Source organism: Acinonyx jubatus, chromosome A1 (genome assembly GCF_027475565.1).
Source record: "Acinonyx jubatus isolate Ajub_Pintada_27869175 chromosome A1, VMU_Ajub_asm_v1.0, whole genome shotgun sequence".
Taxonomy (NCBI): domain Eukaryota; kingdom Metazoa; phylum Chordata; class Mammalia; order Carnivora; family Felidae; genus Acinonyx; species Acinonyx jubatus.
The window spans coordinates 153,465,243-153,593,383 of record NC_069380.1 but is presented as its reverse complement, the minus strand read 5'-3'; the positions used below and the strand labels follow the sequence as shown (position 1 = coordinate 153,593,383).

General features: G+C 35.8%; 1 long non-coding RNA gene across 2 annotated transcripts; it reads left to right on the top strand.

Annotated features, from left to right (window-relative positions):
* Positions 1-15,376: 15,376 nt before the first annotated feature.
* LOC106968807 (uncharacterized) lies at positions 15,377-110,163 on the top strand. Of its 2 annotated transcripts, XR_008299720.1 has the most exons (8): positions 15,377-31,323; positions 39,050-39,162; positions 40,666-40,777; positions 41,793-41,904; positions 49,174-49,304; positions 58,529-58,664; positions 98,818-98,997; positions 109,583-110,163. It is a non-coding gene; the product is annotated as an uncharacterized LOC106968807 (long non-coding RNA). The 2 variants fall into 2 exon arrangements; XR_008299718.1 differs by lacking the exon at positions 15,377-31,323 and having other exon boundaries at positions 36,980-39,162.
* Positions 110,164-128,141: the final 17,978 nt, after the last annotated feature.

Genomic DNA, 128,141 nt, shown 5'->3' with positions numbered 1-128,141 from the left:
ATATTCTTTCGTAAAAAATTCTGGGTGTGTTCATGAGGGTGTTTCTGGATGAGATTAATATTTGACTTGGTAGATGAGTAAAGAAGATTGCCCTTCCCGTATGGATGAGCCTCATCTAATCTGTTGAAAGTTTGTATAGAACTGAAACATTTAGCTTTTCTTGGGTTTCAAGCCAGCTGGCTTTCAGACAGGAACTATACTATTGGTTCACCTAGTTCTCAGGCCTTTGGGCTTGGATTGGAACTACACCATCAGCTGTCCTGGGCCTCCAGCTTGTTTACTGAAGCTCTTGAGACGTGTCAGCATTCATAATTTCATGAACCAATATGTATATATCCATCCTATTGGTTTTAGTTCTGTTTCTCTGGATATCCCTGAAGAATACAATTGATAATTTAAAAATGTTCCATTTTCCATGTAATTTAGAAGTTATACACTCTGTTTCTGTTCATTTATTGGTTACTCTAGAATGAATAATAAGCATAATTTTCATAGTCTAAAGTTAATCAGTACCTTTTACCTCCTTTTGGATAATACAAAAACTTTACAACACTTTAACCCCATTTATCCCCCCACCTGACACATTGTTATTGTGCTTTGTATATTTTTTAACCCTTGAGACTTGTTACTATTTTTTATATGTTATATTTATGTACAAATATTCACATATTTAGCACTTTATTTGCTGTTAATTCTTCCATGTTAGATCTTCTATCTGGAATATGTTTCTGCTACTAGTAGTTTATTCTTGGGCATTTCTTCTAGAAAGTGTTGATGACAAACTCTGTTTTTATTGTTCTGACAAAGTCTTTTTATTTTATTCTTTAACCATATTTTGCTGGGTGTAAAATTCAGGATTAGCAGCAATTTTTGTCATCATATTTAAGATCTCATTCCACTGTTTTCTGGTTTTCGCTGTTGTTTTTGTGATGTCAATTATTGATCTGACCTTCACATGTGTATATATGTATGTATATATGGATATATATGTGTGTGTGTGTGTGTATAGCTTTGAAGATATATTTTGTATATTATAAATTCACCTATTTCAAGTATATAATTCAGTGATTTTTAAAAATAAATTCAGCAATTTTGTGCAGCCATCATCGATTAGTTTTAGAACATTTCTGTCACCCTAATAAGGAACCTCATGTCCATTACCTGTTAATCCCCATTCCCTCTCCCTGACCCCAAATGGCACTAATCTATTTTCTGTCTCTGTAGATTTGCCTTTTCTTGAAATTTTGTATAAATCAAGTCACACAATATGTGATCTCTTGTGTTGGCATTCTTTCACTTAGCATATTTTTGAGTTTCGTGTATGTTGAAGCATGTATTAGTAATTTGTTCTTTCTATTGAATAGTATTCCACTATATACATATACCACATTTTGTCTCTCTTTTCATCACTTGATGGACATTTAAGTTTTTTTCAGATTTTGACTGTGAATATGAATAATGCTGCTAAAAGAATTCATGTGTAAATCTTTGTATATGTTTTCATTTCTTTTGGGTAAATACCTAAGAGTAGAATTACCCAGTCATTTGGCAAATTTCTTTCTTTCTTTCTTTTTTAAGTTTATTTATTTTTGAGAGAGAGAGACAGAGTGTGAGCAGGGGAGGCTTAGAGAGAGGGAGACACGGAATCCGAAGGCGGCTCCAGGCTCTGAGCTGTCAGCACAGAGCCTGACGCGGGGTTCGAACTCTCGAACTGTAAGATCATGACCTGAGCCGAAGTCGAATGCTTAACCAGGTGAGCCACACATAGGCATCCCTTGGCAAATTTATTTCCAACTTTTTATATGAGACTGTCAAACTATTGCCTAAAGTGTTTGCATTCCCACTTGCAAAGTGTAAGGATTCTTGTTTCCCCACATTATCATCTATTATTTAAAGTAATCTCTACACCTAACATGGGGCTTGAACTCATGACCCCAAGATCAAGAGTCTCTACTGACTGAGCCCACCAGTTGCCCCTATTATCATCTATTAAAAAAAATATTATAACCATCCTAGTGGGTGTGAAATTGCTTCTTGTAGTTTTAATTTGCATTTCCTACACTAATGGTATTGAATATCTTTTCATATGCTTATTATTCATTCATATATATTCTTTGGTGAAATGCTTTTTTTTTTGAAAATTTTACTCAGTTTTTAGATTGGTGTTTTTCTTATATACAAAGAGTTCTTTGACTGTTTTGTATACAAGTCCCTTATAAGATATAAATTTTGCAATATTTTCTCCCACTCTGTTGCTTGTCTTTTAATTTTCAATGGCGTCTTTTGAAGTACAAAAGACTTGAATTTTGGTGAGGTCTATTTTATCAAAAATCTTTTTGTTATATCTAAGAAATTTTTGCCTAGCCCAGGGTCTTAAAGATAATCACATGTGTTTTCTTTTAAAAATTTGTTTTAGCTCTAACAATCAAATTTCTGATTTATTTTCTGTTAATTTTTATATGAATATTCAGTTTTCCTAGTACCATTCATTAAAAAGGCTATCCTTTCCCTCTGTGACTTTCTTTTATACCTTTGTTGCAAGTCAGTTGACTATAAATACAGGTGTTTATTTCTGTACTCAGTTTATTCTACTGATCTACATGTCTTTTTTTTTTAAGTTTATTTATTTATTTTGAGAGAGAAAGAGTGTGTGTGTGTATGTGCACAAGTGTGGGAGGGGCAGAGAGAGAGGGAGAGAGAGAGAATCCCAAGCAGTCTCTACATTGTCAGTGCAGAGCCTGATTCAGGGCTTGATCTCATGACCATGAGATCATGACATGAGCTGAAATCAAGAGTTGGACGTTTAACGGACTGAACCACCCAGGTGCCTCTACATGTCTGTCCTTTGCCAGTACAACATCATGTTGATAACAACTGAAGTAGCTTTATATTAAGTTTTGAAATTGGGAAGTATAAGTTGTCCAGCTTTGCTTGTCTTTCTTTTTTTAAATTTAATTTAATTTTAGAGAGGGAGTGTGAGTAGGGGAGAGGGGCAGAGGGAGAGGGAGAGAGAGAGAATCTCAAGCAGGCTCCCCACTCAGGGTGGAGCCCAATGTGGGGCTTGGTCCCACGACCCTGGGATCACGACCTGAGCCAAAATCAAGAGTTGCATGCTCAACTGACTGAGCCACCCAGGTGCCTCAGCTTTATTTTCCTTTGTCAAAATTGTTTTGGTATTCTGTATAAATTCTATGTAAATTTTGCAATTTTATGTAATTTGCAATTCTATATAAATCTTAGGATTATCTTTACCAATTTTTTACAGAAGGCTGCCAAAGTTCTGGTAGGAATTGTGTTGAATATATGAATCAACCTGGGGAGAATTGCCATTGTAACAATATTTAACTTTGTGCTTCATAAACCTGGCATCTGACCTTCTTTTGAAGGTAACCTTCTTTTTTTTTCTCCCACTGTGGTTGTTTTTAAGGTCCTGTTCTTTTCTTTTAGACTTAAATAGTTTTTTTGTGATGTCTTTAAGTGTGGATTTACTTTTATTTATATTGCCTGGGAACTTTTGGTTTCTTGATTATGTGGATTGGTGTCTTTGATCAGTTCTGGAAAATTTTTGATTTCTTCAAGTACTGTTTTCATAAATCTAAAATACCGTCAATTGAAAGATGTACCATTTATTTATGCACCACTAAAAGAGACAAAAATGTTACTAATGCATTAATAGTATTATGTGATGCACGAATGGTCATACTGACCCTCGTTGCTTAGAAATTTGTCATTTTCCCAAAGGATTTGGCAAACATTTCTTCATTTGCATTACTTTATGCATGATCTTTTACCTGTATCTCTGTAAGAAAGCATAGCACAATTTCATATTCTTGTATTTTTCTTTCTTAGGTCCTATAAGTAATTAGTTGCTGCTTTTTCAATATGTTCAGGTCAGTTCAGACTGCTATAACAAATCCCATAAACTGGTTGGGTGACTTAAATGACAAACATTTATTCCTCACAGTTCTGAAGTCTGGGAAGTGCAAGATCAAGGTGCTGACAGATTCAGTGTCTGGTGAGGCTCTGTTCCTGATTTGTAGATGGCTACCTACTTGCTGTATCCTCACGTGGTGGGGAGAGAGATCATCTCTCTCATGTCTTGTAAGGGCACTAATCCCATTCATGAGTTTCACTCCCAAGACCTAATTACCTCCCAAAGGCTCTACCTCTAAATACCATTAAATTGGGATTAGGACTTAAACGCATGAACTTTGAGGGGACACAATTATTTAGCTCATAGTACAAGAATATAATGACTAATCATTTCTGGCCGTTGTTTCAGTTATGAATATTTGTTTCACTAATGTCAGGCTTCGTGTTTGTGTATACACTTTAGCTTCTAAACAACTTTTCTGAAGTATATTGTATATCACAGTAACTTCTTAATGGCAAATCATAGTTTTGTTTGTTTTTGCTTTTTGGGTTTTTTTTGGTGCCAAAACCAGGAAAAAGCATAGTTTTAAAAAATTTACTCTTATATAGTGTACAACATGATAATTTAATGTACCTATACATTGTGAAACGATTACCACAGCAAAGTTAATTAACATATCTATCACTCCACATAGTTACCTTTGTGTGTGTGTGTGTGTGTGTGTGTGTGTGTGTGTGTGTGGTTGAGAACACCTAAGGTCTACTCTCTTAACAAATCTCATGTATACAATGCAGTATAATTAACTATTATGCTGTATAATTAGATCTTCAGAATTTATAACCGAAAGTTCATACCCTATAATTAACATCTTCCCATTTCCGCCTGCCCCCCAACCCTGACAACCACTGTTCTACTCTCTAGCCTATGAGTTTGACTTTTTTAGATTCTGCATAAAAATGAGATCATATGGTATTTGTCTTTCTCTGCCTGACTTAATTCACTTAGCACAATGTCCTCCAAGTTTATCCACATTATTGCAAATGACAGGGTTTCCTTCCTTTTTTTTCTTCTTTTAAATGTTTATGTACTCATTTTTGAGAGAGACGGGGAGAGAACACAAACAGAAGAGGGGCAGAGAGAGAGGAGACAGAGAATCCCAAGCAGGTCCTGTGCTGTCGGCACAGAACCCCCCTCAGGGCTCTCGAACTCATGAACCATGAGACTATGAGCTGAAATCAAGAGTTGGATGCTCAACTAACTGAGCCACCCCAGTGTTCCTCCTTCCTTTTTTTGTTGGCTAAATAATATTCCTTTTTAAAAATCCACGATGGACACTTAGGTTGTTGCCATATCTTAGCTATTGTGAATAATGCTATAGTGAACATGGGGATGCAGATAGCTCTTTGAGATGATCTTATTTTCTTTGGATATGTACACAGATGTAGGATTGCTGGATCATAAGGTAGTTCTGTTTTCTTTCTTCCTTCCTCCCTTTCTTTCTTTCTTTCCTTCCTTCCTTCCCTTTTTTTTTTTTTTTGGATAAACTCTACCCCCAATATCCAGAGTCACATGCTTTACTGACTGAGCCAGCCAGACATCCCACAGTTTGTAGTTCCAATTTTGATTCTTGAGAAACCTCCATACTTTTTCCATACCTCTATCAATTTATATTTCAACGTATATTCCCTTTTCTCATCTTTTTGATAACAGCCATCCTAACAGGTATGAGATGATATCTCCTTATGGTTTTGATTTGCTTTTCCCAATTAGTGATGTTGAGTATTTTTATATAACTGTTGGCCATTTGTAAGTCTTCTTTGAAAAAATGTCTATTCAGATCCTTTACCCATTTTTTAACCAAGTTATTTGTTTTTATGCTGTTGAGTTGTATTATTTATATTTTCTGGGTGTTAATATTTTGTCAGAGAGGTGATTTGCAAATATTTAATTTATGAATGCAGTCATTTTAATTTCTAGGAATTCCATTTGATTCTTTTCCTAATTTGCTTTTTCACTTCTTGTAGTTTCTTACACCTGCAGATATTTTTAAGCATGCCATTCATTTTTTAATGTAGTAAGCATAGTTTTATAATTTGTCTCTGATAATTCGAATATTTAAAGTCTTAATGGGTCTCTTGCATTTGTTTTTTATTTGTGTAGGTTTTTGTCTCCTTGTGTTTTGTGTCCTTGTATTATCTTTCGCATTGCCCTTGAAATATTATTTGGAGAATCCTGGAGGCTTAGAATAAAGCTACTTTTCTATAGAGAGGATTTGCATTTACTTTTGCCAAAGAACCTAGGACCATTTTAACCAAAAATCACAGCTTGAGTTTTCCTATCATTTAAGGTAATGAGAACCTGGTGAGCAAATCCCCATAAAGGCTAACCTTTGGCCAAAGATTTTTAGTAATGGTAGGCTGGGAGTTTTATGGTTTCAGGCCTTACATTTAAGTCTTTAATCCATTTCATTTTCATTTTTGTTAGTGATGTAAGGTAGCAGTCTAGTTCCATTTTTTTGCATGTGGCTATCTGGTTTTCCCGGCACTGTTTACTGAAGAGTCTATTCTTTCCCCTTTGTATATTCTTGGCTTCTTTGTTGCAGATTAGTTGACCATATATACGTGTGGGTTTATTTCTGGGCTCTTTATTCTGTTCTGTTCATCTATAAGTCTGTTTTAATGCTTTTACCACACTGTTTTGGTTACCATAACTTTGTAATATAGTTTGAAATCAGGTTGCAAATGCCTGCAGCTTTGTTCTTTCTCAAGATTGCTTTAGTTATTTGAGGTCTTTTGTAGTTTCATATAAATTCTAGCATTGTTCATTGATTGATTGGTTGCCATTGGGATTCAAGGTCTTTCATGGTTTCATACAAATTTTAGGATTGTTTGTTGATTGATTGTTTACTGTTCGGATTTTGATAGGGGTTGCATTGAATCTGTAGATTGTTTTGGGATAATATGAACATTTTAACAGTATTAACTCTTCCAGGGCATGAGCTTGAATATCTTTCCATTTATTTGTGTCTTCTTTAATTTCTCTCATCTGTGTCTTAAAGTTTTCAGTGTATAGGTCTTTCACCTCCTTGGTTAAATTTATTTCTAGGTATTTTATTCTTTTTATTGTAATTTTAAAGTGATTGTTTTCTTAATTTCTTTTTCTGATAGTTTGTTGTTAAGTGTATGCAACAGATTTTTGTATGTTGATTTTGACCCTGTAACTTTACTGAACTTGCTGATTAGTTCTAACAGATTTTGGCAGAGACTTAGGGTTTTCATATAAAATCATGTTGTCTATGAATAGGGAAAGTTTTACTTCTTCCCTTTCAATTTGGATGCTTTTTATTTGTTGTTCTTGCCTTATTACTGTGGCTAGGGTTGCAAATACTATCTTGAATAAAAATGGGGACAGTGTATATCCTTCTCTTGTTCTTGATCTTGAAGGAAAAGTTTATGATGTGTGCTTTAAGTATATGGCCTTTATTATGTTGAGGTACATTTACTCTATACTCCCTTTTTTTTAAAGTTTATTTAAGTTTTTTTTAAGTTATTTTTTTTTAAGTTATTTTGAGAGAGTGTGCGTGCAAGTAGGGGAGGAGCAGAGAGAGAGGAAGAGAGAGAATCTTAAGCAGGCTACATGCTGTCAGTGCAGAGCCCAGCATGGGGCTTGATCCCAGGAACCATGAGATCATGACCTCAGCTGAAATCAAGAGTTGAATGCTCAAAAGACTGAGCCACCCAGATGCCCCTCTATACTCACTTTGTTGAGAGTTTTTTAAAATCATAAATGGGTGTTAACTTCTATCAAATGTTTTTTTGCATCTGTTGAGATGATAGGGTGATTTTCATCCTTTAATTTGTTAATGTGTATCATGCTGATTTATTTGCAGATGTTGAACTATCTTTGCATCCTTGGAATAAATCCCACTTGATCACAATGTTTTATTCTTTTGATGTGTTTTTGAATTTGGTTTGTTAATATTTCATTGCATCTGTGTCCATCAGAGATATTAACCCACAGTTTTTTTGTGGTGGTTTTGTTATCAGAGTATTGCTGGCTTTGTGAAATGAGTTTGGAAATGTTCTTTCCTCTTTAATTCTTTGGAAGAGTTTGAAAAGGCTAGGTATTAAATATTCTTTAAATGTTTCCTAGAATTCAGTGGTGAAGTTGCCTGGTTCTGGACTTTTGTTTGTTAGGAAGCTTTGATTATTGATTCAATCTCTTTTGTAGTGATTGGTCTGTTCACATTTTCTGATTATAAATCATTCAATCTTGGAAGATTGTGTTTTTAGAAATATATATATTCTCAGTTGTCCAGTTTGTTGGCATATAACCATTCATAGTAGTCTCTTATGATCTTTTGTACTTCTGTGATATCATTGTAACTACTCTTTCATTTATGATTTTGAGTCATCTGTTTTTTTTTTTTTTTTTCTGGCTTAGTCTCCTAAAGGTGAGTCATTTTGTTTGTCATTTCAAAGAAACATCTTTTAATTTCACTGATCTTTTCTATTATCTTTTTGGTTTGTATTTCATTTATTTCATCTCTGATGCTTGTTATTTCCTTTCTTCTAACTTTGGTCTTCATTTCTTCTTTTTCTAGTTTCTTTAAGTAAAAGATTGTTTATTTGAGATTTTTCTTGTTTCTTGAGGTAGGTTTGTATTGCTATGAACTTCCCTCTTAGAACTGCTTTTGCTGCTTTCCAAAGATTTTTGTTGACTTGTATTGGCTTTTTTATTTGTCTCAGGGTATTTAAAAATTTTTTTTTAATGTTTATTTATTTTGAGAGAGTGACAGAGTATGAGCAGGGGAGGGGCAGAGAAAGAGGCAGACACAGAATTTGAAACAGGCTCCAGGCTCTGAGCTGTCAGTATAGAACCCAATGCGGGTCTTAAACTCAGGAACCATGAGATCATGACCTGAGCCAAAGTCAGATGGTCAACTGACTGAGCCACCCAGGTGCCCCTGAAAGAATAAAATCTTGAAACTTATGACAACATGGATGGAGCCAGATGTTATTATAATAAGTCAGATGCTTAACTGACTGAGCCACCCAGGTGCCTCTGTATCAAGGTATTTTTAAATCCCCTCTTTGATTTCTTTGTTGACCCATGGGTTGTTTAATAGCATGTTGTTTACTGTTCATGTGTTTTTGTTTTTTCCAGTTTTCTTCTTGTAATTAGTTTCTAGTTTCATACTATTTTGTTCAGAGAAGATGCATATTATGGTTTCAGTCTTCTTAAATGTATTGAGTGTTATTTTTTGGCCTAGCATATGATCTATCCTACAGAATAATTTATGTGCACTTGAAGAGAATGTGTATTCTATTTTTTGGTGGAATATTCTCTATATATTAAGTCCATTTGGTCTAATGTGTTGTTTCCTTATTAATTTTCTCTCTGGATGAGCAATCAATTGTTGTAAGTGGAGTATTAAAGTCCCCTACAACCATTGTATTGCTGTTGATATGTCCCTTTAGGTCTGTTCACTTTTGCTTCATATATTTAGGTGCTCTTATTTTAGGTGCATCGGTATTTACAAATGTTATATCCTCTTGTTGGATTGACCCTTTTGTCATTGTGTAATATCTTCTTTTTCTTTTTTTCATAGTCTTTGTTTTAAAGTCTGTTTTGTCTGATACAGCTATTCCAGCTTGTTTTTTTCATTTCTGTTTGTGTGGAACTTCTTTTTCCATCCCTTCACTTTCAGTCTGTGTGTGCCCTTACATTTGTAGGCAGCGTATAGATTGGTCTTGTTTTTTAATCCAGTCTGCCACTCTATGTCTTTTGATTTAAGAATTTAGTCCATTTATATTTAAAATAATTATTGATAGGTATGTGTTTACTGCCATTTCATTAATTATTTTTTGGTTGTTTTTAGTTCCTTTATATTCCTTTCTTTTTCTCTTGCTGTCTTAGCTTGTGGTTTGATGACTTTCTTTAGTGTTTTGCTTAGACTCCTTTCTTATCATCTTTTGTGTATATATGATAGGTTTTGATTTTTGGTTATCATGAGGCTCACATGTAACAGCCTATATATTTATATAAATCCATTTTAAACTGAGAGCAGCTTCAGTTTAAATGCATTTTAAAGTCTGCATTTACCTCCTCCCACATTTTATGTTTTTGATGTCACAGTTTACATGTTTTTGTTTTGTATATCCCTTAACTGATAATTGTAGTCACACTTATTTTTACTACTTTTGTCTTTTAACCTTCATACTAGCTTTATCAGTGATTAATCTACTACCTTTATTATATATTTATACTAGTGAGGTTTATACTTTCATCTTCTTAATACTAGTTCCCTTTCTTTCCAGCTTTAAGAAGGATTTCTTGTAGGATTGGTTTAGTTGTGATAAACAATTTTTAGCTTTTTTTTTTTTTTGTCTGGAATACTCATCTCTTTTTGTATTCTGAATGAAAACCTTGCTGGTTTAAGTATTCTTGGTTGCATTTTTTTTTCCTTTTAGCACTTTGAATACATCATGCGATTCCTTTCTGGCCTTCATAGTTTCTCTCAATAATTTGCTGATAGTCTTATGAGGATTTCCTTATATGTGACAAGTTGTTTTCTCATGCTGCTTTCAAGATTCTCTCTTTCTCTTTAATTGTTGACAATTTAATTATGATATGTCTTGGTGTGGATTTTTTTGGGTTCCTCTCATTTGGAACTTTCTGGGCTCCCTAGATCTCAATATTGGTTTCTTTTTCAGGTTAGGGAAATTTTCAGCCATTATTTCCTCAAATAAGTTTTCTGCCCTTGTCTCTCTCTCCCCTCCTGGGACTCCTGTAATGTGAATGTTGTTTCTTGTGATGTTTTCCTATTGGTCTCTTAAAGTACATTCACTTTTTAAAATTCTTTTTTCTTTTTGTTGCTTTATGTGGGTGAGTTCCACTGCCTTGTCTATGAGCTCAGTGTTCATTTCTTCTGCTCTGATTTAGTCTGCTATTGAACCTTCTAGTGTATTCTTCAGTTCAGTTGTTATATTCTTCATCTCTGTGACTTCTTTTTGGTATTTTCATATATTTTGTATTGAAGTTCTGTGTTCATTCATTCTTCTCCCCAGTTAGTTGAGCATCTTTGTGACTATTACTTTGAATTCTTTATCAGGTATATTACTTATTTATCTCCATTTCATTGAGGTTTCTTTCTTTTCTGTTTCTTTTTTTTAATGAGGTTTTATCTTGGTCTTTCATTTGGTAGATATTCCTTTGTTTCCTCTGGGAAATACTCTGGTTTTGTTTCTGTGTATTATGCAGAATAGTACTTCTCTCAGTCTGGAAGGTAAACCTGGTTGTCTTTCAAACCTTTGTGATTGTCTAAGCAGCCTGATTTATACTTGATAGGTCAAGGTGTGCCAAGACCTGTCAGTGTTCCAAAGGGAGAGATCTCAGTCAGCACCTATTTTCCGGCTGATTGAAAACGAGACCCTCAGGCATCAGCTTTTAAGTATTCAGATATATACAGCCTTGTGGAACTTAAACCTTGCTGGCTTCCAGATAAGGTGATCTGGAGGTGACCCCTGGGTGACAGGTGGAAATATCAGGGCTTCAGATCAATATGTAAGTCCTTTTTGGGAGGTTACTGCAGAACTATATTGAGGCTGAGGGAGAGTATGAAGATGGCATTCCCCTGCATACATTGATTGCCTAAGTGGCTCTGTAGCCTCTGAATATGTGGCAAACCTGAAATCTGCCCCTCAGGCTGAAGCTCCAGGGAAAGTAAATAGGTCTTTTCACAGGAGGACTGGGGTGTGTTTCATTTTGTGTCTGTGCAGTACCCTTGGGGTGACAGCCTGCCAAGAACTGTCTCTGATTCTTTCAGTCCCATGGAGCCTAGAAATGTAACCCACCCCCTTTCCCCCCAGAAGCCATATCACCCACCAGAGCCAGGTGATCACAGAGTGTCTCCTGTGTGTACTGCTTATGCCTGCTGGCTTTAGTGAGGCATCAGGAGAATGCAGGGCCAGCATGCACCCGCTGGCTTTTGCAGAGCAGCAAGAAAGCACTGGGCTGGGATTTGCTCCCTGGCATTAGCAAGTTAGAAGAACACAAAAATGGTGACTTGTAGCACCTTTGTCCCTGGAGATAGTCTCAGCAGGCGTCTGCCCCTCTGGCAGACACTTTAAGATTAGCAAATGAATCTCCTTTACATAGAATCTAGAACTTTTCAAACTGCTGCTTTTGTACTGGTCTCTACAGGGAGTAAGTCTGTCCATAAGCCCTTTTATTTTATTTATTTATTTTTTTAACGTTTATTTATTTTTGAGACAGAGAGACAGAGCATGAACAGGGGAGGGGCAGAGAGAGAGGGAGACAGAGAAGCTGAAACAGGCTCCAGGCTCTGAGCTGTCAGCACAGAGCCCGACGCGGGGCTTGAACTCACGGACCATGAGATCATGACCTGAGCCGAAGTCGGATGCTTAACCAACCGAGCCACCCAGGCACCCCTCCATAAGCCCTTTTAGAGCAGAATCTCAGTTCCCTACAGCTCTTTGGGTCTTCTAGATGTGAACCCTATTGGTTTTCAAAGCCACACATTTTGGGGGTTTGTCTCTTTTTTGTAGGTCTCAAGGATTGGGGTGCCTTATATGAAGAATGATGAACCCCTTACTTCTCGGGGAGAAGCTTGGGATTTTTGAGATCTGACCCAATTGTGGGTTACTAACTTGGTGGTGGGGTTTTTGGTGAGACTCTTTCTACCTTTCTTAACCATCTCAATGTGGCCCTTGTACCATTTGTTGTGAAGGAGCTGTACAGCTACTTTTTGGATCTTTTTCAGAGGGAATCGTTCCAAATGTATCTGTAAATTTGGTCTGTGGAGGAGGTGAGTTCAGGATCTTCTGTGCTGCCATCTTGGATTGCCTCTGGAGATAATTAATCAAGTAATTTCTTCAGGTAAATACTTAATATAAGGCAAAGCCTGACTAAGACAGACTGGAGTTTTGAAAACACATAAATAACTAAAAGATTGTGTGATTTTCGTTGTGTGTTTACAAATTTTGCAGTGTAATAGTTGAGAATAGCTTGTAATATTCCAGTTAAAAATTTCTGCTTTTTCTCTTTTCCATGTAGGCCTCATTTATACTACTTCTAGTTTATGTATGATTGCTTTCACATTTTGTATGTTAATACTTGGAAGTATACAACATGAAAGTGAACTGAAAAATTCATGATTGCTACACAGTCCAGCACTGGTTTCAGCTGGTCACAATGTTGCAGTTTGGCTTAATTATAAGAGGAGTCTGAGGCCTAGCGTTTCTGTGACAACTCAAGGTCAGTTGACCTGGATATGTCCTGCCAAACTGTTCCTGTGGAATAAATAGGCTGTGTTTGTAAACAGGATGGCTAAGCATTCTCTCACAAGATTTTAAGTTCACAAAGTATGAGGCAACTAGGTAGAAGGTCAAATGTGAAAGGTAATAAGCCATTTTGGACCTATTCTCTTCGGAAACCTTTGGCTGCCTTAGACTGAGGTCTTGGATATAGTTCACACAAGGCCTTTTGCCAAAAGACTACTGAGAGTTGGCTCAGGCAGGATTCTATTACAAAATCCTCTTCTCTTTTTCTCACTCTTCTGTGTGTGTCCTGCTGTCTGAAGTTTATGAAAATGCAAGGAATTTTATAGAAGCTAAGTATATAAATGAGACAACCAAATAAATTCATATTTTATATAAAATAAATTTAGAATTTTCTTTTTAGGGACAGAAGTCCACACATTGAATGTGTTATGACAAATACTTGCAAAATTAATTACAAATTATATTTTAGAAAAAGAGTTAAGTTTATCAAACTAACAAAGAAGATTGAAAATACTTGCAGAAAACTTTGGGGCTATTATAGGCTTTTTAAAAAGATACTATATATCTGTTTCACCTAAGCCACCAGAGGCAGTCTTTAAATAGTAGTGAGATATTTTAATTAATGAGATCTTTTTCCGTTATATGTTACACCGCTGAGTGTTAAGATTTGCTCTGTATTATGAAGAAAAAAGATATAATTAGTTGTCCTCGAAATTTTTTTTGTCTTGATTTAGGTTTATTACTGTTGTTATTCTTCCTCAGAGGAGGAATGCATTCCAGGAATACAAAAACCAAAGTGAATGTTACATTTACTTTCTCTGGCAATAAAGCTTGGCTTCAAGAGCCTTCTTCAGTTTTTTTGGCTATCATACTTGTCTTCATTACTAGTTTGTTTTCTCATGCTTATACACAACTTCAGGATTACAAGTTCTGACTTGGTCAGTTCTAGTATATTTTCATTTTTGGGTCTGTTGATAAAGTTAATGAAGATGTAGTCAGTGGATATTCTTTTTTAAAATTTAATTTATTTATTTTAAGTAATTTCTACACCCAACATGGGGCTTGAACTCATGACCTGGAGATCGAGAGTAGCATGCTCTTCCACCTGAGCCATCCAGGCACCCTGGCACTGGATATTCTTAATGTATAAAAAAAGTGGGGCAAGGGACAATGAAAAGACGGCAAAACAATGATCTCAAACACAAAGTATAAGCCACAGACCGTTTTAACTGTCAATAAACATGTGCGATAGTAGCAGTTACAAAGAAATCACCCCAATAAATGGAAATACAAAAACATTTTATTAGGAAATTTAGAGTAACTCCTAGTGGAAACCAAAGCATGCAGTTTGGATCATAAACAGTGATACCCTGGCTTTCATTATCTTGTACTAATGAGGATAAGCATGGGAAGGATGGGACTTTCCACTGTGTTTCATAAAGTCTGATTTCTTTTTTCCTTGTAGAAAAATAGAACAAAACCATTTATCTTTTAAACAATTTTCTGAGAATATCATAATTCACAGGTGGACTTGTCTTTATCTACTTTCTCCAGAAAGCTCTAAAAAAAATTCTGTGAAGTTTGGAATGCATTTGCCATTATTTTATTTTCCTTAAATTTCTTGGTTTTAGGAACACTGTTGAAACATAAAGTATTATATGTGTTGATAAATAGATTTCTCCTCTCTGTTCTTTTTTTATTAAACAGAAGGTCAAGTTCATCTTCCTTTATTTTAATGTCTTTCAATCAGACTGTATTGGACAAATTTGAAAATGGCAACTTTTAAAAGAATGTATTTAAAACTTTGGGCAGATTTTTACTTCTTTTTCCCATAAAAAGTTTTCAAAGAAAACTTGAAAAATGTTTACTTCTTTAAAAAAAAAATTAAACTTAAGAAAAGTAACCCTGGACAAGTCACTGAGCCTTTTTGAATCTTTTTTTTTAATAAATAAAATGAAGGCTAGAAAATCTTTAAGGTTTTCCCCAGTTCCAAACTAAAGTTGCATCTGACCAATACTGTTTCTAGGACTCAAGAACTCTGACTTTCTGATGAGGCCAGCAAGTAGGACCTTACTAGGGCCTAAAGGAGAGGAGTCAGCTGATCCCTGGTAGAACCAGAGATTGATATTCCTGGTATAACATCTCTACTAAGAGCCAGGCATGAAAGGACCATTTAAAGTTTAAAGGACCATAAAAGTATAGATATTAGGGGTGCCAGGGTGGCTTAGTCGGTTAAACATCTGAATCTTGGTCTTGGCTCAGGTCATGATCTCATGGTCTGTGGGATTGAGCCCCACGTTGGGCTCTGTGCTGGCAGCGTGGAGCCTGCTTGGGATTCTTTCTCCCTCTCTCTCTGCCCCTTCCCTGCTCAAGCTCTCTCTTTCTCTCAAAATAAATAAATATTTTAAAAAGTTTAGACATTAGTTCATTTTCATACCTTGGCTCTTATGAATACTGTTGCAAAGAACATGGCAGTGTAGATATCTCTTCAAAATCCTGTTTTCATTTCCTGTGGATGTATACCCAGAAGTGTGATTGCTAGATCATATGGTAGTTCTATTTTTAATTTTTTGAGGAACCTCCATACTGTTCTTCATAGTGGCTGTACCAATTTACATTCCCACCAACAGTGCACAGGGGTTTCCTTTATTCCACATCCTTGCCAATGCTTGTTATCTCTTTTCTTCTTGATGACAGCCTCTCTAACAGGTGTGAAGTGATATCCCATTGTGGTTTTGATTTCTATTTTCCTGATGACTAGAGATGTTGAATACCTTTCAGGTACCTGCTGGACATTTGTCTGTCTCTGGAAAAATGCCTGTTCATTTCTCTGCCATTTTTTTTTTCTTCCAAGATTTTATTTAAATTCAAGTTAGTTAACATATAGTTTGTATCCGTTAGTAGAATTTAGTGATATAACACCCAGTGCTCATCCCAACACATGCCCCCCTTAATGCCCATCACCCATTTATCCCATAACCCCACCCATCTTCCCTCCAGCAACCCTCAGTTTATGAGACAGAGACAGTCTTTTTTTATTTACTTAAACAAATTTTTTTTTATGTTTATTTATTTCTGAGACAGAGAGAGACAGAGCATGAGTGGGGGAGGGGCAGAGAGAGAGGGAGACGCAGAATCAGAAGCACGCTCCAGGCTCTGAGCTGTCAGCACAGAGCCCGATGAGGGGCTTGAATTCACAAGCTGTGAGATCATGACCTGAGCCGAAGTTGACCGACTGAGACACCCAGGCTGAGACAGAGACAATCTTAAGCAGACTCATGGTCAGCACAAGTCCGACAAGGAACTCAATCTCACAACCATGAGACCAAGACCTGAGTCGAAATCAAGAGTTGGATGCTTAGCTGACCTAGCCATCTGGGAGTTCCATTCTTTCTCAAGATTGTTATGGCTATTCAGGGTCTTTTGTGATTCTATACAAATTTTAGGATTCTTCATTGTATTTATGAAAGATGACCTTGGGATTTTGAAAGTGATTGCATTGAATCTGTAGATTGCTTTCAGTAATATGGATATTTTAACAATAGTAATTCTTCTAATCCATGAACACAGAATATCTTTCCATTTATTTGTGTTTTCTTCACTTTCTTTCATTAGTGTCTTAGAGTTTACAGAGTATAATTCTTTCACCTCCTTGGTTAAATTTATTCCTAGGTATTTTATTCTTTTTGTTGTAGTTGTAAAGGTGGCTGTTTTCTTAATTTATCTTTTAATATAAAAAGTTAGTTTATAGAAACTCAACTGAGTTTTGTATATCGATTTTGTGTCCTATGACTTTATGAAATTTGTTGATTGATTCTAACAGGTTTTTGGTGGAGTCTTTAGGGCTTTCTACATGTAATATCATGTCATCTGCAAATAGAAACAGTTTTACTTCTTCCTTCCCAATATGAATGCCTTTCCCTACTCCCTTGATCTTGCCTAATTGCTCTGGCTAGGACTTCCAGTACAATGTGAATAAAAGTGGTATAGTAGTCATCTTTTTCCTAATCTTAGAGGAAAAGCTTCTTGTTTTTCACCATTGAATATAGTGTTATTTGTGGCTTGTCATATATGGCTTTTGCTGTGTTGAGGTATGTACCCTCTATATGTAGTTTGTGAAAATTTTTATCATGAATGGATGTTGAATTTTACAGATGCTTTTTTTGCATATATTGAGATGATCATATGATTTTTATTCTTCATTTTGCCAATGTGTATCACATTGATTGCTTTACACATGTTGAATCATCCTTGCATCCCTGGAATAAATCACAGTTGATCATGGTATCTGATACTTTTAGTGTACTGTTAAATTTAATTTACTGGTATTTGGGGTGCTTGGGTGGCTCAGTCACTTGAGCATCTGACTCTTAATTTTGGCTTGCATTGTGGTATTGAGACTCATGTTGGACTCCGTGCTGAGTGTTGAGTGTGGAGCCTGCTTAAGAGTCTCTTCCTCTTCCTCTGCTCCTCTCCCCTGTCATGCTCTCTCTCTTTCTAAAATAAAAAATCAAAATTAAAAAAAAATGATTTACTAGCATTTTGTTGAGGATTTTTGCATGTGTATTCATCAAAGATGGTGGCTATAATTTTATTTTCTTTTAACTTTTTTTCTTATAATGTCTTTGTATAGGTTTTCTTACCAGGGCAATAATGACCTTATAAAATAAGTTTGGAAACGTTCTCTCTTCTAGTTTTTGGAAGTTTTTGACTAGAACTGTATTAATTCCTATTTGAATTTTTTTAAAAATAGAATTCACCAGTGATGGTGTCTGGTTCTAGACTTTTATTTGTTATTGTTTTTGATTACTGAATCATTCTCCTAACTAGTAATCGGTCTGTTCAGATTTTCTGTTCCTTTTAGATTCATTCTTGGTCAGCTGCATGTTTTTAGGAGTTTATTCATTTCTTCTAGGTTTTCCAGTTTGTTGGCATATAATTATTTATAGTAGTCTTATATGATCTTTTGTATTTGTGTGGTATGAGTTTTAATGTCTCTTCTTTCATTCCAATTTTATTTGTTTGAGCTCTCTTTTTTCTTGGTAAATCTTGCTAACAGTTTATTTTGTACATCTTTTCAAGAAATTAGCTCTTGGTTTTACTGATCTTTTCTCTTTTAGTCTCTATTTCATTTAGTTCCTCTCTGCTTTTTGTTGTTTCCTTCCTTCTACTAACTTTGGACTTAGTTTTTTGTTCTTTTTCTAATTTCTTGAGGTGTAAAGTTAGTTTGTGTATTTGGTCTGTTTAATGGTGTCAAGTCCCTTAAGCTATCTTAATCTTTTTCATTCTTTTTTCCTTTTGTTCCTCTTTTTTTCTTTGGATGAATTTGAATGCCCCATCTTTGAATTCATGGATTCTTTTTTTTTTTTTTAACGTTTATTTATTTATTTTGAGAGGAGAGAGAGAGAGTGAGTGAGCGAGCTAGCTCGCACACGTCTGTGGGGGAGGGGGAGAGAAAGAGAGAAAGAGAAGCCCAAGCAGGCTTTGCGCTCAGCACAGAGCCCCACATGGGGCCCAGTCTCAGAGTCAGATTATGACCTGAGCTGAGATCAAGAGTAGGGTGCTTAACTGACTGAGCCACCCAGGTGCCCCTTGAGTTGATGGATTCTTTCTTCCACTTCATCTAGTTTGATGTTGACCCCAGTATTGAATTTTCAGTTTAGTTATTGTGTTTTTAGCTTTGTGATAATGTGTTTAATACTTTTTTATATTGTTCTTTTTGCTGAAATTCCCATTTTGTTCATGCATTGTTCCCAGGACCTTGGTGAAGATCTTTATGACTATTATTTTCAAATCTTTCTTGGATAGCTCACTTATCTCTGTTATGGGAAACCTTTTTGGGGGAGTTTTATCTTATTCCTTTGTTTGGAACATATTCCTTTTTCTTCAGTTTCCTTGACTTTCTGTATTGGTTTGCAACATTTAATAAAACAACCTTCTCCTAGTCTTGACAGAGTGGTCTTGTATAGGAAATGAACCTTACCATTCATCCTGGCCCATACTTTTGATTGTCAAATCTTTATGGTTGTTCATTTCACCTTATTTGTTCTTTATTGTTCAGAATAGTTGAGAGTGTGCCAAGACCTGTTCCCATGTGGGTATTTTCTTATTTGCTAAATGTGTACTTGTCACTTAGCTAGTTTTTGGATTTCGTATGGAGTGAATTGCCTTGTATATAGTTGTACGTTAGCTGAATCCTAGGAGTTGATGAGTCCATGATCCTCCTATCTTGCCCTCTTGGACCAGAAGCAAATTTCAGTACAGAATTTAAAGTAAAGACATCATCTACATGATACACACTGGTATTCCAGCTTGCTTTTAGTTCTATCTTGGTCATTTCTTCTATAGCCCAGCTTTTTGTGTGTGTATGTGTGTGTTACAAAGAATATTCCATTTTATTTTATTAATTTTATTAATTTTATTTTTGTTAAATTTACATCCAAATTAGTTAGCATATAGTGCAACAATGATTTCGGGAGTATATTCCTTAATGCCCCTATCCATTTAGTCCATCCCCCCCCCAAACCCTTCCAGTAACCCTCTGTTTTTTCTCCATATTTAAGAGTCTCTTATGTTTTGTTCCCCTCCCTGTTTTTATATTATTTTTGCTTCCCTTCCCTTATGTTCATTTGTTCTGTGTCTTAAAATCCTCATATGAGTGAAGTTATATGATATTTGTCTGTCTTTGACTGATTTCCCCTAGCATAATACACTTTAGGTCCATCCACGTAGTTGCAAATGGCAAGATTTCATTCTTTTTGATTGCAAAGTAATACTCCATAGCACAGCTTTTTTTTTTTTTTTTGCATGTGTGTGTACATCAGTGGACATATACACACAAATGGAATACTATTCAGTCATGATAAATAAAGAAATCCTGCCATTTGCAACAACATGGACCTTCATGGCATTATGCTATGTGAAATAAGCCAAAGAAAGACCAATACTGCATAGTACCACTTATATGTGGAATTAAAAACAAAACAAAACACCCAACTTCAGACTCATATAATGAATGGCAAAGTGGTTACCAGAGGCTTGGAAGTGGGGGAAGTAGAGGTTGGTAAAAGGGCCTGAACTTTCAGATATAAGGTGTATAATGCATAAGAGCTAACATAAAACATAATGAGCATGGTTAGTAACATTTAAAAAAAGGTATAGAGATTGGAATCTGTCAGAATTCCATTTTGTCAGTTTTGAGTTCTGTGACTTATTTTTGGGTAAATCATTTAATATGTTTGAGGCACAGTTTTTAATTTGTGAACTGGATATTAAGGCTAATATAAGGACATAATAAGTCAATTTATGTAAAAGAACTTCGTAAACTTCAAAGCTTACTACAAAGTTTACCTACTGCTTTTGGTAGATATGAAATTTGTGAATATTGGTACAAAATAACAAAAGCAAATAATTTTCCCCTCTTTCTACAACATTACAATTTATTGTTTATATTAAAATTTTTTTTAATGTTTATTTTTGACAGAGAGACAGAGTGCAAGCGGGGAAGGGGCAGAGAGAGAGGGAGACACAGATTCCAAAGCAGGCTCGAGGCTCTGAATTGTCAGCACATGGCCCGATGTGGGGCTTGAACTCATGAACCACAAGATCATGACCCGAGCCAAAGTCGGACACTCAACCGACTGAGCCACCCAGGCACCCCTATTGTTTATATTTTAAATTAACAGATCTATATGAATAAAAGCAAAGTTAGAGTTTTAATGTAATGTAGTATTTTTAAATTCAGAGCCAGGATTCCTGGATCCTCAAAATTTCTATAACATGAATTAATTTCTTATTGAAAATGAGTCATCATTTGATTACATAATTCACCTGTGATCACTTTGGTCTTGATTCCCCAGGAAAAGGGAAGTGGATAGTTGTAGGTGCTTTGAAGTAAATAAACTATTAAGGGAATAACAAGAAGATTTTAAGTATTTTTTGGTACAATATTTGTGTCAATTAAGATAATTCCCAAATTCTTCACTTTTTCTATAAGCTAAGTGTTAGAGTCAGTGATAAGTATTGATCTTTTTAAAAAAAAATTTTTTTTCAATGTTTATTTTTGAGAGAGCATGACTGGGAGAAGGGCAGAGAGAGAGGGAGACACAGAATCCTAAGCAGGCTCCAGGCTCTCAGCTGTCAGCACAGAGCCTGACGTGGGGCTCAAACCCACAAACCATGAGATCATGACCTGAGCCGGCAGAGTCGGACGCTTAACTGACTGAGCCACTCAGGTGCCCCAAGTGTTAATCTTTTTTAAACTTCTTGATGTCTTCATCTTTCTTCTAGTGTATATGTATTGGTATATGGTCCCTTTCAGCATCACTTAGTTACCAGTAAGTTTGGTGAGCCTCCTACCTATAATATAGGATTGCTTTAGGAAATTTTATTTCTTTCTTATTTCTCCAGCAGTAATAACAGTACTTTTATCAACTGTTATTTGTATTATGTGATAAAGAATTTTAATTATCACTAATATAGGCTAACCAGTATACATTGAAGACTATACATAGTATATATACACATTCATATACACATATACACATACACATGAATACATACATATAATTTTATTTATTTCTCATATTCTATTTTGAATTGCACAAAGCCAAAAATAATTGTCCTTCTTGCTGTTCATTTTTGTAGAGAGATAGAATTAGTTATATCTTCACTCTTTATATTCAAAAATAAAGTACAGAACATCAAAAATTCATACTACTGAAGTATTCCTCTTGGTTATTTAGAGGATATAATTGTAAAACATTTATAATATTAATATTTCATCTGTTCATTGATGAAGTATTGTCACATTTCCAGATGCTTGGTTTTAGATTTTCATTCTTATTTTGGCCAAAGAATTACAAAAATCACAACTATTTTTTTCTTTTAGACTAGGAATATGTAGAAGCTTTATTTGACTACAGAAGAAGAACACTATATTAATCTGGTGTTTTGGTTATGACCATCATTTACATTTTGCTCATTTAAGCAATTTCCTTTGTTTTTTTAAAGAATATGAGAACTTATTTGTGTTCATCAAAGCCTCCATAACATTTGGTGGAAATTCACTTAATAATGGGCTGTGTTACTCTTAAAAATTTTGGGGCGCCTGGGTGGCTCAGTTGGTTAAGCGTCAGACTTCAGCTCAGGTCATGATCTCACAGTCTGTGAGTTTGAGCCCTGAGTCGGGCTCTGTGCTGACAGCTCAGAGCCTGGAGCCTGCTTCGGATTCTGTGACTCCTTCTCTCTCTGCCCCTGAACATCTCACTATCTGTCTCTCTCAAAAATAAATAAACATTAAAAAAACATGTAAAAAAAAAGAAAATTTTCTTGAAGTTCATAGGATGAGAATCTGGTCCTAGATTAAATAGTTTCTAATTTAGATTAAGGCATTCTTAGTAGAATAAACCTATACATTTCTTCTTGTTGGATAAAAAAGGATAATGTAAATAAATAAAATTATTTTTTTGTTTGGACTGAAATTTCAGTGGTGAGTCTACTTGTTTAGGAACTTTTCTTTGGATATTATTGAACATGGTAAATATGTGAAAATGACGCTGTGGATTTGACAACTTTTTTGAGTGGATTTGGCATTTCTTTAGAAAAAAGGAAAATATGGACGTGTTCATTAACAAAGTGGAGACTAACCAAAACAAATCTATATCCAATTTTAAACTATGCACAAATGGACAACTAAAAACTAAAAATTTAAACAACCTGTGGTTTTTAAGGATGTACAAAATGTTATAATAATTTATGTATATGTAGTTCAGTTTTGAACAGGGAAACCCCATTATTTTCTATGTGATTCACATGAGTTTTATAGGATCTATCTTTTACTGTAAATAATGGTGCATGTGAATTTGTCTCTTAAAAACCCTATGATTTTTAACATTGAGACTTTAGATACAGTAATGCTCAATTTTTCTTTCTATAAATAGGGTTTTTAAAAACCTTATCTAGGAGAAATGTCAATTTGTATGTAGTCATCGCTGATGAATAATCTTGAAATTCTTAGTCTAGACTTCTTAAATGTTATTTATTCTAATTTTTCAAATAGTATATTGTATTTTAAGTGATCTATTGAACAAAGTGGTAGTAGCAGTTGTTGTAGAATACCTTTCTATAAAAGATCACACATTTCTTGTAATCAAGTTGGATATTTTCCTTTATGTCAATCTTTAAGAATTATTGGGCAATAGCAACAGGAATGGGGCTCTAAGTTGCATGTCTAATCAGAAAGCATTGTTTTAGAGGGTCTTCCTTTGAAAATTTTAATATACATTTATGTATGCTTTCATATTGTTAATGGGTATGATAAATAGGCTAACAAGTTATTACCAAAATATACAGTGTCAAATAGAAATTAAGGGTCCTCTTGGCATTAAAAATGTGGGCAGTTTGAGTATATTTTTGTTTCCACACATGTGAATATTAGTGTGGGTATATGTATTCAAATTTCTATTTTAATGACCTACATTGTGGACTCACATTGTACATATACCTTACCTAAATACATATGCACATATGTGGCCAAAGAGAGAAATTAAAGTATTCCATTCAATGAATCTGTGCTAGGAGTGAATGTGAGAGGTAAATTTTCTGTTCCTATTGATTTCAACTCCTTTATATGTGCTAGGCTGAGTGTGTTTCTAGGGTTTAAAGACATATAATATGTGTGTGTACTTGAGTACACTTGTATTCATGAATACATATGTATATATACACACATACACATACATATACAAGTATATATATGTACATATGTATGTATTTTAATACAATATAAAATGCAGGCCAGCTAAATCATCTGGTATTCAACTAAGGAAAAAAGATAACTGTCTATGAGAGGAAGTATGTTGGTCTTCAGTGTGCATTGTACAAAAGGATTTTGACCATATGCAAATTTTTGTGTGCTCACTTTAGATCCTAATCCCTGAGAAAGAGGTCACTTAACTAGTGTATTTTGTTTGTTTAATTTAAAAATTATAATAGTCTGCTAGACAGTTTTAATCTACTTTAAATCTATTTTAATAGATTCCTGCACCAGCCTGTACTATGGTGATTTCCCAGATGCATATTGTAGGAGGCCCAAAGAAGCATAATACTGTGGGTTAAATTGTCAGCTTTGACATTGATCCCCATTAGGCCCAGGCCAGTTTCTTTACTGCTAGTACCCTATATTTTTGTGTGGATGTTTTGTGTTTGTTTTTATAGAGTGTCCAAAGTACTTTCAACATGCGTATCATTTAATCTTGCCTGTCATGTACTCACTAAATATCTGAGGAGTGAATGAAAAACCGTGTCATAGATATAATGGTTCCCATTTTAAGGATGAAGAAACTCAAGCACAGATAAAGGCAAATGTATTATCTTAGAATGAAAAGAGCTGGTTTCATATTCCATTTCTGGAATTATGTGATCTCTGGAAAATCCTTATCTTTTTAGTCTCTTTTGTCTCATTTGTAAAATGGGTTCTGAGGGTTATTGGGAGGGCTGAATGAGATAATCTAAGTGAAAATGTTTGGAACTATAAGTTTCCATACAAATGAAAAGCCAAAATTACAGTAATAATTACATTATCAATTGCGTAGTCATCAGTTTATTAACATTGGAAAAGAACAGTTCAGTGCTCTTTCTGCTGTTTCCACACAATCTCAGGTCTAGAGACACTAGGTCTATTTATTACTAATTCTGTACCCCATTACTAATATTTATCATAAATGAAATTTTGCAGAACTCTTGTTATCATGAGCCCAATTTTTAGAGGTCATTTTTTGCCTGTAACATATTGCAAAAGTCCTTTGAATCTCTTCTGGAAAGAAGAATATAAGCCTGATTAGATATGACATTTAAGTTTCATGGCATGAGTATATGAAATAAGTTATCTAATTATTGTTGCCCAGCAACATTCTAAATCTATAAGAAAAATACCTAGTTCATATTTCATATTTCTTAAATTTATTTCCCTTTTTGATGAGATTTTTGAGGGTATCTTGGAGTTACCTAGCTTTTTTTTCCCATGTACTTTGAAACAATGGGATTACACTCTGAAACCTACAATAAACAAATAAGCTAACAAAAATTAAACCATTACAGGAGAAAATGTGAAATGGAAGTATATAATCAAGTAAATGGGAAAAAAAACTTTATTTTATTAAATGAAGGATTGTAGAAGACTAACAGGAGATATCACTAGTGTATTTCTTCCTTGGTAGTTGTTTTCTTTCAGGAAATATCTTATCAGCTGGAGAGAGTTGCTCTTTTCTTTGAAGTAAGCTCTGGTTTCTCTGAAATCAGATTTTGTATTCCCCAGGCTCCACTCTGCAATGCCAGCGCAAACATACATTAGCAGCTGTACAACTTTTAAAGAGTTTGCAAGGAGGTATCAAGCAATTACTTATTCCATTTTCGACCTTTAGAAGTTTTAAAAAAAATTCTAGAGTGGTAGGGAGAGGAAAAATAAGACAGTTTAAATACACTTCATGAAAAAAATAATCATGTAAATTAATTGAAAGATTGCATTCTGTCAGTGAGAGATTCAGGGAAATATTCCTATTATATATATATTTTATAAACAAACTACATACTGGTTTGTATTAACTCTGTAATTGAGTAAATCTGTTATCAGGTTTTTTTGTTTGTTTGCTTTTTTTTTTTTTTTCTAGTTTGGTATATATGTGCTATTCTAGTGAACCTTTTGTTAACTAGTGCATTGTATAGTGAAACAATTCTAAATAAAATAGTGAGATCTCTTTGATGATTTGAAGGGCTCAGATTATTCTGTTCTAGTCTCTAAACTTCACAGAGGTATACTGCTGGTTTAATACTTGACCATGCTGCTATGCATTTCAAGTATCTCTAACTTTGTGTATCTGTTTGTGGTGCCCTGAAAAGATGGTGTCAAAACATCTGGGCTATAGTCCTGGCTTTTCTACTTAGTAGTTTTGTGTCTGTGACAATTCATTTAACTTCTTTTGCCCTTAGCATCTTGATTTGTAAAACAGGGCTAATAATACTTGCCCACATAACTCATAGAGTTGCTATGCAGCTTAAGTGAAAATATATGTGAAAATGCCTTGTAAATTGTAAAGGGCTGTTAGATATACCTTTAAAATACCTTCTTCAGAATGAGAACAAGTATAAAGGATAAAGTAAAAATTAACTGTATTTGTTATTTCTGTTTACTAATGTTCATATGAGAGATGACAATCATAATCTTTATTCAGTAGGGTGGGAATACTTCAGAAAGGCCAAATACTCTGTCTGTTGTCAATAGAGGATTAGAGAGTTTAACATAGGACATAGATTTTATTTTAGGTCATGTATATTCTTATATTTGACATTGATTTCAGCTCTAGAATCTTGTAATCTTACTTTTTGATCTTGTTGTTTACCTGTATACTATGTATGAAAATAATTTGAGTGTCTGTGTATTTGTGCGCAGTATATTTGCATGTAATGTATATATACATTGTGTCTGGGCAAATCAAAGTACTGCAAAGGTATATGAATACATAACTTCTTTTGAGGAATTCACTCATTCATTCATTTTTGTGCCATTATTTGTGCCAGGTTACAAATTAATTGTCCTGGCTCCCGTATTTGATTACACTAATTATGAAAACTTGGCTGTCAGTTTGTTGACTGTATGATTATTGGTTTCTGTTCATATTATATACCCTTTCATCAGATCATCAAAATCTTCACTGGATGTAGATATTGTTAAGGATGCATTCTCTTTTCAGTCTATTATTTTAAATTTAAATATTAAAGGTTCAAAATTGATTCACAAAAGAGATAAAAATGGTGTATTTCTTAGATGCACAGCTGCAATTTGAGGAAGTTCTTCCGGTGTTCTGTCTCCATTGAGTCACCTATTTATTGAGGCCCAATTTATATATAGCAGACAGGAGAGATTTCCTAAAAGTGAAAGGAACAGTTGGTATTTTGTTTTTGCTATCGTCCACTTATTAACACATATTTATTGATCATTTGCTCTAAGTCAGACACTATGGTAGATGCTGGGAATAAATTAGGAGTAAATTACAATCTAGTGGAGAATATGGAATTAAATAATTTCAGAATTAAATTAAAACAGTTATAAATACTAAGGAGAAGTATGTGGTTTTAGGAGAACAGAAATTTGAGAGAAATAGAAAAAGTAATAAAAATATATATATGAATGATAAAAAGAAGTGAGAAATTTCCCTATCTAATCAATAACAACATTATTTCATGTATCTTATATATCACAGACTTCTAGTGGTAAGAGTTTTGATAAAATTATATAGTTGGAAGTAATTTTCTACTGGCTATATACACTTAATTTTGAGGTAATAAGGAATTCTATAAAATGGTTTATAAAAGTTATGTTAAATTTAAAACCTGAACCATAAGAGAAAAACCCCATGGTTTTATTTTATATGCTTGAAATTGGTGGAATAAATCCATATGTTAAATTATCTCTTTACACATATCCCTTTCTTGTACACAGTGTTCCTTTGCCTTAAAGTGTAGGAAAATACAACTTTGGAAACTATGAAGATAGCCAAAAATTCTTTTCCTTAGATATTAATGTAAGCATTAAGAATTTATATTATTTTTTCATTGATGATTTTACTCTTTTGAAGTTTAACTTTATAAAGGGAACCCGTTAGTTTCACTCTAAATTTTTCAATTTTGCTTTGTTACATGAACTATTCATACTGTTGTTTGAATTCATAAATTACAAGAAATTTAAGAAATCAAAAGATTTTTAGTTTTATAAAATATTTTGCTTCTCTTAAAAATTTTTTAAAGTTTATTTATTCTGAGAGGAGAGAGGGAGCTCATGTGGGAGGGGCAGGGAGAGAGGCAGAATCCCAAGCAGGCTCCACACTGTCAGCACAGAGCCCGATGTAGGGCTCTATCCTACGAATTGTGAGGTCATGACCCAAGCAGGAACCAGGAGTCCAATGCTGAGCCACCCATGAACCCTGACCGTTCTCTTTATTTTTTTAATCACAGCTTAAATCTAAGTCTTTGAGTTGTATATTTTAATCATGAGAATAGTGCACTTACGTTCATTCCCACCCACCCCACCCCTTCTTTTTTGGTAATTTTCAATTATTTATTTATTTATTTATTTTTTTGTAATTTTAAATTTAGATTTATCAAAAAGTAACAATTTTTTGCATGTTCAGTATTTGGCATAGAATATTTAGTATTAGATGTTACTAGAAATACCAAACAGATAATACTTTGTCTCTCTTCTCTTTTAATCCTTGGACTTAAAAAAAGGTGTTCCTTTAAGTAGCCCTGTATTTTACAACCAGCAGTGTTATCTTGGCTCTGAATAGATGAGAATATAAAGGAAGTTTGATTGTTTCAAACTACGTTGTAATTTTGTACTCAAATACATTGTAATCTTATCTGTTAACTCCTGGTTTATGGTGGTCTCTAGGAGTGTCAACTTTATAATTAAGGTTAAGGAAGCTTAAAATGCTTTTTCCCCCCTTTGAGTAGGGGGCATGCTCTTCCCTAATTTTCAGCCCTTGTACTGCAAGCTTGAATTTTTCCATATGTTAAAAAATACTTATGTCTAGTAAGAATACTGCCTCCCCCTCCCCGCCATCAAGTTTGAGAAGTTAATTTCAGAGCATTGTTAAGTTGTATATATATTTTATGATAGGTGATAGAAACCAGAAATGTGTCAATAATTATGCTACAGAATAAACTAAAAAGTAAGAGTTAATTACCATCATTTCCTGCCTTTTGTACCACCTTCCAAAATAACCCCAAAGCCTCACCATTCAATAATAGTCATGTACATCTTACAACAGATCATAAGCAGTTAAACTTAATCTCCTTTGCTCTGAACATTCTTGTTATACACTTTGTGATGTAAGTAAAAGTTGTGTGTGTGAACAGCAGAGATCTAATTCTTCCACATTCTTTGGATGCATGATAACATGGGTAGAGCACTGAATGAATTGTGATCTCTGGTTAATGTTACACATGTGAGTAGTTGTATTTGTCTTTCTTTCTTCATAGGATCTTCAATATTTTTATAAAATGGGGCATAAATATGCATTAGAATTATGCATATGTTAAAAATTTTTGTGGGGTGCCTGGGTGGCTCAGTCTGTTAAGCATTCAACTCTTGGGTTCGGCTCAGGTCATGATCCCACCATTAGTGGGATCGGGCTCCCTGCTGTCAGCACGGAGTCCGCTTGGGCTTCTCTCTCTCCCCCTCTCTCTCTCTGTCCCCGCACCTGCTAGCATATGCACTCTAAGAATATGCACTCTAAGAATGCAGTATATATGGAGAATCACATATTCTGTTCAGGATCTTGGGATAGCCACATGAAAATCAACCTATTAGAAGAGTTTCCAGCTTTGCAAAATGAGTTTGAGAGCCGTGGATCCCTGACCAGCTGATCATTTATTTTACTCTTCTATTTTTTTGTCTGTTGTATGGACAGTTAGACAGCAGTAAGGGAATTTGGATTTCAGGTATGCAGATTTTTCACACTTTGATACAAAGGGATGATTATTCTAAACAACTTATAGTACATATTTAAAAGAAGAAATGAAACTGGATTGAAAGTTCCCATCTTATAAAAATTGACAGTGAATGCAGAGACTCTCTAGGTCATCCTGTACAAATGAGCAAACGTGGTGAATCGAATACAGAAAGTTAATACAAACTGGTATTAGAAAGTTAGTATGAACTGCCTGGATCCCTGGTTCAGTGCTACCTTGACTATTTTATTTAATATTTTTTAATACTTCTAATTATAAGATAAACACATGGTTATTCCATTTGGTATATTTAGAATCTAAGTAAAATAACACGTTTTTGAAATTTCTTTGTTGGACCTTTGAAAATTAATTGTAAAAATCAAGTTAGTAACTATGCAAGTGTATTGTGTCATAGCTTTTGCTCCATTGTTTGCTTTTCTCAATGTTATATATGTATTCATTGAGACTATATATAAGAGAGTTGATCACCTGGCTTTAGATCTCCAAGTATGATAAATATTTAAACACTGTTTACTTTCAAAAAGTTATTTAAAAATTTAAATAGGTAAATATTTCAAAGAAGTGAAAGGGAAACATTTAAAGTAGGAAATATTAGAAAAAGTAAATGGGAAATATTTCAAACATACTAAAAACCAGATTCATCAGTTTTAACAAATACTAGTATTCTGGCATATTTGCTTTATATGTTTTTGTTGTTCTAAAGAAATGAAAGGTCACAGAGACTGTCAAATCCCTTCACATTCCATTCCCACCCACTTCACTTCCCCAGGAGTAACTGCTATCCTGAAGTTGATGTGTATTCTTCCTCTAAGTTTTTATATTTCTGTGTATGTATGTACCCATACATTATATAGCCCTGCTCTGCCAAATAGGGTAGACACATTAATATCTGACTCTTTAAACTTAAATTAATTAAAATAAAATACATTCAGTTCCTCAGGAATGTTAGCCACATTACAACTGTTTAATAGCCACATGTAGCTTAGGCTACTGTATTGGGTGTGCAGATACACAACATTTTTATCATTGCGAGAAGTTCTCATATAAACCATTGTTTGCATGTTTTTAAGTTTATTTATTTTAATGTTTTTTAAAGTTTTATTTTTGAAAAAGAGAGAGATCGAGCATGAATGGGGAAGGGGCAGAGAGAGAGGGAGACAGTGAATCCAAAGCAGGCTTCAGTCTCCGAACTGTCAGCACAGAGCCCCAAGTGGGGCTTGAACTTACAAACCATGAGATCATGACCTGAGCTGAAGTCATATGCTTAACCAACTAAGCCACCCAGGTGCCCCCATTTTTTGCATGTTTTAAACTTCATACAAATGGTATTATACTTTTAATATTCTGGAGATTAGTTTTAACTCAGCATTATGTTTTTGAGATTTATCTGTAATGACACACTGAATTATGGACATTTAGGCTATTTTCAGTTTTTAATTGTTAAAATAATGCTGCAGTGAGCACTTTTATGCATGTTTCTTTACACATACGTGTGAAGGCTTTCTTTTTTTTTTTTTGGGTATGCATTTCTTTGTTGTAATCATTATCAACCTCACGCACTGAGGCCAAATCATTCCTTAAAGTAGCTATTTCAACTTATGACTCAACCAGCACTCTGTAAGATTTCCTTTTTTTCATATAGTTGCTGAAACTTAATGTAATTGGACTATAGTATCAAATGTTATTTTGTTTTAATTTGCATTTCCCTAACATTTAGTGAAGTTGAGCAACCTTTTATATGTTTCTTGACCATTTGGATTTCCTTTTCTGTGAAATACCTATTTACATTTCTTTTTTTTTTAATAGTTTTTTTTCTTTTTGATTTAGAAGTTCTTTATAATAATTCATTTTTGGTTGCATGCTTTATAAATTTGTCCTATTTGTGCCTTTTTACTTTGTTTATGGTGTTTGGTATATTATATAGGAGTTTTAAAATTTACTATGTAAGAAGTTTTAGCTTTTCACTTTAATGCTTATAATTTTTTGTATCTTGCTGAAGCAAGTTTTACTTATTTGATGTCATATGGTTAATTTCCTGCTTTTTTCCTTAGAAATGTTATAATTTTGCTTTCTAGATTTAGCATTTTAAAATTACCTGGGATTTATTTTGTGAGACAGTGATCTAATTTTTTGCCCATATATGTACCTAATTTTCTTCAGATTACTTTTTTTAAATACTTTTTCCTTTTCCTAGTGATTTGTATTGCCAACTTTTTCATTTACCAAATTGCCATATGTAGATGGATCTATTTCTGGGTTCTCTATTCTGTGTTGTTGATTTGTTTATCTTTGTGCCAGTATCATGCCATCTAAACTATCAGAGCTTTATAATAAGATGATGGCTGTTCAAGGTAAGTCTTGCCACCTTGTCTGTCTTCTTGAAAATTGTTCTGTTTTCAGTGACTTCTCTCATGTGTGAATTATGGGGTCCTGTTGTCAAGTACTGTTAACAACTCTCATGGGATTTCTACTGGAATTGAATTAATAAAGTAATTTAGTGAGAATAGACATTTTCATGAAACTTAGTCTTCCCATCTACTATTATGGTATATCTTCCCATTCATTTATGTTTCCATTTATACCTGACAATAAAGTTTAATAATTTCCTTATAAATTATAAGAGGTCTTACTCTGATTTTGTTAGATATACTCTTAGGTACATTATGATTTTATTTCTATTGCTAATGAGATCTTCTATTACATTTATACTTGGTTATTGCTTGTACATAGGAGTACTATTAGTTATTTGTATTTTGATCTGGTATCCAGTAACCTTGTTGAACTCTATTATTAGTTTTGACACTTTGTAGATTCTCTGGGATATTGTATGTAATAATATTACCTGAAAATAATAACTACTGTTGAAATTGGTTAGGATTTCCTGTACTTAAGAAAAGTTGAATGTAGGCAGTATGTAGTAATGAACATTCTCATCTTGTTTCTGACATTAAAGTAAATGCTTTTAAAGTTTTCCCATTAAATGTCAGGTTAAGGAAATTTCCTTGCATTCTTAACTTGCTAAGAGGATCTTAATAAAAGGTAATGAATAGATGTTGAATTTTTTCTGAGATCCTTTTAAAAGTTTCTTGTATCTTTCTTGTTTTACATATTGATGTGGCAAAGTACATTGATTAATCATTGGCTTCTTGGGATAAAACTTGATCATGATGTAGTCTGTGTAGATACATGTATGTAGATAGGTAGATATGTAGATGATGTATATAGATGCACTCTGCATGATTAAATTCATTAAATTTGCTAATATTTTATGTAGAATTTCTTTAATCTATGTTAGTAAATTTGAATATCCTATTGTTTTTTAAATACAGTTTTGTCATTTTGAGCATTAAGATCATACTAGCTTTATATAATGAGCTGAACAGCTTTCTCTCTTATTCTGTTCTCTGGAATATTTTATTTAAAATAAAGGTTATCTGTTTTTTATAAGATTTGGTAACACTTGCCTAAAAACAACAGCCTTGGCCCGGTGCTTTCTTGTGGATAGATACTTGGCTGCTGATTTAATTCTTTGATGTTTATAAATATATTCAGGTTTTCGGTACTCTTCTTGAGTCAAATTCAGTTTATTTATATAGGTTGGCCCAAAAGTCTTACTGCAGTTTTAAATTTGAATGACCTAAAGAGTAGAAATTCCACAGACTTGTAGAATTATTTGGATGTTTATTTAAATTTCTTTTTAGGTTTTATGTTTCTGAATCATAGAATAAATTTTCAGTCCGTGTGTGCCATATTTAGTCATAGGAACTGAAACAAAACACTATAATTAAACATTTGTTATTAAATTTCTGTATAGATTTTCCCACCTTGTTTTTTGTGCAATTTATTTATTGAACAGATCAATTTATTAATTTGTAAAGTTTCCCATTGTGTTGGCGATTCCAAAGACCACCCCAGGTTTATTGATGGACTAGGGGGACTCAAAGGATTCAGCATATAGTTGTACTCCTGGCTCTGATTTATTATAGCAAAAGGATACAGAGCAATATCAGTAAAGGGAAAAGGTGAATGGGGCAAAGTCTGAAGAAAACCAGGCACGAGTGTCTAAGAGTATTTTCTTAGTGCAGTTACACAGGTTGTATTTAATTCCCTCAGGAATGAGTTGTGACAACATGTGTGAAATGTTTAAAAGGGAAGCTTACTAGAGACTCAGTGCCCGGGTTTTTATTGGAGGCTGGTCATGTAGGCATCTTCTGCCTGGCATATACCAAAATTCTGGACTCGTAGAAGGAGAACAGATGTCCAGCATAAACCACATTGTACAAACAGGCACATTGAGCACTCTTATCAGTTCTGGGAATGGTGGGAACTCTACTGAAATACAAATTCTCAGACACCAGCTAAAGGCCAGTCTTGCAAACAGACTTTTCTAAGGATAGCAGTTTCAATCCTGCTGTATTAACTCTTTCCTGTACACCACATTCAGGATTTGCTAATTGCATCTGAAGTGTTGTTAAATGTGTTACTCTCTCTCTATTCTCTGTCAACCAGTATTCATATCTACAGGCTTACACAGGCTTGATTTTTATTTGGCAAGAATATTTCATACATGGTGTTGTGTACTTTCTTTTGCATCACATCAGGAGGCATAAGAGGTTGCTCTTTTTGTGTGTGTGATGTTAAGATTGATCAGTAGTTTCAGGTATTGTCAGCATGATCTGTAGATTATAAAGTTCCCTATCTGCTATTTACCTAATGATTTTCTTAGCACCTGTTGATGATCATTGCCCAGATTCATCCTGCCATTCAGAGTTGTAAAATCTAACTTTCTTTTTCATATATTAGCTGGAATATTCTATAAAGAAGAACTTGCCCTCATCAACTATTCAGTTTTTCTGAGATACAGTTAATAAGAAAAGACAGGAAAAAATGCATGGTTTTTACCTTTTACTTACTAGTTTTCAAAATAGTAAGTTGGTTCTCTGGCATCCTCCAAAAGCATTTATGAACATTCATTTTTTATTATTGCTATGAACATACGGATTTTTAACACATTTAATATTTTAACCTATTGACATTATCTTTTTCCTAAAATTGTCACATCTTTTGCCATCTCCTCAAGTTAGCTACTGAGCCCTTTTGACTCACCACCATCACCTTTTGATAACTTACTTGTTTTCTGGAACAGTCAGGTATTTCAGGCTCATCTTGTCTGTTTTCTACCCCAGATCTGGGATCATTTGTTTTAAGTAACTCTATTTCCTTTTAGTGCAAAAGTTCCATTTGGAGACCACAGTTTAGATGTTAGGGGTGCTCAATGCTCTGGACTTGTCATTATTTCTAGACCTTAAAGTGGAAATATGATCAGTTAGGAAATAAACTTTTTTTAAAGAAAAATACTTCATGAATTTATCCTGATATTTCTAATTCAAATTTGGGATTACAAGGATTTTTAACTTTTTTTGGTTTTGTGCTTGTGAGTTTTTCTTTTAAGCTGAAAATGTTGGTTCCTAGTGACCTTAATACAAATAATTGCTGTTTATATATTGATATCAGTTGTCAACACCAATGCCATTATTAATAATATGGCTACTGAAATAGTTTAAATCTTCTTGCCACTATTTTGGTCCTTGTTGTACATCCCACTGACAATCTGTAATCAATCTGTCTCTTGATAGAATTGTTTGCTGTGTGTTTAAGCCATTGACTTGATACATGGATTAGTTTGTTTCAGTTTACTTTCAAATTTTGGGGAGTACTTTTTAAATTCTGGATTCAACTTTGTTTCATAATCATATCAGATATTTTCGGTTTCATAGTAAAATAAGATAAATTTAGAAAAGTCTGGCTTCTCTCCTTCTTTCCAACCTCTTTTTTTCTTTCTTACAGATGAATAATTTAGTTAGCTTTTGATTGATATCTACCTTTTAAAGTAAATGGAATCAAATATGTGTGTCTATGTATTTGTATTTCCTTTCTTATATAAACATATGCTTACTATTTACACTGTTCATCACACAGCTTTTTTCGTTTACTATTTCCTGGAGATCATACCATAATAGTATGTAAAAATTCCTTACTAGGATCTGTTGGTTTTTTAAAAAAATTTTTTTTAACGTTTATTTATTTTTGAAACAGAGAGAGACAGAGCATGAATGGGGGAGGGGCAGAGAGAGAGGGAGACACAGAATCTGAAATAGGCTCCAGGCTCTGAGCTGTCAGCACAGAGCCCCACGCGGGGCTCAAACTCACGGACCGAGAGATCATGACCTGAGCCGAAGTCAGACGCCTAACTGACTGAGCCACCCAGGCGCCCCTAGGATCTGTTTTTTTACCTTACATGGGATTACCATACCATGCATGTAACGTAAATTCAGACCTCAAACTTATCTTCAGGTTTTGCTCTTTCGTAGGAAACTGTTTTCCTATGTAGAGCTTTTGGCAGAGAACCCTTTTCCTTTCTTCTCTTCTGGGATTGTGAGAAGAGATTTTGTTTTTATTTTTAACACTTTTTTTTTAAATAGGGTAAACAGCCCTGTGATTATCTGAACTTTTTACTCAGGTATCCCAGTTACTTCAGTTTAACTTCCCTATTGTGTGGGCTCCAAACCATGTATTACGTCCCTACTTACGGACCTTAAAACTTCAGCTACTGGCCCTTACACCTGTTTCTACTCTGTACTTCTCTAAGTTGTCATGCTGTTAGCTTTGGCTCTTGTAACTCTGGCTAGGGTTCTCTCTTTGCTTTTGGAGCCTGGGTATTTCTAAGCTATATATTATTTTTTTGGTTGTATTTTATCTACCATTTCTTTGTGTTTGGAGCAGGAAAAATTCACTTTGTCATGTTCCTAGAAGTAGATCCACAGCATTTATTTTCTCTCACTCGTGTCTGTCATCCTTTTTTCTGTAATTAACGGGCTGAAGGAATACATGCACACATTCACAAATATGAGACAAGTTTTAAAGAAATATCTTATAACTAAAATTATGACATTTCCTACAAAACAGTCCCCTCTTTCTTCTGCTTGAAAAGATTATTGATCTTCTCTAATAGTTATTTTACATATTTTCAGTATATTCTCTTCCTTTTTCTCTTCTCTGCCTTACTTATTTTCCTTTTTTTTTCATCTACCTCTAAATCAAAGAAAAATCTGTGTTGAGAATCCAGGTCAACTAATGTTAGTGCTTTTTTCAAAAGGGCAATAAATAAAATTACAAGGCTTTTATACATTATAGTGAATATAAATTCTTTTTAGTAAAACAAAAAAATGACCAAAGTATGATTTGTGGATACAAGTGCAGATTCTTGGTTCAGGGTATTTTTAAAGTCATTGAAGAGCCTTTATCCAATGACATTCATTGCTATTTGATTTTATGTCTTTGTTTCACTTGTGCTGCCCTCTAACTTGGATCTTCCCCTTTCTTTCTTTTATACTCCTCTATTTGCAGTGCAGGTGTTTCATTAAAACTGTATCTGGTATTGGCATGCCACAGATGAACTTTGATATTTCATACATTTCACCTAGACCTTTTGCTGTGCATTTTTGCAAGTTAAAATATGGAGGCAATATTAATACACAGTAAATAACCTGGAAATGTGCAAATCATAGTTAAATCTTAGATCCCTTAAAGAGGTTTGTAGCTTTCAGAGAGATTCTTCTTTGGGCATGATATATTTACTTGGAACTTTGACCAGAGGTAAGAATTTTGGGAAAGTATTGGGAAAATTGTTTCAACTGTTTTTGAGTTTCTTGAGTGATAAAAATAATAGTAATTTTATTATTACTTATTTTTGTTAGCTTTTAACTCATACTATGTATAATGTTTTAACCATTGAAAAGCAATGGGAAAAGACTATGTTCTTTAGACTGCTTTAAGCGGCTCCAAGGAAAGTTAACTTTCAGCGTACCCCAAAAGTTATTGTCATTATGGTTCTTTTTTTGTTATAAGACCTGCTTGTATAGAAACTTTGAAGCATAATACTTCTTTAGTTTTTTAAAAAAAAAACACTTAAAAAATCCAGTGCAAAAATGGCACACATTATTTAAATCTGTGCATCGATCAGCAAACTGAAAAGTGAAATGTTTTCTAATTGACCTTTGATTCATGTTATAGGAAATCATGCAGTGTATACATTTACTGACATGTTTAGCGAAAACATGAATGTGAGAGAGCTAATGAGAATTTTAACTTTTGTTTTTTTAATATTTCAGGCTATGGCATTTGCTTTCATTTTCTTCATACATTCGTGATATCTCTGTCAAAGTTTTATCAACTTAGATTTATAAATATGTATTACATTAAATGCACTTGAGTATAGTGTATACATTTGAATATGAATTTGTGCATGGACACAATAAGACACACATCACTTAATAAGTAGAAAGGGTTCAACAAGATAACAGTCCAAGGTCCTGTAGTTGTCACTGTTCCACAGTGATGTGGAATTAAGAAAAAAAGCTCCATTTTTTATCTAATTGAATTTGTCAAGGGAATATATTTCATCCACATGTTTAAAACAGGGGCATGTATTCTCTCAGAATCTGTAAACCAACTAGTTGAAAGATTGACAGCTCGGTGAGGAGAACACAACCTTATATTTGGTTTCAGGCAGCCAAAGTTTTAATTACAGCTCTGAGGAGGAGGAGGAGAATGGGAATGTTTCACACAGCAACCTTAACAAACAGCATAATATCTCCGTTGTTATCCATGTTATTTACTATTTCGGCATCTTTTATATATGTCCTACATATTGCATTAATAGAAACTCAACTAGAAACCTGGTCTTGGAGATACTTGGTGTCTGTCACAGTCTGTGGTAATGACTACTGAGAATCAGTGACACATGTGGAAGAATTAGAGCTTTAAAAAAGTACTCTACTGAGGGCCTCCTAGGTGGCTCAGTCTGTTAAGCATCCAACTTCGGCTCAGGTCATGATCTCTTGGCTTGTAAGTTTGAGCCCTGCATTGGCCTCTGTGCTGACAGGACAGCTCAGAGCCTGGAGCCTGCTTCAGGTTCTGGGTCTTCCTCTCTCTTTGCCCTTCCTCTACTCACACACTCTCTCTCTCTCTCAAAAATAAATAAAACATTAAAATATTAAAAAAAAGTACTCTACTGAATATTATAAAATTTTAAGAAAGGCTACATTTTAGAAGTACATTCATTTGGACAGAATATTTCAGAGTCATTGGGTTTCTTCTCATGTAATTTTTTTCTGTATGTAAGCTGTCTTACTGAAAATTGGCACGGTTTAATGAAGCTGTGTGTGTTCACAGTAAAGAGGAAGCTAACTAAAGGAAACACTTAGAAAGTGACCTATGTACTTGCATACATATCCTTCTTTTTTCTGGCAAGAAAGTGACTGTCTCTTTACCACGCATCTAGGGATTTTGAATCCTAGAAAGGGATCGGAATCAGGAGAAAAGTTGTTGTGCTTTGAGAGACCTAAGATGAATATTCACTTAATACAAAAAGAGAGAAATGTCACAAAAGTCATGGTATGTAAATTAAGAGTGCCTGGGAGCAATTATTTTATATGGCAAAGCCAGAAAGACATTAAAAACACCTTATATTTCTGTTTTCAACTCATGAACAAATAAATGTAGAAAACATTTGTTTATTTGTTTATTTGTTTAACAGTGCAAACAGTTTCCTTAATGCATAAATTAAGAGGATGTCTTACTATTTCTGAATACTCAAGGTAGAGAGACATCGTAGAGAAAGAAGGGAATAATAGCCGAAGTGCTTGAATAACAATTCTGGCAAAAATGGGAGTTCTTCCAATAAGGACCAAGACATCCCATATTCCCAATTCTGAATATTGATTGGATAGATTTCTTGCAAAAAATTTATTTTCCCCAGACTCTAGAATTTATAGGATGGGTTTAGCTAGCGTTAGCAACATAGCAGTTTCTTTTTTTCATAGATAAGCCTGGTTGATCAAAGCAAGATATAAACAGCTAGAATGCTTTGCTTAATATTTACATAAACACAAAATGAAATGTGGGTTTTGTGTTTATTTCATATTACTATGAATGAATAAAGGAATTCAGAGTTTCTTTTTGTGTGTTTCACTTTGATTTTATTGACTTTTAGGGAAACCTACTGATATTTGAAAAAGAGATACTTAGTCTTGGAGAAGTAATTCATTTTTTTCATGATGGGAGTACTGAATTTCTTCTTTATGTTCAGATCATAGTCATGTTAGCAATAAAACCATTTATCTTCTATAAGAATTTTGAGAAATGTATACTGTATTTGATTTACACTACCCAAAAACATTCTTTATTTGTTTTTTTTAAGTTTTATTTAAATTCCAGTTGGTGAATATACAGTATAATATTAGTTTCAGGTGTACAATATAGTGATTCAACACTTCTATACATCACTCTGTGTTCATCTCAGTAAGTTCACGTCTTAATTCCCATCGCCTGTTTAACCCATTCCGCTACCCACCTCCCTTCTCGCAACCATCAGTTCTCTACAATTAAGAGTCTGTTTCTTGGTTTGCTTGTCTTTCTCTCTCTTTCGTTTTTTTTTCCTTCTTGTTTTGTTTTTTAAATTCCACATATGGGCAAAATCATAGGACATTTGTCTTTCTCTGACTTATTTCACTCAGCGTAATACACTCTAGCTCCATCCATGTCGTTGCAAATGACAAGATTTCATTCTTTTTTATGGCCGAATAATATTCCATTGAGTGTGTATGTGTGTGTGTGTGTGTGCATGTGGATGTATGTATGTGTATGTATATATTACATACATACACATTCATACAGCATATCCTCTTTATTCATTCGTATTTGATGGACATTTGGGGCTACTTCCATAATTTGGCTATTATAGATAATGCTGCTATAAACATTGGGGTGCATGTATTCCTTTGAATTAGTGGTTTTACATTCTTTAGGTAAATACCTAGTAGTGCAATTGCCAGATCATAGGGTAATTCTATTTTTAACTATTTTAACTTTCTGAGGAATCTGCATACTGTTTTCCAGAGTGGCTGCACCCATTTGCATTCCCACCAACAGTGCAAGAGGGTTCCTCTTTCTCCACATCCTCACCAACACCTGTTGTTTCTTGTGTTGTTGATTTTAGCCATTCTGAAAGGTATGAGATGGTATCTCATTGTAGTTGTTTACTTGGTTTTAAACTTGTAAAATAAACTCAGCAAATTTGTTTCAGGAGAGCATTTCCAAAATAATTCATAGCTAATAGAGTTAAGTAGTGCTTTGAAATAAACTTATTTTCTCTTAAAAATTAGATGTCCAGTAATAGCCATATTTATATATACAATTATACTTTATTATAATATTTTATATAGTACAAACATTTATATATTAAAGATTAAAAACTTTGGGAATACATTTTTCCCCCAAGTAGAAAACAAAGGTAAGTATTAGGATTCTGAAATTACTTGTTAGTTTACATGGCCTTGACCAAGCCTAGGTTCTCCTGTTTCTTGGTGAAGAGTCTGTAAACATTTACATTTCATTACAGAAACTGTGTACTTTCAAGAATGACATCTTAGAATTTTGGAGAGGTCCTCAGTCTGTGCATTTTCCTTATGCACTTGGCTTTATTTTATCACTTTAAAATAATTGTAGTTTAATGGTAGATTTAGATGTATAATTGTACTTTTTATTAATGAGAAAAGACAAAAATGAAGCATTAGAGATTAAAATAGAAAGATGGGCATCATATATGAAACGCTGTGGAGACTGTAGATTAAATCAATGTAAATAACAATATCACTACTTGAAAAATGCATAGTGTTTGAAAGAATCAAAGAAAATCATAGCAAACCTTACAAGCAGTTATTTAAATAGACCATACAATATGTGATCTTTTGTGTCTGCTTTCTTTCACTTAGTGTAGTGTTTTTGAGATTCATCCAAGTTGTAGAATATATCAGTTCTCTTTTCCTTTTTATGTCTGAATGCACACACACACACACACACACACACACACATACATATGCAATACATACATACCTCAATTTGTTTATCCGTGTATCCACTTAAGGGCATGTAGGCTGTTTCTATCCTTTGGCTATTATAAATAATGCTACTATAAACATTCACGTACAAGTTTCTGTGTGGATATGTGTTTTCATTTCTCTTAGGTGTATACCTAGGAGCAGAATTTCTGAATCGTATGGTTATTCTGTGTTTGCCTTTTTGAAGAATAGCCAAATTGTTTTCCATAGCAGCTGTACTATTTTGTATTCCCAACAGGTATGTATAAGGGTTCCTGTTTCTCTACATCCTTGCCAACACTTGTTATTTTTATTAATTTATTCTTTGATTAAAGCTATCTTAGTGGATATGAAGAGTTTTTTCATTATGTATTTCTTCAGTGACTAGAGATATTGAAAATATTTTATGTGCTTTTTCTTCTTTGGAGAAACTATGTACGTTTCTTGCCCATTTTTTATTTGGGTTTGTTTGTCTGTGTGTTGAATTGTAAGGGTTCTTTGTATATTCTCATTTTTAATCCTTTATCAGATCTATGATTTGTAAACTTTTTCTCCATTATTTAGGTTGTTCCTTGGCATTCTTGATAATGTTGTTTAATGTACAACAGATTTTAATTTTTATGAAGTCCAATTTGTCTTTCACTTTTATTGCTCATGCTTTTGGTGTCAAATCTTAGAATCTTTTGCCAAATCTGAGGTTATAAAGATTACCCCTGTTTTTTCTTCGATAATTGTATAGTTTTAGCTCTTATATTTAGGTCATTTATTTGAGTTAATTTTTATATAAGAAGTGAGGTATGGGTCCAACTTCATTATTTGTATGTTGTTATCCATTTATCCCTGAACCATTTGTTGGAGACTGTTCTTACCCTGTTGAACGGTCTTGTCAAAAATCAGCTGGTTATGAATGATTGGGTTTATTTCTAGACTCTCATTCAGTTCTATTCTGTTGGTCTCTATACCTATGCTTATGTCACTGCCACACTCTTGATTAGTGTGCTTTGTAGTAAATTTTGAAATTGGGAAGTGTGAGTCTTTCAACTGCATTTTACTTTTTGGATATTATTTTGGCTATTCAGAATTCCTTGTAGTTCCATATAAATTTGAGAAATTTAGTTCACTTTGAGGAGTAGTGTCATCTTAACCATATTAAGTCTTCCAATTCATGAGCATGGAATGTATTTCCATTTATTTAGGGTGTTTTAACTTCTTTCAGCAATGTTTTATAGTTTTCAGTGTGTAGGTCTTTCACCTTCTTTGTTAAATTTGTTCCTCAGCATTTTATTCTTTTGAATGCTATTATAAATGGAATTATTTTCTTAATTTCCACATTGTTCATTGCTGACATATAGAAACACAACTAGTTGTTGTGTGTTGATCTTGTACTCTGCAACTTTACTGAATTCATTTATTAGCTCTAGTAGGTGTGTGTGTGTGTGTGTGTGTGTGTGTGTGTGTGTGTGTGTGTATGGATTCTATGGGATTTTGTATAAGTAGAATCATGCCATTTGCAAGTAGAAATACTTCTACTTCTTTCTACTTCTAAAAGGCATTATCAATTTGGATGCATCTTATTTCCTTTTCATGGGAAATTGCTCTGACTAGAACTTCCACTACAAAGTTGAATAGCAGTGATAAAAACATGCATTTTAGTCTTGTTCTTGATCTTGAGGTTAGGCTTTCATTCTTTCACTACTATGATATTAACTATGGGTTTTCCATAAGTTCCCCTTATCATGTTGAGGGAATTTCCTTGTATCCTAGTTTCTGGGCATTTTTATCACGAGAGGGCATAGAATTTTGTCAAATGCTTTTGTTTTTGTTTTGTTTTGTTTTTTCTTTTTTTTTTTGGTATATATAGAGATTATAATGTAGTTTTGTTTTTTAATTTCTATTAGTGTGGTGTGCATTACATTGATTGATTTTCATATGTTGAACCACCATTGCATACCTGAGTTATATCCTGCTTGGTGATGATGTGTAATTTTTTAAATGTGCTCTTGGACTTGGTTTGCTGGTATTTTGTTGAGGAGTTTTGTATATATTCATAAGAGATACTGGTCTGTAGTTTTCTTATGTTATTTTTATCTGGCTTTGGTATCAGTTTAATGCAGACCTCATGAAATGTGTTAGAGTTCTCTATCTTTTTGGAAGAGTTTGAGAAGGAATGTTGTTAATTCTTCTTTTAGTGATGGATAGATTTCACTAATGAAGCCTTATGATCCTGACTTTCCTTTTGTTGGCATATTTTTATTAACTGATTCAATCTATTTGTTACTGGTCTGTTAAGACTTTTTACTTCTTGAGTTGGGCTTGGTAATTTGTGTTTTCCGGGGAATTCATCCATTTCATCTAGATTGCCTAATTTGTTGGTATAAAGTTGTTCATGGTATTTTCTTATAGCCCTTTTAGTTTTGTAAAACTGAACCACTGTTCCTCAAATTTATGTGCAACTTCAAGAGACTCCAAGTAGTCAAAATAGTATTGAAAAAGTGAATGTAGTAATGTCCCTGCTTTCATCTATTATTTCAGTTATTTGCATTTTCATTTTTTTTTCTTAGTCGGTCTAGCTGAAGGGTTCTCATTTTTGTTGATTTTTTTCAAAGAACCAATCTTTGGTTTTATTGATTTTCTTTGTTGCTTTTCTCTATTTTGTTTCTCTTGGCTATAATCTTTATTATTTCTTTCCTTCTCCTGGCTTTGGGTTTAGTTTGTTCTTTTTCTGGTTCCTTAAGGTGTGAAGTTGGTTTGTTGACTTGAGATCTTCTTTTTTAAATCTAAGTGTTTGCAGCCATGAATTTCCCTCAGAACACTTCTTATGCTGCCCCTTGTATGTTTTGGTATGCTGTGTTTTATTTGTATTTATTTCAAAGTGGTTTTTTTTGTGCCTAGTGAGTCTTTACTTGTTCTACTGGTTGCTTGCTTAAGAGTATGTTGTTTAATTTCCATGTGTTTGAGTTTTCCAGTTTTTCTTCCAGTATTGATTTCTAGCTTCATACTATTGTGCTCAGGGAAGATACTTTGAATGATTTAGATATTTTTTTTAATTTGAAAATTGTTTTATGGCTTAACATATGGTTTATTCTAGAGAATGTTCCAGTGCAGTTGAGAATAATAGATATTCTGCCATTCTTGGGTGGAATATTCTATATATGTCTCTTGGTCTAGTTGGTTTATAGTATTGTTCAAGTCCTTTATTTTCTTATTGATTTTCTTTGTACATATTCTATCCATTATTGAAAGGGGCTGTTTAAGTTTCCAACTATTACTGTAGACTGTCTATTTCTTCAGTTCTGTCACTGTTTGCCTCATATATTTTGAGGCTTTGTTGTTTGATGTATATATGTTTATAATTTTTTTGAAAAATTTATTTTTATTAAAGTATAATTAACATAGTGTTATATTAGTTCAAATGTACAGTATAATTATTCAACAATTCTGTACATTACTCAGTGTTTATCATGATAAACATACTCTTAATACTCTTTACCTCTTTTACCAATCCCTCATCTACCTTCTGGCAACCACCAGTTTGTTTTCCTTATTTAAGAATATTTTTTGTCTCTTTTTTTCTTTGTTTTGTTATTTAAATTGCACTGTGAGTGAAATTACATGATATTTGTGTTTATCTATCTGACTTATTTCACTTAGCATTATACCCTTAGATCCATCCATGTTGTTGGAAATGGCAAGATCTCCTTCTTTTACATGGCTGAATATGTATGTGTATACATACATACATACATACATACATACATACATACACATACACACCACATCATCTTTATCCATTCACTTATCTTTGGACACTTGGGTTGGTTCCATATCTTGGCTATTGTAAATAATGCTGCAATAAACATAGGGGTGCATATATCTTTTTGAATTAGTGTTTTTGTATCCTTTGGGTAAATACCCAGTAGTGGGAATTACTAGATCATATGTTAATTTTACTTTTAATTTTTTCAGGAACCTCCATACTGTTTTCCATAGTAGCTGCATCAGATTGCATTCTCAAGAACAGTGAATGAGAGTTCCTTTTTCTCCACACCCTTGCCATTTATGCTTATAATTCTTATATCTTTGTGATGAATTGATCCTTTAATCACTATAAAATGTTTTTCTCTGTCTCTTGCAACAGTTTTTTTTAATGTTTACATATTTTTGAGAGAGAGAAAGAGACATTGGGAGAGGGGAAGAGGCCAAGCGAGAGGGAGAGACAGAATCCGAAGCAGGCTCCACCCTCTGAGCTGTCAGTGTAGAGCCTGACTCAGGGCTTGAACTCACGAACTGTGAGATCATGACCTGAGCCAAAGTCGGACTCTTAACTGACTGAGCCACCCAGGTGCCCTCTTGCAACAGTTTTTGATGTAAAATCCATTTTGTCTCATGTTAATACTGCCAGCTGGGCTCCCTTTTGATTACTATTGGTATGTAATACCTTTTTCTACCCTTTCACTTTCAACTTATGTGTTTGGGTGTAAAATGAGTCTCTTATAAGCAGTTTATTGTTGTATCATTTTTTAAATTCCTTCTGCCAGTAGCAGTTTTTTAATTGGTGACTTTAACCTGTTTGCTTTTATAATGATTATTGATTATAATTATGTGATTATAAAAGTGATTATTTCTGCCATTGTTCTATTTGTTTGCTCTATGTCATGTTTTTTGTTGTTGTTCCTCACTTCCTTATGTGCTGCCTTCTTTTGTGTTTGATTTTTTTCTAGTATACCTTTTGATTCTGTCTTCATTAAATTTTTTTGTTTTATTTGAATATAGTGGACAATGTTACATTGGTTTCAGATGTATTCATTTCTTTTTATGTTTATTTTTTAGTTATTTTCCTAGAGGTTACAATGGGGATTACAGTTAACATCCTAAATTGATAAAAATTTTGTTTAAGGGTGCCTGGGTGGTTCAGTTAGTAAAGCATCTGAGTCTTGACTTTGGCTCACGTTATGATCTCACAGCTCATAGGTGCAAGTCCCATGTTGGGCTCTGCACTGACAGAGTGGAGCCTGCTTGGGATTCTCTCTCTCCCTCTCTCTCTGCCCCTCCTCCACTCAAGTGCACACTCTCTCTCTCAAAATACATAAATAAACATTTAAAAAAACTTATTTGAATTGATATCAGTTTAGCTTCAGTTGAAAAATTAAGTCTACTCCTTTCTAGCTTTATCCTCTCCTTTATATTGTTAGTGTCACACATTGCATCTTTATGCATTGTGTGCCTATTAACATAGACCTATAATTATTTTTTGTGCATGTCTTTTAAATGATACGGAAAATAAAAAAAAGATACCAAAAATTCAATAATACTAGCTTTTATATTTACCTATGTAGTTACCTTTACCAGTGATCTTTATTTCTTTGTATGACTTTGAGTTACTCTGTAGTATCCTTTCATTTCAACCTGAAGGACTTCCTTTAGCATTACTTATAGAGAAGATCTACTTAGTAGCGAATGCCCTTAGCTTTGCTTTCCTGGTAATGTTGTAATTTCTTTTTCATTTTTGAAGCATTTTTTTGCTGAGTACAGAATTGCTGATTGACATTTTTTTCCTTTCAATTTCTAAAAATATGTTGTCCTCCTGTCATTTGGCCTTCCGAGTCTCTGATAAGAAATAGGCTGTTAATCTTTTTTTCTTTTTTTAATTTTCTTTTTAAAATTTAATCGAAATTGGTTAGCATGTAGTGAAACAATGATTTCAGGAGTAGATTCCTTAATGCCTCTTACCCATTTAGCCCATCCCCTGTCCTGGCTGTTAATCTTTTTTGAGAATGCTTTGTGTATTATGAGTTGCTTCTCTCTCTCTTTTTAAAAATTTTTAAATTATTTATTTATTTTGAGAGAGAGAGTACAAGTAGGGGAGGGGCAGAGAGAGAGAATCCCAAGCAGGATCTGTGCAGTGAGTGCATGGAGCCCAATGCAGGGCTCAAACCCACGAAACCGTCATGACCTGAGCTGACGTCGGATGCTTAAATGACTGAGCCACTAGCCACCCTTGAATTACTTCTTTCTTTCTGCTTTCAAGATTTTTTGTCTTTCAACAGTTTGTTAATAATGTGGTGTGGATTTCTTTGTCCTCCATAGAGTTTGTTGAGATTCTTGGGTGTGTATATTCATGTCTTTCATCAAAATTGGGAAGCAGTATTTCTTCAAAAAATTTTTTTCTGCTTCTTTTTCTTCTCCTGGGGCTCCCATAATGTGCACATTGAGATGTTTGATGGTGTCCCATAGGTCTCTTAGGCCCCTGTTTATTTTGCTTTATTTGTGTTTATTCTTTTCCTCAGAATGTGCAGTTATAATTGCCCTGTTTTCAGATGTGATGGTTATTGCTTTTGCTTGCTCATATTTGCTGTTGAATCCCTTTCATGAATTTTTTTATCTTTTGTATTGTCTAGCTCCATAATGTCTACTTTCATCTGTTTAATAATTTCTCTTTGTTGATATTCATTATTTGTTCATATGTCGTTTTCCTAATTTCCCTTGGTTCTTTGTCCATGGTTTTATTCAGTTCATCAAAAATATCTAAGGTAGTAAATTAAAGTTTTTGCCTACTAAGTTCAGTGTCTAGGCTTTTAAAGGGTGGTTTCTGTCAATTTCCTTTTTTCCTATGAAAGTAATATTTTCCTATTTGTGTGCTTTATAATTTTCTTGTTGAGATCTGGACGTTTTGAATATTGTAATGTAATTTAGGAAATCAAATTCTTCCCACTACACCAAGTAGTGCTGTTGTTACTTGATGAAGGTTGCAATAGCTCATTTGTTTAGTGACCTTTCCACAGTGGATTTTGCAAAGACTGTATTTCTTGTCATGTGTGGTCACTGAAGTCTATATTCTGTTATCTTTGGTCAGCCAGTGACCTGACAGAGATTTCCTTAAATACCTGGATCCAATGAGAGAACAAAAAAAAAAATTTTTTTTTAATGTTTATTTATTTTTGAGACAGAGACAGACAGAGCATTAACGGGGGAGGGTCAGAGAGAGAGAGGGAGATGCAGAATCGGAAGCAGGCTCCAGGCTCTGAGCTGCCAGCACAGAGCCCGACGCGGGGCTCGAACTCACGAACCATGAGATCATCACCTGAGCCGAAGTCGGAGGCTCAACCGACTGAGCCACCCAGGCGCCCCGAGAACAAAAAAATTTTTAAGGGTATTATGTCTCTGTGACTTCCTCCATTGATGGTAATGAAGCAACCTGATGGGTTGAACCACTGGCTATCTCTGTCCTGGCCCCTCAGTGAACTGCTGTATAGATCAAGACACAGAACTTTGGTTTTTGGAGGAGAAAGTCTCTACTGCCCACCCTGATGCCAAAAAGCTGCATCAGGAATTTAGGCCATTGTCCCCATGGTTACTTTCAGCAAGGTTGTGGATTATAGCTGTCATATGTAATGCTGAAATTCACCAAAACTTACCAGTCTTTTTCTTTATCAAGTGTTCCCTTGGATGCTACCAGTGTTCAGCTAGACTCCAGAGTTCTGAAATAGTTGATTGTAACAGGTTTTTTGTTTGTTTGTTTGTTTGCCAGAATGATAGTTGTTTTGGTGGAGGGACTGATTCTAGAGCTTCCTACTCTGCCATCTTCCATGACACTGCTCCCTGCCATGTCCACTCTTAAAAGTGTTCCAGTTTGGAAATAATTTTTTTGGTCACCCATTGGTAAGTAAATGACAAGAGCAAGAGAGAGAGATGAAAAGAAAATATAAACCATGAGGATCATCAATAAATATTTACTGACTGCTTAAGGAAGATAAGCTGTTAGATGAATGCTATAGAATTTTCCTAGTTTTAGTTCCATTTAGTTTGTGTCTGTTGGGAGGTTTTTATACTAGCTTAGCATGGGTGCAGTGAATGCCTTTGTTGGCAGGGTTGACAAAGCATGTTGATTTGTATCCTGAGTTTAGATAAGGGGTATTATAACATGTAAACTAAGAGATGGAATGAATCTGTGGGACAGCTATATTTCTTGTTGCTGACATGGGTGCCATGTTGTCTGTCTTTCTACTTGTTCTACTTTCTCAAATCTGTAGGTGGGTCATGAACAATTGCTTCATGGCTGTATGCAGTCTGCAGGCCTTATGTTGTGTAGGCCTGCTATAGACACTACTCTTTAATTGGGCAGAAAAGTTGCTGCATTGGCTTCCCTCCCATTTCAGAAAGCTGAGTACATGCTGTTACTGCAGCAGTTTGTCTATGCCAGCTCGAGGAACAAGAACCTGAGATTGGAAGTCCGACTAGGGGCTCCACAGGGTGATAAGGACCATTGCATTTTGACTGTTGAGTCTGATTATATTTATAATCACAGGGAGGTGCTTTTTTGAACATGGGTTAATGTGCATTTGCCCATTTTGGAAAATCACTAGACTTTTACAGTTCCCGATTAAAGTTTTTGGTAACTACTCGGAAAAGACTAATAGAGTACATTTGGGGAAAATGCTTTCAATGAGTGATCTTGTATTGACTGGCTGGCTAACTGTCTCTCCATCACTCTCATACATACTCAGAATGCTACAAGTGATAGAAATTTAATATTTTCAAAATATAAATGAATAAAAGTAGAAAAGTGAAAATGTTTACTTTTTTTGTTCTGTATTAAATGTTCATTAAATTAATTTTGGTAAAATTAAGTAAAATAATTTCCTATTGCTATAAGTAGCCACATTTTATGGTTGAATTTAAACTGTAGAAAGGGGGTTGTGATGGAACACCCATCAGAATATCTGCTGTCTCATATGAAAGGACTGCATATAGTGTCTTGATAGTATAAAAACTTCTTTAACATACTTTTAATTTTAATTAAAATGTCTAAATTATAATATACCAAAGAAAATAGTTTTAATTTTTTTCCATAGGTCTCTGTGTGATTTTAATGTTGTGTACATTATTATTGGTGCTTGAGTTTAATATTACCTTCTGTAGCATTAAAATTGTTAACACCGTAGCTTTGGTAATGCACGTTTGAATATTATGTTGCTGTAAACAGCTTCACTAATGCTATATTTTCAGTGAATATTATGGGCCTTCTGTTAGTGCTGGCATTTGAGCAGTTTTGCTTTCTATTTTTCTGTTGTGTATACAATGCAAAGTATTCCCACCTGAGATTTCCCCAAAATTTCACTTGGGAAACAGAACAAATTTGAAGGATGTTTTCTGTATGTTGCTGAAATCATGCTTTGCTTTGAATCAAGCCAAATGATGAAAACATAGTCTAGCCTTCTTTCCAGCAAATTGCAATTACCTAAGGCCTATAGTAAAATGACCAACTAATTGAGAACACTTGTCTTTGTTTTCAGTTAGCAAAACTTACTAAGAATGTCCATTTTCTGAATTCAAAACGGTGTGTTTATTTTTAATGAATTAAAAGTTGGGAGCTCTGAAAATTAAAGCATATGCAGGTTACTCTCTTCCTCAAGGGGACATATACTACTGCTGTGCTCGTGTGAAGTAATAATGAGATACCATAAGCAAACAGTAGATGATTCATGTCAGATGGTTCTTCAATAACATTAGGGGGGAAAAAGCAGCTGATGTATGGGATATTGAAGGCAGATTAAGTTGTTAATGTATATTAGTATATTCTTAATTTCCTTTTAATTGAAAAAGACATATTGACTTTAATTAGAACCATTTCACAGGAACTGTCAATTAGCACATGTCAAACTAGTTAATTCAGAACAGAATTCTTTTAATTAGGGTCTGCTTTCCTTTAACTATGGGGCCAATGAAATCAGCCTTTCCTTATCTAGATTTTAAATGTCTCTAAGACATATAATACAAATGTAGACTCTTATCTATTATTAGAAGCCCATATGGATAACATTAAAATGATGATGCTGGCATTGTTCATGCAGCACAAATCAGAGTCCCTTTATGACTGTTAGAAAAAAAATGGCTTTGAACAAAGACTATTTTAAATACCAGATTTATCCTACTTTAAAGAGACTACAAAATTTATGACATGCATGTTCACATTTAAAGTATTATTTAATACGTCTGCTCAAATAAATGGGCCTATTCAAACGTTTTGTGTGTTCTATCAGCCGAAGACACATAAAACATTGTCAAGCCATACAGCAACATTTTTTCCTTAAATGAACTGTAATCAAAAAGGGAAAACAGACTGAATGATTTTTTTTTTGCACAACATAAAAATAGCATTGTTAACTTTCATTGCATCCAAAGATTTAATACGAATAGTTGATACGGTGACTAAACCACTGGTATGAGCTAATGTAATCTTAGTAATCAAACTGTAAAATCTGAAACTTGGCTTTTTCTTGATGTAATGTTGTGGAATTGCAGCATGTTAGTTACAGTTGGCATGAGGATGAGCACGTAGAGTGAGTTTGCTGGGGCAGGACTCTATGGTGTTCACCTATGAAATAGGTATACTCAGTATTAAAAGAAGATTTAAAGTGGCATGTAAAAGAAAATTAATTGGAAGTCTAGCTTACTTTATCATGTAAGATTTAGCCGCTATTTTACTGAGTTAGAGTAAGCAAGGATTACAGAAATCAATAAAAAAGAATATTTAATAAGCCAGTCTGGATTCCAAAGAGAATTATCTAGTATGTATCCTCATATTTGTTCATTTGTGGTAGGTACATTTAATGATAACTGTACTGTTCCTTACTAAAGTATGATGTAGTGTAGATGTCTCAGTAGCTGCATTTGTGACAGTCGAATTAAATGAATAATTGTTGTAATCTTCTAATTTTGATTAACAGGCAAAATAGAGTATACAAAAAGATGAAAAAACAACCAGAAAAACCCTTTTCCTTCTAGAGTTGACCTTATTCTTCTGAACTGTTCTTAGAGGGATCTCAGCTCTCTACTGTGTGTTTGAGAGACACAACTTACATTTAGCATGCCCATATTTGTTTCAATCTGTAGCTTTTAATTATTTTTGGTGCCATATAGTCACTTGAGTCTGGGATAAAAGATATTAATCCTCTTCCCAGAAAATATACATAAGCAGACATGCACTTAATGTTCAGGGTGGGAAAACGTTATGAAAAATAATTTGGTACAGGCTGCTGAAAGATGGAACCTCAGTTTGATATAATTGACTACTTGTAGTGTTGCAGACACTGTGCTTGGTCTGGGAAAATAACAATGAGCAAGATGAGCAACCTTAACATCTGAGTAACTGTGACAAATTATTAACACATTTTCAGAAATTACTCTGTGATTATTATTTAAAAAAATTTTTTTTTACTTTCTGAACTGGTTAAAAATTGACCTATATTTACAAATCTTGGACAAATTTTATATGTGACAAGATTGACAATTTTACATAAAAATTGACTGAAAAATACAAGTATTGAAACAGTAGATGAGACTAATTTTATAAGTTTAATTCAACAGATTTTATTAATCATTTCCATCCTAATTATAATTCCATTTTGGTTAATAATCTTAGGTGATTTTAATTAATGCTATAACTTTGATCCATCTTTTTGTTGTTTGTTCACTTAAATTATATAATTTATAATAATTTATGAAGAAGGCATAAGGCATACTAATACAGTTTTACGAATTAGTCTTAAACTCTAAACTGTGTAAAGGATCTTGGGTGGGGTGCTAATTAATTTCTTGATTATCTTTGAGTCACTTATCTGTGCTATGCCAGGGTTTAAATTCAAACAAACTTTTGAGTAATATCAACACGTGCAGAATCTGTTATTCCACTAGATAGTATTAATTCCTTTGTAACTTCAGAGGGGTCATTTGGGTGTCTGTGTGTGTGCATGTACGTGCACATGTTTAATCTTTGGGTATACTGTAGCACTGTTGTGTATGTATAAAACATACTTGCATACTTAATGTGCTTTTAGTCCCACTTTTATCCTTGGTTGTCTCTAGCAGTTTAAATTGCCTTGTCTGTTTCAGGGGCACCTGGGTGGCTTAGTTGGTTAAGCAGCTGACTTTGGCTCATGTCATGATCTAATGGTTCATGAGTTCGAGCCCTGCTTGAGGCTCTGTGCTGACAACTCAGCACCTGAAGCCTGCTTCAGATTGTGTCTCCCTGTCTGTCTGCCCCTCCTCTCCCCTGCCCTCTCTTTGTCTCTCTCTGTCTCTCTCTCTCTTTCTCAAAAATAAACAAACACATAAATTAATTAATTAAAAATTGCCTTGTCTGTTTTACCTTTTGTAAAGTTGACCATTGGTGTATTTGTCAGCAACAAAAATTTTGGCCCTTGGAAATTTACAGGATACATGAGCCTTAACTTGGTTTAATCATCTTAATGGTATAGATGGTATAGGTTATATATATATTGATAAGAATAGGCAAAAATTACTCAGAGCATATGTTTTTGAATCAAAACCATAGCCATTTTATTTATTTATTTATTTACTTATTTTTAGAGGGAGAGAGAGAGGATGCACGTGAGCAGCGGGGGGGGGGGGAGAGATAGAGATAGAGAGAGAGATAGAGAGAGAGAGAACCCCATGAGGGGCAGAGAGAGAGAGAAGTGAGGCTCACTTGGGGCTTGTGTTTTTACTTGAAACAGGGTTTGTGCTCACCTGAAGTGGAGCTCGAGCTCAGCTGAAATGGGGCTAATGCTCACCTGATGGGGGTTCAAGCTCACCCCATCTGGAATTTGTGCTTCCCCGATATGGGACTTGAACTCACCAACTGTGAGATCATGACCTGAACTGAAGTTAAATGCTTAATGACTGAGCCGCTCAGGTGCCCCAAACCATACCCATTTAACTCTGACTTGGTTAGCTGCATTTTAACAGATTATTTAAATTATTAGGAGCTGTGATTTCAAATAGCTTTATCCAAATAGGAAAATTATTGAAATCACTGGAATGTTTTATGTAAAGGGATGTAACTTTCAGATGAAAAATTTGAATTGTTGGATTTTAAGAGTTAATTGGAAATTTTCTTAATTATTTCATCTACTTTTTGATCCTTAATCAACATCATATTGATTTTAATAGGGACTAAATGCACCACCCTGAATGTGGGATTTCTGTACTCCATATGTGTGTAACTAGCCCCACGTCTGCAACCTCTGACATACACTTTTTTTCTATCTATTGATAAACAGTTGTCTAACATATTAACTACATAATTTAGTAAATTTAATTTTTTATATCTTGAGAGTGTGTTCATGTTATCTTTTGGAAAGTGACAGGAAGTTATTGTGTGTGTGTGTGTGTGTGTATGTATTTGTGTGTGTGTGTGTGTGTGTGTATATATATATGTATATATATATGTAGGCAGCCAGTCTCAGGTTAGTTTGGTTCAGTACCACAAGTATTTATAGGGACGCCTGGTTAGCTCAATCGGTTAAGCGTCCGACTCTTGATTTTGGCTCAGATCTTGATCTCATGGTTTGAGTTCGAGCCTGCACTGGAAGCACAGAGCCTTCTTGGGACACTCTCTCCCTCTCTCTCTGCCCCTCCCTTGCTCATGCTATCTCTCTCTCAAAATAAGTAAACAAACTTTTAAAAAATTTAAAAAAAACCCAAAAAACCAAGTATGTATTAACCACCTCTTATTCAGAAACAGTTAATGTTAGCTACTATCTTGTTGAACATTAGTTAAAATGTTTATTTGCCTTTTCCTTGACTATGTAGAATCTTGTTAAAAACTAATAATGTTCAGTAAATTATTAGTTGCCTTTTCAAAATTATTTAATACTTTATAGTTGAAATAGTTTTTTAATTTTATATATTTATTTTGACAGAAAGTGAGTGAGTGAGAGTGGGGGAGGGATAGAGGGAGAGGAGAGAGAGAGAATACCAAGCAGCCTCTGCACTGTCACCACGGGGCTCAATCCCACGACCCTGGAATCATGACCTGAGCTGAAATCTGGAGTCAGACACTTAACCGACTGAGCCATTCAGGCACCCCTATAGTTGAAATATTTTCAATACTATTATCTAGTGCAAGATGAATAATTCCATCGTTACAGTTAATAGTTTAATTTCATTCACTGGTATCATTAGGTGTTCTGGCATATGGAAAAGCTGGGTTCAGATTACAGTATCACTATTTACTAGCTTTATAAACTTAGATAAATTGCTAACTTCTGAGGTTCATTTCCCTCCCCTGAAAAATGGGGATAATAACACTACTTGGTAGTGTTGTATGGATTAAATGGAATATGTAAAGGGTTTAGCATCTTGTCTTTTACATACTCAGTAAATACTTGTTCCCAACCCCTTTTCGGTTTTGTTGTACTAACTGCCTCTACTGAGAAATTTATTGTTAAATAGATTTACTCCTATATGGAAATACAGATTGTTAACATGAATGCTCTACTAATTTGATAGTTAATAGATATTAACAGGGGAAGTTACTACTATCTTTGTTGCTTCAGGAGAATCCAGCTGATGACAATCACCTACTTATGACCAACAGTCCTTTCTTCACTGTTTGTGTGAAATATATTTTATGACTATCACTAAGTGAAATGGCTTCTAACAAAAACGGTTCGTTTATAATAGTTCAATGTGGAATATTCAATTTTTTTTGTAAGCTGTCTGCCCAGTGTGGGACTTTAGCTCATGACCCCAAGTTAAGAGTCGCATCTCTACCAAATGAGCCAGTCAGGCACTCCCAAATATTCTTGAATAGCAATATTAGCTCCTAAATATGTGAAAAAGATGTATAAAAATAACCTGTAATTGTACCAACTAAAGGAAATCATTGTAAATATTTTGGCATGTTTTATATGTATATGCTGAAAAATTTATTAGGCCATTACATTTTATTCATAATTGTGATTTAAATGGCTACACAGTATTCATTTTTTAAACTAAGTTCTTTTTGAAGTTTGCGTTTTTTTCCTGCTCCACTAAGTTAGAATGAACATCTTTATATATATAAACTTTATATGCACTTCTTAGTATTTCCTTAGGATAATTCTTAGGAACAGAATTACTGATCAAAGAGAATTAACATTTGATATATATTAACCCAAGTTGCTTTCCAGAAAAGTGTCAATTAATACTCCCACTAGCCCCAAATATGACCTTCTGACAAAAGAATGAATTCCTTTTTGAATATACAGTTCGGCTAGTTGTTAAGTCAGTTGATTAATATATAGTTTTTGGCTAATTGATTCTTTCCTAATTGATTCAGTTTGGCACTAATTTAGGAAGAGTTCGAATAACATTATAATGACCCATGTGATCTTTCCTGGGATTTTCTAAAGATAGCTTTTAATTTCAAAGTAATGTTTAAAGTAACATTTGTTGTAAGTGGTAGCTGGTATGCCAATTTGACTTAGTCACATCTTGATTTTTATATGTGTTATGAGGTCTCTTTGGGGCTAATTTCTATAGCAATTTTTAGAGGAAAATGAGATTCTTCTAATGTGCAATTCAAGTATTTGCATTATTGGCAATATATAGGGAGAAACTTAAGGGTAAAAACCAGCTCATTTTATTTTGCAGAAAAATCAGAAATAGGAAAAATATGCTAACATGATTATATCTAATGAGGGAAATGTTCCATGCAGATGTCTTTTTTCTATTAATCCCTAAAATGACTGTATGCTTTTATTTATATGGGTAACATCAGATACAAACATGTTACTAGGAATATATTGCCACTTACAAAAAAGATACACAATATGAGTTTAGAATTTTAATAAATTCTCTTTTAAAGGTGATTTAAATCTTTAGATAATGTAAGATTTGAGATTTCAACAAAGATGTAATGTCTGTGTATGCTACTTCTGAGAGTTATTTAGATATTTTTTTTCTTGCTTAGCTGTGTTTACTGCAGCTTCTAACATAGGGGATTGAGAACTGGGTCCTGTATGATGGATCTTTTATGGGACACAGAGAAATATAATTTTATTTAGTTATATTTGAAGCCTCTATCTAGGCACACTGCAAGCAATATTATTCTTACTATCACATATAGATAACAAAGTCACAAGCTCAAGCTAACAAAAAGGGCATGTGAAAGGAAAAGAGACATTATTCTTGTTTTTGCTGTTGTCAGTAGGAATTTTTACATTTTCTTTGTACATGGGCACCTTTTCATGTTTATTATACTACATTGATAGCACTGTCACATTTCATTAGGTTAACTCCAACTTAGTGAAAATGAGAAAAAGAATATTTTGCTGCTACTATTATTCTAGACTTTTTTCCTATAAATACTTACCTTTTATATAAGTTATGAGTTATTTGAGAATAAGAATGCTTTAAGGACATGTATTTTGTTTTAAGCTAGATTAGGCTGCTAAATAAGCTAAACTTGGACCTCTCCCTTCACGCTTGGTAAATATGTTGTGGTATTAATACAGACAAATACAAACATTTCTTATATTCCGTACTTGTCATTTTTTTTTTTTTTTTTTTTTTTTTTTTACTGAATATATGTCAGTGAAGGCACAGCTTTGGTAAGGGGTGGGGAGACACATATACACAAATGATCCACCCTCTTGCACTGGTATTAGCATCCTTGGTCTTGAAACTAAGGAAAGCAGATAATAAAGTCACACTGGTAGCTACACATAGTTTATACAAACCCTCTCAGATTTGATAGTATTCTACACCTGAATGTACAGTGACAGAGACAGGGAGTGTGGGTGTGGGGAATTGAAAAGAAACAGAGAAAGGTGTAGAGAATAATGTTCTTGTCTTTTGATTTTTAATTTGTAGAATTAACTTCTTTTCTCTTAAGTCTTGAACTTATGGTTGTAATTGGAGTTAATTTAAGCATAGTTACCAAAATAATGGAATAAATCGTTTCAGACTTGGTATCTTTTTGGTCGCTGAGTATATTCATTAGCTGTAAGTAGGGCATTATGTCGTTTATAAATTTTAATGCCTTGTCATTTGTAAATATATCTCATATTTTAAAAAAAAGTCCATTTCTCCTTATTTGGATTTTCTTTGCTCTCTAGGATTAATGGGCAAAACATGAACTTCACTCTGAATTTCTCCTGAAATTTTAATTTAAAGTTTACTTTTTCAAGACTCATTTTGAATTACAGAGATCATCTTCTACCTGTAGCCTCTTTTGGGAGGATTTCCAAAAGAGTAAGTTGACTTTCCGGGATATGATACTTTGGGAAACATTTGGCTTAAATAATGGATGCTTTTATGTTGGCTCCTGCTAATGTGTTAGAGATTATTCTTCAAAGAGTCCAGTTGAATACCAGTGTCTTTTGGTGAGGGGTGGGAATACAGAATCATTTATAAGCCTGATGGTAATATTTGTCAGTTTTCTTTTTCTTTTTAATAGGCATCAGGATCAACTTAATAAAAAAAGGTAAAGTCAGGCTTAAGATTTTAGCAAATACATTTTGGTGGATATTCCATGAGTTTTTTAATGGAATGTGAGGATAAAAATCAAAGATGTTGATTGTTTTTGTATAACCTGGTGCTATAGTTAACAATATGACATTTCTACTTTAAAATATGTTAAGAGGATAGATCTCTTGTTAAGTGATCTTAGGACATAACAACAAAAAAAAAAGACACAAGAGAAAACTAGGGAAGTTTTAGAGATAATAGATATGTTTATAGTATGTTGATAGTGGTGATGGTATCAGAGGTGTATGCATAAGTCCAAACTTATCACAATGTATACATTAAATATGTGCCATTTTTATATGTCACTTATAATTCAATAAAGATTAAAATGCATGTTGATTGTATTTTAAAGATATCCTCTGGAGAAGGAAGAGAAAAATACTAAACAGATGACGTCATAAAGCATTCAGTTCTTGATGTAGGAGTTTGTGAAAAGGAATGGCTTCATGATTCTTTGTTTCATTCTGTTGCCTTCATGATGAGTACTTGATACTGCTAATAATGATATTGGTGTATTCCTTGGCATTTAAAGGAATATCAAATATATTCTTTACATTAGAAAGCTTTTCTTCTGCTGAGGCTACTGATTCACAGGAAAAAAAAAACCTCTTGGGTATAATCTACAAATGAAAAACAGTTGATGACAGGAAGCAAACGTGGAGGAGGTAAAGAGATGGTGAAGAGATGGCAAAAGTGGGTAGACACTGAGAGAGGAAATATTAGAGGAAGGAAGATGAGGGAGAATGGGTGGGCTTAAAACAAAAGAGAGTGATTTTTCTCCTTTTGGCTTAGGCCTCAACCGTGTCCTGGCTTTCTTCCTCTTGCATCTACCCTGATGATCACCCTCTAGCTATTAAAATCACTCTAATTCTGGTGCTAATCCAGTTCCTCCTGACTTTTTACCTTTGCATCCACAGGTATCCTAAGTTCACATGGCCACCATAACTATCACTGGGCTTTGTTTTCCTCATTCCGTTGTCATTTATTAGGAAGCCTTCTTTCTTTCTTTCTTCTTAAATTTTTTTGTGTTAATTTATTTTTGAGGGAGAGAAAGAGTACAAGCAGAGGAGGGGCAGAGACAGAGGGAGACACAGAATCCGAAGCAGGCTCAAGGCTTTGAGTTGTCAGCACAGAGCCTGATGTGGGGCTTGAACCCATGAACTGTCAGGTCATGACCTGAGCTGAAGTTGGAGGATTAACCAATTGAGCCACTTAGGTACTGCTAGGAAGCTTTCTTGAATATTCAAGTATTTCCACTTAGTTAATGAACAGATACACTGTGAATAATAATGCAGTGTCACTTTATGTATGCCAGGTAGTGTTCTAGGCTCTGGATATAAAGAACTTAATGAGTTGAAGTCTCAATTCCCATTGAGCTTATGTTACAACACATGAATAAGTATATATTTGAATTGCTTTGGGGAGAAAAAAATGCAAATTAAGGGGGTAGAGAATCACAGAGTATGCTACTTTAGAAAGGGTAGTTAAGGAAGTTTTGTCTGTGGAGGTGATATTTAAGCAGAAATCTGAATGATGTGAGGGAACAAGCCATATGAGTTTCAGGGCAGTATGTGCTTGGTGAGACAAGTGCATAGGCTTATGTTTGATGTCTTCAAGGGTCAGCAAGAGGTGCAGTGGATGGATTGGGAGAATGGTACGAAATGAGGTTAAGAGTTAGGCAGAGGCAGATCATGAAAAGCCTGATAGACCACAGTAAAGTTCTTGGATTTTATTTTAAGAGTGATGAGGTGGATTCACTTCATGCTAGGGGTATCTTCTCAGATGAGAGCAGAGCTGCAAGGTATCAGAATTCTTACTCACTTACCCAGTTGCATTTATTAATATAAATACTGTAGTAGAAATGGGAAGTGGTTGTTCAGGACAGCTTACACTGAGTCACATTACTGAAGGTCTGTTCTACCTTCAGAAGAGGACTATAGTACCGTAATGAGATAGGTGACTGTTCTCCTGGGAAAGTTTCAGTGATAAATTCTTCTAGAGGCCAGTAGAAGTGAAGTCAGTGGTAGCCAATCCAGCAAATATTTTTGCGGGCTTATTAAATATCAGACACTGTGCTGGTTGCTTTTGCACATGTTAGGCTGTGCAGCAACTTGTCCCCATTTTACGGATCAGAATACGAAAGCTCAGAGGTCCTATTGTGCCACAACTGCTGTAATTATTCGGTTGAGTATCTGAATATTCATACTAAAGTAAGGTCCTTGCCTGAATTGCTGGGATTAATTGCAACAATGTAGATCTGGGTATTATAGTTTTAATCAGACAATGTGCTGTTAAATTTCTAAGACTATATTAAAGAGGTAATTAAAAGTCTTTTACTTTAAAACACATACTTTATAATTTTCTGGAAATTAAAGGACTATGTATGTGGTCATTTTGGAAAAATTAGAAATATTTGTTTTTTACTATGAATAATAGCAAAATTATGGAAAGAGCCCAAATGTCCATCAACCGATGAATGGATAAAGAAAATGTGTAATGGAAGATTACTCAGCAATCAAAAAGAATGAAATTTTGCCTTTTGCAACTAGAGTGTATTATGCTAAGCAAAATAAGTCAATCAGGGAAAGACAAATATATGATTTCACTCATGTGAAATTTAAGAAAAAAATCAGATGAACATAGGGGAAGGGAAGGAAAACTAAAATAAGATAAAAACAGAGAGGCAAACTATGAGACTCTTAACTATCGACAACAAACTGAGGGTTGATGGAAGGGAGGTGGGTGGGGGGATCGGCTTGTTGGGATGAGCAATGTGTGTTATATGTAAGTGATGAATCACTAACTTCTATACTTGAAACCAATACTACACTATATGGTGACTAAATTGAATCTAAAAAAAAAAGAAATACAATTTTTAAAATGCACATACCCATATACACATGCTGTGACCGCCTCTCTGCTTCCACCTTGTAAATACCTCAGATTAACACTTTTCCCAATGTAGAAAGTGGATTCTGGTGGTACTGTTATTGTATTTATTTAAATAGTTGCAGAATGAGTAATTTTACTCATTTTGTTTAGTGTTACCAATTGTTGGGGCTTGCCCTAAGATAGTTTATTACTTTCAAATGAGTTTGAGAAACTTAATAAATGTGTTTGATAATTCAGCGTATCTAGTGAAATTGTTACAGAAGCCATCCGAAGAGCTTGGTTCTGTAGTCTCTTTAGTAGTGATTTGAAGTCTTATACTCTGGTAGTCTATCTATAGGGCATATTACTAAATCTAATATTTATTTGGTATAATTCATGTAAAGAAAGAACATAAAATGCGTCCCCCTTCCTGTCATAACCTCCCTGCTTACAGCCGACTGTGGAAGTATATCTCAGTCTACAATGTCACATGTTCAAGGGATACACTTTTTGTTCTTTGTTTGAAACTCAGTTTCTATTTTGAGCTTCCATTTTGTCCAGGTGACTGAAGTTTTAATCTTGATGAGGAGTGTCTTTTTCCTTTTCTCTTACCTCTGCTAATTCTTGGATCGGGGTGGTGGGTCCTACTACACATCTTCATCTTTCCACAATAGTGGCATTTGTAGAAATGTTAGTCCTTCATTTTGTTTTTGAAGTTACTTGGCCATCATAGGTTGCTGCTCATTCCTCATTCACATCCACAAGGTATTAGCTAGTAAAATAACTTCTTACAGTTTCCATGCTAATGGCAACACTGTAATCTTTCTGTGGTCTCCAGACTTTAATAAGATACGGAGAATTCTGTGAGACTGCTCCTTGTCTCAGCTTTGCTGGGCCTGAGTGGGGCCTGGGAAATTCTGAGGATAATATCTCATTTGCCCCTTACAATTATCCAACCAGTTCTGTGGGATCTTCCTGCCTCCCTGAGTCTGTACCTCGGAAGTGGGATGCAGATTGCCTCTGTTCTCTTGTAAGAACAGTGTCTAAATCCATTATTCATTTTACTCTTCTTTTCCCCATTCAAGGATTTTCATCAAGTCTAGAGGGTGAGAAAATCTTTTGTCTTTGCTCATTTTGTTTTTAAGGTGTTCTAAATCTGTTTTCTGTCCTAGATGTTGCACATACGTGGGCTGAATTTGACCCACAGAAGTTCATTTTACTTGGGTAATATTTTAAAAATGGGGAAAATTCACATAAAAATCTGAATTTCCAGATTTTTTTTGATGGGGCGGGGTGGGGGGGGGAGAATGATTTGGCAACATTGGACCCACATTTCTATATGATAAAAATCGGTTGGAGGTGAATAGTGGCTCTTTACGGGGTTTGCTCATTCCAGTCCCACTTCCTTGTTTGTTTTATGTTACTCACCTGCCTGACTTGGTTAGCATATGTTTTGAATCCTTCCCATTATTCTCAAGGCCCAGGATTTTGGAATTCAAATGTTTGGAAAAAGACTCCTTATTTCTGCTTTCTGTTGTCATTGCTTTCCCTTAGGCAAGGTGAGCCTATCTACTACTTGAATGGAGGAAGAATCTAAGAATAAGGGAAAAAATTGGCTAGTATATAAAAAATGTTAAACTACTAACATAAAGGGTAAACTACTAAATGAAGGATATTAGAATTTTATTTTACTAATTTTAAAAAAATATTTATTTTGAGAGAGAGAGAGGGCATGCACATGTGAGCAGAGGAGGGACAGAGAGAGGGAGAGAGAAAACCCCAAGTACACTCCACACTGTCAGCATAGACAATGCCGGGCTCGAACTCACGAGCCATGAGATGGTGACCTGACCCAAAATCAAGAGTCAGTGCTTAGGGGTGCCTGGGTGACTGAGTCAGTTAACCTTAAGAGTTCAGCTCAGGTCATGATCTCTCAGTTCGTGAGTTCAAGCCCCACAGCGGGCTCTCTGCTGTCAATGGTGGAGCCTGCTTCAGATCTCTGTCTCCCTCTTTCTGCCCCTCTCCTGTCTGGGTTCTCTCACTCTCTCTCTCAAAAATAAATTAACATTAAAAAAAAAAAGACGCTTAACTGACTGAGCCACTCAGGTGCCCCTTACTTTACTTATTTAAAATGTTTTGGGGCACCTGAGTGGCTCAGTTGGTTAAGCGTGGGACTATTGATTTCATCTCCTATCAGGATCTTGCAGTTCATGAGATTGAGCCCTGACAGCGCAGAGCCTGCTTGGAATTCTCTCTCTCTCCCTTTCTCTCTGCCCCTGCCCCTGTTCTCTGGAAATAAATAAATAAACTTAAAAAATGTTTTTTCAAGTTGATTTTTAAAATTCAGCTTTATTCAGGTACAAGTTATATAAAGTTCACCACTTGTAGAGATATAATTCAAACTGGTTTCCAAAGTGATTGTATCATTTTACATTCCCACTAGTGATGTATGAAGGTTCACCTTCTCCATAGTCTTATTCTCATTTGGTGTTATCAATGTTTTAATTTTAGTAACTCCAGTAGATATGTTGTATCTAGTTACATACATCTCATCATGGTTTTATTTGCATTTTCCTGGTAATTAATGATGTTGAGCATCTTTTCATATGCTTATTTTCTATTTGTATACATATTTTTGATAGGTGTCTGTTTAAATCTTCTATTTTAAAAAATATTGAGTTGTGATTCTTGAGTAATAAGAACTCTTAAGTATTATGGATTAAAATCCTTTATCACATTAATCTTTTGTTAAGTATTTTCTCTCATTTTCTTAATGGTCTTTTGAAAAGCAAAAGTTTTACTTCTGATAAAAGCCAATTTGCTGATTTTCTTTTTTTACGGTTCATGTCTTTTATGTCCTATCATAAAGGACTGAGGGGCCTTTAACTGAGGGTCACAAGGTATGTTTTCTTCAAGAAATTTTATAGTTTTTGCTCTAACTTTTAAGTCTACAGTCCATTTGGGGTTAATTTTGTAGATAGTGTGAGGTAAGGGTAGAGTTGCATTTTTTTTTTACATGTGACTATGTGGCTCTCTTTGTTAGAGACCACTCTTTACTTATTGCATTAATTTGATGCATTGATAATTAGTTTATCATAGATATATGCTTTTTTATTAAAAATTTTTTAATGTTTATTTATTTTTGAGGGAGAGACAGAGCATGAGCAGGGGAGGGGCAGAGAGAGAGGAAGACACAGAATCCAAAGCAGGCTCCAGGCTTCACACTGTCACCACAGAGCCCAATGTGGGGCTTGAACTCATGAACTGCGAGATCAGGACCTGAGCTGAAGTCAGATGCTCAACTGACTGAGCCACTCAGGTGCCCCTATCATAGATATATTCTGATTTATATTCTGTATCATTGACATTTATGTCTTTCTTTTATTGGTATTAGTTAGACCATCTTGGTTCTCATACCTTTAATGTAAGTGTTGAAATAAAATAGTGTAAGACCTCTAACTTTGTAGGTTTGTTTTTCCTTTGTCAAAATTCCTTTAGTTATACTATATAAATTTTCATATAATTTAATTAAAATATTATTTAGTAATGTCTGTCTCCTCAACCTGAGGCTTGAATGCCCAACCCCAAGATCAAGAGTGGCATGCGCTACCGAGTCAGCCATATAAATGAAATATAAATGTTGTATGAATTTTAGAATAAGCATGCCAATTATTATAAAAAGGTTTACTAGGATTTTTTAAAAATGTAATTTATTGTCAAGTTAGCTAACATACGGTGTATACAGTGTACTCTTGGCTTCGGCAATAGATTCCCATGATTCATTTTTTACATACAACACCCAGTGTTCATCCCAACAAGTGCCTTCCTCAATGCCCATCACCCATTTTACCCTCCGCCCTCGCCATCAACCCTCAGTTTGTTCTCTGTATTTAAGAGTCTCTTATGGTTTGCCTCCCTCTCTGTTTGTAACTATATTTTTCCCCTTCCCCCATTGTCTTCTGTTAAGTTTCTCAGATTCCACACATGAATGAAAACACATGATATTTGTCTTTCTCTGGCTGACTTATTTCACTTAGCATAATACCCTCCAGTTCCATCCATATTGTTGCAAATGGCATGATTTCATTCTTTCTTATTGCTGAGTAGTATTCCATTGTATGTATGTGTATATATATATATATATATATATATATATATATATACATGTATATACATATACATATATACATATATATACATATATATACATGTATATATATACACGTATATACATATATATACATATATATATATATATATATATATATATATACACACACCACATCTTCTTTATCCATCAGTTGATGTACATTTGGGCTCTTTCCACAATTTGCTCTTGTTGATAGCACTGCTATAAACATTGGGGTACAAGTGCCCCTATGCATCAGCACTCCTGTATCCTTTGGATAAATTCTAGTAGTGCTATTGCTGGGTCATAGGGTAATTCTATTTTTAATTTTTGAGGAAGCTCCATACTGTTTTCCAGAGTGGCTGTACCAGTTAGCATTTCCACCAACAGTGCAAGAGGGTTGCCATTTCTCCACATCCTCGCCAACATCTGTAGTTTCCTAAGTCGTTCATTATAGCCACTCTGGTGTGAGGTGGTATCTCAATGTGGCTTTGATTTGTATTTCCCTGATGCTGAGTGATGTTGAGCATCATTTCATGTGTCTGTTAGCCATGTGGATGTCTTCTTTGGAAAAGTGTATGTTCAAGTCTCCTGCCCATTACTTCACTGGATTATTTGTTTTTTCAGGTGTTGAGTTTGGTAAGTTCATTATAGATTTTGAATACTAATCCTTTATCTGATATGTCACTTGCAGATATCTTCTCCCATTCCATGAGTTGGCTTAAAAATTTTTTTAATGTTTATTTTTGAGAAAGAGAAAGGGAGAGAGAGAGAGAGAGAGAGAGAGAGAGAGAGAGAAAGCAGGGGAGGGGCAGAGAGAGAAGGAGACACAGAATCCGAAGCAGGCCCCAGGCTCTGAGCTGTCAGCACAGAGCTCGGTGTGGGACCTGGAACTCATGAACTGGGAGATCATGATCTGAGCCAAACTTGGATGCTTAGACAACTGAGCCACCCACGTGCCCTCTGTTAGTTGCCTTTTAATTTTGTCGATTTTTTCCTTTGCAGTGCAGAAGCTTTTTTTCTTGATGAGTTCATTTTTGCTTCTATTTCCCTTGCCTTCAGAGATGTGTTGAGTAAGAAGTTGCTGTGGCTGAGGTCAAAGAGGTTGTTGCCTGTTTTCTAGGGTTTTAATGGTTTCCTGTCTCACATTTAGGTCTTTCATCCATTTTGAGTTTATTTTTTGTGTAGAGTCTAAGAAAGTGGTCCAGTTTTTCTTCTGCATGTTGCTGTCCAGTTCTCCCAGCACCATTTGCTAAAAAGACTGTCTTTTTTCAATTGAATATTCTTTCTTGCTTTGTCAAACATTAGTTGGCCATAATTTGTGGATCCAATTCTGGATTCTCTATTCCATTGGTCTATGTGTCTGTTTTTGTGCCACTACGATACTATTGTGTGATTACAGCTTTTTAATGTCTGGGATTGTGATGCCTACAGCTTTGGTTTTCTTTTTCAACATTACTTGGCTATTTGGGGTCTTTTGTAGTTCCATACAAATTTTGGGATTGTTTGTTCTAGCTCTGAGAAGAATGCCAGTGCAATTTTGATTTGGATTGCATTGAATGTGTAGATTTCTTTGGGTAATACCGACATTTTAACAATATTTGTTCTTCCAATCCATGAGCATGGAATGTTTTTCCATTTATTTGTGTCTTCTTCAGTTTCTTTGATAAGTTTTCTATGGTTTTCAGCATACATATCTTTTACCTCTTTGGTGCAGCTGTAAGTGGGACCAATTCCTTGATTTCTCTTTCTGTTGCTTAATTATTGATGTATACAAATGCAACTAATTTCTGTATATTGATTTTTTATCCTGCGACTTTGCTGAATTCATGTATCAGTTCTAGCACTTTTTTGGTGGAGTCTTTTGTGGTCTCCATGTAAAGTATCATGCTATCTGTGAAAAGTGAAAGTTTTACTTCTTTGCCAGTTTGGATGCCTTTTATTTCATTTTGTTGTCTGATTGCTGATGCTAGGAATTCCAACAGTATGTTAAACAATAGTGGTGAAAGTGGACATCCCTCTTGTGTTTCTGATCTCATGGGGAAAGTTCTCAGTTTTTTTCCCATTGAGGATGATATTAGCTGTGGGCCTTTCATATATGGCTTTTATGATGTTAAAGTATGTTCCTCCTATCCCAACTTTCTGGAGGGTTTTTATTAAGAAGGATGCTGTATTTTGTCAAATGCTTTTTCTGCATCTATTGACAAGATCGTATGTTCTCATTCTTCTATTAATGTGATGTATCACATTGAGTGATTTGTGAGTACTGAACCAGACCTTCAGCCCAGGAATGAATCCCATTTGATCATGGTGAATAATTCTTTTAATATACTGTTGAATTCGATTTGCTAGTATCTTGTTGAGAACTTTTGCATCCATGTTTATCAGGGATATTGGCCTGTAATTCCCCTTTTTAGTGGGGTCTCTGGTTTGGGATCAAGGTAATGCTGGCTTTGGAGAGTAAGTCCAGAAGTTTTCCTTCCATTTCTATTTTTTGGAACAATTTGGGAAGAGTAGGTATTAATTCTTCTTTAAGTGTCTGGTAGAATTCCCTGGAAGCCATCTGGCCCAGGACACTTATTTGTTGGGAGATTTTTGATAACTGATTCAATTTCTTTGCTGGTTATGGGTCTGTTCAAATTTTCTTTTTCTTCCTGTTTGAATTTTGGTAGTATTTGGGTGTCTAGGAATTGTCCATTTCTTCCAGAGTGTCCAGTTTGTTGGCATGCAATTTTTCATAGTATTCTCTAATAATTATTTGTATTTCTGTGGTGTTTGTTGTGATCTGTGCCCTTTAATTTGTGATTTTTCTCTCTTTTTGAGAAATCTGGCTAAGGTTTTATCAGTTTCATTTATTCTTTCAAAAAACCAGCTGTTAGATTCATTGATCTGTTATACTGTTTATTTTTTATTTTGGACTCTATATTGTTTTTTTCTGCTCTAATGTTTCTTATTTCTCTACTTCTGCTAGCATTGGGGTTTCTTTGCTGCTCTGCTTCTAGTTCCTTTAGGTGTGAGGTTAGGTTTTGTATTTGGGATTTTTCTTACTTCTTGAGATAGGCCTGGATTGCAATGTATTTTCCTTTTAGGACTGCCTTTGCTGCATCCTAAAGGTTTGGATTTTCCTGTTTTCATTTTCATTTGCTTCCGTATATTTTAAAATTTCTTCTTTAATTACGTGGTTGACCCATTCATTCTTTAGTAGGATGTTCTTTAACATTCATGTATTTGGAGGCTTTCCAATTTTTTTTTTTTTTTGTGTGTGTGGTGATTTCAAGTGTCATAGCATTGTGATCTGAAATATGCATGGTATAATCTCAATCTCTTTATATTTATTGAGAACTTTTTTGTGACCCAGTATGTGATCTTTTTGGGGGAATGTTCCATGTGCACTGAAGAAGAATGTGTATTCTGCTGCTTTGGAATGAAAAGTCCTGAATATATCTGTCTAGTCCATCTGGTCCAGTGTATCATTCAAGGCCATTGTTTCTTTATTGATTTTCTGTCTAGATGATATGTCTGTTGTTGTAAGTGGAATATTAAAGTCACCTACAATTACAGTGTTATTATCAATGATATTGCTTATGTTTGTAATTAAGATATATAAAAATATATATGTGTGTGTGTGCACACACACATATATTCTTTCAAGTTAGAAGCATAAACATTTATAATTGTTAGCTCTTCTTGATGGACAGACCCCTTAATTATGATATAATGCCCTTCATCTCTTGTTACAGTCTTTATTTTTTTTTGAGGATATATTTTTATTTTTATTTTTTTATGAATGCAAATATAACATACTTTTTACTTTTTTATTTTTTTATTTTTATTTTGTTTCAGATTTTATTTTTTTTCAATATATGAAATTTATTGTCAAATTGGTTTCCATACAACACCCAGTGCTCATCCCAAAAGGTGCCCTCCTCAATACCCATCACCCACCCTCCCCTCCCTCCCACCCCCCATCAACCCTCAGTTTGTTCTCAGTTTTTAAGAGTCTCTTATGCTTTGGCTCTCTCCCACTCTAATCTCTTTTTTTTTTTTTCCCTTCCCCTCCCCCATGGGTTTCTGTTAAGTTTCTCAGGATCCACATAAGAGTGAACACATATGGTATCTGTCTTTCTCTGTATGGCTTATTTCACTTAGCATCACACTCTCCAGTTCCATCCACATTGCTACAAAGGGCCATATTTCGTTCTTTCTCATTGCCCTGTAGTACTCCATTGTGTATATAAACCACAATTTATTTATCCATTCATCAGTTGATGGACATTTAGGCTCTTTCCATAATTTGGCTATTGTTGAGAGTGCTGCTATAAACATTGGGGTACAAGTGCCCCTATGCATCAGTACTCCTGTATCCCTTGGATAAATTCCTAGCAGTGCTATTGCTGGGTCATAGGGTAGGTCTATTTTTCATTTTCTGAGGAACCTCCACACTGTTTTCCAGAGTGGCTGCACCAATTTGCATTCCCACCAACAGTGCAAGAGGGTTCCCGTTTCTCCACATCCTCTCCATCATCCATAGTCTCCTGATTTGTTCATTTTGGCCACTCTGACTGGCGTGAGGTGGTATCTGAGTGTGGTTTTGATTTGTATTTCTCTGATAAGGAGCGACGTTGAGCATCTGTTCATGTGCCTGTTGGCCATCCGGATGTCTTCTTTAGAGAAGTGTCTATTCATGTTTTCTGCCCATTTCTTCACTGGGTTATTTGTTTTTTGGGTGTGGAGTTTGGTGAGCTCTTTATAGATTTTGGATACTAGCCCTTTGTCCAATATGTCATTTGCAAATATCTTTTCCCATTCCGTTGGTTGCCTTTTAGTTTTGTTGGTTGTTTCCTTTGCTGTGCAGAAGCTTTTTATCTTCATAAGGTCCCAGTAATTCATTTTTGCTTTTAATTCCCTTGCCTTTGGGGATGTGTCGAGTAATAGATTGCTACGGCTGAGGTCAGAGAGGTCTTTTTCTGCTTTCTCCTCTAGGGTTTTGATGGTTTCCTGTCTCACATTCAGGTCCTTTATCCATTTTGAGTTTATTTTTGTGAATGGTGTGAGAAAGTGGTCTAGTTTCAACCTTCTGCATGTTGCTGTCCAGTTCTCCCAGCATCATTTGTTAAAGAGACTGTCTTTTTTCCATTGGATGTTCTTTCCTGCTTTGTCAAAGATTAGTTTGCCATACGTTTGTGGGTCTAGTTCTGGCGTTTCTATTCTATTCCATTGGTCTATGTGTCTGTTTTTGTGCCAATAGTCTTTAGTTTACAATATAGTTTGTCTGATATAAGTATGGCTACTCCAGTTTTCTTTTGACTTCCAGTAGCATGATAGATGGTTCTGCATCCCCTCACTTTCAATCTCTAAGTGTCGTCAGGTCTAAAATGAGTCTCTTGTAGACAGCATATGGATGGATCTTGTTTTTTTATCCATCCTAATGCCCTGTGTGTTTTGATTGGGGCATTTAGTCCATTACAGTCAGAGTGATTATTGAAAGGTATGGATTTAGTGTCGTTGTGTTATCTGTAGATTTTGTGCTTATGGTGATGTCTCTGGTCCTTTGCAGTCTTTGCTGCTTTCCGCTCACGGATTCCCCTTAGGATATCTGGCAGGACTGGTTTAGGGGTCATGGACTCCTTCAGTTTTTGTTTGTCTGCGAAAGTCTTTATCTCTCCTATTATAAAGGATTCTTGGCTGCATATTTTTCCTATTCAGCACAGTGAATATTTCTTGTCACTCTCTTCTGTCCTCCCAAGTTTCAGTGGACAGTTCTGCTATTACCCTTATGTGTCTACCCCTGTAGGTTAAGGACTGTTTGTCTCTAGTGCTTTCAGAATTCTCTCTTCATCTTTGTATCTTGCCAGTTTCACTATGATATGTTGTGGTGAAGACCTATTCTTTTTGAATCTAAAGGGAGTTCTCTGTGCCTCCTGGACTTGAATGTGTGCTTCCTTCCCAGATTAGGGAAGTTCTCAGTTATAATTTGTTCAAATAAACCTTCTGCCCCCCCGCCTCTTCTTCTTCTGGAACTCCTGTGATATGGATATTATTATGTTTCATTAAATCACTTAGGTCTCTAATTCTCCTCTTGTGGTCTAGTATTTTCCTATCTCTCTTTTTCTCAGCTTCATCATTTTCCATAATTTTATCTTCTCTTTCACTTATTTTCCCCTCTGCTTCCTCCGTCCTTGCTGTTGTTACTTGTAGTTTACTTTGCACCTCTTTTACAACATTTCTTAATTCATCGTGATTATTTCGTAGGTCCTTGATCTCTGCAGCAATAGATTCTCTGCTGTCTTCTATGCTTTTTTTCAAGCCCAGCTATTAGTCTTGTGTCCATTATTCTAAATTCTTGTTCAGATATGCTGTTTATATCTGTTTTGAGCAATTCTGTGGCTGCCATTTCGTCCTGGAATTTCTTTTGCAGAAAATTCTTTTGTTTTGCCATTTTAGCTAGTTTCCTGTCTTTTACATGTTTTAATAGAGTGTTATGTGTCCTGCACCTGTGAGTAGTACTATATTAAAAAGTACTACTTTTTAATACTGGCCCTTCAGAAGGTGTTTTTAGAGTGTGTTACATGCTCACTGTTGTTGTATCTCTGGTTGCTTTATCTCCCTAGTGGTGGTTTGGACCTTCCACCAAGTGTGCTTTGATTTGTTCATTGAAGTAACTCTGTGTTCCTCCAAGTTGTCTCCGTGGGCCCCTGGATATGTTTCTGTCACTCTGTAGTCCAAATTCCTTGAATTTCAAGTGTTCTGGCCTCAATACTGCTGTGTTTGAGGAGCGAGGGAACTTTGCCCGCCCCCCCCCCTCGCCTCCCCCTTCTCCATCATGTTGACTTCTCCTACTAGGATTTTCATTAGGGAATCGTATCAAATCTATAGATTAGTTTGGGGGAAATTGGATCTTCTCCATAAATATGGTATATCTCTTAATGTATGTAGATTTTTAATTTTTATCAGCAGTTTTGTAGTTTTCAGTGTACAGATCTTTCACACATTTTGTTAAGTTTATTCCCAATTATTTCCAATTTTTGTTGCTATTAAACAGTATTGCTTTGTGAATTTCAGTTTCCAATTGTTTGTGGTATGTAGAAATACAGTAGATTTTTGCATGTTGACTTTTAATTCCATGACCTTATTAAATTCATTTATTAGCTCTAGTAGTTTTTTCTGTTATTATTTGTTTTTTGTAGGTCCCTTACATAGGAATAATAATACATAATCACATGCCATTTATCACAAAGGCAGTATTACTTTTACTTTCTAATTTATCTGCCTCCTACTATTATTTTTCCCTGGGAACTCTAGCACAGTGTTGACTAGAAGTGGTTAAAACATGCATTCTTGCTTTGTTCCCAATCTTGGGAATAAAAAATTCAGTCTTTTTCTCATTTGTATGACTTTTCCCCCTAGATTTCCATTATCAGTTTGAGGAAACTCTTTTATTTCTAGTTTGCTGAGAATTTATTATAAATGGGTGTTGTATTTTGCCAAATGTTTTTTCTTTATCTTTTGAGATGATCATATGTATATTGTCAACATGGTGAATTACACTGCTTTTTCAAAAATTGAATATTACATTTCTGAAATAAATGCTTTTTTCTGTCTCTTTTAAGATGATTTGTTTTTTCATGTATGTGTTTTTTTGGTTAATATAATTGATGAATTACATTGACTGATTTTGAATGTTAAACCAACCTTGCTTTTGTGTGGGATAAATTCCACTTGATCATTATGTATTATCCTTTTTATATATTGTGGAAATCACTTTGCTAAAATTGTGTTAAGGAGTTTTACATTTCTTATTCACGATGGATAATGGTTTGTAGTTTTCATGTAATATCATTGGTTGGCTTTTTAGAATGAGTTGGGAAGTGTTTCCTTTGCTTCACTTTTCTGGAAGAGTTTATTGAGAATTGATAATATTTCTGCCTTAAATGTTTGATAGAACTCATCATTGAAGTCACATGGATGCAGGATATTCTTTGTAGTAAGGTTTTAAAAGATATGGGACTACTAAGCTTTGGTAATTTGTATCTTTCAGGAAATCTGTCCATTTCATCTAAGATGTCAAACTTACTGGCATAAAATATTTCATGAATTTCTTTTACTATTGTTTTAATGTCTATAATATCTATGGTGGTTCACCTTGTTCTATTTCTGTTATTGGTAATGTTTTCCCTTTTTTCTTGACTAGTCTAGACCCAGCTTTTTATTTTGTGTTTTCTTTATTGTTAGCTCTTCTTTTATTTTACTGCTTTCTGCTCTTTATTATTTTCTTCCTTCTGCTAATTTTGGATTTAATTTGCTCTTTTTTTTCCTTTTTCTTAAAGGGGAGGATGTTTCAAACATTTTATTGTTATTGATTTGTATTTTTAATTCTGTTGAGGGCAGAGAACTTACTTTGCATAATAATTCTTCTAAATTTATTGGAACCTTTTTTTATGGCCCAATATATAAGATGTTTTGGTAGTTCATATTTACTTCAAAAGAATGTATATTTTGCTGTTGTATATTTTGTTAGTTGTAGTGTTGTTGGTTCTATACATTGTCATTTAAGTCAAGTTGGTTGATAGTATTGATATACTTAGTGATTTTGTGTATTCTATCCAGTTACTGTGAGAGGAGCATTGAAATCTCTTGCTAAAATTTCAAAGTTGTCTAATTTTTTTCAAATCTATTGATTTTGTTTTATGTATTTAAATGGTCAGTTGTTAGGTACAAACACATTTAATGTTGTTTTGTGTTCTTGATGTAGTAATCCTTTATCATTATGAAGTGTTTATTTTTATCCCTGGTCATACTTTTAATCTGAAGTCTCCCATTTCTGATATCAATACAGATTCTCCAGCTTTCTTTTGAATAGTGATTATATATCTATTGCACCTTTTACTTAAGAACTATGTGTGTCTTTATATTTAAAGTAGATTTGCTTTTTTTCCCTTCCTTTAAACCCATGCTATCAAACTGTAATTTAATTATTGATATGGTTAGTGTAAACAGATCATCTTTCTATTATTTTTCCTGTTTGTATCATCCTCTCTTATGTTGATTTATTAGCTATATACCTCTTTGGTTTTAATTACAGTGATTACTGTGGGTTTAAATTATATGTCTTTAACTCATCACAGTCTATCTTTAAATAATATTATACCACCTCACATATAGGGTAAGAACCTCACAAATGTCATATTTTCATATATTTTACTTCTTGGCATTTTATAAATCCTATAATACATTGTAATTGTTTTGACTTAAATAATCAGTTATCTTTGAAGGGGATTAAAATACACGAAAAAACGTCTATTAATTTTACTTAAATATTTACATTTCTGATATTTTCCATCCCTTTGTGTAAAATTACATTCCCTCTGGTATCATTTCTTCAGGATGAAGAGCTTCCTTTAGCATTTCTTATAGAGCCAGTTTGCTAGCATTGATTACAAGCAGTATTTACCTGTCTAGAAAGGGTCTTTATTTTGCCCTCATTTTTTAGAAGATATTTTTTCTGGGTATAGAACATTTTTGGGTTTGTTATATTTTCAGTACTTTAAAGTTGTCACTCCATTGTCTTGTGGCTTGACTAGTTTTTGATGAGAAGTTTTCTGTCATTCTTTATTCTCTTGCACAAAATGTCTTTTTTCTCTCTGTCCTTCCTTCTCTCTCTCTCTCTCTCTCTCTGGCTGCTTTTAAGACTTTCTCTTTATTTCTTGTTTCTGACAGCTTGATTATGTTGTGGTTTGTGATGATCACTTGTGGTTTTCTTTACGTTTATTCTGTTCAGGATTTCTTGAGCTCTCTGTATCTGTGGATCGATATTTTTCACTAAATTTAGAAAATTTATGGTGATTATTTAAAAAAATATTTTTCTCTTCTCTCATTTTCTTCTGAGACTCCAGTTACATGTATATTAGTCAGCATGATATTTTCCTACAGGTATCTGAAGCTGCATTCATGTTTTAGGGTCTTTTTCTATTTGTGCTTCATTTGGGATAGTTTTGCTGTCGTCAAGTTCACTGGGGTGTTTTTGTTTTGTTTTGTTTGTTTTTTGTTTTTTGGTGATCTCTGTTTTGTGATTTATCCCACCTAGTGCCATTTTCATTTCAGATTTTATAACTATCAGTTCTAGACTTTTAACTTTTTAAAAAGTATGTTATATCTCTTTTCTTCAACATGTTCATGTTTTCCACTACATTCTTTAACGTATGGAGCATATGATAGTTGTTTTAATCTCCTCTGCTAATTCTACCATCTCTGTCACTCTGTTGATTATTTTCTCTAGGTTTCGATAGATTGCTTTTTATCTGGTTATGGGCCATATTTTCCTACTTCTTTACTATCTGATTGATCAGATGCCAGACATAATGCATTTTATATTTCTGAGTGCTGGGTTTTGTTATATTCCTTTAAAGAATATTGGACTTTGTTCTGGCTATAATTGAATTACTTAGGATCAGTTTTACACTTTTGTGGTTTGGTTTTGAGTTTTGTTAGGGCTTCCAGAGAAGCCTTATTCTAGCTGTTAGTCTCTCTAACTTAGACTCACTAAGTTAGTCTCATTGCAGACTCTACTGATACTTTATGTTTTAAATTATCTCTCTACTCTGACCTGTATGAACTATTCTTAGCTCAGTGAGACTATGAGAATTGTTTGATGTGCTGGTTTTTTTTCCCCTTAGCTTTGAGGAGTTTCACTTCATCCATATGTAGATAAATATTCAGCCAAAGATTTGAGGAGACCCTCTGCATATTTTCAGAGCTATCTTTCTGTTTAGTTACCCCCTGCCCCCAAAATTCTAGATGTGTCAGATTACCCAGATGCCTCTCTTTATCTCTTAAGCTAACTGCTTTAGGTCTTATTTGGATTTACTTCTCTGCTCTTGAGCCTGGAGAATGCTTCCAGGTAGTAAGGGCAATTGGAGGGTTCATCTAGTTTGTTTGCCTTCTTTCAAGGTTTACAGTTCTATGCTGTCTGTTACCCAGAGTCAGAAAGTTTTTGTTTTATGTATTTTATCAAGTTTTCTAATATTTACAATCATAGGGCAATTTTCATAGAAGTTAATCTTTCATGGATGGAAGTTAAAGTTTTGTCAAATTGTTTTAAGAGTTTTGTTAATATTCTTCAAGAGTAACTGTGTTATTATCATTTTTGCTCTTTTGATAAAAATATATTTGAATTTTAAGGGTGCCTAGGTGGCTCAGTTGGTTAAGCGTCCAACTTTGGCTCAGGTCATGATCTCAGGGTTCATGAGTTCGTGCTGACAACTCAGAGCCTGGAACCTGTTTTAGATTCTGTGTCTCCCTCTCTCTGTGCCCCTCCCCTGCTCACACTCTGTCTCTCTCTCTGTCAAAAATAAGTAAACATTAAAATTTTTTTAAAAAATCTTTGAATTTTAACAGTTATAATGCCTTCCATGCTATAGTATAATTAATTGCTTTAAACCAGTATATTTTAAAAATAGAAACAGTTTTTAGTTATCTTTATAATTGAAGACAAATGGTATGCATTACATAAAACACTAGGTAATTTAAAATTAATTTACAGGGATCTTCGGAATGTATTATGTGATTTTTGAGGCACAGTAAAATTACCTTACAATTGTGTAAATAAGTGTCAATAAAGTCTTTCCCTTCAGAAACTTCAGCCATAAGCAAAGTAGAGAGCTCATTGCCCTCAAGTGTACTTAATTATGTCAAAATTATGTGTTGGTTAAGTTAATATTTAAATTACTTTGTATTGGCTGAGTATACACCATGTGCTTGTAGGGAAAAGGAAAGTATGATTCTGAAATGTGTTCAGTGGTAGGGAGAAGCCAATTTAGAATTAAAATTTGTTGTAGTCATAATCAAGAAATGGCTATATATTACACATTTAATTCACCAAGAATTCTATAGCTGTCAGTTTTCTTCAAAAACCTTCGAGGGGTGCCTGGGTGGCTCAGTCAGTTAAACGTCTAACTCTTGATCTCAACTCAAGTCTTGATCTCAGGTTTGTGTGTTCAAGTGCCACGCTTGTCTCCACACTGGGTGTGAAGCCTACTTAAAAACAAAAAACAAAACAAAAAAAAAACCCTTCTTAAAACCTTTTGTAAATTAAATTTAGATAGTTTTTTTAATATGGTTGCCAGGTTGTCATCATGTTGTTAATCAATTCAGATTTTCAATTTGTTCCTATTTTCTAATGTTTATTTATTTTTGAGAGAGAGAAGGGGTAGAGAGAGAAGGAGACAGAGAATCTCAAGCAGACTCCACACTGTCATCACAGAGCCTGATGCAGGGATTGAACTCACAAATTGTGAGATCACAACCTGAGCCAAAACCAAGAGTCAGATGCTTAACTAACTGAGCCACCCAGACACCCCTGTTTCTGTTTTTTAAAAAAGGAGTTATTGGTGATTCTGCCTTAACTAGGAATATTTTTTTTCTTATTTGTACTTGTATCTTTTTAAAAAATATTTTAAGGTTTTATTTTAAGTCCAGTTAGTTAACAAAGTGTTATGTTAGCTTGAGGAGTACAATATAGTGATTCATTACTTCCATACATCTCCCTCTGCTCATCTTGACAAGTGCATCACCTATTTAACCCATTCTCCCACCCACTTTTCCTCTGGTAATATCAGTGCTCCATAATTAAGTCTTTTTCTTGATCTCTCCCTCCCTCCTTCCCTCTCTCTCTCTCTCTCTCTCCCTCCCTGCTCCCCCTCCCTCTCTCCCTTCCTTCCTCCCTCTCTCCCTTTCCTCTCCTCTCTATTTTTTCTCTGTGCTTGTTTTGTTTCTTAAAGTCCACACATGAGTGAAATCATATGGTATTTACCTTTCTCTGACTTACTTATTTCACTTAGCGTTATACTCTCTAGCTCCATCCATGTCATTGCAAATGTCAAGATTACATTCTTTCTTATGGCTGAATAATATTCCACTGTCTGTGTGTGTGTCTGTGTGCATACACATATATATACCACATCTTCTTTATCTATTCATCTGTCATTGGAAGCTTGGGCTGCTTCCCTAATTTGGCTGTTGTGTATAATGCTGCAATAAACATAGGGATGCATATATACCCCTTTAAATTAGTGTTCTTGTACTGTTTGGGTAAATACACAGTAAAGCAATTGCTGGGTCATAAGGTAGTTCTATTTTTATTTTTTTGAGGAACTTCCATACTGTTTTCCACAGTGGATGCCCCAGTTTTCAGGCTTACCAACAGTGCACAGTTGTTCCTTTTTCTCCACAGCCTCGCCCAACACGTGTTGTTTCTTGTGTTGATGAGTTTAGCCATTCTGACAGTTGGGAGGTGATAACTTACTGTGTTTTTGACTTACATTTTCCTAGTGGTGATGAGCATCTTTTCATATGTCTTTTGGACATCTAGGAGTATTTTTTAAACTACTTGACTATCTTCTTACTTAAAATATTTGCTAGGTTATTGCATTGACTTGTGACTGATACAGGTAGAAAATAAAAAATGCAGTCACTTCATTAGTATTGGAGAACACAAAGATCAGATTTACAAATTGTTTTATAAAACACTAATGTCCTAAAACATGTAAAGAAGTTTGCTAAAAAAGAGTTCCATTGTTAAATAAGTTTGGAAAACATTGCTTCCTATATTTATCTCTTAAATATTCATTATATACATAAAGGTTTTAGAAAATCTTATAGTAAAGAAACCTTTTTGATTTTGTTTAAGTAAACATTTCCACAGTTATTTGACTGCCATTCCTAATCACTTTCTATCCATGAACTCCTCTTTATATCTCTTGAGACATTAGTGTTCCAGAGAGCACAGTTTTGGAAATGCTGCCTACATGATGATGATACATCTCATTTAGTTATGTTGTATTTGTATCTGGACCTGTAGAGTTATAAAAAAATGTTTTAAAAAAGTTGGTTGAGAGTTTAGAACTATTTTGCCAACTGTGGACTTTGTTTATTTTGATTAGTAATTAGTAATCAGTAATTTTGAATATGTTTTCAAATTAGTAATTAGTAATTTTGAAATACAAGTTTTCCGAGCAACTTTCTCCCTTCAAAATAAGAATGTTTCAAAGTGTTATAAAACCAAACCTCATAAAGCATTGTAGAGAAGAACTCTTATAAAAAATAAACTTTGGATGAGCAAAGGGTACATGAGTTAGAAACACATGAAATAAGTTGATTTTGAAGTATACCTAGAGCATACATATTTTGAGAAATGGCTTTAAATAAACTTTGACCAAATATGTTTTGGGTTTTTTCTAAATTCATACATTAAAAACTTTAGGATATGCATGATCCTCATGCAGAGTCATCCATTCGTAACTTAAATTCCAAAAAAGAGTTATAAAATGAACATTTGTATTTAGAATGTGCTTTGCAGATCTTGATAGACTGCAAAGCAAGTTTTCTGAGGTTACTACTCTACTCACAACACTTTTAATGATCTATCAGAACTATCTGTTGATATTTCAGGTTGGACCACTAATAACCCAGAAATATAGACACTATATTTTGTCTTTTATTTATTTTTGGTGATGAACAGAGGTAAGGCAAAGGGTCTTTAAAAAGTTGTTTCCTTTAGATGTCTCCCACTCCAGCAATTTGATATTTGGTTTTAGTACACAGATCTAATAGGTATCTCCTTGTTTATGCAAAACAATAATCAGTGATGCCAACAGGCCTCTGGAAATAGAATTTCTTAGCTTGTGTTTACTCTGCTGTTTTCAAAGCAGTAGAGCAGAAAACACTGTAATTCTGTAGAAGCACTTACTCTTGATTTTTATAATGTGTAAGATTTACAATAAAATTATTTTAGAAAGAGGTGAGATTTACAATAAATTGTCTGTAATTGATTAGTTTCAATAATCATAATACCTTATCATTATTTCTTAAGTAAAGGTGAAGAAATTTTAGGTTTAATAAACACATTAGGAAGTGAACTTTAGGAAAATATGGTTAATGAATGGTTTTGTGTGTTAGTATTTTACAAGGTTAAAACACATTTTCCTACTGAGTTATAACAAAGAAGGAGAAAGCTAAAGTGATCTGCATTGTAACTGTATCTAGGTCTTTACAGCTATCAAGGTATTTGGAGTGTTAGTTGAAAGAAAGAATATTTTGGTTAAAGATAGACTCTTTTTGTATCTGATGAGAGTGTTTGTTATGGTCTACTTTGTGATGCTTACAAGAAATGAGAGTTGTCTAGCTTTACAATAACCCATTATTTTCAAGAAGTCCTGGGTAAATTTTACCTTCTGTCATAAATATGCTTATTTACATAATGTAGTTTCAGGAACTAATTCTCACATTGAATCCTAGTTTTCCAGTGTGTAAAATTGCTCCCTTAGATATTTCATGTAAGTAATTTTTAAAATCCTAATTGTGTATCCATGTATGTAGCAGCAACAAAAATGTTTTTACAGAATATATTATGTATATGAAAGTTCTATATTTTCTACTTGATAGAAGTATTAGTTCTCAGCTGCTTGCCTTCTGTAATGGTTGATTTTATGTGTCAACTTGACTGGTCACGAGATTCCCAGATATTTGGTTGAACATTCTGGGTGTATGTGAGGGCTCTTTATGATTGAGATTAACATTTGAATTGATAGACTGGGTAAAAAAGATAGCTGTCTGGTTTTTCTTAAAAGATCAACAAAATTGATAAACCTTTAGCCAGACTCATCAAAAAAAGAAGAGAGGACTCAAGTAAATGAAATCAGAAATAAAGGAAGAAACGTAACAACTGACACCACAGAAAAATACAAAGGATTATAAGAGAATATTGTGAAAAATTATTTGCTGACAAATTGGACAATCTAGAAGTGAATGAATTCCTAGAAACATTACCTTCCAAAACTGAATCAGGAAGAAATAGAAAATTTGAACACACGGATTGCTAGCAGTGAAATTTTATCAGTAATCCAAAAACTGCCAGCAAACAAAAGTCCACTATCAGATGGCTACGTGGGTGGATTCATTCAAACATTTAGTATATGTGCTGCCGAAGCGAGCACATCATTCAAACATTTAAAGGAGAGTTAATACCTGTTCTTCTCAAGCTATTGCCAAAAGTAAAAGAAGGAAAGCTTCCAAATTTCTTCTACAAGGCCAGCATTACCCTGATACCAAAACCAGATAAAGAGACTACAAAAACCAAAACAAAACTACAGGCTAATATCTTTGATGAACATAGATGCAAAACTCCTCAGCAAAATATTAGCAAACCAAATGTAACAATGCATTAAAACATCATTCACTACAATCAAGGGGAATTTATTCCAGAGGTACAGGCATGATTCAATATTCACAAATCAAACAATGTGATAAATTACATTAATAAGAGAAAGAATAAAAATCCTATGATCGTATCAACAGATGCAGAAAAAGCACTTGACAAAGTACAACATTAATTCATGATAATTATTCTTAAAGTAGGTTTAGAGGGAAAATACATCAACATAATAAAGGCTATATATGTAAAACCCATAGTTAATGTCCAACTTAATGGTGAAAAACCAAGAGCTTTTCCTCTAAGGTCAGGAGCAAGATAAGCATGTGTACTCTCATTGCTTTTATTCAACAAAGTACTGGAAGTCCTAACCACAGCAATCAGACAAGAAAAAGAAATCAAAAGCATATAGATTGGTAAGAAGTACCACTATTTGCAGATGACATGATATATATAAGAAAACCCTAAAGACTCCACCAAAAAACTACTAAAAGATAAATGAATTGAGCCAAGTAGTAGAATACAAATTAACACATATAAATCTTTTGCATTTCTATACACTAATAATGAATTAGCAGAAAGAGAAATTAAGAAAATAATCCCACTTGAGACACCTGGGTGGCTCAATTGGTTAAGGGTCCAACTTCAGCTCAGGTCATGACCTTGTGGTTCATGGATTTGGGCCCTGTGTTGAGCTCTGTGCTGACAGCTCAGAAGCTGGAACCTGCTTCAAATTCCGTGTCTTCCTCTCTCTTTGCCCCTCCCCTGTTCATGCTCTGTCTCTCAAAAATAAAATAAATATTAAAAAAAAAAAGAATCTCAGTTATAATTACATCAAAAATAATAAAATATCTAGGAATAAATTTAACCAAGGAAATGAAAGATATGTACTCTGAAAACTATAAAATATTGGTGAAAGGAATTGAAGTGACACAAACAAATGGAAAGATATTCCATTCTCATGGGTTGGAAGAACCAATATTTTTTAAATGTCCATATTACCCAAAGCAACCTATAGAGTTAATGCAATCCTTATAAAAATGCCAACAGCATTTTTTCACAGAACTAGATCAAATAATCCTAAAATTTGTGTAGAACTACAAAAGACCCCAAATAGCTAAAGCAGTCTTGAGAAAGAAGAACAAAGCTGGAGGGACCACAATTCTAGATTTCAAGATATATTACAAAGTTTTAGTAATTGAAACAGTATGGTACTGACACAAAAATAGACTTGTGGATCAGTGGAACAGAATTGAGTCCAGAAACAAACTCATGATTGTATGATCAATTAATCTATGATAAAGGAGGCAAGAATATGCAGTGGAAAAAAAGATAAGTCTCTTCAACAAATGGTGTTGAGAAAACTAGACAGCTACATGCAAAAGAAACTGGGCCACTTTCTTACACCATACACAAAAATAAACTCTAAAGAGATTAAAAACCTAAATATAAGCCCTGAAACCATAAAATCTTAGAAGAGAGCACAGGCAGTAATTTCTCTGACATTGGTCTTAACAACATTTTTCTAGATATGTTTCCTGAGGTAAGAGAAACATCAGTAAAAATAAACTATTGAGACTATGTCAAAAGCTTCTGCACAGCAGAGGAAACAATCAACAAAACTAAAAGACAACTACTGAATGGGAAAAGGTATTTGTAAATGACATATCTAGTAAAAGATTAGTATCCAAAATATTTAAAGAGCTTATACAACTCAGAAACCCAAAAAAACCCCAAATAATCCAATTAAAAATAGGCAGAAAATATGAACATTTCTCCAAAGAAGACATGTAGGTGGCCAACAGATGTGTGAAAAGATGCTCAACATCACTAGTCATCAGGGAAATTTAAGTCACACCAGAATGAGAAATCTTACACGTGTCGGAAAGGCTAAAATCAGAAACACAAAAGACAACAAGTGTTGATGAGGATGCAGAGAGAAAGGAATCCTTGTGCACTGTTGGTAGGAATGTAAACTGGTATAGCTACTGTGGAAAACAGTATAGAGATTCCTCCAAAAAATGAAAAATAGAATCACCATATGATCCAGTAATTCCACTACTGATATTTACCCAAGGAATATAAAAACACTAACTTGAAAAGACATATACACCTGTATTTTTATTGCAGTGTTGTTCACAATAACTGATATGGAGAAGCAACCCAAGTATTCATTGATAGATGAATGTATAAAGAAGGTGATATGTGTATATAAAATGGAATTTTAGCCATAAAAAAGTGAAATCTTGTCATTTGCGGCAACATGGGTGGATCTAGATAATGCTAAGTAAAGTAATTCAGAGAAAGACAAATACCATATGACTTCACTCATGTGGAACTTAAGAAACAAAACAAAGGAATAAACAAGCAAAAAGAGACACAAAAGAAAACAAAGAAAAAAAAAACACAGCAAAAACACCCCAGACTCCTAAATATAGAGGACAAACATGGTTGTCAGAGGGGAGATGGGTGGGAATATGGATGAAATGGAGGAAGGGGATTAAGAATACACTTATCTTCATGAGCACTGAGAAATGTATAGAATTGTTGAATCGCTATAATATACACCTGAACCTAGTATAATACTGTATGTTATTTATACTTGCATAAGAAAAACTGTGCTCCCTAGTTTGGGTCGTCCTCACCTAATCAGTTGAAGATATGAATGGAACGAAAAGGATGAGTAAGAAGGGGCTCATTCTGCCTGACTGCTTAAGCTGGCACATAGATCTTTTCCTTTTGAGACTGAATATGAGAAATTGGCTCTCTCTTCTTGGGTCTCAAACCTGCTGGCTTTCAGACTAGAACTTATACCATTGGCTCTCCTGGTTCTTAGGCCTTCGGACTTGGACTGGAACACTGTTGGCTCTCCTGAGTTGATGCTTGCTGACTACAGATCTTGGGACCTTTCAGGTCAATTCATTATATTAAATCTTTTCTCTTTCATTTATTCGTTCTGGTTTTTTTTTGAAAACCTAGACTAATACATCTGCCTTTGGTTAAGCCTAAAATAGAGCTATACAAGTAGCACACTTAAGCTCTCAGGTTGTTATGAAGAGTTGAATTTTGCATATTATTTTGCTTAGCCATCCCTATCATTATTTTTAGCTATGTCTAGTCACTATGGAGGATAGATGAAGAGAAAGGGCCATGAGATTAGCCATTTTGTTTATGAAACTTAATATACTGCATTTAGTAACAGTTTTAAGTATATTGAAAATCATCCAAATGATATTAACTTTTTTTCACCCTATGAAAACAATTTTGGTCTATCTTGTTGGCTGATTTTGGACCCCATGAACAGAAAGGCAAGGAAGCTTATCTGGTTTATTCATGTTCTAAAAAGAGATAATGTTTTACTTTAGAAGTTGTAGTGAAATCTGTGTTATAGGTTTTCTGTAAAGGCCCAGATAGTAAATATTTTAGGTTTTGTGCAATATATGGTCTCTGTTGTAACTTTGTCATTTTTCTCTCTGGCACTTAACTCTGTTGTTATAGCACAGAAGTAGTCATAGACAATATGTAAACAGGACTGTGGCTGTGTTCCAGTAAAGCTTTATTCATAAAAATAGGTGGTGAGCACGTTTGGCCTGCAGGCTCTAGCTTGCTAACCCCTGTTATAAAGAACCTTAAAAAAATTATCACTACTGGAATGCCTGGGTACCTCAGTCGTTTGAGTGTCCAACTCTTGGTTTCAGCTCAGGTCATGATCCCAGGGTCATGGGATCAAGCCCAGCTTTGGGCTGTGTGCTGAGTGTGGAACCTGCTTGGGATTCTCTTTCTCCCTCTGCCCCTTTCCCCCACTTGTGTGTGTGCGCGCGTTCTTTCTCTCTCTCTCTCTCTCAAAATTAAAAAAAATAAATATTATCACTGCTATTTATTGAGCGCTAACAGCATAGTGGGTAATATTAAAGGCACATTGTGTTGTTATTTATTTAATCCTCACAACAAAGGATAAGCTGAGGCTCAGACGGTTTTAAATTATTACTCCAGATTCATGTAGCAAGTTGCATAGTCATTACTTGAGCCCAGATTTATCTCTATATGTGATGCTTTTCTTTATACAAAGGAAAGTATTCTCTGGTTTAAGAATTTTGTTTTCTATACTCTAAAAGAACCAGGTTGTAAATTATGAAGCTCAGTGACAGTGATCTTATTGGAAATCATTTTATATGATGGTTCAGATATTAGCCAAGGAAACTCTGAAAATTTAAATTGGGATGACCAATTTCCAGGTCACCAGTTTCTCCCTTAGCTATTCATACTGCTGGGATCAGAGGTATTCTTGAAATCTGCAGTGGTGTGCCAGTTGCCTTAAAGGCCTCTTCTTTTTACTTTGTTGGAGGGCTGCACTGGCTGTTCTGGGTTAGGTCTTGGAAGAAATTTTAGCAGCATTCTGAGTTTCTCTTCTTAGAATTCAGAACCAGAGGCAAGAAATACTTCAACTCTTTGGAGAGGATAGTGGGCAAAGATGATGCTATTTGATCCTAAAAAGTTGGTGAAGAAATTGTCCAGGTCAGAGACTCGTAATGATAGGGAACAAACTGAGGGTTGATGGACGGAGGTGTGTGGAAGATGGGTTAGATGGGTGATAAGTATTAAGGTGGACACTTGTGATGAGCACTGGGTGCTGTATGTAAGTGATGAATCACTAAATTATCCTGAAACCAGTATTGCACATTATGTTAACTAACTGGAATATAAATAAAAATTTGAGGGGTGCCTGGGTGGCTCAGTCGGTTAAGCATCTGACTTTGGCTCAGGTCACGATCTCACAGTTGGTGAGTTCAAGCCGTGTGTCAGGCTCTGTGCTGACAGCTCGGAACCTGGAGCCTGCTTCGGATTCTGTGTCTCCCTCTCTCTCTCTCTGCCTCTCCCACTCACACTGTCTCTCTCTCTCTCTCAAAAATAAATAAACATTAAAAAAATAAAAAGCACAAAAACAAAACTTCTGATCACCCTTAAAATGAAAACCTAGGAGTGGGAGGACTGTTGAAATTATAGAAAACATCAGTGACATGGCATGTCAGTGTGTATGAGTATGTGATAGGAGATAAGAAAAACTCTACAATCTAAATTACTCCCCTTTTTTTAAAAAAGACTATAGTTCTCTTTCTGATTTTTAAAAGCCTGATCTGATTATTCACGTATGCCAAACAAATTATGTGGTACTTACTATGTTCCAGCCATGATGCCACCACTGAGGGTACAATGATGAGTTTGACACACCATCTTCAAGGAGATTGCCATCTAGTTGAGGGATAAATATACAGATGATTATAATACTGTGTATTAAATGCTGAAACATGAGTAAGCACACAGGAAAAACATCTAACCCTACTTTGGGGGTAGAGAAGGCTTCCTGGAAGAGAGAATAGTCTAAGTCATGAAGAAGAGGAGTTTTAAACCAGACAAAAAGCCAGGATGAAGCTCATCTGAATTTTCAGCCCAATCAGCATAATTTACATGAACTAAGTGTGTTTAATATCCGGCATTTAAAAAGAAAAGAGACCTGTTTATTGAGTGCCATGAATCAAAAAGAAAAGATAGATGTGAGACCAATCACCCATCCCAAGCCTAGTCACAAGAAGGCAATGTTTGCTTGCAGCCTGAACATTGTCTTCATCAGAATAAATGTGGCTGGCAACCAATAATAATGAGAAATAACACAAGTGGGGAAGTTTGTATACAAGACATGAAAGAACATTGTTTCAAAACTTCCACAGTCCATTAGAAATTATAAGGGGTAGTTACAGCATAGAGAGCAGATAAAGAATGAAAATGAACTTCATTAAAAGTTTAATAATGGGTATATCAAAATGAATAAGAACAACAGTAATGCTTACAATGTACAGATGATTGTATGTACAGGAGCTGTGGCTTTTGGGCAATTTGGAAAATAATGAAATGAAAAATGACTTCTTATGAACAAAGGTGATGCAGGGGTAAAAAACACAATCGTTATAAAAATGGCCCTTTTTGAGAAATTAGGAAAAACGTAAGTAAAAAAAAAAGATGTTAAATGGAAAACAATCTATAATTTTAATCTCTGTGGACCTGGTATGAGAATAGGTGCAGCTAACTTGAGGAGGAAAGCTTGTTGACAAAAGGAACAATTTAGGCGGCATATAAACAGGTTCTGTCCCAGAACAAGAGTGAAACATCAGTGGTGGTGGGAATAAAGCAAGAGAAGAATATAATTGAATGACCACTTATAATAGTCGTTACTCTCTGAGATGGGATGAGAAGAGCAGCCAGATCTATAGTGCTCCACAACACGAGGTGGTTGGCTGAGTCAGGAAGAAGTGTTAATGTAGTTGGTGTAGCCTTGCTTAGCTGTGCAGGGACCCTCTCTGTTCCAGGTATTATCTGTTGCTGTCTGCAGAATTCAGACATGGAAGGGCCAGTGATGTGCTGGCCTTTAGAACATTCTGTATGTTACTTACCATTATAAATGCTTAGAAAATATGCAGCAAATACAGACATGTTGGTATTTCAGTAGAGTAATGATCACGTCTGTCTTTTGATTGGTGTTTTCATTTAAATCCTGAGGCCTAGTGATGATTTCCCAGTCACATATTTTATTAAAAGGATTGACTGTATCTGACATTTTTGATTCTCTTAATGGACTGGATTTTAAACACTGGAACCACAATTCTGCCCAGTGAAAAGCACAGGTGTTCTGACAAGTAATAACAAATAAGGTATAGTATTTTTATTTTGTAAAGTAGTGTGCATACATATAGTACGTGCAAGGATCTGGAATATAAGGCTGATTTAACAGCAATCAAATTTTAGTAGAATTTACTTGATTGTTATATCTTCCTTTTCAGCTGGAATATGGTATGTTAAAGATCAGACAAATTACTCATTCTGAGAACAAAGACTTTTGAAAGCTGTCAGCTAACTGACAGTTATGATGAGCATTTATTTCAAGCTTATAAAACATATTAATCAAACTTGTTCACAGCATGGTGGTCTAAAGAGGGTTATTTTCTTTTTGAGAGATACTCTGAATAGCTGGAGAGCACTGGTAACATGAATACAAAGCTACAGTGTTGTTGTTGTTTTTTTCTTCAAAGTGAGTTAATACTTTTCTCAGGCTTAAAGAAGGAAACATACTGCAGGAATATGTTTATTACAAGACTATTTGCAAAAGACCTATGCACCATTCATTGAACCTTGAAAAACACTTGAAAATATGGGTTGCATTTGCAAACTTCAGTGTATGACATGGAAAGCTGGCAAGCTGCCTGGCTTCTACTTAAAGGATTGTCATTCTGGGAAAAATAAATTTCTCTAACTAGACAAAAGTCAATGTTTTCATGTTTTACTGCAATCAAACTGATAGAGCTGACAATTTAATGTCTCAACACTTAAAATATCTGTGGATAATCAGTTACCTCAATCAATCATAAACACAAATCCTTCTATTTTCGAAGCTTGTGTCTGTGACTGAGATGTAAAACAGTTTGGTGAGCCCCTTCCCCCACAACACCTCATCATCTATCCCCCCCCCCACCTTCCCAATATTCCTGATTTGTCTTTAGCTATGCAGATATTTATACATGTTATGCATCTGGAAATAACTTTTAACAACTCAAGTGTGATCAAATTTAGAAACTTTTCTTTCACTGTCCTGTTTTATTTAATTTTTATGGGTAGTTTATAGACTGTATGCCTGTCAGAAAAACGTGGAAGTGTGCTGGCATTCCAGTTGAAGACATCATTACGAGTGAAAAAAGTGCTCAAGGCTTTTTCAAAGTGGGTGCTGAAACATACATTTCCTTTTTCTGACTCCAGGGGATGCTGGTAGCTTCCCCAAACAGACAGGTATCTCGGGGTCAAATGGTGGTGTGCTGGCCCCTTAGGATTTCCTGGCAAGCACACTGAATGGCTCACTTCTGGGAAACTAATCATAATGATGATGATGATAAAGCAAGGGAGGCACTGACAACAACATAAAAAGCTGCCTGAGGAATTGGATTCCAGGTTGCTCTACACTTGGCAGAGCTGACAGGTTCAGTTCACTAAGCTTTGGTATTGATAATGACGGGAAACTTCAGACAGTTTTAGAAATCTGTTTCTATTAAGACATGTCATGGTGTTTCTGCAACTCAAGAACAAGTTTACTGGGGCACACTATTCTTTCAACATTGATGTGAGTGGTTTTACATCCCTATCAGATAATTACTCGGAGGACTCAATAAGCCAAATTCCTTGCTTCAAGTATTCTTCTATAATTTTTTTTGTATATGGTGTATATGTGGCTATATGTATATATAGACATATACATTCACTACCACTGCCTCCTTTTTGTTTCTTTGATTATCTGGGGCTTTGCAATCAAACTGAGTAGAATTTTAGGACCCTTGGGGCAGCATCCTTTGGTTCTGTGTCAGGCTACGTTGGAAAACAATCAATCTTGCTCTTACACTCACTTGGCGGAAGTGCCACGACACGGATTGTGCAGTGCTTTGCTCTTGCCATGAAGCCTGGGTGACAAAAGTTTTTACAAGAAGCTGACTGTATTTGGGGTTATGAATATGCAATGACTCTCATTAGTATTGAAGCGCCAGAGCAGGGGCTGACATCCCCCGCCACTTTGAGCTGCTGCAGAATCAGCTAATGAATTGTCTTGCTCCTTCACGCACACAGTCTGCTGTTGTGGCTCCTAAGTTCCAAGGGGAGTTGCCCAGTTTGTGAAGACCATTGACTGTAGAAATCAATTGTCAAGAACTACTCTTGATTTTGTGAAATCATGTTTAGACAGCGCTTAGACTGTCAAAACAGGAAAAGTGCTGAACTTTGCATAAGGTGATACCATGAGTAGGAAAATTTAGAAAGGGACATGACAAGGTATATATGTTCTCATATATACCACTGTGTACAGATATGCTTCCATTCTGGATCATTGTACAGGAAGTGTATCTGTATATAGGTGAAATCAAATCCATAGAAATCTGACATTCTTTTGGTTTGTCTATTATCCTTCCAAATAGAACAAACAGATGATAGAAAATTTCCAAAATGAATAGGGTTGAAATACAAAGCTATTCCATCAACTCTTTACCATATTCTTTCTTTCTTTTTTATTCCTGGGCCTCTGCCAAACATTTTGCAGCTCATACACATACCATCTTTCATGAATAAGTTACTGATAAGGATATGTTTCTAGCCACTGATTAAGATATCTGAGCTGATTTGTAGTGTGTAAGAAGATGCAAAAGTGCGCAGAAACCATTTAGAACAGGCCCTTTTCAATAGCATAAATTAAATGTGTTTTTCCACACCCCTCCTCCCTTGAAATTTCCTTTCAACTAACTGGGGAACTTCTGTGGCTTGCTGCAGATTGTAAAGAATGGATTGAATTGAAACGGATAATATATGCTAAAAGGTAAGGGATATGTTGTAAGCTGTGCAAATAAGGGAACAAACAAAGAGTAAGTCCTTACATCAGGTGCTTGCCCTACAGTCATTTATTTTATCTGCAATGTAAAGGCATCCTTTGCAAGAAAGCAGGTACGTTACTTTTGTAGAGTTTTTAGAAGGTAGTGTTATTATAATATTTGTTTGATGCATTGCTGGAAACAAGAAAAAACTAAAGCCCAAGAACATACACGTAGAAGAGTACCAAGTATGAGTATAGCTTAAAATAAATGCAGTCTGACAAAAGTGGCTCAAGTATCATACATCAAACACTTGTTACCTCTGCTGGCCTTAGTGACTGCACATGACTGAGAACAAATCAGTGATAAAATCTCAAGAAAGATGAAACCAGTCTGGACCTTTGCAAAGACCATCAGTCATTCTACAAAGCTGTAATATTATTTCTTCAAGTAATCCTTGGCTTCCTATTTACTGGACGTAATATACCCTTTACTTCTAAATCAAAGCCACCAAGGGACATTTTTTTCTTTTTCTGGTTTTAATTGGATACATCTTAGAACCAATGAGATCTGATCACATGACAATGAACTGAATTATTCAGTTGCATTCGTAAATGTGCATTCTTGTACTTCACTATCAGCATAGGTCTTAAAAACTTCATGTTTAAAAATTTTTTTAATGTTTATTTATTTTTGAGAGAGAGAGCGTGCGCGCGTGTGCGTGCGCACGAGGTGGGGAGGGGCAGAGAGAGCACAGAGCTGTCTCTGTCAGTACAGAGCTTGATGCAGGGCTCGAACTCAGGAACCATAAGATCATGACCTGAGCCAAAGTTGGGTGCTTAACTCACTGAGCCACCCAGGCACCCCAAAAACTGTGTTTTAAAGTGCCTGTATAATCAGAAGTAAAAGACCTTTATAATTACAAGCACTTTCTTATTTAGGCCTTTTTCCTAGGTATCCAAGCATTTTTCATCACAAGGCAAGGTTTACCTGGGTACCTCAAAATAAGCAAATTCCACGTTCAACTCATACAGAATACACTAAGATTTTAAAATATAAAAGTGGAAACAGATCAGCTGAAATAATTATATCTAAGCATAAAGTATTCAAATTTATTGGAAATATTAACCAATATCTGTTCCTATCAATATGAGAATCATAAGTGAAATATTTTAGTTTTAACTGCAACTACGGTGGTTTTGATTTGACTCTGTAATTAACATCTGCATTCTAGACTTTGTGATACTTTGAAAACATTATTTATGGAAGGTTTGTCCAAATATAATTTGGTGCTTATTGCTTCTATCAAATGTTGAATGAAATAAAATGCAAAAACTTGTGCTTCTGAGAGTTGTGCTGATAATCATTTATTGTATCTCCTTTTCTAAACACAACCACAATACAGTTGTAACAGCAGGCAAGGCATTGTTAGGTTGTTTCTATTCATACCTGCAATAGAATTTGAGCCATCAAAAAGAATGAAATTATGCCATTTGCATTGACATGGATGGAGCTAGAGTGTATTATGCTAATTGAAATAAGTCAGTCAGAGAAAGACAAATACCATATGATTTCACTTATACATGGAATTTAAGAAACAAAACAGATGAACATAGGGGAAGGGGAAAAAAAGAGGGAAGCAAACCATAAGACACTCAACTATAGAGAACAAACTGAGGGTTGATGGAGGTGGGTGTGGGATGGGCTAAATGGGTGATGGTGGGCATTAAGGAGAGCACTTGTGGTGAACACTGAGTGTTACATATGTAAGTGATGAATTGAAATATGTAAGCGATGAATCACTAAATTCTACTTCTAAAACCAATTATTACCCTATGTGTTAACTAGAATTTAAATGAAAACTTGAAACAAACCCATAAGGGAACAGCAAATATACATAAGAATTTAGGCAATCATTTGATTCATAGTTTTGTGAATTGGACCAAGAATTGGAGTATTTTATAGCAGACCAAGCCCAGGAAATTAGAGACACATGCTTCCTCCAGCTTATCTCCACCCCCCCCCCCCCATATCTTCGTCCCTCCCATACATATACTCACCTCACAGTGGGGAGGGAGGAGAATGAGAGAGGTGTTCAGCTTTTGATGAGCTTACCTAAAATTGTGCCTGAAGAAGCTATTTTAATTTGAACATTTATGTAACTTTGAACATATATGTAAGTTTTGTGCTTTGTGGCTTGATACTATTTTCATTTTGATTTACATGTGGATGAAGGCACCATATTTTTTCAGTCTTGAAGGTCTCTAGAGGTCTTGATCTGAACTTGAACGTACCAGTGAATTTACCCTAAGCAAACGCTTATACATTTTCTTGCCAGTTATAAATGAACATTTGTTGAGTACAGTCAGGGTGCTGGGAGTGGGGAGAAGTGGATTAGGAAAATACAGAAAGTACAATCCTGGGTACCAGGAAGTTTACGGTATAGCTGATATGAAAGATTGCAGGGGAAAGATGGAGATTCTTTTACAGGGCTAGGTATCAACAAATATAGATTGATTTAGTGAACAATAAGTATGTAAGTGTTTCAGAGCTGCCATTGAAATGTGAGAACATCCTCAGGAGGGCTAACTGTAGAGACATCTTACAAGAGTCAAGTTTCTACTTGGATTTTGGAAGTTTAAAGATTTTATTAAAATGTATTAAATTTGCCTTTACTTTGAAACAGGACTTCAGTGTTTCTAAAACTCACTTTATATTGGTTTCACTGGTACCATTTCCTTTAGAAGTGATATAATTTGAAGTTTAGAATCATGTGTTTGTAATTTGCTTTTCATTTTTCTCACTTAAAAAATTGTATCCATAGGGAGAAAAAAACTTGTTTATCATAACTACTCCTTTTAAATGTAAAGACTAAAAGAGTGAGGGAATATGCATTAAAAGATTAGGATAACATCATTTTGAACAACCTCTTTTCTTCCTTAGCTTTTCCCTCAGTAATATTACCTAAGTAAATGTATAAATGTTGATTCCATATTGATGCCCAGCAAAATAGAGATTCCTAAGTCCGGTATCATCAGAGATAGCTTCGCATTCCTTGGGGAGGGGGAACTTTTATTCCCTGATTGGGTACCCTGCAACGTGACGTAACTAATTACTAGCTGCAGTTCTGACTCTCAGTAACATTGTGAAATTATTTACTTACTTACCCTTTACTTACTTTCACACTCTTCTTACCCCTCTCCCACTCTACTCAGATGTCCATGAAGTCTGGAGGTTACCCCCTCCCAGGTGACCTGCTTTTCTTACGGGAGACCCTGGGGTTTGATGAGTGTTAGGTGTATGACAGGCACTGTGCTAGTTGCTTCACATAATTTATTGCAATACAGATAGCTATGGATGTAAAAAACGTGCTGCAGAGAAATGCAAGAAATAAATAGCATCACACAAGTAGCTAGGTTTTCAATCCGTTTCAGACTCCAAAGCCTGTGTTGTTTGTACTACAGCAAAACATTTTAAAACCTAGAATAATCTGTGCTGCAAGTTCAGGTTTTGTGCTGGTCGCAAAGGAAAATTGCTTCTGGCTGGGAACATTGCCCTGGTGCCCTTCAAATTAGATGAGGTGGATCTAATTAGTCCTACTAACTTATAAGGCCAGTTTTATATAGTTGTACCTTAAGTTGTTTAAATGTAGGCTTATTTGAGGGAGATCTTAATCTTTCTTTTGAATTTATTCAGTTCAATTCAATTTAGTGAACACTTACGAATGCCTGTTCTTTGCTAGTCACTGTGCTAGATGCTGGTGGTACAAAGACCGTCTATTTAGGGAGACATTATAACATTATAATACAATTTATTGAATGCTATAATAGAGGCGTATGCAAGGGATCATGGGAGCATAGGAGGGAATAATTAATTTGAGGAAAGATGTCATTAAATGCTGTATTTGATCAGAGCCTTGAAGGTCAAGAAATAAAAATTTGCCAAAAGGACAGAAAGAGGTTGATAATTTATTTCAGGTGATGGGACCAGCCTGTGCACATGTGTGAATATGCCTGGTATGTTTAGGATACGACAAGAGTGGTAGATTGAACGGTGGTCAAAAATTCTTCCTTTTCCTGCCTCTGACTCCTGGCAAAATGATATTGAAGATTCTGCCATTAAGAAGTGGAATCTGTTTCCTCATCACTGAATTTGGTTGACCATGTGACTTGCCTTGGCCAATGGATGTTAGCAGACGTGAAACCAGCAGAGACTTAAAAAGTGCTTGTGCACTAGGGATTCTGTGCTTGGAATTCCAAAGACTATACTGTGACTGAGCCCAGGTTATCTTGCTGGAGGATAAAGCAGCCACCTGCAGGAAACAGAGTCTCTGGCTGACAGTCCGCTAACCACTGGAGATGTGAGTGAGATCATCTTGGACTATCTCGCTGATCCACCATTTGCCCATAGCCACATGGGAGAGTCCTGGAAAAATCTGTTGTCAGCCCAGACGGAATGACCCAGCTTATTTGCACAGTTAAGAACTAAATAAAATGTTGTGTTAGCCACTAGGTTTGGAGTGTTTTGCTGTGCAGCAAAGCTGATACACAGAGGGTCTGAATAGAGTGCAGAGAATGTGGGAAGAGGCAGTGACTGATGATGAAGAGGAATGTAACATCTGCAACATCATGTTGAGAAGTTTAGATCTATTTTACAGGACCAAACCTCCCAAACTTCACTGATTAATGTACCACTTTGATGTCTTTAAAAAATGTCTACCTACTACATGAACTAGATTTTTATTTAAGTTTTCTGATTTTTTTTAAGTTTATTTATTTTGAGAGAGAGAGAACACTGTTGCAGAGGGGAAGGGCAGAGAGCAAGGGAGACAGAGAATCCCAAGCAGTCTCCACTGCCGTCCCCGTAGCCCTGTAGTCCCTCCTTCACATATGGTAAGATCATGACCCGAGCCAAAATCAAGAGTCAGATGCTTAACCAACTGAGCCACCAAGGTGCACCAGATTGTCTGATTTGTATATCAAAATTTATTTTAAAAACAAACTTAATATTAAAACCCCAGTTTGATGTGTTATTTCTGAAACTTAAAATATAAATATTTAAAATGTTGTCTGTGTGCTATCAAAAATCATCTTGTATATTGTGAGTGCTGCATTCTAGTATTTCCTGCTTTAATCAGTATGAATCAGCAGCATGTGGAGAAAAAATGGAAGTAGGGAGGGGCTGCAGTTGGGAGGAGTGAGGAGGCTATTGCGGAGGTCCAGGTAGGATATGGCATATGGTAGACAGACTTAAGATGTGTTCTGGAAGTGACAGGACCTGGTGACAGATTTGATGTATGTGGGATGAGAATGGGGACTGTAAACTATCCACTGAATGGATACTATTAAGAAAGGGAAGAGAAAAAAAAAAGAAATAGATATGATGTTGCACCAAGTTTGAGTTAGTAAATCATTTGAAAACAGAGGTCCCTGAGGCATTTATATATGTGAGTCTAAACTTAAAATGTTATTTTTGAAGTCATCAGCATGTAGGTGATAGGTAGTTGAAGTCACAGAAGTAAATGAGATGAAGAGAAAGAGTTTAGTATAGAAATCTTTGGCTTTTTTTTTTATCCCCAAATTCTTAAGGTATATGATTTATCCCAGAAATAGTTCACTAGAAACCATTCACTGGAAGTAGTGAGTGGTTCATATAGGTAAAGATTCTCAGATAGGGGTAGAAGGTATCGTGTAGTTTGAAAAAAATGAAGAACAACCCTTAGGTGATTTTGATACATTACCCTTCACCCCTTGTTGATTTAGAGTGAAATGAGGACACTGCTGAGGAAGAGGACAGAATGGTCTGAGAGGTATACCTCTTCAAGAGGGACAGGACTTTTATAGAGGCCAAGAAACTTTAAGATGAAGGGCTAAGCCATGACACTAAATTCAGCAGAGAAATCCAGTAGTTTGTGGATTATTTTTTAATCAGATCTGGCTCATCAAAGTATAGTACTTGGGATATAATAGGTGCATAGTAAATGTTTAGGTGGACGATTTATGTAGAACCGCTTTATGTTTGAAACATTCCATGAGCCTTAAATAATCAAGTCAGACGGGATTTGTAATTATACTGTTTTGGGCTCTAAAATCAATGTGGATTTAAATTTTGTTTCTCTGTTCATGGTCGTCGTCTTCAAAGAGTTCTCACTTGGGCACCATTGTCCTGATCTTAGTGCAAAGGAATACCTGAGCTTGTTTTCAGGAGATAATGAGAGTCAACATTTTTGTTATGGTCACTTCACACATGGGCCTCCTAACCTTTGCCACCCATGGTTCCCAGAAGTAAGTTATTTGCCTTATGATGATTTGGGTTGACAGGGTGAAGATCTGTGATGGGCAGAATTGGAACGTCATCTGCCTGTGTGGTTCTCAGGTAGTGCTCAGAGTCATATCAGGTTTTAAAATGATCGTTATTATTTTTTGAATGACATAAATTTCTGCCAGGCTTTCCCTGAATCTCAGGAAAGGCCCCAGATCAGGGCAGTTTCCTCAGACCATGATTTGGTGCCTGTGCATCTTGCTTAGAGCTTGCTCAGCAGCACACACTGGTTTGACATCTGGCAGTCACGACTCCTGTGAGATTGGCTTCCCCACGAATGTGCCCTGAAAGCATCCCTGCTGTGCCCCTTCTGTCCAAGTGTAAACACATCACAGGAAATGAACAAATAAAGGCCCAACTTTTCTGGAAGGAATCAGGATCCCCTTACCCAGCTGGAACCCTGGGGTTTGGTGTCCAGCTTCAGGAAATATGACCAGCCATTTGGGTAGAGGCTGTTGTCTTGTGGCACCTTTGTCCCTTTCTCCTCCTGATTTCCCATGTGCTATCCATACCCTCTGTTCTAAGTCATTCAGCTGAGGAAGATTGCTTCAGGACCTTTAAAATGTGAAATAAGGGTTGTCTTTCATTGTAGATTCATTAGTGCAGCTGGATTTAGTTATTTACAGTTGTAGATTTGGCATTGCATTTGGTGGGGTAGGGGACTCTTAAAAACAATTGAAGCAGTCTAAAGCTAAATCTGCAAATAAGTGAATGTTCACTTCCACTTATTTTCATATGAAGATAAAAATATGAAAATGATTAAAATAGGTACATGACAAGGAAGTTAAGATATCTGTGTAAAGGAAGAAGGCCTTTTCACTTTTCCCTTGCTGTCTTCCCGGTTTCGTTTTTTTTTTTTTTTTTTGCTCCAGCCTAATGAATGCGTTTTAAGTAAAAATACACACACTCTCTGTGCTTTCTATCTGCCTCCTACCACAAATATCAGCTCAGCTCCTCTTTCAGATCCACTTCAAGGAAACACAGACTTGAAAACTCTCCTCCATGGTTTTGTCTGAACTGGCTGCCATTCTGCAGCACACACTGGATCCAGTTGCTGAAGTGGGGGAACCTGAGAGGTGCGTGAGCTGGCAAGAGTGACCATTTAGGCGCGTGAGTCAAGTGGGCCTGCGTGAAAGGATGTAGGTAAGCCCGAAGCTAATGGTAAAAATAGGGGGGTCGTCACTAATTTTGATGTGGGGAAATCTTCTGCGTGCCAGAGTATTTGAATATTTGGCAAACAGCTGGCTGGGCTCTGGGAGAGTGCCTCTTGATTCGCCTCGTCAGATGTTCAAAGATAAAATGAGGCAGCCGGCGCGCCAGCACATAGCTCATAGCCCTGCAGTCAGTTTTGAATTTAGATTTGAATTGTGATATCAATGTCATGGTGGCACATGCTTTGAGAAAGTACTTATATAGAATAATTGAAAGATTCAGTGTGAAGCTTCTGAAAGCCATAATTTAAAGTCCCAGAAGCCTCCATATTACTTTCACCATTAAAATTTAAAGTGACAGAAGCCCAATTATGTATGGTTATTTTCTTAAATAAAATCATATTTCTAACCCAACTGAAAGATTCATTGCTGCCCACTAATCTCTGTCAGGAGAACCAATCTCAGTTGCATTCAGTGTCGGCAGCAAAGATGGTTCCCTTTATCCTAGGGACTGTGAAGTGACACTGAGGAAGCAGAAGTGGAAGCCCTCTGTGGAGGAGCTGGACTTGAGGCGGCTGATTTGCACTATGATCACCCTTATGGATCCTTTCTGGTGCCAGCTTCCACACTTAATGCAGTATAACTTTAATAGCAGTCGACAAACCCAAGTAAGGGCTGTAGCACACAGTTTGCAAAACCTGAATGACATCAAAAACTGTTAAGAGGGGGCAGCTGGTTGTAAAGCTAAATCTCACAGTGGAGTGGAGACTGGAATATAACTTTAAAACCTGGTAAAGAGTATAACTTTGGGGACTATTGAAAGATATGAAGCTTTTCCCTCTTTTATGAATTCACGGAAATCGATTTACCAGAAGCCTCTTTACCTGAAGACTCAGTTTGCCAGAAAGGTATATATGGCCACTGACACCGTGGCATAAAAATAGATCCGTGGGAATATAGCACCAGTCAAAAGTCAAAAGTATGGAGCCAGACTTTTAGACTATGCATCTTTCCACCAATTTCTTTGGTCTGTTTGATTTTACTTTATAGTGTGTTGTGATTTGGAAATAAGGTTGTGATGGTAGCCAGAATTGTGATGAAAAATTGCACAAGGCTAGTCGAGCTTAAACCATTGTTATTTATGAGAAACTTTATTCCTCAGGGTTCCCAGGGACAAAGGAGCATGTGAATCAACTAATATTATGATGCACAATGTTGAATGATATCAAGAGTATATGTACATCAATACTAATCTAAGCAATGTCTTATAAATTATACATCACAATTTCTCAAAAGTTTCACAGTATGATAAAACATTTACAAGTACATCTTGGTTCTGCTAAGTGTTGTTATGACTTTAGCACAACCAGCCCTGTGGCAGTTTGCAAGTTCAATTTTTGTTGCCTGGCGTTGGCCATAGATTCTTTCTACCCTTGTACAGAACTGGTATCATGCTGTGAATTCAACTTCCCTTCCTTCATCTCTGCCTCAAAATCACTGTGGCTTTTCCTGTTCTTTCCCTTTTATTCATGTCTCAGTAAGAGGCATTCACCTTCACTTGTGTCCATGATTCTGTCACTGTGCTTAGACTCTTCCGCTTTCCACATTTGACATTTTGTTGGCCTCTTCCTTAAAAATAAAAAATTCCTTCCCTATATTCCCTACTCTGTTTTCTGTCTTTATTCTTGACTTCTTTCTTGCCTTTGCTTTCGCACCATTCGCTCTTTCACCTGTTGTAGTCTACGTTTAGCCACTATAGGTGCTACTCTCTCAAGGACTACTGTCCCTGTAGGGCACAGTGACTTACCTAATTGGTAAATTTGGGGTGGATACGTAGTCCAGCTTAGCCTCCTGCCACTCTCCTTCTACTTGAGAAGGGCCTGCCTACCAGGAACCTACATTCTCCCAGAGGAAGGAAGCCCACCCCAGACCAGCACTGTGGAGATGGACTAATTCTGTAGTTAAGAAAACTAGGCTTGTCTGGCTTTTATCTCTATGCTGGTTGCAGTCTGTAACAATGGTTATATCCTCATCTGTTTTATTTTTGTATTTTTTCTTGTTCACAACCCACGAGAAGAAGGAAGTCTCAGTTTGGGAGAATTGCTTAGAAACCTAAATAAATGAAATAGTATATACAAGTAGAAAGTTAGTTTTCCTTCCCAATCTCATTTTCCAGAGGCTTGGCTTCTCTCTCTTTCTCTCTCTGCACTTTTGAAGATAGCAAAAAAGTTGCCATCTGTAAGCCAAGAAGCTGGCCCTTACCAAGAGCTAAATCTGTTGGCACCTTGATCTTGGACTTCCCAGCTTCCACAGCTGTGGAAATGTATGTCTGTTGTTTCAGTCACCCAGTCTGTGGTAGTTTGTTATAGCAGCCCAAGCTGAGTAATTCTTCCTGATTTTTCTATGCATATGCAAATGTATGTATAAGTTTATAATAGAAAAATTTTACCTGAATGTCACATAACAGAAATATACATAGCTATATATTTATCTCTATATATTGTATCTCTCTAAAATGGGTATTTCTATTTCATATAATCTCTTTACATATACATTTAGTTGTATACATACATACTTGTATTTTTTCCAAAAATAGTAGCACACTATCTATACATTTTGTTCTGCACCTTCCTCTTTTCACTAACACATTTTTATATCAGTAAATAGAGACCTGTATTATTATTTTTAGTGGCTGCACAGTGTTCTCCAGTTTAAATGGTCTTTAATAAACCATTCTTCAACTGCTGGCCATTTAGATCCTTTTATACTTTTGAGGTTATAAACAATGCTTCAGTGAACATGGTACTGTTTTTATTTTTGTGAATTCATGTTAGTATTTCTGTAGGAAAGATTTCTAGAGCTGGTATTGCTGGGTATCTCATAAGATTTAATTGATTAGTAATGATCAGACACTCAGGTTGGGAAGAATTCTGAGAGAGCTCAGAGTTTATCCCACACTTCCAGGAAGGTTGTTTTTTCTCGCCCTGACTTTGAAAAGTACAGAGAATGAGACTCCATATTCTTTCCAGTAATGCCTTCCAGTGACTTGAAATTGAAATAGACTGTCAAAGAAATAATGGTCCGGCCAAGAGAGTTGAAAGTAGAAGACTAAATCCTAAGGGCCTTTGGTAGGCCTGTTTTGCAAAGCAACCAAGCAATGCCAGATAGAGGATTGTAAGAGCTGCAGCAGTCTGATATTTGGATACGTGGACCTCTTGAGTCCAGCCAGACTACAAGTGATCTTAAAAATCTGGTTCCACTACCTACCTCGCAGTGCATCAGGCCTGAAAGAATAGTTGGGCTGTCTTTCACCCAGATTGTTTTGCTTCTGTCCCAAGGCTATTTCTGTTGCACAGAGGCATTTGATAGCTCATTTACAAGCTGACCTAAAGAAAACAAAACAAACAAAACAAAACCGGATGCAACTGGAGAGAGCTGTGGCATCCTTCCTGCTTCAGGTAGCCCCCTGCAAAGCAGGTAGATTTGTTTGGAATCTTTGCAATGCTCTAAGTGGGAAAATACTGTGTATTAGGATTTGGCTGTCAGAGCAGACATATGCTTGACTGTCACAACTTGTACATTTTTCCCATTCAGGGTGTACATGGGTGCATGTCTTTGTTAGAAACACGTGCAGTGTGGGTAGCAAAGATGACCATGTTAAACATCCAGGAATTTTCATTTAATGTGCACATTTATACAACACTACAGAAAGGACTAGGGCGGCTTGGCTATGTTACATCATTTCCCTGCTAACCAAAGAGATTTGAAATGGACTTTTAATTATTATTACCGATTTGCTATGGGTGTATTCCTTAATATGAACATCTGATTAGGATTAGTTTTCTTTAATTGATGAATAGAGCACTTAAAATTGTAGAGTTGAATGTGTTGTTACATGTTGGCATATGTGTGTACTGTATGTTGGCGTATGAGGTATGACTTTTTGCTGAAATACAAATTACAGACACTTAACTGTTTTAGTTTTAAGGTCACTGTTCTTTCTCCGCCTTTGTGTGGCCTTTTACATTTGTTAATGGAGATAGAGCGGGGCTAAGTGACTATTAAACTCTTTTCTATATCTAGTAAAACCCATTAACGTGGACCTTACTAAATTTGGAATTTATGATAATGAGAGAGGGCTGGGTTAAAGTTTACTTTTGCATTGTCTCTGAACCAAATCTTTGCTGAGCTAATAAATAGTATAATACAATTAAAGGGGAATGGCGTTACCGTTTTTTAAAGCAAGCTTTTCAGGCAGTCTAGAGAAGTAACGCGGGATGGAATGAGGTAGTGTGGCAAAAAGGCAGAGTGCACAAGGAGCCACTTTCTATCTGCGTGACCTTGGGCAAATTACTTAGGTTCTCTGAGTATCTTTTCCCTCACCGGTAAATGGAGATAGTTTACCGAATTTATGGAGCTGTTATGAGGGTTAGATTGAATGTATATAGAAAGCGTCTGGGGTGAGTACATACTTCATGAGTTGCAGGTAATTACCACCTACCTAAAATAATTGGTGAGCTAATTTTAAACACTTCTCATTTTTTCACTGAAGTGGTGGTCCACATGTTAGGGTTTTGGAACACTAATCTGAAATACTGCTTTACTTTTATTATTGATTGAAGGAACCCCCCAGCAATTTGATGTGGCGGTAAAGAACATGAGCTTTGGAGTCAGACAAACTCAGGTTTGAAAGTATTTCTGTAACGCATTAGCTACGTGGCTTTAGGCAAGTTACTTAATATCTCTCATGTTTTATTTTCTAATTTGTAAAAATGGGATGAGAATACCTGCTCCAGGACTTTTATGAGGACTCAATGAGATAGTGCATGTCAAGCGTTCAGCCTACTGATTTTCATGTAGTAACCTCTCAAAACATCACCTGTTGCTATTATCGTGATCTTTTTGACAACCATCCATTCTTTAGACTTTTTAATTAATTCAGACTCGTTTTCTTCAATTAACCTAATTAACTCATTTCACTTTTGATATAATCTCCATTTTAAATGTGGATTTTAAGTACATAAGTAAAAAATTATAGAGAGGCAAAATGGCTATAAATAGGTAGGGTGAAAGAGGAAAGAATAATATTTTAAAAGTGGGAGCGCAAGGCCTTAAGTTAGACTTAAGTTACTGAATAGTCAATTTTGTGCATAATATTTGTGTCCTTTATGAGAGGTCTTTATATTAGAAGGAAATCAAATTGTGTGTGTGTGTGTGTGTGTGTGTGCGTGCGTGCGTGGTAGACAGTGTGGACTGGTCACCAGCTCCTGCCATTCACTGGAGAGAGAAGCAGTATCATCCATGTTCAGTTTTATTTTCATCTTGCTTTCCCTGTTTGTTTCATAGGCTGTATGGATGAGAAATGTAAGCACTATAATGTCCTGCATGGAGACAGTAATCTATCCTCCCCTTAATGACAGGCTTACACAGTTTGTCGGAATCCATCACCTCAACAGATCAGACTGAATTACTTCAATGACTGGCAAATGGGTGGCACTCATGGTGAAGTGAAAGCAGCCAGGTGTGTGTGTTTATTAAGTGCTCTTCAATAGAAAAAAGTGGGTTTTACTGAAATCTCTCTCATCCATGCTATTTTTGCAGAGGCAAGAAGTGCCCATCTTCCTTTGGGAAAACAGAAGAATGATTTTTCTTAAGATTCTGAAATACTGAAATACAAATTCACAACCATAAACGTGTTATAAAAATCAGGTTTTTGGGGCACTTGGGTGGCTCAGTCAGTTAAGTGTCCGACTTCGGCTCAGGTCATGATCTCACAGTCCGTGAGTTCGAGCCCTGCATCGGGCTCTGTGCTGACAGCTCAGACCCTGGAGCCTGCCTCGGATTCTGTGTCTCCCTCTCTCTGCCTGTCCCCTGCTCATCCTCTGTCTCTCTCTGTCTCGAAAAAAACCAGTTTTTTTACCCCCACATAGTATACATGCACAGTGGAACCTTGTAATAAAAACTAGAACCAATAATGTTGGGGCTATGTGCCTTTGAATTTCCAGGGATGCCCAATTTAGGCAGATAATTTTTGAAAGTGAAGTCAGTTCATTAAGTTGACAACTAGTGGTTTAACATATATGAACTTTCATAATGCTAAGTTCACAAGTCAGAAAAAACCTTCTGTAAGACCAGGTTTATTAAGATTTGGGTCAGAAAAAGCGATCACTCTAATGTACGCCATGTTGATTAGTTGCATTATTCATATCTTTATTGGAAGTACCTAATGGTTTGTTGTTAAGGTGTGGCATTATGTGTCTAGACTTGGCATATCAATAGGAACAGCAATAATAATTAATTTTTATTGGATTCTTACTGTGTGCCGACACTGTGATAGAAGCTGGGGCTATAATGGGAAGCAAAAAAAAAAAAAAAAAAAAAGACACAATCTCATGTTGGTAACAACCTGTGAAATAGGTATAGACACAAACAAGGTCATAGAATTTAAATAATTTGTCCCTGGTTTGATAGGTCATAAGTGGCAGGGCTAGAAATACAGTGCTGTATTTGCTATAGCAAACTAACTTTTGCTTTGGTTAAGAGACTCCAAACAAGCTAGAAAGAGCTCCCTGACACGGTGGAGGTGCCATACCAGCTTTGGACTGCTTATGCTTATACTGTCAAGGAGGGGAGAAATAAACTTCTGTCTTACTACTCAGCTATCCCTGGGTGTTGGCTTCATTCATATGTCTGAAGATGTATAATCATTCTTTAAAATTTTTTAGGTTTATTTATTTATTTTGAGAGAGACACACAGAGTGAGTAGGGAGAGGCAGAGAGAGTGGGGGTGTGAGAGGACCCTAAGCAGGCTCTGCACTATCACCACAGAGCCCCAACTGGGGCTCAGACTCATGAACCATGAGATCATGACCTGAGCTGAAACCAACGGATGCTTAACCAGCTGAGCCACCCAGGTGCCCCATAATCATTCTTTTTAAAGGCATTTCCTAGATGTTGCACTTCTAACTCATACTCACATCCTACTAGCTATACCTATCTGCCAGGAAAATATATTTTTGTAGCCATGTACTTCTCAAAATTTAGGGGTTCCAGTAATGAAGGAAAAAGGAAAGAATGGGTATTAGAGGATAGTTGGCAGTCTCTGCATCATATGCCAATTATGAACATTGTTTTGAAATAAAATTTTGACCACAGGCTTAGACAATGACAGATGAGCTCAAGGCTTTGGGATATGCCTACATCCATTATCCATTTCTTTCCAAGTAGTATATCAAAGTTATGTATGCATGTGTGTGTATGTATGTATGTATATATATGAATGTATACAGTGCATGTATGATATATTTAAATATAATATGTGAGATATCATAAATATTACATGATTCTACAGTGGACTCTGGTCATCTGCAATTGCTAATTCAAAATTTCACAAGAGAAGAGCCCCCCTGCCCAGCTCTCAAACCTAATGCAGTCTCTGATTAACTCAGTTGCCCATATGGAGCTGCTTGGAAATATTGTGTCTTGCTCACAGATAGACCTCCATGGTCCTTTTTCCTGGGTCCAGCTCTTTAGGTCCTACTTTACTAGTGACTAAGAGAAAAACAAAAAAAGAAAAATAGAAGTTAAGTTAGAGCTGGTCTTATTAGTCTGCCGTAGGCCTTATCTAGAGGAAGTGTTATTGAGGAGCATCTCCCAAGTGAAAGGCAGTTCTATACCTGTTTTGCCTCACTGGCCATGTGGAAGTGGAGAGAAGCAGTCTAAAGAGAGTGAGAATCACAAGAGATGAACTCCAAAGACGCCACAGCCTACAGAAGTCAGAACTTTTAACCTTTTTTCCGCATAGACCAAAAGCTTCACTGCTTACTAAGAGGCTTGTTTGAATCCAGTAACTTGATTCAGTCTCTTGCCTCTTTTCCTCCATGGGAGTGAGGCTGGGGAGTGGAGTAAGGGTAGAGAGCATGTGGAAGTGGAACTTTGCTGTCCTTGTAGAGATCAACATCAAGTACTTTGAAGGCACCATAACAAATACAGGCACAATAACAAATACCTTTATCCCACTTTTCTTTTTTTTTAATTAAAAATTTTTTTAATGTTTATTTATTTTTGAGAGAGACAGAGACAGAATGCAAATGGGTTAGGGCAGAGAGAGAGGGAGACGCAGAATCCAAAGCAGGCTCCGAGCTGTCAGCACAGAGCCCGACGCGGGGCTCGAACTCACAAGCTGTGAGATCATGACCTGAGCCGAAGTTGGTTGCTCAACTGATTGAGCCACCCAGGCACCCCCGTATCCAACTTTTCAAAGAATTAATTGTCTGGGAGCTAATAGATATGAAACATTTGGTGAAGATTAAGTAGTTGAACTGTGTGTTATTGATTATTCCAGAAGAACCCAGGTAAGAGATAAGTCAATGTGGATTTGTTTCTTGGGGAAAGCTTTTTAGATCATGTCACAAGTGAGGTGCCAAAGGATGAAAGGAACTAATTAAGAAGGCAGAAAAGAGGGGGTGATGCATAATGAGCTTAGAGGTCAGTGCATCTGTGTGCCTGAAGCAGAGACTTCATTTTGGAGACCAGAGAGTGAAGTAGAGTAGGAAAGTAGGGTACTTCAGAATTCAGGCAGGAGTTAACCTGTAGGTAGTCATGTAAGTTGTTTTTTTTTTTTTTTAAATTAAGTTAATGTTAACCTCTTTTAAGTTTTTATGGAATGAAGGGAGGATAAATTAGGAAATTGAATGAATGAATAAATATAAAGACATTGTAGATATTATAAAAACTAGCCTCTTAAGTAGAATTTGTGTAGGCTGAGAAGACAGGGTTTCTATGCAGTATCTCAGTGACATAGGTTGCCAGGGAATAAGAGAAGTCAAGGCTAGGTGTATCAGGGACTGGAGTCTGCCTGCACTAGGGTTAGCCCGCAGTCTAGTCCACAGTGAACAAGAGGAAGTGATGATCTTAGGGTTGGGTCACGAAAGAAACTGCGGAGATCCAATTCAGCAGGAGACTTGGTTAACTAGAATGTAGACAGCAGGTGAGATTGATTCAGGAATGGTGGTGTCATGGCAGGGAGCAATCTAATCGTAGCTGGATCCCAGCCAGCAGCTGGAGTTCTGGAATAGAATCTGGGGAAGTGTAGTGTCATGGCCCTAGTCAAGTAGGTTTAAGTTCAGGGCAAGGCACATGGTATTGAAGGAAAGAGGGAAGCTAGTCAAGGTAAAAGCCAGCTCCAAAGATTGGACCAACATGTCTAGAGGAAGCAGGGAAATGGAGAAATGATGAAGCCGTGTAAACTCAGTGCAATTCAATGCACTTGTGGCCAAGGAAGGAATACGGTTCCTGCTATCTGGTGGGCTGAGGTTGCTTCTCTTTTGCCTGCCTGATGAGGATGGGTTGAAGGTCACAGCTGGGCTGAGCCTCTTTAGTAGAGACTTCAGGGGACCGAGCTCAGACAGATCTTGGAGCGAATGGCTGCAGTGGAGGCCCAGTGGAGGTAGCATCACCTGGAAGGAATTGAGAGCAGAGGAGATGTCGGCATAGCTAGGAGTCTGTCATATGCCAGGCAGAGGAGATCAGGTCTTGACAAAGGGGTAGGGAGGATTTAGTAGAAATTCAGAAGTAAAGGGCACTGCAAAAGACATTTCAAATTAAGAAGATGTTTCAGTGACAAGTTTGATATAATGGGTAGAGAAGGAAAAACCTAAAATGATACCAGGCTGATATTAAATGCTCATATAGTATGACATTTTTGTTCATGAGCTGAAGGGTGCTTTAAGCACATTACTTTGCGCCTGCTTTTTTAAAAACCCAAATAAATAAAGTAAATTAGTGAATAAATGTGTTAAGGCTAAGCTTACTTGTGTGTTTGTTGGCTTTACATCTCAACTGCAGTGGGTCTGCAGTGGGACATTTTAGAGAGAAATAGCCCTTGAGCATGTGAATGTTTCTTGCAAAGATGGTTTTCTTTCCTGTTCTAAGATAGTGTTAGTAAGGTGCATGTGCCTGAGTATGACTGAAAAGCCTAAGGTGGGGCCTACCTGTATCTGTCTGTTGCTATCAAGGGGCCTTGTCTGCCGGAGGTGACCTTTGAAGTGTTTATGCTTCTTTTACTTACCTGGTTAGTTCAGATCCTTTGCTGAATAAAGAGTGCTCCTCCCCAGCCTGATTGCTTCACAGCAGGAGGCTGTCTGCAGCTGTGATTTCCTGGCCATCCACTTTGGTGCCACCTGATAGGACACAGGCATGGACAAAAATTTACTATTCATTAAGGGATAGGGCTCGGCACCTCAGGAGGGGTTTATTCCTGTTTATGGAGGCAAGGGAAGAAAATGCAGATTCCTTACCTGGATAGGGACATTTTGTCTTCAAAATGTATAGATATGTGATGTTTCTGATTTTATTAGGGCTCGAATCTGCACCTGGGTGGCATGGGTTTCAAAGTCATTATTTAAGGTAAGGAAAGATAACTTCAAACAGCATTATCACCACCAAAGATCTTGGTTGTATTTTTGAAAGTTTGAGCTAAATAATTGTAGTGATCACCAAAAGACCAACTGCTGTACTTCTGAAAAGTTGCTCTTAGAAAGGCTTGGATTAATCATTTGTTTCCATTTTGTTCACAGATGTACTCTCTGTAGGACAGGGGTAGACTGAATACCTGCTTCACTGAATACCTGCTTCACATCACCTTTCACATTTTCTTATTGGAAAGACAGCCGTTGGAGAATCATCTTGTTACCATCAGCAAAAATGCAAACAAATCAAGACATTAAGAATGCCACAGTGGCCAGCAGTTAATGATGCCAGTGTTACACAAGCTTCGGCAAAGTTTTCAAGACAGTGTGCCTCACTAGCCATAAATCAGGAAAGATTGAACTTATCCTTTTTTGTCTCAGCTGTTCCTTAAATCAATGCAACCCCTCCAAATTAATGTGAATTGAAACATGCATTGTCTTTTCAGCTTAATTGAGTACTTACTATGTGTGAATCACTGCACAAAATAGGGGAGGGAAAATGAGGGAGACAATTAGGATGTGTTTCCTGCCTTCAATGGATTTACAATTAGTTTCAGGGCACTTTTTTTCTTCTGCTCTTAATTAAGTGTGTCCCTAAGATAGAAAACAAATGAATGGAAAAGTGTATTCTGCAAGTATTTTAAATCCCTTTAATAAAACACAAAACAAAACAAAACAAAACAAAATAATCTAATGTGGGCAACTCAGGACATCTTCCATTTTTTTTGGAGTTTCAATAGGTAGGATTTATTTCATTGATTTTATAAATATTCAGTAGATGTTAGAGATATTAACACATTATAGTTGGAGTTAATTGAATTAAATTCTTTTTTTTCCCCTTTAGGTGTAGATTGTCTGTTGGAAAAGTATATTGTGTTTGTACATTTCTTGCAGAGTAGGTAGATGAATTACATCTGTTATCTCTGTAGGCCTCTACCTTCTGTGCCCTAGGGGCCTGACATTCTGAGTAAGTTATTAGCGTGGGGAAGGGAAGATTTGGATCAAACTTGGGAAAGCTCATGGACCCAAGATAGGGCAGGGAAGGAGCAAAACAGACCTAGGCAGTGACTCTGTAGGAAAACTTGGCTGTTTTAGTATTCATTGTGTTGTCTTCTATGTTCCAAAATTACTGTACAGTTTTTTCAAAAATTTATTTCTGATCTGGAAATAAGTCATGATTTTTCCAATGTTAAGGCACTAATATAACTGCAGACACTAGACATTTTATGTAGTGTATGTAACACATTTTAGCATGTACGAACCAACAATAGACATGTCTTTGTCTTCAGTAGTGTCCATCTGAATTGAAAATGTGCCAGCTTTTTTTTTCTTAAAATCATTATCAACAGACTTCTTAATTAAGCTGCCAATACATACTGCCAATAGCACTATGTGCCCTTTGAGAAATGAATCATGTAAGTGCTGTTTCCCTCTTACTGAATAAACAATGTTGCTCCATAGAAAGTGGATTTAAAATGTTCTTTGAATAGGAAATTATATTGCTTCCGAAAGAATTTGATAAGAATTCTCATACCTTCCTTTCTTTACTTAATTTCCAAAAACTTTTATTTGCTCCTCAATAAGGAATAGTTCTAATTTGACTGATAACTTTAGTTGTATGAGTCATCCTTAATAGGATGCCTGCCCCCAAGCTCCTGATGGTGATATCGGATATTTGTTAATCTGAGTTACAAAACTATATTGTATGAAACTGTAGCATTTGTTTCCTATTCTGGGAAAAATTTGTGGAGGGACCATCTCTGTGTTCCCAGAACCTAGCACAGTACCTGGTGCATAGTAAGTATATGTTGAGTAACATTTGGTGATTAAAATGTGTAAAGTAGCTTTTTTTCTGTGGTTCTTAAAACTCTATAAAAAGACAGAGGGGTCTTGCTAACAGAGTAGCACCTTCACTGGTTTGTAGTTTATAGTCAGTCTCGTTAGAATGAGTCCCAAATCAACTGGATTCTTCATATACGGTCTAGTCCCCTGGGCTTCTGAATGAGTGTCTTGGATTCATCAGTTCAGCCCTGTGATTTGTACTAACATCCACTCTGCTTCCTCTGGCCCTTGGCCAGCTCAATAGGGGTGGGCCTTTGGAGGGGCTGTTCCGCTTCTCCTCCTCTGGCTTGTCCACCAATAGAAGAGCAATCACTCTATTCACTGGGTATTCACGACATGCCAGGCGCTGAGCTAAGTGTTTTTACACATATTCTCTCACTTAATTATCTCATTTAAACCTTACAGCAACCATCTGAAGTAGGTATTATCTACTGCAGAGATATGTATGTATCTTGCTTAAGTCATGGGGATCTAAATCCAGATCTCTTAGATTCTAAAGCCTGAACTATTAACCTCTCCCCTCTGCTGCATCCCAGGAGAAATTCCCAGTGCCTGGTGGTGTGGGGGCAGATCAAATCTGGACGTAGTCCAGAATCATTTCATTTAGTATTCCCAAACAGCAAACTGTCTAACAGATAAAACCCAGCAAATCACAGTTGTTTTGAGAATGGGGGAGGGCAGAGCAATTGGGAGAAAGCAAAGTTGGAAACAAACCAATTTGAGTCAAGCCTTTAGCCTTTATCTCATAATGCCTTTTTTTTAACTTTCTTTTTTTAACACAGCCTGACACCATGTGATAAATCAAAGCCTGACGTAATTGACCCAGAATTGATCCCCAAATGTCTTTTAGGGGAACATGCTTTAACTCTGGTTGTTGATTCTGAGGAATAATTGCCACCCTAGTAAGGTAATTACATATGCCATTGTTTATACACATAATAGGCTCAGAATGCATATTCTGCACAGAGGGAAAGTGAGTCCTGCTTACACATTAGGGGTGTGTACCATGTGTTGTGTCAGAATGCCACAAATAGCACTTGAACTGCTCCGTTACCGCTGATTTCCCTGACGTGTGTGTGCACGTGTGTGCGTGTAAGGGTGAGGTTAGGAGTGAGGAAGGAGATGGGCCATGGAAGGCTGTTTGTTGAGCCGGGTGGCGGTGATTTGCTTTTCCTTAATTTTTTAGTTTACTCAAACATCTTCTGGATCTGATTCACTTAGCTCGGTCTGGTAAAAGGACTGTTTTTTCTTCCTGTTTGGCATGTGCTTATTAATGAGCTCTCATATTTCTTTCCATCAAAGGCTGTTTACTTTGTGGAAATATAAAGTGAGAATCATTCTCCACAACATCCTCCTAAATGCCCTGTTTTTGACCACCCCTTTAAGTACACCAAAGAGTCAGCTAAAATGGTAGCTAGTGCCTTTCCTTTCACTGTGCTTTCTGGTAAAACTTAAATGGGATTTAAACCACAAATGACCAATTAAAGCACTTCATGCCTTTTTCCTTTAGCCATAAGACAGTAGTTATCCTAAGTAAATATAACAAATAGGCTATTTTGTGGTAGTCTAACCCTAGCATCATGTGTATATATTTTTAAATCAAAGCCTTAAAAAACCCAAAATGTCATGACTTTTTGTAGTACTGCACATTGAAAGAAATACATATGTATTCCAGTATGGAACTGAGCATTGTTTGAGGCCAAAGCAATTCATCCTGGGCTGTTCTCTGCTGCAGTGTCCAGCAAATTGCACGACCTGCTTGTTAGAGTTGACAATAGTGTTTTACCCAACAAAGGCCTCTGCAGCTCTGAGCAGCAGTGGAATGTCAGAATGAGCACATTTCACACACAGATGTGCAGCCATAATAGCCTCTTAAGAAGATGCATGTGGCAGGGAGCTAAGGGTGGGGGTTGGGTGCTTGGAGTAGGTGGCGTGTGAGTGGGTAGGTTGGGGGTCAGTGAGAGAAGGAGGCCAACAGTTAGCAGTAGGGACATGGCCCCACTGACCACATTTAATCAGCCCTCTGTAAACAATTCAACATTTTCATTGTTCTCTAAAAACTAATAAAGAGCAACAAGCACTTTTCATTCATCTTGAAGTAATTTTCTGTCAGGTTGGAGCCCCTCGTGGCCTCCAGCTTGTGCAATGCTAGCTGTGTGATACAACAACTATTGCAATTTATTTTACAAACTCTGGTCATTCACATGTCAGTTAGTGTTCACCAAGCCGGCATCTGAAATTGTGCAGTTAACGAGTTTTACAACATTTCTATCAAGAGAAACTGTTTAGCATAACTGACTCTTAAGGAGTTATTATACCTCTAAAAATCCATTTTAAGGGGCATTATTTAAATAAAATAGAAAAACGGTTCACTGCCTTTTAAAGGGGCTACAAAAAAAGTCCATCAGCTCCAGTGCAGTAATCCTCAGCTTAAAGCACTCTTGAGAGTACTTCTGGGAATTGTCAGCATAATGAAATGTTTTGTGAAATGTCCAGATAGATTCCTCTACTCAACAATTTTACTGCACCATATTTATTTTCCTTCCAGTTTTTAAAGAAGTGAATTACTTTTTGAGAGGATGACTCTATGTTGTGTAGATTAACTGAGCACATTATTACCCAGGTTGTAGCAGAAGTGATGGTTCTCTTTGCAGTGTTATCTACATGCAGCTGCAGACGGGGGCAAAGAGAAAGGGCAGCTTTCCCTTCTTAGTGCTTTAGCTCCAGAAGGGTTAAATCACCGTGAGGCTTACAGATTTTTGTATTTTCCTCGGGCTACATTTCCTCAGACTTTGAACAACTTTGGGACAAAATAACACCTGTAAACACTTTATTTAAACTTTCAAAATTGGACTCTGTTTTCTTACCCTAAATACAAATGCAGGAAAACCCATACACTTGTACCTTGACACATGCATAACGATGCATATCATTTGAATCTGGCCCATTTCAATGGGAGATGCTATTGAACATTTTGCTTAAAGAACAATGGATTCCTCACATTAACTGAGATGGCCAATGACCCCAAACCAATTAATGGCGAAAGTCTATAATAGAGCACTATATAGCATAGCAGCAAGTTCATTTAGCATATTATATTACCTAACGGGAGTAGAAGCCACCACTTGTAATGTAAATGGCTTAATGGTTCTTTCTACAGTGAGCAAGACCAGGAGAAAAATTATGTTCTGCTGTAACAAGAGATACTCCATATCCTTGGGAAGTGTATCTGTAACAGGGCACATTTTCATTTTGCCACAAATGGTCCCCTAATTTCGTAGACTGATGTTTGTGCACATGACTTTAATTTTCTGAGGGAGACAGGCAGGTGTTCTTGTGCCTGTTAGCTGTATCTGCCCATAAGAAGCACAGTAACATCCATGAGCCAAATACAATTTGACATAATTCATACCTTTATTACCTCCTACAGAATGATATTATTTCATGCTGGCACATTAATGTTTCCAGCACGATACTGTCATTCCTGGAAATTTTACCTTTTGAAGTTCAAATATTGAAGAATGACTTTTAAAATTCTCTAAGTGCCTTAGATTTGGGGGAAAATGCAACTTATTCCAAGGTCAGCTGTTTTACTCTTTTGTGATATTTGATGGCACTGCAGATAATGTTCAGATAATGGAGGAAGATCATATCTGAAAACTCTTACCTCTTCTTGACCAAAGAACTTTTTCCTCTTCTATTTCCATTTTTGCAAATAATATTTCATCAACTTCTCATGTCAGACTTCACTGTTATGTGTTCCCCTAGTGATGCAAATTCAGGAGATGCTGACCAAAAAAAATGTTTAAATGATTGCAGCTTGAATCCATTTGGTGTAGTACTTTGATCTGTCCTAATACTCCAGCAGTCAGAATTAGTTAGGGCAGATGGAGTATATAAGTTTCCTGTTGCCGCCATAGCAAATTACCACAAATTTAGTGGCTTGAAATAATACAAATTTATTAGCTCACATTTCAGTAGTTCAAAGGTCTCATGGGGCTAAAATCACTTGTTGACAAAGCTACATTCTTTCTGGAGGCTCTGGAGGAGTGTCCTTTCTCTTGCCTTTTCTAGCTTCTAGACACCACCTGCTTTCCTTGACTTGTGGCCTCTTCCTCAAAAACTAGCAGTTTTTTTTTTTCAAAACTAGCAGTTTCTTCAAAATAGTGGTGAGTCAAATCCTTCTCACATGGCATCTATCTGACTCTTTTCCACTATCACTTTTCTCTTTCTCTGACTGCAGCTGGAAAATGTTTTATACCTTTGAGGAATCATATGATTAGATTGGGCCCACCCAGAGAATCCAGGATAACCGCCCCATCTCAGGGTCCATATCTTAAAACACGGCTTAAATATCTCTTTTGTCAGGTAATCTATATTTACCGATTCTGGATAATGGGACTTGAACATCTTTGATGGGGAGAGGGAGTTGATGACGTTAATCTGCCTACCACAGGGAATCTCTGAGAGTTCTTTCTCATGCAAGTATTTGGAGAGTTAGTTGCAGTTCCCAAACTTTTAAAATGATGCATGAAAATAGTTTTAAACTTTTGATTATGTAACCCAAAATATGTACATTTCCTTCTAAACCATCCTATTATTTTTATTAATAGTATATATACTATTAGAAACGATGGATTTCTTTTTAGTATATAAATAAGTAAAATGGATCTCCTAATGGTTTCTTTGCACCCCAATGCATCTTGTGTGCCCCTTATTTTGGAGAAGAAGGAAAAAGGATGAAGTTGGGATTAACTCGTGTAAATGTGGCTCTTTATTCTTTCAGAATATAAATCTTCAAAGTGAGGAAGGGACTGCAGAGACTTTTTGTCGGTCTCTGGTAGTTTTTGGAAGTGAGGAGGAAATTTATTTATTTGTTTCACTTACACTCTTACTGCTGTTTGTTCTTACTGAGTGTAACAGTATAGAATGTAACATACCGGAAAGTTACCTGAAAGTTGAGAGCTGCCAATTACAGAATTACAAGACAAGTGCCACTTTATAAAAGGCTGGAAAGAGATTATTCACCGGAAGCACTAGAATAAGGCCGTATCTCATCAAACAGCTACTCGGGTCAGCACAGTTGAAAATCCCAAGAAGCCAGGGGCTCAATGGCCATTTTAAACTCTAGGGGCAAGGTCCATGTGAAACTGGGTTGAGAGAAACAAAGCGTGATTCTGCTAAGTTCATTTTAAATCATAGTTTCTGACTCTGAAATCATCTGCACTATACCAGCCACTCTTGATCTCAGTGCCATATAGGCTTATTACAATGTAGGAAAACCAGAAATTGTAACACAAGCAGACTCTGTAAGTCCCCTCGTGTTAAAATGTGAGATGTTTTTAGAGCAGTCACCCTCAAAAGTGGAATCTTGCTAAGACATGCTGACACACCTCGGAAATCAAAAAGACCGTCTACTGGCGAATGAAAAGTAGGTTGCCGCAAAAATGTACATCAACTAGGAAACAAGTCAGTAAATGTTTGCCAACTGCCGTACGTGTCCTGGAGGCAGTCTGGGAAGTATATTTTTATTTAATTTTGTCCAGACCACTTCCATTCTCTTCCTGAAAGGTGGGTAGGTAGTATCTTTCACTGATAGTTTCCATCAATGATCTCAAAATGTAACCGATAGCATGTCAATGATTACCATACAAAGAAGTCAAACACTACAGTGAAATTTCCCCATTGAAACCCAATACAGGGATTAGCAACAATGGGGAATCTGTTTTATTTGCATTTAATTTGTACCTTCACACTATTATCTCCCATGTTTTAGTTTCGGGAAATGTGATCTCAGGCTATTATAACCACATTTCATGCTGCTGTTGCGCTGCTATTTGATCTCTATGGTTGGAAATGACTTACTGAAAAAATAAAGCTAGCATACTTTATTTTAATTATACCAGTGCAGTGTCTAAATAAAAAATGTACTTTATATTTAATGTGGAGCACAGATTAACAGTTTTATGGGACCTAAAATCTATCTATATCATTTTCTATTTACACATCAGTTATATATCTTTCTCTCAGCAAAACAAATGCCTATGGTGTGAAAACAAGGAAGGAGAGCATCGAAGTTACAATCACATGGGCAGTAAATAACATCTTAATTGGTCTGGAATGCCGGAGTTTGATTTTTTTTTTTGCTCCTGGCTTTTATTTATTGATCTCTATAGCTTATTTATCTTTCCAGTGATTTGTACAAGTCTGTCTCCTTTCCTCAATAAGCCAATCTATGGTGGTTTTATATTGCACATCCCATCTGGGGAAATGGTCTGGTGAGAGAAGTGCAGTTGCTCCTGGAAAAGCCATTATTTAAAAGCTTTTGTGGAGGTAAGGGTGACTTCTTCATTTTTACGCCTTGTCTTCTGGAAAAAAGAAGGAGAGAAGAAGCGCCACTGTTACGAAGTTGCCAATGAGTGTTTCAGCGGTTCTCTTCTCTGCCGTGTTTGGCAGCAGTAAGAAAACAAAGAAGGATTGAATGTACACTGGGAAATGTCTTTTAAATGTTCCTGTCTACGATTTAGCGCCTCGTGACGGTAGCGGACAGGAATGGATTGTATATTCCTCCTACAAGATATGTAAACCTTGGGCTTTCCCCTCTATGCATTTCTACTGTTCCATTCCTAATATCTTTTTAAATAGCTCTTTAGGATAAACTGCACTTCAAATGACACACGATGCCCCATAGGGCAGTTGAGAACTGGCAAATGTAACCATGCTCAGGAAAACTAGTTGGCAAAATGCAACACTTTTTCTAGTATGTAGCTATCCACGGTTGAAGTGAACCCTGGAAAATTAGTCATTTTTTCCCCTCCAGAATCAATGATCCCCTTGTTCATCAAATCAGCACTTCCAGTGTTTGTCATGATTCTGTTTGGTTGTCTTGATCTCACAGAATATTAGAAAAGTGCTCCGAAAGATTTCTTCTGTTGATAGCTGAGGGAAAAACAAGTTTACAGATGGCAATTCTATACTTACACTATGCAAACGATGCTCCGCAAAGTGATTCTGTAAACATATTCCAAGGAAGAGACTCTGCTGTCCCATCATCACCCTAATATAACCTTAACTGCTTTAAAATGAGCTGATGAAAATTTGGGGCAGGTCTTGTACAGAATGCATTTGCATTTGACATAATTAGTGGTAGGCAGATCTCACTACATCCAGAGGGAATCTCAAGACAACTGCCTGGTCGACTATTAGTGCTTAATTTCTGAATGTCAAACCCTGCACATCTTAATTTCTAGAGAATAAGCTCAATTGAACTTGCTCCCCAGTTATGCAAAAACTGCTCAGATAAAACCAAGTGGACACCAATGTAATGAATGTGGTTATTAAATTGTTTCAATTGAAAGAACCCTATTCTTACACCATCATAATGGGAACAATTTATCCCCACTGATCGGGCTGTCTCTCTCTTTCTCTCTTTCTCGCTCTCTCTTTTTCTGAGCTTTCTTTGATCTTGAAGCATATTGCAGTGGTGTGTCCTATTGAAAAGCGAAACTGGGGCAATTTTAATGCTTTTGTACCTTACCAGTGCTCTATTTTTTCACTGTTTAAAAATAGCTGTTAATTATAAGTGCAGTTTAAATGTCTCAAGTGACCCAGAAATGCAGGTTGGAATGAGACAGATTGTGTGTCTCATATAAAACAGATGTACTCTCACAGAGCATTCTGAATTCAGCCTTTCCTCTGTATCCTCCTCTTGGGTTATTTCAATCAGGTATTGAGCTGGTCTAGCACTGTGCTATAAAATCCCACACATTTGAAGTAGGAAAAAGAAAAGCGAATCTCTCTCTCTCTCTCCCTCTCTCTCTGTCTCTGTCTCTCTCTCCCCCCCCCCCCCATCTCTCTCTTTTTTTGTGTGCCACAAAGAGCCTCTTTTTTATATCAGTCCCCACTATGTGGGTGAATGTGGTGTTTTGGTGTTAGATAATGGGACAAGGGCCACTTTCCTGGCCTGGAAGACCATATGATTTTCTAGAGATCCACTTTGCCTGTCTCTTCAGTCAGGGTGGGTGTGGCTTAAAAAGAACACTGCAGTAGTGATAAATGTATTTCTTGAGGTCCTTCTTCAGCTTGATTCAGTAGTGCCTTAGGACAAATCAATCTCCTGCTAGATTTCAAAGATCTTTGATTCTTCACTGGTTTCAGAAACTTGTGTTTTTAGCTCCTTGCTAACACTTAGATGCTGGAGATAGTTACACTGCTGGGGATGTTTCAGGGACCAAGGCTTTAATAAGCAAGGTGCTTACTCAGTGCAATCATGTTATTCATTTATTCTGCTACAGTCTGAACAAATCTGGTACTTACCTAATTATATGCACATGTATATAGCAGGTTTTAAGATGTTCCTGTCTTGTGAAGTTACCAGAAGTGATTTCAAAAGTGAATTTAAGATAAAGTACGTTCTAGTGGTTTGATGAGCTTTTCCAAGTTTCTTAAAATCTTTGGTACACATCCCAAAGCCACATGAATCTGAACATTTAGACAGTGAGGGAATTCAAGACTCATCCCCTCTTCCACTTGGATTGAAATCCTGTGGTCTAATTTCCCTTGCTGTCAGGATGAAAACATGTCTCAGAAGGAGGAGGGCAGTCTATGTGCATTGGCTATTTGCTTCTAGCTAGAAATGCCCAACAGAAGAGTTCTTCATTGCCATGGCAATCATAATGAATGTAGTCATGGTGTGGGCTTAGGGACTGGTTCTTCAAATTCTTTCTAGAAAACTTGTAGACATTTTAGTCAAGTTCGAAATGAAGGGACTGATGTGAACCTTTTTTTATAGCTAATTTTCCAAATCAGTAATTCTAATTTAATTGACTGATTTGACTCTAATATAATCATTCTAATTCTGATCATTCTAATTTGTCCACTAAGATTTATTCCATTTAATGTTTATTGTCTTGTAAATGACAGTCTAAAACACTTGAGTTATGGTCTCATGCCAAGTTGGTGGTTTATTTTCAGGAAGAGGGGAAGATATGGCCTCAGGTAACTTTGAGAGAATCTATATCACACAGAGTTGGTGCTGAAAATGAATTCAGAAGAAAGCATTCTTTAAATCCATATCTTATAAAAATATTGCACTTATGAGATACATTTATATTGCTATTTGAAGAGGAATGATAACATGTTTATAGATCACACTATTTCTAAGTAGAGTAGCTCTGAGAGTGGGACTGTTGGGAAAGGCAGTTTTTTGTGTGTAGCCTTTATAATTGCCCTCATCTGCAGGGGAATGGGCTATGGGCCTGGAACTTGACTTACCAAGAGATAAAGAGTCCTCACAGCCTGTGTTGACATGATCGCCTTATGTGGGCACATCTTTTCCTGTTTCAGACTCAGTATATACTCATTAGTTCTGCTTAGTGTGTGTGTGTCATATGGCTATATCTTTTCCATGAGGGGAGGGGACAGGGTCCTTCATTCTATGGCACAAGATGGGTGTTTGCAGGCCAATGGCCTTGCAGCTGTCAGGTGTAACCATGGCCATGAAGGACCAATGAAGCTGAGCTTACTCTGTCTCTTCTTTATGTGAGTAAAATGTTGTTCCCTCTGGTGCCTGACTGCATTGTGTTTTCCTTGGCATCTCAGATACCAAGATGCAGTGGGAAGCAGTGGTCTGACTTCACCTTTTGGTGATAGGCAACAGATGCCACTTTCCAATAAGAACAAATTACTGTATAAGCTATATGAGTTTGGAAGGGTCTTCAATCCTTTGTTTCTAATCAGGCTGTTGGTAAAAAATGGGAAAGACTGGCATCTATCTGGGGACATTAATAGCTGTTGATTATGGGTGTTGAATGGGCATTGGGAATGTGAAATCCAGATCTGGATAAAAGTCTGGATAGATGGTAGGTACCTTCAAGAAAGGGGTAGAGTCTGGGTAAACCTGGTTTTGAGAAATAGCAGGCTGGAATGGGAATGTCCTAGTTCTGAAAGCCAGGTATTAGAATTATCCATGGAAGCAACAAAAGAATGAGAATTAAAGCAAGCAGTGAGCTGGAAGCCAGGTAAACATTTAAGACAAGGGGAGCCTCCAATTCCAGATGTCCAAATCAGGAAGTAGTCCAAAAGTAGGCAATTGCCAGCAACCAGTCATCTGGGGAGATGAGGAGGAATGGCCAAGGAGCAAGAGCACAGGTATGAGGCCTTGGAAACAAAAAGGACCATGATGGATGAGGCAGCTTTCCGACTTCAGGTGCCAGAGGAAGGGAGGGACCTCAGTCAGATATCCAGGTGGAGCAAACACGAGAGGGCATTGGATTCTGGCTTTGCTGAGGTGAGAGCTGACTTCTGGTAGACAGATGTTGAAGACTCGTGTGTCTCAGGAGTCTGTAGGAACTACTTACTAGCTTTATTCTCTTGAGTCCTGAGCCTTGTCACCCTGACAATTCTTATCATCCAACTCCCTCAGAAATTTCCTAGTAATAACCTAGTTCAAGCCTGATCACAGATAGGACATCTAATTTAAAGGCTGGAAAGCTCTATACCAAAGTATTCACAGAGGGTATGGGTGATTATGGATGTTCTTAATTTTCTTTTTCTTAATTTGTATGTATTCTTTTTTAAAAAAACTTTTTTTAATGTTATTTTTGAGAGAGTGAGAGACAGAATGTGAGTGGGGGAGGGGAAGAGAGAAGAGGGAGACACGGAATCTGAAGCAGGCTGCAGGCCCTGAGCTGTCAGCACAGAGCCTGATGCGGGGCTCAAACTCATGAACTGTGAGATCATGACCTGAACCGAAGTCTGACACTTAACCAACTGAGCCACCCAGGCGCCCCAATTTGTTTGTATTCTGTACAGTGATCCTATGTTACTTTTGTAAGAAATAAAAATATAAGTTAATATCCTTTTAAATTTTGATTTTTTCCAGTTTTATTGAGATATAATTGCCATATAACATTGTACAAGTTTAAGGTGTACAACATGATCTATGTGTAAATTGTGAAATGAGTACCACAAGTTTAGTTAAACATCCTTCACTTCATATAGTTATAGACATTTTTTTTCTTGTGATGAGAACTTTTAAGATTTATTCTTTTAGCAACTTTCAAACATATAATACAGTATTTTTAACTGTATCACCATGCATACATTACATCCCCATAATTTATTTTTATTATGACTGGAAGTCGTACATTTTGACCATCTCTATTTAAATCCCTACCCTTCATCCCCTGTCTCTGGCAACCACCAATCTGTTCTCTTTTTCCATAAATTCAGTTTTTTAAATTTAAAACAATTAGAATTTTATTTATTTTTTAAAGTTTATTTATTTTGAGAGAGAGAGAGAGAGAGAGAACAAACAGGGGAGGGGAAGAGAGAGAGAGGGAGAGAGAGAGAGAATCCTAAGCAGGCTTTGTACCATCAGCACAGAGCGCTATGTTTGGCTCAAACTCATGAGCCATGAGATAATGACCTGAGCCGAAATCACAAATTGGACACTTAACTGACTGAGCCACCCAGGCACCCCGTTGTTTTAGATTCCCTATAGAAGGGAGATCATAGAGTATTTGTCTGTGACTTAATTCACTTGAAATAAAGCGATATAATGGAATAATGCCCACAAAGCCTGTTCACATTGTGAAAAATGGCAGGATTTCCTTCTTTTTTATGGCCAAATGATATTTCATTACATCTATACATGACATTTTCTTTATCCATTCATCTCTTGATAGACACTTAGGTTGTTTCCATGTCTTGGCTACTGTAAGTAAAGCTACAGTGAATGTGAGGGTGCAGATATTTCTTTGGGATACTTACATTTCCTTTGTATGTGTACCCAGAAGTGGAGTTGCTGCATCACGTGGTAGTTGTATTTTTAATTTTTTCAGGAATCTCCATACTGTTTCCCACAGCGGCTGTACCAATTTACATTCCACCAAAAATGTATAAGGGATCCCTTTTCTCCACATCCTTGCTAACACTTATTATCTCTTATCTTTTTGGTGATGGTGATAGCCATTCTAAGAGGTGTGAGGTTATATCTTACTGTGGTTTTGAGTTGCATTTCCTTAATGGTTACTGATGTTGAGCACCTTTTCATGTACCTGTTGGCCATCTGCGTATCTTCTTTGGAAAAATGTCTATTCATATCCGCTGCTCACTTTTAAATTGGATTTTTTGTTTTGTTTTTGCTATTCAGTTATATGAGTTCCTTATATATTTTAGATATTAACCCCTTACCAAGATGTATGGTTTGCAAATATTTTCTTCCATTCTGTAGGTTTCCTGTTCATTTTGTTGATTGTTTCTTTTGCTTTGCAGAAGCTATTTACTCTGATGTAGTCCAATGTATTTATTTTTTATTTTCTTGCTTGTGCTGTAGGTGTCATATCCAAAAATGATTGCTGAGATTAATGTCAAGAAGATTTTTTCTTATTTTTTTTTTAGGAGTTTTATGGTTTCAGTCTTGCATTTAAGTCTTTAGTCCATATCTAGTTATTCTTTGTGAGTGGTATAAGATAGGGGTCTAGTTTCATTATTTTACATGTGAATATCCAATTTTCCCAGCACCATTATGGAAGAAACCCTTTTCTCTATTGACTATTCTTGGCTCTCCTGTCAAATATTAGTTGACCATATATGCCTGAATTTATTTCTGTACTCTTGATTCGATTCCATTGATCTGTGTCTATTTTTAATGCCAGTACCATACTGTTTTGATCACTAGAGCTTTGTAATATAGTTTGAAGTTGGGACATGTGATGCCTCTAGATTTGTTCTTCTTACTTGGGATTACTTTTCCTATTCAGGATCTTTTGTGGTTCCATACAAATTTTAGGATTTTTTTTCCTATAAGTTAATTTCTTAAATGATATAGTACAAAAAGTTAGGATTTCTGAGTCAGACTGAACTGAATTCAAATGCTGAATTCTTTTTTCCTCCTAGCTTTATGGCCCGGACTAGTTAGTTATCTACACTTTAGAACTGTAGTTGGCTAGTCTGTAAAGTATGGATAATAAGACCAAAATTTTTATTATTCCTCACTCTTCCATACAAAGAAGGTAATTTGTCCTTCTCTTTTATCCTGTCCCTTTCTCACTTTTCCCATTGGGACAAGGAATCATTTATTAAGTGAATAGTTTTTTTGACCTCTTTCTCTTCCTTTCGTGCAGAATGCAGGTATCCATTTTTTCTTTTTCTACTTTGGACCAAGTTGACAGAAATAGATCTTATGTTTGTGGAGGAAGGTTCCCTTTGGGGGAGATAAATTAAGAAACTCATTTGACAGCAAATCCAAGTCAAGTTTTCTAATTTTGTTTTTCAAGATTAAAGCGGGCATTTTAGTAAACATTGGTGTGATCCTTGGGTCTTACTTCTTAATTGTATCTACACTCAAAGTGCCAGCAGCCAGCAAAAAACACAAGAATAACACCATCTATCTGTCCTTCTAATACCTCCATGGGTGTGAGGTTTGGAAGGCATATGTGAAGTGCCTAGTACTGTGCCTGGCAAATAGTGATAATTCAATAAATGGAAGTTAATGATCATTGCCATGGTCACTTTCTTACTATCATTACTAACAATGGTCATGGAACATCATTATTCCTCTCACCTGGCAAGTTTTTTTCTTCCCATTTTCGTCTATTATGGAGCAGCATACTCTTTCCAAAGATCGATCCTTCTTTCTATATTACTACCACAGCTGTTTCCCTCCCTTGTTACCAAATACCATTGTTCATAAGTGGATGCAGAGCATTTTTCTGATCGTTTTAGCGCTCTAAGACTGTTTTAGGACTGTTTAGGTGTGTGGAAGAGTAAAACATTAAGAAACTTGACCCATGAATTCAGAAGTAGGAGGGCCTGTTTGTAATGATCCCACTTCCCACCTGTCTGGGCCCTTCCCCAGCTGGGAGAACTGATCCCAGCTCTGTGTAGGAGGACGGTAAGTATTCAGCATTAATTTCCCCCAGGCTGCCAGACCTGTTTTGCTTGAGACCTCACCTTTGAGCAATGGATTCTTCCTTGTCCTTTAGCCAGGGCTTCACCTTGATTGACAGCTCCATGAGTTGCGTCTATTCACTCTGTCCCACTGTTCTTCTCAAGACCTGGGCTCTGCCCTCTGCTGCCTGCTCTCCTGCCTTCCTGCATTGCCCCACTGTGCTTGTTTAGAGTTTTGGCACAGCCTTTTGGCAGCATGGCGGCCCCTTGCTGACCTCATTCTCTTCCCTGCCTGACTCATAACTCTTACTCACCATCATTGTCTGGCTATCTGCCTCCTGTCATCTGTGGTCAATGGTGGCTCTGGTCACCTGTCCCATCCCACCTTTTTTGGATTTTTAGAACCATGCCTACATCCTATGTTTTTCTTCTGACTTCACTTCCCTTGTCTCAGTCCATTAGGGTACTCTTACCACACTGGCATCCTCAGACAGCACCCTACCCTCTCTCTGCCTTACCCTTGACTTTGCGCTTGCTGTCTCCTCAGCCTGCAACACTCTTCTTGCAGAAAGTCACAAGGCTGGCTCAATTATGCCTTTCATCTGCATTCAAGTTCTGCCTCCCCAGAAAGGCTTTCTTTGGCCATCCCTCCACCCTCTGTCACTCGTTAGGCCTTTTCTTTGGTTTATTATTATCTTTTTTCATTGCATTTTTAACCATTGGATCTCAGATTGTATTTTCATTTGCTTGTTTGTTTATTATCTGTCCCTACCCCCACCTTTCCCAGAATATAAGCAAGCTCCATGACGGCAGGACTTTGATCTGCTTTGTTCAGCGGATACAGAGCCCTAGAATAGTCCTCAGCACCTAGTGGGTGCTCAGTGAATCACCCATCCTTTGCCAACACAATTCAATCATTATTAAACATTTTAGTTGGCTGTTAATAAAATTATATGTGATAGGAATAAAAGAAAAAATATTAACTTAAAAGTATAGATTTGTTTCTGAAAACAAAAAGTTCTGTTCCTTTCTGTCAAATCTGTTTGGTTCAAAACCTGCCCTGAGCTTGAATAGTCTTACGTATGATATATATTTATCTCACCAAATATGAATATTGACATATTCCACTGCCAAATTATTAACGGGTTTGATTTTAGGGTACGCTCCATTCCCTGAATATAATATGCAGTATATGCGTTATATGAACCTTAGAATCTGGAAAGTTCTGAGTTCAGAATGTATGTAACCCCAAGGATTTCAGACAAGAAAGCTTAGGACACTTTTGCAATTTTCCCTTTTTGTTCTCTTCTGAAGAGTATAAAAGAGGGGAGAGAGAGGTAAATGCGTGAAGAGAATTAGCACAGGGGTAAGATTGGGGAGTAGTGAGGGGGCCCTGGTAGAGAGAAAGGAGGGCTGCCTTTGTATGCAACTTTGGGGAATGTTAATATTTTTAAGGAAGTAGGTCTTGCTGCATATTATGCAATGCAATTCTTCCCTGCTACTAACTCCAGACCCACAGTAAAAACTACCATTATTTTTTAGTGCTTTTTATACTTAGATTTTTATTTTAGATGCATTGCTGAGCTGAGATCGAGTTCAAAGCATCCAGTACATTTCTGATTCCATGAACATTCATAAGAAATTGCGTATCTGTTACCGGTTTATACCAAAATGTGAAAACTTCATTGCATTCCTATTCTGAGAGTTCTTTTCTTTTCAGAGCACAAGAATATGGAGAGGTTCTTACCAGAATATTAAGGAAACTATTTGGATAGCTATAAGATTAATCAAATAAATTGACACATCAGACACAGAATAGCAGGTTCAAGATAAATTTGGGCTGGTATTCAATATTCTCTGTTAGGCAGTTGTGTTGGATAGGTACTATGCCAGGAACTTTCACATATGTCAAACTCTAAATCCTAAGGGAAACTGCTGGTATTTATTTCACCATTGTGTTTTAATCAAATGGTAGCATGCTTTTTCATTACCCATATGATATTCTCTGTTAGCATGGAACAGAGTGATTTTTTTTTTTTTTTTGCCATACAGTGGTTAACTTCCTAAATAGTAAAATATTGAGATGGTTGTGTTTGTCATTTTTCTTCTGGACCTTTTGGCAATATGTGAACATGGGCTTAATGAGAGTTTATCTGGTTTGATAAGAAGTTGTCACTTAAAATTTTCTCACTGGTTAAAACAGTTAGATTCTACTCTGTAACTCCGTGTGTTTTTAGTACTTTGTGGGGTGGAATTGCAGAATCCTGCTTTTCCAATGGGAGTTTCATGCCTTGCTCTTGAGCAGAGCATGACTGCCTGTGGGTGAGGGTAAGAAGGGCAGGTTCCCCCACTACCAGTGAGAGACTACACCATGTGAGTGGAGGAGCTAAAATGGAAAAGATCAGAGTTTCTGAAGCTGGTGGTGTCTTGATAATCACAGATAACTGTTTCAAATTAACTTTAGTTGATATATTGGAAAATAGAAAGATTTGATATACTGGTGGCAGGCACACTGTGGTTAATTTATATGATGTGACAAGAAAACTAGCATTTGGAAACAAATTGGTAATTATTGAAGTAATGTTTGCATCTCTTTTCACTCTGTCTTGGGGAATTCGCTTTTGGGTATTGCCTAGGTAACAGTATTTCAATTTCATTCAAAATGATCACTATTATGATAGTAAAGATCAAATTTCATGAAATCTAGACACATAATACTTTCCGTTTTAAAAACTCAAACTCTTTTCCTTTTCTTAAAGAAATATTCAATATCATTCAGTACTAAAAATCATAGTGCTAATATTTTTTTTATTAGATAGTAAAGAATTATGCTAAGTACCTGCTGTGTGCCAGGTACTGTGCAAGGGGGGCTTTAAATGTATATTTTTTAACTCTCACAGTAGTCCTGAGGGATGGAAATTACCAAACTCCT